This window comes from Myotis yumanensis, unplaced genomic scaffold, assembly GCF_028538775.1.
Source record: "Myotis yumanensis isolate MYYU_CA2020_CCGP unplaced genomic scaffold, mMyoYum1.0.hap1 SCAF_16, whole genome shotgun sequence".
NCBI classification, from domain to species: Eukaryota; Metazoa; Chordata; class Mammalia; order Chiroptera; family Vespertilionidae; genus Myotis; species Myotis yumanensis.
The window spans coordinates 33,652,980-33,768,241 of NW_027223767.1; the positions used below are offsets into that span (position 1 = coordinate 33,652,980).

Sequence of the window (115,262 nt, forward strand, 5' to 3'; positions counted from 1 at the left end):
GGAAACACTTACCCACAGATAACCAAGTTTTCCCAATGGTCCCAATATGGCCTTTATCACTTTATTTTTTAAAAAGCCATTTTGTTGTACTTGGTAGTCATGTCTCAGACTCCTTCAAGCTTGTTTTTATAACCTTGACATTTGAAGATTATAGGCTATTTTGCAGACTGCCCCACAAATTGGATTTGTTGATACTTCATGATTTGGTTCAAGTTCTACCTTTTTGGCATGATTATCAGGTAATGCCGTGCTGCTCCCATTCCTTCCTATTAGGATACATGCTTTTTAATTACTCCATTGGTGATGCTAACCTTGATTATTTAATTGAGGTGGTGTCTGTGGGGATTCTTACCAATAAATTCTTACCAGAAAAATTACCAGTAAATATTTTGTAGGGGAATGTTTTGAGACTACAAATACCCACTCCTCACCAAACTTTATACCCTGGTTTCAGCATCTTGCTGTTTCTTGCCTGATTACTACTCTATGATGGTGGTCACATAGTGTTTTCTAACCCCGTTATTCCTATATTTATTGGTTGGTGTCTATAAGGAAGACTTTATTTTCTCATCCTTTTATTTAATATGGACTCATGGGTTTCTTTTTTATTCAATGATTGTATACTATCGTACTACCATATTTTTTTAAATATATGTTTTATTGATTTCAGAGAGGAAGAGAGATAAAACATCACTGATGAGAGAGAATCATTGAATGGCTGGCTGCCTCTTGCATGCCCCCACTGGGGATCCAGCCAGCAAACCCAGGCATGTGCCCTGACGAAGAATCGAACTGTGACCTCCTGGTTCATAGGTTGATACTCAACCACTGAGCCACGCCAGCCAGGCTACTATAATATTTTAATGTTCATATTGTCCTAGATTCGACCAGCAGGAGCTCCTTCAAGTGCTTCTGTAACCTTTTGATATGTCCCAGTTATTCTTTGAGCACTTCAAGCACAAGTTGTTCTAGGCTCATCTTGTACTTTTTCTGCCCCAGTCTGAATCAGCCATTTCCCCCAAGGAGTTATGTTTCTTTAGTGGAGAAAGGTATTTAGAAACCAAGCTAAGTGTGCTCATTGCTATTGTGGTGTTTTTGTTCCCAGGCCACCTAAGTGGGTGGAGCTGAGGGATATATGTATGTACCTATACATATACTCACATCTATGTTTCTATACTTAAATATATTGAAAACTGTCAGTTCAGATCAATACCTTTGATTTCAATCCAACACCACAGAGTTTATTCTAGTTTTGATTCTCCCTCTCTGTACTTGCAATTCCCTTTTCCAATAATTCCAAACTCCCATGATCCACATTGTATTGGACCAATCATGCTTTTGCCACTGCCCACACAAATGCCCACACCTCTCTAGGGCTCTGATTCCCAACTCCAAGCCGCTGTTGCCACCACTTATACAGACACCCTCCTCACCTTGCCCTGGGTCCTGTGTCCCCAGAGGCCACCACCTCTCTCCCCCTGTGCTAACATCTACCTTGGTTGGCTTCACCTGATGAATGTAAAAAATGTGGAAGGGAGCTCCCATCTTTTCATTGCAAGGAATGTATTTAAAAGGAAAAGACTGAATCACTGGGATGGTATTTCATTTATCTTTTGTAATGAACAGATGCATTAACTCATGGTCCACTGAAGACCCTCTAAAGTAGCGGTTCTCAACCTGTGGGTCGCGACCCCTTTGGGGGTCGAATGACCCTTTCACAGGGGTCGCCTAAGACCATCGGAAAACATAAATAATTATATATTGTTTTTGTGATTAATCACTATGCTTTAATTATGTTCAATTTGTAACAATGACAATACATCCTGCATGTCAGATATTTACATTACGATTCATAACAGTAGCAAAATTACAGTTATGAAGTAGCAACGAAAATAATTTTATGGTTGGGGGTCACCACAACATGAGGAACTGTATTAAAGGGTCACGGCATTAGAAAGGTTGAGAACCACTGCTCTAAAGCATTTCAAAGCTACAGGAACAGTTTTGCGGTTTTTAAGATTTTTAAATTGATTTTTAGAGAAAGAAACCTATGTGGGAGCAGAGCTCGGCCGGCGTGGCTCAGTGGTTGAGCGTCAACCTATGAACCGGAGATCACAATTCAGTTCCGGTCAGGGCACATGCCTGGGTTGCAGACTTGATCCCAGTGTGGGGAATGTAGGAGGCAGCCAGTTGATGATTCTCTCTCATCACTGATGTTTCTATCTCTCTCCCTTCCTCTTTGAAATCAATAAAAATATATATTTTTTTAAATGTGAGAGCAAAACATTATCTGCTGTCTCTTGCATACCTCCTACTGGGAATTAAGACCGCAATCTGGGCATGTACCCTGAACTGGAATTGAACTGGCAACCTTTTGGTGCACACGATGACACCTGACCAACTGAGCCACACTGGCCAGAGCAATAGAAACAGTTTTTTTGTTTTGTTTATTTAATTGTTTTAATATATTTTTATTGATTTCAAAGAGGAAGGGAGAGGAAGAAAGAGAAACATCAATGATGAGACAGAATCATCGATTGGCTGCCTCCTGCATGCCCCCTACTGGGGATCGAGCCCGCAACCCAGTCATGTGCCCTGACGGGGAATCAACCATGATCTCTTGGTTCATAGGTCAACACTCAACCACTGAGCAGCCTGGCCGTTCAATAAGAACAGTTTTTATTCCATCTTCCTGGCATCTGACTTAGCCTTCGGCTTAGGTAAAACAGATGAGCCTTTTCCTGACCGTGGTCCCTTTTCTTCTCTGCCATATGCTAAGCTCTCTGACTTTATGTCAGGCTAACTTGAACTCCCTAAGGGACTTTGCATAATTTTTCAGCCATGGAATTGCTAATGATGAACAGGACAATTAAACATGGTCAGAGTAGATTAAAGTATGACCTTAAAGTGCCACTCAAACAGACTGGACTACCAGGCTGACTCCGAACGGCTTCTTTTGATATTTTTAATGCAAAATAAAAAGTGCACTGTTGGCTGGGAAGGTAGCTCCACGTGTGAAACTGCTCAGGAAGTTGTGTGGTTTAGATTCAAGTCTAATAGAGAAGTGTTTCTGAAACTGACTGATCTTCCTAAGTAGTGTTAATTTGGCTGAGGAGATCAAGTTCAATGTTGTTTGAAAAATGAGAGACAATTTAATTTTAAACAGGTGCATTGTAGCCATTGGAGTGGATCCATGTTCCTGAAGGTGGTGTTCAGGGTCAGGGTGTAACATGATCACCCAGAGAGCATGGGTCTTTACATCATGAAAGTGACTCATCTCCGATTTTTTGTACTTTAATTTGACCCGGGCCTCTGCTAATGCCGTCAAACTTATGCTTTGTAATGGGTCTGCTACCTGCCTTCATGTAAATTCATACTCTCTTGGGCTCTGATTGGAAAATTAGGGCCTTGGAACCTTAGTAGGAAAGGAAAGTCTAATGGACTAAGACATCCTATTTTCCTCTATTTGATTTCTCTCTTTGCTTAAAGATGTTACTTTAGTAATAGTGGGTAATTCTATCTGTAGCTTACAAGATGAGCTCAGGACAAACAGCTCCTTTCACTCTTCACAAAGGCCCGTTCTTTGGTTTGTGGCTGCAGCTGCTATTTTCAGAGCCTGGCTGCATCAATGCATAACAGATTTCTGTATGTGTCTTAATTTTGTGTGCAGGTTATGATTTGAGAGGTGGAAGAAGTCCTGGCGGTGAATTTTGCTAGTAAAAACACGGAAATGGTAGATCACAGCCACCTCACTTTATTTCAATGAATTTCTAGGTTCGAGATTGGACATTGTCTCTAGACCAGTGGTTCTCAACCTTCCTAATGCCGCGACCCTTTAATAAAGTTCCTCATGTTGTGGTGACCTCCAATTTCATTGTTACAAATTGAACATAATTAAAGCATAGTGATTAATCACAAAAACTATGTAATTATATATGTGTTTTCCGATGGTCTTAGGCGACCCCTGTGAAAGGGTCGTTTGACCTCCAAAGGGGTTGCGACCCACAGGCTGAGAACCGCTGCTCTAGACTATAGTTAGTGGACTGCACTGTGTGACCAAGTTATACGACAGGTAGCCACAATCAGATCCTATGCTCCAGTGGGGGACCCTACGATACAATAGCCAGAAGTCTTGAACAAAAGCTTAAGGTTGGCATTTTCTTCCTGAGATGAGCCCCAAATTGCATTGATTCATTCCCCATCTTTCTTTCTCTGGGTTTGGATTTCTTCATAAAATCTTAAAATATCCTTAGAAAGAGTCATATTTTAAACATTAATCAGCAATAACATGTTGGAAAAATACCTCCAAGGGGATGAGCAGGACTGGAGGAAGCCCTGACGTACCCTGAACCCTGCCCTCGGTAAGCCCCTCCCCCCACACACACCCTCCTCATCCTTGCTTCCCATTACTCTGTATATTGTGTGATTAAGGCTGACACTCAGTGGAGCTCGCTAAATGATGAGCTCCTTGGGGGAACTCTGTATTCTCAACACTTAGCACAGCACCTGGCCCTTGGTTGGGGCTCATGAATGAGGACTGCCCTGCTCAGTACCCTCTCATCTCTTGAGACACCCACTGACACATGGTTTGCATTTAATTTCAGAAGACCACAGTGTACAGGGTTCTGGTTGCAAGAATCAGCAACTCAATCTGACTTAAATGAGAAAACACAAAGTAGGAGACAGGGTCTTGTGGACCCCCAGGGCAGAAATGTAGACAGACCTCAGGACAGCCCTGAGAAGTGTGTACTCACCCTGCTACCCAAGGCTCTCTAAGGACCTTCTCTCTGCTCCTCAGGCCAATTGGAGAGGTGACCATAACTTAGCTCTGAAGGCCCAGAGTTCTTCCCTGCTGATACCCTTGACCAGTGTCTCCACAATCCCTCAGTCATATTACATCATGTGGCTTTATCTTCCTCATGACATGTAGCACTGTTCTGATTGTCTGCCTCCTGCCTCTAGACTATAAGATCTTTGGGGTCAGGGACTTGGTTTACTTTGTGCACAATTGTATCCTCAGTACTTACAATGGTGTCTGGCACAGAGTAGGTGCTCAATAAATATTTGCTGGGTGGGTGAGTGCATAGAATGTCACCTAGAAGCTTGGTCTGTAGACAGCATCAGGCATCAAAGTGAGGAAAAGTCAAATTCTGTCATCTAATCCAGTGAAAAATAGTAGGGCCAGAGCTGATAGCTCAGGGTCTTTGGACAGAAGGTGACCTCAAAATGTTTCCCAGAAACCAGGTATACCTGGGAAATAATAGGGTGAGGTCCAGCAAGAGAACAAGGCTGCACAGCTCCCTGAAGCAGGAGGCCCGATCAGGATGGTTGAAAGATGCAGAAATAATACTAGGAAAGCCCACTGGCCTGGACCCCATTATATAGAGAGACTGCAAAGGAATGAATGAGCTGATCTTTGAATCTTTAAATGCCACCAATACTCAGATAATCCCAAATATATTGCAAGCTAAGGTCTCACTTAACTCTTGAACTAGTTTATCTAAATACTTCCTGGATAATTCTCTCCCCTGGAAGCCCTTGGGTACCTCAAACTCAATCTGTCCAAAGCAGCTCATAAGAGCACAGACTGGAGTTGAAATCCTGGAGTTGCCATTTCATTTGTTCTCTGTGTCATCTTGGCCCAGTTAATAAATTCCTCTGGTTTTCAGTTTCCTTAACTATGAATCGGATATAAACAGTAATAATAATCCTTCAGCCCTAGTGGGCCCCATCACACAATCCTAACTCCTTGCAGAAAATCACATCAAATGCCAACCTCTCTGGGCAACTCTACATTTACAAGACTCATTTGTGTAAGACACACTTTGTTATATGTTGTGTATTTAGCAAATGGATCAATGGTATGTCCCTTGGCAATTTTTGCCTGGAGAGAATAAAGACATGTTATTGAGTGAGTCTTGATAAGGTTGTAACGGAAAACACTGATCTCCATTTCTTCTCGGGGGACTCGAGCAGTGAGGAGGGAACTTTCCAGTGCTTTCAGTCAGGGTCAGCTTCTCCATTGGGGTGCAGTGCCTGGGGCCCACAATGTCTTTAGGGACCCTGGAAAATGTTTTCATTTTAAGTTATTTTAAATCCAGAACAAAAATGAATATGATAGTAATGAATATGTGATAATGAAGGCAGCCTAGATTGTTTTTATATCAACAAGATTATAAAATATATAAAAAGAGGAGAGAAAAAGATTCTAAATATATAAGTATTTTAATGGAGGAAAGAGCCCATGAAAGCATAAGTGCCCAGGCCCTCAATGGGCATTGGCCTTCCAGACAGAAGGGCAGATTTGATGGAGGTAGATGTGAGCAAATGCTTCACTCCACCTCCTCTCTGCCCAAGTCATGCTGTCTCAGGGAAACATATGTGTGGGAAGAATGGTGTGTGGAGTCTTTAGCATTTCTGTATGCACGAGGGGCAATCTGTGGGAGAAATATCAATAGGTAAGGAGTTTGGAATGGTAACATTTGGGGCACTGAGGAATGAAATCCAGCCTTTTAACATTGTTCTAATGGAAATACTTACTATTTATATGTTTCTTGCTATGACTGCATTTTCCTGGAGCACAGGAGGACGGGACTTCCTGGGGAGGCTGTCACAGAGCAGGTAACCCTGCTCCAGGGTCTTGGAGGATGAAGGGTTTTTCCAGGTGGATGAAATGGGGTGATGGTGTTTGGCGAAAGGGATGGAATTTCACACAAAAAAAAGCCATTTACCAGAAGAGCAGCCAATGGACAGGATCGTGGCTGTTTCAGAAGGATGGTGCATGGGGCAGCTCTCTGTCTCGTGAGAATTAGAATTGTCTTCCATCTCTGTCCCTCCCAGGCAGGTGGTGGAGGCCTCACATGCCATGCTGAGGAGTTGGGGCTTCATCCTGCAGGCAGCAGCGGGCCAGCGTAGAAACTGAAAAAGAACAACAGAATCATTGCAGGGACATTTAAGTCACCTCTGACAGCAATTCAGATGGAGAGAGAATCACAGGGGATGAGGGGGCAGGGTGAGTGTGTGTGTGTGTGTGTGTGTGTGTGTGTGTGTGTGTGTGTGGCGGCGACCAGCGCAGGGAGGTCACTGAGCGGAAAGTTCCACCAGTTGCAACAAGGCAGATGAACCAATGCTGTGCAAGCGGGGACTGAAAGGGGCCACAGGGACCCCACGCCATGGATGGGACTGGGGATGGGTATGAGGTGTGGGAGGGAGTCTGTGAGAGAAGAAACCCAGAATAACCTTGACGTTTCTGGCTTTCACCTTGGGGAAATGTCGTTGCTGGATTAAGGCTTCAATCAAGAGAAGGAGGAAGAGCTCTGGGGGTGTGGAGGGCGCAGGATGAGCCCCACGCAAGCTTCCATTGGGGTCCAGTAGGTTACTTGCTGCGGAGACCAGCCCACTGAGGAGTGGAGACTGTGCGGGGTCCATCACCCACCCTCCCCCACAAACCGCTCCCCTTTCTGGCCCTCCAATTCCGGAGGGAACCGGAATGGCTCCTCGCAGCCATATTTCTGCCCAGCGACCCGCACTACGGCCGCAAATGATTGGACAGGTGTGTGCATGTGACTCCGGGCTAAGCCAATCAGAGCCCTTCCCGGGCCATCCGAGCGGGCAGCCATGACGACCGAGGAGCCTGCAGCCACGGAGACCCCAGGTAAGAGCATGGCAGGCCGAGGGGAGACCAGTACAACAGCAGCCCGAGCGAGCGGGGCGAGCCCTGGCATGCAAGGCGCTGAGCGAGGCAGGCGGGTGTCGGTCACGGGCGGGACCGGTGGACAGGGCCTCGGGAGCCGCCTGTGCTGGGTGTGCCCAGGTCCAGGGGGAGCGGTGGGTGACCCTCTCAGGGACCAGCGCAGCTGGAAATGCGTGGGGTGGGCGTGGGCAGGAGTGGGCAGGGGCCGGCGCCTCCAGGCAGCGGAGGGCGGACCATGGCAGCGGCAGGGGTGACAGCGGAGGGAGCGGAGTCCAGACAGGACAGAGGGAAGGCTGGAACAGGGACTGATGGCGGGTGATGCTGCACTGAGATGGGAAAGAGGGAAGACATGGAGACTGCCATGTGGACATGGTAAGTCTGGGGCCCATGGCACGTGCCAGGGAGATGCTGAGAAGAAGGCAGTGGGTACATCAGTCAGGCGTTGGGGAGAGATCAGGGCTGCAGGGGCGCGGATGCCGGGAGTGGGGGGCAGCAGCAGACCTCTGGTGTTAGAGCAGGGCCTAGGAGGGGCCACACAGAAGCCGAGACCCCAGCATCCAGAGGACTAGTGGAGAGAAGGAGCAAGGACGGAGGGAGGGGACCTAAGGCGCCCTGGCTCGTCAGAGGCTCAGTCCCTGCGGAGACCAGAGAGGGGCCCTTTAGATTTGGCAATGAGGTTACCCTGACCTTGACAAATGGGTGGAGTGGTGGATCTGGAATTTAAACTGGGGTGGCCTCATCTTCGTAATCCGATTCAAAATGCTGTGAAGGATATTTTGGGGGTAAATTGGGAAATCTGAAAATGGAGTTTATATTAAACTAGAGGCCCGATGCACAAAATTCGTGCAAGAGTAGGCCTTCCTTTCCCTGGCTGCCAGCACCAGCTTTCCCTCTGGCACCCGGGACCCAGGCTGCCCTCTGGAAGGTCGTCTGGAAGGACGTCTGGAAGGTCGTCGGTCTAATGAGCATATTACGATTTTATTATTATAGATAATATTGTATCAGCATCAATTTCTTGTGTGTGAAATGGTCTGTGTGTTATGTAAGAGGGAATTCTGATTCTTAGGAGACACATGTTGTAGTATTTACTTTAGTATGTAAGGGTGAAGGACCAGGATGATTGATACTTTCCATTGGTTCAGCAATAACAACAAACTAAACATACATACATCTATATATTTATATACCTATTATTTACATATAAATTATGTTTACATTTATATACATGTATATTATTGATCAGAGAAAGAGCACAAATATGCTAATTGGAGAATCTGGGTAGAGGGTATTGTAATACTATTTCAACTTTGCTGTAGGCTTAAATTTGTCCTTAAAAATATGGGAAAATAAATTAGAGTGAATGACACGTGATGAGGAAGTGGAAATAGCATAGTTTTAAAAAATATATTTTTATTGATTCAGAGAGGAAGAGATAGAAACATCAGTGATGCTGCCTCCTGCATGCCCCCTACTGGGGATTGAGCCACAACCTGGGCAAGTGCCCTTGACCAGAATTGAACCCAGGACCCTTCAGTCCACAGGCCCACACTCTATCCACCAAACCAAACCGGCTCAGGTAAAACAGTGTAGTTTTCAAGGCAAGAAATTGTATAGTAAGTAGCTGGAGGGGAATGTGAGGTCAAGGGAGGGTTTTATACAAAATTTTTAGAAATGAGAGCATGTGTGTATGTTGACAGGAATGTTCCCATGGAAAGGCAGAGATTGGAGATGTAAGAAAGGGGTGAGAGGTGTGGGGCACAGTTCTTGGGCAGGCAGGTAATGGACCTGAGCGCAGGGAGGGCAGCTTTTGGCCGTGGGGGGACAGTGCGCTGAGGTGCTGTGCTGGGCCAGGGCGTCACTGGTGGTGGGAGGCCCTGTTTGATGACCTCTGTTTTCTTCAGAAAGTGGGATCTGAGGCTCTCGGCTGACAAGGGCCAGGAGGGCAAGTAGATTGGAGCACAAGGCCAAGAAAAAACTAGTGCATTTGTTGTTTTATGTTTAACACGGAATGAAGATTATTCGTTGGCTTAGGGAAGAAGCCAACAGAGAGATTTAAATCCTTACATGTCTGGGCCTCAGTTTTTCCATTTGTAACATAAGGGGGTTGAACTGGGAGCCCTCAAAGGGCCCTCTAGACCCCTGTACCTTCAGGGTCCCTTTATGACACCTTGTGGGGAGCTTTGACTGAATAGCATGCATTTGGGTTGTTTAAGAATTAAAGACAGCTAGGAAAAAGCCCAAGAGGTTTCTAATTGAGGATAAAAACCAATATATAGAGAGACACTTGAAAGGCAGGCTGCTTAAGGCTTCAGGGCCCCCCAGGGGAATGAGGGGGTGGCCCAGAGGTCACTGGGGCTCTGAGATGCCTTGACGAGGTGCCTTTTGGGTGAACACAGTATGAGGTCCCCTTGAGAATAAATTCTGCTCCCTCCCGGCTCTTGCTGAAGTTGGCGTTGCACAGCGTGAAATGAAGCAGCACATTAATGTGATTAACACTGAATAAACCTTCATGTGTGAGCAAATATAGCATGAAGTGGGTTCAGGAATTTAAAAATATCTATTATTAAAGACAGCCCGCAGGACTGCAGCGGCATCTGATGACAAGCCATAGGCTGCTACCGGAATCTAGTATTCCCGTAGTCCTTCCCTCAGGCAAGGTGCATTTTCAGGCTTCTGTGCTAATGCTCTCTCCAGATCCTCTCAGGGGACTCTCACCGCTACCCCATTTTATAGATGAAGAAACTAAGAGCATTGTCCACAGCAGTTTTCTAATATGGTTGAAGGCAGAGACCGTGAGTGTCACCAGCTCCCCAGCGACTGGCAGGGTGCCAGGGGAAGGGAAGGAGCCTCTCAGCCTGAGAGCTGGCCCCATGAGCCAAGGGCATTGTGATGGGATGTGCTTGCTGGGAGCTTGGCTCTGTGCTGAATGCTTTTCACAGATGGTCTCACTTCGACAACCCTTGGCGGGTGGTATTATTAACTTCAAGAGAGGACTGAGGGCACAGAGGTTAAATAACTTGCCAAAGGTCACCCAGCAGTATCAGATTCAAGTTCAGATATGTCTGAGCAGAAGCTTGTGCTCTTGACTTCCTGGCTGGACACTGTCTTCCAGGCGAGCACAGTGTGGCCTTTGGGAATTTTCGCATCCACTCTACTTGAGAGAGGTTAGCACAGTGCTGAGCGTAGGCAATCAGGCACTCGACAAGTGTCAGTGAGTACTGACTGACAGTTGGAATGGATGAATGAGTGGGAATGAGAATTCCTGTCTTGAGGGGTCTTTCTCTTCAAATTGAAGATTTCCCCATAGCTTATGAACGCTCAATCTAATTAAGGCAAAAAGGCATCAGAGAATTGCTGGGTCTTTTCTTTAATAGCTGTCAAGTGCAATCCATAGGCTGTTTACGTGCCAGGGTCAGAGATCAGTCTTCAGCTGCTCTCCTTTCATTCATCTGGCAACGCTCAGAACATACAGTTTATTGATGCAAAACTGATTGGCAGGCAGGGGTAACAAGGTTTCCGGGACGGGGAATATCAGGAGGAGTGCTAAGCCACTCTGGGATCATTCCTGCTTCCTTGCTGTGCTAACTTCCGTGTCCTGGCTTCTCTGCACTACAGTCTAAATAAGCAGCAATGTCTGTGCCTTCGGCAGTGACCGGGAGGGGAAGGAGTCCCTCCTCCTGGCATCTATTATTTTGGAATGGAGAGAGTGAGGTTAGTTAGGTAGGGGTGGTCTTGAAACTTCAAAGACGAAAGGAATTCTCCATCAGACAGGCCTGGGAATCGGAAAGAGAAGGTTACTGTTACACCTGCCTTGTACAGCCAGCCCATGACCAAGTGGCCCCTGTCGCTGGGGAGCTCCTGCCAACCAGCAAAGAGAGGAGGGGAGCATGTGGGTCCATACCTGGCCCTCCTTGCAGAGCACCCTTGGGGATAAAAACCAGGAGGTAGGCAGTAAGTTCCAAAAGAGGGAGGTTGACCCACCCATGCCACTGAAGATGGGGAAAGGACTCATCTATTCCTCTTTTATCAGAACCCAACTTGATTCTGTCTGATTTGAGACAAAGCCCTGACGCCGGGTCATTTTAAATGCCTGCTGAGTCTCCAACTCACACATAGTGGTTTTCCCCAGCACACAGCTGTCTGGATTTAACCCCCACACTCACACATCACAAAGTAAAATAGTCCATTTAGAAGCAAAAAGTAACAAATTAAACCAAAACCCCCAATCCATCCTCATTTTATTTCCTTAGGAAACAGTCCAGGTTCAAGGTCTAGCCTAAGCAGGGAATGTTTCTTCTCGGAGTCTGTTTCTGGACAGGCAGGGGGCAAAGTCCCCTTTCCTCTTCTCTGTAGCAGGGCTGGGCCCGGGTAGCAGAGCTCCAGAGAGAACAGTCCCCCAAGGAGCAGGGCAGGACGCTACCTGAGTTGAGCCAGTGATTAGCAATTGCTATTGTCAGGCACTAGGATAGGAAGGTGATTAAGGATCCCGGAGACCCACACACGAACCACTAACCACAATAGAACATAATAAACGCTGTATTCACAGTAGGGTTGAAGTGTTTTAGATACACAGAGAAAGAAGAGGGGTGGAAAAGGCTTCAGTGGTTCTCAAAGTGGTTCCCTCTTCTGGGAGTTGTCAGAAACTCTGGGGGTGGGGCGCAGCAATCTGTGTTTGAAGAAGCCCCACCCGGTGATTCTGCTGCGTGGGAAAGTTGAGAATCATGCAGGGGTCAGCAAAGTCCCCGGCAACCAACAGTCTATTTTTTTTATTCTCACCCCAGGATTTTTTAAAAATTATTATTGATTTTAGAGAGAGAAGAAGGGAGACAGAGAGAAACATCGATCGATCGTTGCCTACCATAGGTACCCTGACCCTGGATTGAACCTGCTACCTAGGTATGTGCCCTGACCGGGAATTGAACCCCCAGCCTTTTTGGTGTATGGGACAATGCTCCAACCAACTGAGCCATCTGACCAGGCCCAGCAGCCTGTCTTTGCAAGTAAAGTTTAATTAGAGCATAGCCATAGTCATGCATTTACATGTCACCTGTGGCCACTTTCCTGCCACAATAGCAGAATTGATTACTTGTAACATAGACAGTCTGGCTCACAAAACCTAAGGTATTTCCTGTCTGGCCCTTTATAGAAAAAATTGCTGTCCCCCAAAATGTAGCAGCTGGGAAGAGGCTGGTGCCCCACCATCTTGGGTCCCACCTCTGTGGCTGGTGCTGCTAGGGCCTCTGGCAGCTAAACTTCAGTCAGCTAGGTGCTGGGCTCAGATCTAGTTTGGGGACTTCCTGAAAACTTAAATACAGAAAATTGTATGCATGATCAATACGCATCAGTCAACACAATTAGGAAGGTGAGTTTTTTAAATGAGAAAGAAGCCATCATTCCTGGAAACCTTGTTCCTAACTGCCTGTTCGGCTCCAGTGGTTCTCAACCTTCCTAATGCCGCGACCCTTTAATACAGTTCCTCATGGTGTGGTGACCCCCAACCATAAAATTATTTTCGTTGCTACTTCATAACTGTAATTTTGCTACTGTTATGAATCGTAATGTAAATATCTGATATGCTATATGTGTTTTCTGATGGTCGCGACCCATAGGTTGAGAACCGCTGGGCACTGTGCTTGGTGCTTTAGGTGGCCTAACTCCACTAAGATGGGTACTGTATTCCCATTTTACAGATGAGGAAGTTGAGGCTGGGAAGATGAAATAACAGTCCAAGTTCCCAGAGTTCAGCAGAGTAGAGCTTGGGCTGGATCCTAGATCAGCCTTGTCCCCTGAGTCAGGCTCTTTGCCCTTCACCCACCACGTCTGTTTTCCCAGTTCTAAGACGGAAACTTTCCTATTAACACGCTCCCTGTTCATACTGCTTCCAGTGGAGGAGACGGGTCAGCAGGGGCTGGAGAGCACAGCTCAGGCCTGCATCCTGGGGGGTCCAATCTTGTGGGGAGTGCAGTGAGGAGAGGGCAGGAGATGGAGGGCTCACAAGGGCACAGGACCAGCTCTCACAGGCATGAGCCGAACTCTGCATTGGCATGTAGAAGACACTCCAAGGTGCTTGTTTAAAATAATAAAAATATTACTTCATGAGTGTTAATTTGTCTGATGAGAAAAAGCAGTCGTGTGAGGAGCCCCTTTTTACTGTCGGGGTGACTGCAGGTCCTTCTGTCCAGCTCCTGGGTTGTCATTGTGGGGTATGAGTCAGGGGCCCTCCAGGGAAGAAATACTTGGTGGTTCAGTGAGTCTTGTGTTCATGTGAGAGGAGAGAAGAACCTATCAGGATATTTCCTGCTCTGATATAGGAGTGGAACAGAATGAGCTGGGCAGTAAGATGCCAAGTTCGTAATCAGATTTGGGAACCTGTTACTATGTGATATCCTGGCAACATCGACACTGGAGACTGGAAGTCAGAGCAAAAGTAAAGTCTTGCCCTGGCTGCTACTTAAGAAACCTGGGGCTAATCACCACTGTCTAGGTGGCTACAACAGTGACCAAGAAAGCCCCCAGCCCAGTTACCTATTTTGGCTTCCAAATATTTTGTTATGATAAGAACACCAAAAAATAATGAACATACAAAAAAAGAGTGTGGTATGTCAGGCCAAAGTTAAAACCTCTGAAGAAAGCAAGTGTTTTGAGAAGACTAATAATAAACTGCTTTCTCTCATCAAACTAGTTAATACCCAGGATGTGATATTTTTATTATTTTAAATAAGCATCTTAGAGTGTCTTATACCTGCCAGATACTGCTAATCCTTCTTAACCTAGGTTATCGCATCCCATTCTCACAGCAACTCTGAGGGCCAGGTCATCTGAGCAGCCACCACCACCCACCCTTTTTAAAAAATATTTTTTATTGATTTCAGAGAGGAAAGGAGAGAGAGAGAGAGAGAGAGAGAGAGATCAATGATGAGAGAGAATCATTGATCAGCTGCCTCCTGCACACCCCCTACTGGGGATCGAACCCACAACCCAGGCATGTGGCCCTGACTAGAATGGAACCAGGGACCCTTCAGTCTGCAGGCCCACGTTCTATCCACTGAGCCAAACTGGCTAGGGCTGAGCAGCCCCTTTTTAATGTCGGGGTGGCCATGGGCTTAGGCAGGTGAATGACACTGGCTGCACCTTACCAAGAGTGTGTGGCAGAGCTGTTTCCAACCCAGGACTTAGGACTCTGTGTCTTCTGTTCCTTTCACAGCATCACATTTACTCTGCAACTAAGTCTGGACTTAGGAAAGAGCACTGGGACACCAGGGAAACATAATACTTAGTCTGTGGATGGCTTCACGTTGAGAGAGTAAAGTATTTTTAGGGCAGTGGTTCTTGGACCAGATGGAACCCCACTCCTATTGATAACAGACACTGGGCTGCTATGTAGGTAGGTAATCCAGGCTGCAGAGCAAGGCTGTAATGTCACCCTCTCTTTCTCTCTTGCAACTATTGTTTTATTACTGAAAGAATAATTGCCTTGAAAGAATAATTTCATCTTGCATTTACACACTTTTTTTTTCAAATTTCAAAACACTTTCTTTAAAAAATATATTTTATTGATTTTTTACAGAGAGGAAGGGAGAGAGATAGAGAGTTAGAAACATCGATGAGAGAGAAACATCAATCAGCCGCCTCCTGCACATCTCCTACTGGGGATGTGCCTGCAACCCAGGTACATGCCCTTGACCGGAATCGAACCTGGGACCCTTCAGTCCGCAGGCCGACGCTCTATCCACTGAGCCAAACCGGTTTCGGCTCAAAATACTTTCTTGTCTTACCTGGCTAAGTGCATAGAATAACCTTGGGAGGGGGACCGATGTTGATTCTAAGTTTGATGATGAGGAAATTGAAGTGACTTTCCTAAACTCTTTTGCTAACGTATGTTAAAGCAGTCTAAACCTGAGGCCTCACCAAGATACCTACAAAATCTAAGAACAAAACTTGGAAGACTCCACAGTGATGGAGGTGATCAGCAACCCAAAAAGACGCTAAAAACAGGTGTCTAAGAAATTGTAAGCCTACACATTGTTTGAGATTGCAGAAGAGGTGTGACCTGCCCACCCAGCATCTGAGAGAGGTCGGCAGGCCGGGGGTTGGGGGGGGGGGGGGGGTAAAAAAAAAAAAAAAAAAGCAGGGCTTTGGTGTAATTCCGTGAGACAGAGCCCTATTTCGAGGAATTGGGAATAGTAGCTAAATATAGCTTGATGCAGTGGAGCTATTAAAATTATCCTGCTCTTTCTCCTTGCTCCCCGAGGAGCCTTGCTTTGCCTTCCTGAGTAGCTTTCCCATGAGGAGATCCTGCTGGTCGATCAGATGTTGCTGTGTGGCAGACATACTCTTCTTTCAAAATGAAGGAATTGGGGCCCTGAGATGTGTACCATTCTCATTTTGATTAATTCTTCCTGAGTTGGATTAACTGTGGTGCAAGGGGACCTGAAGAACTGAGAAGTAGGTTTTGGGTGATGGTGAATTTGCTAAGTCTTACCTAAGTAATGAACTGACTGCCCATGTCTAAACCTACAAAGGAAGCGGAAACTATCTGGTAAGGAAATTGTGGGAAACAATAAATATGGGGTAATGAAACAATAAACCTGAAGGAGATGAATGGAAGTTAACCAGCCCTAGCTGGTGTAGCTCAGTTGGTTAAGCATTGTCCCATGTACAGAGAGGTCTCCGGTTCGATTCCTGGTCAGGGCACATGCCTGGGTTACAGCTTGATCCCCAGTAGGGGGCGTGCAGGAGGCAGCCAATGGATGTTTCTCTATCATCCATGTTTCTCTCTCCCTTGCCCTTTCTTTCTCTCTCAAATCAATATTTTTAAAAGTGGGAGCTTAAAAAAAAAAGTGGGAGTGTATTGGGAAGACTATTTACTGGGTCAACTGGGCCTACTCATTTGGAAGGAAATGCCTAGAAAAGAGTCTGAAACAAGCTATATGGGTAATAATGTAGCATTCCATTAGGATCACAGCCAATCAGGCAAACTAAGACCTACCTGGAAATTATGAGATGGAATGGGGTCGGAGAAGGAGGGGCAGAATTGAGTACTGTGTGCACATGATATAGCTCAAAACCCAGCAGAGCAGGGGGCCAGTAGTTGGGGCTCTGGAACCAGACCATGTTTGAGAGAATTCCCTTTCAGCTGCCCATGAGTTGTGACTGGAGATTTCATCCCTCCTCTCTACTTCCTCCTCATCTGTAAGATGGGCCTCCCTCAAGGTTGAAAGGATTAAATGTGATAATGAACATGCTTTTATTCCAGTGCCTGCCGCATAAATGCTCAGTAAGTGCTTTTTGTTATAATCCCTATCCTTTGGGATTAGGCATTAAACACAGGCTCAAGACATTGAAACTCCCTACAGCATAAAGTACCTGGTGCTTTATGTGAAGACCTGGTGAAATCGTGGTCTCCCTGTGTGTTGCACTCAGCAGCAGGCAGCTTTCTCACTCTGTCACACAAGCCCAGAAAGCCCAGACGGCCCCTAAACTGTTGCAAACCACCCAAGTTCTGGCCCCATGGTACTTTCATTCACTGTTCTGCTTGGAAGGCTCTTCCCCCAGACAGTGATAGGGTTTGCACCTTCATTTCATTTAAAAAAAATTTTTTTTATTGATTTCAGAGAAGAAGGGAGAGGGAGGGAGATAGAAACATCAATGATGAGAGACAGTCATTGATTGGCTGCCTCCTGTACACCCCCCACTGGGGATTGAGTCCACAACCTGGGCATGTGCCCTGACCTGGGAATGGAACTGTTCATAGATCAGTGCTCAACCACTGAGCCACACCAGCCAGGCTGTACCTTCTTTTCATTTCAATACCTGCTTAGGTGTTACATTATCAGAGAGCAGCTGTTCCTGACCTAATTCCCCATATAAAGTAGGATCCACACTGCCACTGGGATCTAGCACTCTACCCATGTAACCTGCTTTCTATGTTTTCATGGCAGTCATTACCTACGACGTGTAATTATGTGTTTATTGTCCGTTTCTCCCATTAGCATGCACGAGAGAGCAAGGATTTCATTTTGGGCTCTACTCCTTTTTAAAATGTCCTCCTCACGTCCTTCTACTCAAAAGCCTCGCGTGGCATCTCTTGAAAGAGCCTGAAGGTTCTTCTCACTCTATCATGGAAAGGCAGCTACTTGCCAGCTCCACCTCATCATCACATATACATAGGAGATAGGACGTACTCCATGCAATGTAATAACATGTGGCCATGCCCAGCGAGGCACATGCTGTAGAGTGTTCCAGGCAGAGGGACATTGAGTACAAAGGCCCTGGGTGGGAGCCGGTGGTGAAGCTGGAGTGGAGGAACTCACAATGGAAGTGGAAGAGAGAATAATTCCAAGGTTTTTGGTCTAAATAATAAAAGAATGGAATGGGCATTTGCTAAAATGCGTCAGCTTTGGGAAGGGAGGTTTTGGATGTGTTACATTTTCGATGCTTTCAGGTTGGAGGCACCTGCCAAGAACCCGGCAGTATGCCAAGTGCTTTATATACAGTACCTCCACTGCACAGATAAGGAAAGAGAGGCACTAGAAGTTATGCATCTCTAGGTCGTAGATCATGTACCTCCAGGGCTAGGATTTGAACCCCGGCTGCCTCTCCAAGGGTTTGTCACCCTGAGAAGCACTGGTCACTGAAGGTAGAGCTGAGAGGGGACTTACCTGAAGTTGAAAAAAATCAAGAATAACTTGGATAAGGTGAACTCTGTCTTCTTTCCCAAATCCTGTAATACCAGGACAAAGAAGGCCCTTCTCTAGTTGGACTGATAAGTTTAGGGCAAATAACAGGAAGCACCACATCACAGGAGTGCTGTGGGGCTGCAACCCCTTTAGGCTCAGGGGCATTGCTAGCAAATCCATTTCCACGACCATTCAGGCTATCACGTGATGCCAAACAACATGGAAAATCCTTTTGAGGTTGTTATCGTGGGTTACACTCCCACTGTTCATATTTTCTAAAATTTGTTTACTTAGAAATCATTCATTAAAAAACCCTGATGTAACAGACAAGCCTTTCAGAGCCTTGTTACTCAGTATGGTCTGCAAACCCCAGCAGCAGCACCTGGGAGATTTTGGAAATGCAGAATCTCAAGCCCCACTCAACTTATTGAACCAGAACCTGCATTTTGGCAAGATGCCCAAGGGATACATATGCTCCTTACAATTTGGGAAGCCCTGGTCTAGAGCGGAGGTCAACAAACTTTTTCTGCAAAGAGCCAGATAGTAAATATTTTAGGCTTTGCAGGCCTGTCAAAACTACTCAGTTCTGCCACTGGATTGCAAAAGCAGCCACAGACAATATGTAAAGGATTAGTGAGGTTGTGTGCTAATGAAACTTTATTTATGGACACCAACATAAAATTTTATATAATTTTCGTGTGTCATGAAATAGTCTTTTAATTGTCTTTCAAGCATTTAAAAATGTAAAACTCATTCTTAGCTCAGAGGCTATACAAAACACACCAATATTCTGACTTGCCTTTCTGGGCTGACCATCCCCAAGCTCTTGCCCCCAACCAGTGATCCCCTCCTTTCTTCTCTGTGGGCACAAGGCTTGGGCCCCCTTTACCTCATGACCTGGGTCATTTTGTCTGAAGGTTGATTACTGAAGTGTAATATGAAAAGTCAATGAAAGGACTGAGATTTTAATAATGTACTCTATCAGTATCCATATCCATAAAAACAGTAGATTTGATGTTGTTTCCTATCTTAAAGTTTTCTTTCTCAGAAAGACCAATATGTAGATTCAATAGTTTAAGGGGAGGGGGCTTATGTTACATTTCAGTGGCTTTTATTCTCTTTTGACCCTCTATTTCTCTATTTTACATTTTAGCTGCTGGAAAGAAGGAACACACAATGCAGGGAAAAGACAGTTATTAAAAAGAAGGGACAGCCTTGACTGGGTAGCTCAGTTGGTTGGAGCATTGTCCCAATGCTCCAGGGTTTCAAGTTAAATCCCTGATCAGGGCACATACAAAAATTAACCAACAAATGCATGGATAAGTGGAACAATGAGTTGGTGTTTCTTTCTCTCTCTCTTTTCCTCTCTAAAATAAAAATATTTTTTAAAAAGTGACATTTGGAGAAGGAGTTGGAAGAGAAAATTAGAGAAGGGAGATGTTCTTCAGGAGAACAAAGAAGATTGTTTCAGTATCAGTGGGCTATGCAGAAGAATGCATGACTTGATAAATAAAGCAAACTATGTCAAGGAGACTTGCTCAAGAAGGGTTTCTGAAGCAAGTTGGGCAGTAGGAGGATATGAAAAACAGAGGCTGAGATCTGAATTTTTTAAAATCTGTAGTGTACTTTCATGGCAAACAGACACTTTTCCATTTTGTTAGGAATGGGAGGAGAGAAGAAATATCATTGACTAAATGCCTACATATGTCAGGTTATAAGGCATTTCCCATCATTATTTCTATTTTAACTAAAGCCACTCATGGAATTATGTATGCAAGCCACAGTTTTCAGATGAGGAACCGAGGGGTGAAGAGACAAGACTGGAACCTAGTTCTGTCTGAGCACAAATACGCTAATGTCCTATACTTTTCTGCCCAGAAATTATAATGTAAATATTGCTTTTGCCGAATTCCTTTTTCTTTTCTTTTTAAAGTTTGAAGGTCCTTTTATTTTTTTAAATTAAATCTTTATTGTTGAAAGTATTACATATGTCCCCCTTTTTCTCCCATTGACCCCTTCTAGCACGCCCCCCTCTCTCCTCGCTAACTTCCTTTTTCTTCATACCACTAGAAACCCTCCATTCTCAGGGTCGAGGAAGAACAGGTCAGGCAAATTTTAAGTTTTTCTCCACTCTCCCCAACAAATGTCTTCATTAGAGAGACATCAAGTCCTTTCTCTGTTCCGAAGAAAACAGTACCACTAAAAGACATTAAGACATTGGCATCCTGGTTTCTGGAGTTAAACTCTGTATTGCTAAAGCAATCTAATGACAAATGTATACATCCTTGGCAGAAGTGTGAAGTTTGGGGACCATTTATTCAGGAATTACTCTGTCAAGATGATATATTATCTCATTTAATCCTCCACAGTCCTATGAGGTTTTAACACCATTTTATGGATAAAGAAACTGAGGCTTAGAGAAGTTAAATATCTTGCTTAAGGCTACTCAGTTGGTGAGAGGCAGGGTCAAGATTAAAATCATGGACCTTGCCCTAGCCAGTTTAGCTCAGTGGATAGAGCATCGTTCTGCGGACTGGAGGGTCCCATTTTCTATTCCAGTCAAGGGTGCGTACCTTGGTTGCAGGCTCCTCCCTGACCCGGCCCCTGGTCTGGGCTTGTGCAGGAGGCATCGATGTTTCTCTGTCTTTCCCTCTCTCTTCTCCACTCTCTCTAAAAATCAGTGGAAAAATATCCTTGGGTGAGGATTAAAAAAACAAAACAAAAACAACCAAGGACCTTGGGAAGTTCATCCTCTTACCTCCACCCTGCAGGCTCCTTTAGAAAAGGAGTTAAGCCTAGTAGGTTTGGCTCTATGGATAGAACATTGGCCTGAGGACTGAAGGGTCCTGGTTCAATTCCCAGTCAGGGCACATGCCCAGGTTTCAGGCTCCATCCCGTGTGGGAGGTGCAGGAGGCAGCCGATCACTGATTTTTCTCTCATCATTGATATTCTATCTCTCACCTCCTCTCTGAAATCAATAAAAATATATTTTTAAAAAAGAAAAAGAGTTAAGATTTCTGAGCACTGCCCGGCTGGTGTAGCTCAGTGGTTGAGTGTCCACCTCTGAACCAGGAGGTCATGGTTTGATTCCTGGTCAGGGCACATGCCTGGGTTGTGGGCTTGATCCCTAGAAGGGGGTGTACAGGAGGCAGCCAATCAATGATTCTCTCTCATCATTGATGTTTCCATCTCTCTCTCCCTCTTCCTTCCTCTTAAAAAAAATGATTTCTGCCCTAACCGGTTTTGCTCAGTGGATAGAGCGTTGGCCTGCGGACTGAAGGGTCCCAGGTTCGATTCCGGTCAAGGGTATCTACCTTGGTTGTAGGCACATCCCCAGTAGAGGGTGTGCAGGAGGCAGCTGATCAATGTTTCCCTCTCATTGATGTTTCTAACTCTCTATTCCTCTCCGTTCCTCTCTGTAAAAAATCAATAAAAAAATATTTAAAAAAATGATTTCTGAGCACTATCAATTTGCTCAGTATCAAATGCCAGGATCTTTTCGTTGAAGATGGTGTATATTAATGAAACATTCAAGAATACACTGGACAATCATTAGTGTGGTGTATGTGGATGAGCAAAAGGGAGTTAAACTACTCAAGTTTCCCCCAATGTCTTCCTTAGAATAACTCCGAGTACCTGAAACATCCAACCAACAAACCAAGAACTAAGGTGGTGGTTCCAGAATCAAGTAGGAAAACATTCAGTGCCCCAGTCCCCCTCCTGGAGATTGCCATATGCACATTACACAATTTAGGCTCTAACTAGTCTTAAAGAATTCCACTTAACTTTAACCCAGAGTTTCCCAAGGACCAATATAATATCTACTCCCTTGAAAGCATATTAACCTGTCAAGGCCTGCAGAGCACACCTTGGGGATCACCTTAACTAGTCTGAAGCATGTCTACCAGCTCCATGGTTCTCTCTGGGAATCTGAACATGAATCTAGAGGACTTGTCCATATACACCCTAAAGGCAAAAAGGACTAGATGACCAGTGTGCACATCTAGCTGGATCCAGGTTTGAGCCTTCTGCAGCTGATGAGGATTGGGCCTTTGCATGTGGCATGTCACCATTTGCCAGTTCACGACAAGTTGAGTCCTTGAAGTTGCCATGTGAGCAAACACACTTTGAACAAGTTGGTTCATGAACCCAAGGTTAAATCACATTGTAAGAGGAACCATTTGACAACAGATTTTATTTTGAAATTATTATCCATCTTTTTCTGGGAAAGGGTGAAGCCTATGATCTGCTTTTTTTCTTACTGTTGATATTTGACACTTTCATTTACATGGTGCCTATAAATAGAAGCACCAATCTTTGTGGTAAGCAAATTCATTAAATTCCTACACTAATTCCTATTGGGATGAGTGTTAAATTTAGAGTGGGGCTGTGAATAGGCCTATGACAGCGTTAAGTTCTTTAACATGCAGAGAAAAATGCACCAGGAAAAGATAAACTAAAAATCTCATCTTTTCCTGTGTTTCAATGATTACTTTAAATAACTTTAAAAAGGGAATAATAGCCTTTCAGACTTGGAACGGCCTTTGGAAATCCTCTAGTCTAAATCCCTCCTTCACAGGTGAGGTTGGCAAAACTTGAAAAAGTTAGGTCAGGGGCCCATACAGCTTGTCTGTGGAAGAACTGGGCTGAAACTCAGCTGACTGCTCTTCCCTTAAATTTTTCTCTCCTCATTTAAGACATTCCAGTGTCATTTTAAGGACTTAACTTTCTTTTTTTAATTAATCCTCACCCAAGGATATTTTTCCATTGATTTTAGAGATAGTGGAAGGGAGGGGGACACACACACACACACACACACACACACACACACACACCCCTATTGCTTGCCTCCTGCACCCGCCCAGACCAGCACCAGGGATGGATGCAACCTAGATACATGCTTTTGACCAGAACCACCCAACACAGGCCACAGGCCAATGCGCTATCCACTGAACCAAAATGGGTAGGGTAGGACTTAACTTTCTTGATCACTCACTATAATGAAAAAGGTTGGCTCATTTGCTTTCCTTTTGGGGAGTGGAAGGCAAGTCATATGTCCATTGTCAGCCTCTTGGTTCTCCTGCTCTCTTGGTAGTCCTTCATTTTGCCCTTTTTTCCTATCCTTTGTCCCCAACTTTCTCTCTCCATCCCCGTCAAACACTTATCTTTGGAAATATGTGTGTGCACTTCCCAACCTGGTTTGGATCTGGAACAAGGTGACTCTTGGTTTAATGGGAGTTTTTCCACAGGGCTTGAATTTGCCCCAGGGCTTGGAAGGTTGGCTCACAGAAAGGAAACTGTCATCCTTTGCCCTTTCAGCAGGTCTGTGTTCTGTGAAAATACGGAAGAATTACAAAGTAACAGGAAGAAAAAAAGGCAGAAACTCCACTTGAAGTATTTGCCTACCCTCTGGGAAAGTTCAAGACTGTTGTTCAACGTCTAAGGTCTTCCCTTGTGATTCGCTTGTAGTCCTCAAGTCATCTCCAGGTATCTGACTAAGGAAGCCTCAGAGGAAAACAAAAGTTGGGTGTTTGTATTGAAGTCAGTGTCCTGGCTCATAGGACTTGGTGGACAATATGCTTTATTTCTTTGGTGCTGGGTAATCAGCGTGGGAGCCTTTTCCTGCACAGGAGCCCTCCTTGCCGCAGGTCTATTGTGCACGAGAGCTCACCCTTTCACATTTCTCATTCCTCGGCAGACATTCTGTGAAGGGCAGGCCTGTGTTTTCCACCTTAACTAACACTTACCCTCAGACCCTCCTAAGTGTCCAGGAGGGCCGTGTTTTTAATCAGAAGTTGAAGTGGAACCTCCCCATGGGTGCCTGGTGAGTGTCTCTTCGGGGCATTGCCCCCTCCCCTCTGGAGGACAACATGCTGGGTGGGTGGGGGCTCAGCCTTGATCCCAGGGCACCTTTGGCCCCTGGAGGCACCCTGCCAGCCAGGTATGTGGAGGGAAAGTGCTGTCCGCGTTCCCGGGCGGCGAATGAATTTCTGGACCTGGACGGTCGCTGCGGAGCGTGGTGGGGCGTGGGAGCCAGCGAACGGGTGGGCACAGCGAACTCACTAACTGGGTGGGCATCTCCGGGGAAGTTCGGGCGGGGCGCGCCGGCGTTCTTCCTCTAAAATCCATCCCGGGCGGAGCCACGGCACTTCTCATCCAAACTCCTGGAGACAGGGAGTAGGTGGGTGCGCGTTCGGCGAGGCGGATCCGGGAAGTGCCGGCCCCGCTGGCGCCAATCCGTGGTCCCGAGCTCTGGCCCGACCGCCTGGCCCGGGCTGGGGCGGGGCCGGCCACACCACAGCAGCCGAGGTCCGGGACTCCGGCCGCGGCCCGACCGCCCCTCGTGTCGCCGCCCGCCCTCAGCCGCCCGGCGAGGCGGCGGCCTTCTCCGCCCGCGCGGGGTCCCCTGGTTAACCCCTGCCCGCCAGCCTGGCCGCTGATTGGAGGAGGCGGGGCGCCGGGGCACGGGGACCCCCCCCCACCTTCCTCGTCTCCTCCCCCACTGTCGGCTCTTCCCCTTACCCACCCCCCCAGGACCCCCCCTGCTTCCCCGCCGTGCAAATCTCGCGAGGAAACACGCGGTTTCACTAGTGTGTTTACACCGATCACTACTAATCCGGACCGAACCGATCCGGATTAAGGGGCCGGAGGCGGGTCTTGGGTACCAGCGGTTCCGACACCCCCCCGCCCTCCGCGCCGCACCCGAGTGGCCCCCAGCCGAGCGGGTCCCCACCTCCCGGCCCGGCCTGGGCCCTCCTGCGCCTTCCTTGGCCTTTGTCCGGCGCCGGGAGGCCGGTCCCGCCACCCCCGCTGCCGCCCGGGCCCGGGCCCGCGTCGGGCGCCTGGCTCTGTACGCGAGCCCGGGGATCTGCGGCCTCCGCGGCCCCCCTCCCCCGCCCGCCCTCTCGTGGAGCCCGGCGCCGGCGGCGGCTGCCCGGGCGGGGGTTGCGGCGCTCAGGAGAGGCCCCGGCTCCGCCCCGGGCCTGCCCAGGGGGAGAGCAGAGCGATCTGCAGCCGGGTCGGGTCGGGGCCCCTCCCTGGAGGAGCGTGGAGCGGCGGCGGCGGCGGCAGGTGAGAGGCTGAGCCCCAGGCAGGGGAGGGCGCCGGGCCTGGGGCACTAACCGTCCGGGGGACCCCTCGGCTGTGGAGGCTGCGGCCCGGGCCCACCCGGGGGCCGGTGCCGGGCCGCAGCTCCTCGGCGCTGAAGCGGGAGGGGCTCCCCGAGGGCTGCGGGTCGCCGGGCGGAAGATGGGGGAGGCCCAGGCGGTCCTGGCCCCGCGGTGGGTCCGGCGGCCGGCAGGCAGAGGGGGCGCCCCGGCAGCCTCCCGGGCGCCCCCGAGAGCTGGCCCGCCCTCCCTCCGTGACAGGTGGGCCTGGAGTTGGGGAAAGTTTGGAGCCGGCGGCGGCGAGGGGCGCCGGGACCAGGCCCCATCAGCCCTGCTTCCCGGCTCTGAGCTGCCGGGAGGCTCCCGGTCCCAGGCCCCGCTGGAGCGAGACGGAGTGGGTCTCTCCTTCCCATGAGTTGACATTAAAGGGAATAACTGCCGGGGTGTCATTTTCCCGGCCAGGCCTGGGACTGGAGGGTCAGGGAGTGCCGGGGAGACCCTGTGGGTGACGGAGGCTGCCACCTCTGCCATTCCGGCCTCGGTTAGGGCAGGGCGACACGCGAGGAAGGCCACCCGGGGGAAACTCCTTCTTCGCGTTCTTACTGCTTCTCCTGCTTAAGAGGCCTTCCTGCCCCTCCGAGAATTTCCTGGTCCCTCGGTGACCTGCCCTTGTCTGTGTATGTGGGTGAAACTTTGTAATTTGTCATCCCCTCGTTCCCCTTGGCCTCAGGCTCTCAATCCAGGAAGGGAAATGAAACTGGAGGACTGGCAGGGTTACTGGAGATTGTGGAGTTGCTAGATTGCAGGGGAGAATGTTTAATTCATGTTTTCAGTGAACTTTTAAATCCTGACAGTCGTGCCAATAACTGTTCGATAATATGTTCAGAGGGGTTCTGTGTAACGCTTTATGCTCCTTCTCCGCAGAGAGGTTTCCGGTGGGTTCTGCAGGAATGGCCCTCTTGCAAAGGATGGACATATTTGATGAAAGTAGCCTGTGCATTAATTGGTCCTGGAAGGAGTTTAAAAATGGTGTCCTCCTGCCCCTCCCTGCTTGGAAGGAGTGCTAAAAGCAGATGTCTAGAAAAACCTACTGCTCCAGGGAGTGGTCAGAAAAAGATTTGAAAAGGGATGGTTATGGAGCTAAACTAATTTCCTGAGTGAATGCAGGTTGATGGTTTTACCATGGGTTCTCTATTAATTTTAAAATAGTTCCTTTTTTTATGAGCTACTGTGAGCTCTTCAGAGAAAGGAGCTATATAATAGCGTTATTTGAATTTATTTGTAGCTTCTGATTCATGCTATATATATTATTAGGAAATTATTACTGATTCATATTTTTAGTTAAAAACTAGTTCCTGTGTGTTTCGGAAAACAATATTCGAAAGTTCTTAGCTAAATTCAGAGGTTGGTAAAAGGCTTTTTTTTTTTCTTTTTTGTTGAGGTAGTCCTTGCTCAACTTTTGGAGATTATACGAAGGGTTTGAGGGTTTTTTGCTGTTAAAATCAGAATGAGAGAAGTGGCCCTAAGAAGAGAATTTCTGAACCGCATTATAACTCTGTGTTACTATTTGATACAGCACAGTGTAGTTTATAACATGTGATATATTTACTTGAGGTTTATCTGTGTGTGACCATTCAGTGAACTAAATTGGCTCCTCATGTTTTAGCCTTTATGGTCTCACAACCTACTTTTTTCTTTTTCAGTAGAAATGATGGAAGAATTGCATAGCCTGGACCCACGACGGCAGGAATTATTAGAGGCCAGGTTTACTGGAGTTGGTGTTAGTAAGGTGAGTAAAATGATGATAATGAACACTGTGCTTAGTCTAATTTAAACACATTCAAAACCCAATTAAGGGCAATTTTGATGGACCATACTGTTATATTGTAGAGGAGAAGATTTGGCTCAGGGTTCCAATGAACTTTTCAATCCTACCAGTCATTCCAGCCGTTCAGCAGTGTATTTGAACGTATTCTGTATGGGAGTGTATGCTGATTTTTCAACCCTACGATATGGGGGAGGTTTCCCATGGTCTTATTGCAAGGGTACTAACCGGATGGATGTGTATTCTGTGCCATATTTTTTCAAAACTCCTCAGTCACTCGGAATAAAACTGTTAATTAAAAGGTATAGGCATAGCTTCATTACACTGGACTTTTTGGATAGTTATATGGTAGAGTTTTGAAAAATCTGTCTCTGCTAAGTCTGTCAGTTCTCCAAATCTGCAGTTCAGCAGATTCCTCCTGTTTGCATCCACAGGCTGATTTCTCTCTCCTATTTTTCCTTCCTGTTCACTCTTTATTTTTATTCTGGGAGTATAAAATAAGATCCAGCCGCCATTAATGGGCAGGTGTTAAGTTAAACAATGTTAATGCTTTCCGTGCAACCTATGTACCTGCTGTTTCACCTCTCTGCTCTTATAGGATGGTTTTACTACAATATGTAAAATATATTTATGATGCTTTATTTAAAAGCTTCACCATTCCAAAATTATTGCATTACTTGGGCTTGGGACTTGTGAGTTTTTGATCCTTGACTTCATATGGTACATTTCTTTATGTGCTTTTCAATAAATCTTATTTCTCACTAGAGGCCTGATGCATGAAATTCGTGCGGGGTAGAGGGGAGGTCCCTCAGCCCAGCCTGTGCCCTCTCGCAATCTGGGACCCCGCGGAGGGTGTCCGACTGCCAGTTTAGGCCTGATCGGCAGTCAGACATCCCTCTTGCAATCTGGGACCCCTCACTCCTAACCACCTGCCTGCTTGCTCCTTACCTCTTGGCTCGCCGCTCCTTAGTGCTGCCGTGGAGGTGGGAGAGGTTCCTGCCACGGCCACTGTGCTCACCAGCCGTGAGCCTGGCTTCTGGCTGAGCAGTGCTCCAGCTGTGGGAGTGCACTGACCACCAGGGTGCAGCTCTTGTGTTGAGCGTCTGCCCCCTGGTGATCAGTGTGCGTCATAGTAGCTAGTCGTTCCGCCGTTCGGTCACTTTGCATATTAGGGTTTTATTATATAGGATAGGATGGTGACCTAGATATTGGTCTCATACTTTGGTTAGTAGCTTCTTAAGTAAATTTTTTGTCACCCTGGCCCGTGTGGCTCAGTTGGTTGGGCATTGCCCTGTGCACCTAAAGGTTGCTGGTTCGATTTCTATCAGGACACATGCCTGGGTTGGGGGCTTGATCCCCGATAGGGGGCCTGCAGGAGGCAGCCAATTGATGTTCCTCTCTCCCTTGCTCTCTCTTTTTCTCTCTCTCCCTCTCCCTCCCTCTCTCGAATCAATATAAAAAAGGAAGTTACTTATCAAGGTTTAGTTGAAAAAAAAAACGGCTGCTTTGATGGGTCTCATAGTTTTGGTGAGCTGGAATAGCTTGATAGCTTTTGTTCATTCAACAGATATTTAGTGCCTATTGCATACTGGGCATTGTACAGGTTGTTAGGGATGACACCTCAACAATGGAGTGTCTCCAAGCCTCCATTGTGGAGAGAGATCATACTAGGATTAGAGATATATGAGAGCTGTGACCTGGTGCTATGGGAACACACATTTTGTAGTTCTTGGGGTTATTTTTTTTTGCCACTTTAGTAACTGACTTTTGTGGCACTTTGTAGGCCTATACTCCTGACTGTTGATGTACATTGAAGTTACATGTATAAATGTAAACACTGATCTAGTGAAGTAGATTCAACTGGAAGGGGACACTACATTTTAGTATTACATTGATCTCTGATTCAGTTGATTATCTACTAAATGACCTTTGATGTGTCTTTTAACTGCGGAATTCAGTAGAAGGCTCATATCCAAATCTGTCTGTTCAAATGGTCATGTACTGATTAAAAGTAAGTCTCTATTTAAAGTGTATGTAGTTTAAACTCATTGGGCTTTGTTGCCAGGATGCTTTTCTTTCCTTTGTTTTTTGGTTCACAATAGCTATATCCAAGTATCCTTTTGATGGGGTAAAGCATAAGTAATGAGAATGAGTGACACTGAATTTTGCTCCCCAGGACCAGCTTAACATCATGTAATTAAGTTGTCAGAAAACTTAATCTGATGATATGTTTAATAGGAAGCTCTACCTTTAATATATAGAAAAAGAAGTTCATTTATATCCAAGTGTTTTAATGGTATTAATTGTATGCTATTTTGTTGTTTCCAGTTATGGTAGGCATATTGATTATAATAAATGCTATTCAAAGACTAGAGGTAGAGTGTTTTTCTCCCCATAGCAATGAAACTTGAAAGAAAAAAAAAAAAAACCCAAGTAAATTATTTTGTAGTTTGCAGAGTTGGGAAGAGGAAAAGAAAATCTCCATTTTGTACAACTTCTTTTGCCTACAAGATGTTGTATCTCTCAGATCACTGATTTGAAATAAGAGTCGGGAGGAGGCCATGGTACTAGGGGAAAAGGTGCTTTTGGAAAAAACTCCTCCTCCTAGCTTTGAATTCCTCATTATGGGTCATGATTTTCCAGTAAGGATGTCACTGTTGATGACAGCTTTCAGTTTTGCAACGATCAAGAGAGTTTTCAGCCCTTGTTCCAAATGGGAGAACACGGTGACTTTTCTGTGGTAGTGCCATCTAGTGGGACTGGTGCAGCCTCATGGGCTGTCTCGAGTTTCTCCTAACTATTCATAACATTTTCAGTACTTTTTGATGTCCATAGAAGGAAGAAATTCAGTGCCACTGTGGATTCTTCTTTAGTTGACAGGAGTGTTTTAAGTAGCTGCAGTCTTTGAACTTCCTGGTTATTATAGACCTTATGTCATGTTGCTTCAAGTTTTTTACATCCACAGATTAGATACCTATCACAAAACCTACACTAAAATGAAATGGCCAAGCCACCACGTTTATTACTTATATTTAAGTTGCTCTACTTATATTTAGGTTTTTTATTTGCAAATTTAAAACTTACTTGCATATTGCAGTGTATACATTGTTTCTCTTTCTATTAGCATATGTAATTTATAATAACTGGTAAACCAAAAGCATTTGTTTTGCACTTTGTGATACACTGTGTGGTTTTTGTTTAAGTGATTGGTATTTTCTGTCATTAGTGAGTTTATGGTAAAGGAAAGTAGCTTAATGCACACCAAGAAGCTATAGCTGACTTTCCTCCTCTAGTCTAGCTGCCACTTTCTGGGAGGACCTGTACCCATCCAGTTGACATTTTTAAGGTGATAAGGTGAAATTCGGTTATGAACCTACTTTTTTATTTCTTGTTGACCTGATATGTGATGAGCTATCCTATGTCTTTTTAAAGATCTCTTCTTTTAAACACTGGATAATCCACTTTCAGTAATGTGAAACTGATTATACCCTGTATTCATATGTTTTCAGTGAGGACCATTGCAATACTCCCTTTTAACAATTTAAGTACAGATGGTCTCTGATTCTGGAGACTGTAACGTAGGTAGAATTTTACCTTTGCATGCACTGTTATCTATACCTAGTTGAGTTTTAATGCTAGCATAGTAGCAAATACTTACATAGTACTTATTATGTGCCAGCTACTGTTCCATGTACAATAAAAGCAATAAGAAGTGAATTTAGAGCTTTTGTAGCAGTCAGTAAACCTTCATTCTCTTTTTATGAGACATATGATACCCACTGCATTGTTCCCACAAGTTGAATCATAGACTTATCAAGGATCATCTTATGACAACTTGCGCTTGTATTATAATTATATAAATTAATACAAAATTATGTAAACCAATGAAATATAATTGTAAATGAAAGAATTGTTGATTCTAAAATATTAAGTTAACTACCTTGGAAAGACTAAATATAAGGTGATATATATAAAAATGCATAATTTTTTTTTAATCTGGAAGAATTCTTCATTTAGATCCTTGGCAAGTATCTTTTAAAGAAATCGAAACTGGAAATTGTAGATGAGGCATTATGGGTGTGTTTTGTGTAAGATAGTGTAGAACTGTAGTCAGTGGGTCTACAGCTCAGAAGGCTTACATCTAAAGACTGGCAACAGAATATACATTTATATGTATGAAGTTCAAAAAAATGTTTAAGATGTTTTTTTTTAAGATTCTCCACTGTAACCTACTTTTTTGACCGATGTCATTGGTTTCAGTTGTATTGAATAAAAAGGATTATGCAGTATGTGAATGGTATTGAAAAGAAGAACAAATTGAGAAGCTATGTAAAGTGGGACTTCATTTTGACACAATGAGAACTTCCAGTTTATAGAGCCTAAAGCAAGGCCATAAACTTTTAAGTAGTACCACATAGAAGATTTTGGATATCTTCTTAAAGAAAATGATCTCTTTTCCTATCTTTTATAAATTTGTGAGCCTGATACATGATTACTTTAAATGATCAAATTTCTTACTTCTGAAAAGATGGTTAATTAACTGATAACCTTTCCTGTCATTTAGAAGGTGTTAGTTATGGATATCTAGTGTTACCTGTTTCATCAATGTCAATAATTAAAAAATATGTGTGTAGCCCTGGTGGTGTGGCTCAGTTGGTTGGAACGTCATTCCAAGTCCTGAAGGGACTTGGATTTGCTCCCTATTCAAGGCACGTTTGGGAGGCAATTGATCGATGTTTTTCACGTTGATGTTTCTCTGTTTCTCCTCCCTTCCTCTCTCAAATTAATAAAAACGGGTGTTTTGCATTTAATGCATAGTTAGACAATGCTCAATAAGCATAAATGCCGAAAATATTTCTATTGGTGAGTTTTAGGAACTGTTGATAAAATTATTGTTTGCCTTTTGTATCTCCTCCCTTTCATTTACTTCAGTATTTCTTTAATTCTCCCCTCATTTCACATATAGTCAAGTATCAACTCATACTGCTTCTTTCTCTAAAATTTCTGAAGCATTTGTCAGCTCCCACTGCTATTGCATTAATCCAAACCTTCCTCATTCATGACTGGTCTCTTCTACCCCATATATCTTTCCGTAAACCGCCACTAGCTCTCTTTCTAACAAAATATTAATATTATTGTTTTACTCTGTGGCTTTAAAGGTGTCCATTGCTTACTGGATAAACTCTATATCCTAATTCTTTGTTCTTGTTAATCCTCACTTGAGCATATCTTTCCATTGATTTTTAGAGAGAGTGGAAGGGAGGGGGAGAGGCAGAGAGAAACGTCCATGTGAGAGACGTGCATTGGGTGCTTTCTGCATGCGCCCTGAACAAGGCATGTATGTGTCTTTGACAGGAATCAAACCTGAGGCCCTTCAGTCCTTGGGCCAACACTATCCACTGAACCAAACCGGTTCATTGTGTGTGTGTATGTGTGTTCCAGCAAAATTTATTTACAAAAACAAATGGCAATTAGATTTGACTCACAAGGTGTATTTTGTTGACCCCTAATTCAAAGCAAACATACACAATGGTGAAATATTTAAAGCGTTTCTTAAAGATCCGTGATGAACCATAGGTCATTTATCATCACATTTGTTCAACATTGTGTTGAAAGATCTAGTTAATGCCCTAAGACAAGAAAAAGAAATAAAAGACTTAAGAATTGGAAAGTAAGAAAAAAAAATGAGTATTCACAAACATGAGTATAAACATAAATGATACAAAAGAGTCACAAACCAGTGGAATTATTTGTGTCCCTAATAAGATCACCAGATATAAGATCAATAAGCAAAAATCAATTGTATTACTACATATGAGTAGCTAACAGGTAGAAAATAAAATCTTTAAAATGTTATCAATTGCCATAGCATTTTAAAAGCATCAAATATATAAGAATAAATCAGCAAAAGATAGGAAAGAACTCTACTAAAGACTACATCATGTTATTGAAATAAATTAAATAAAAAGATGAATACACCAAATGCATGATTTAGCAGTCTCATTATTATAAAGTTGCCCATTCTCCACCAAATTAATCTAATTTCAAAGCAGCAAAAATCAAAACCCCAGTAGGTCTATTATTTTTTTTACTTTTTTATGGAATTTATTGGGGTGCTATTGGTTAATAAAATCTTATAGAATTCAGGTGTATAATTTTATAATACATCTATATATTGTATTTTGTTCACCACCCCATTCCTGTCCTAAATTTTCAACTTTATGGCCACTTATCTACTCCTCTACAGCTGTGCTCCACTACCTCAAACCATGACCAATCTTCTAACCTGTAATGTTAATGAACAGACTTATACTGTCTCTTCTACTTTTCCTTTTTTATTTGCCTGATGAACTTTTAGTTTACTCCTCAAAGCATAATCCAGATTATCTCTTTTTTATAGCTTTTCAAGTTATATCTACCAATCTAGTTGGGTTATCTTATTAATGCTTGGTAACTTTTATTATAAGACATCTTTTATTTCCCATTAGTCTCCTTGAGAACATGGATATCTTTATCTCTGATTATTCAAATGCTCAGCACATTGTATATATTGAATAAACCTTTGTTGAATTGGAAAAGAGTACTGAGGGGGAAGATGATAGTGTTCATTGTCACTTATATGGGCACTAATGCCCTGGTGCATGGACTCATGCACATTGAAAGGAAATTAATTAGAAGGTGGCTGGTGGAGCGGGACTGTGCGAGACAGGGCTGGACACGCTCTGGAGCCAACCTCCCTCAGTCCCTCCCTTGCCTGCCGCACCTGGGGCTGTGTAGTGGCTTGAAGGGCATCTGCGGAGTGAGCGAGGTCCCTCCAGCAGGTGCAGTCCCTCAGCCTGACCTGCAGGGATCGGGCCGAAACTGGCTCTCCAGCATCCCCTGAGGGGTCCCGGAGTATGAGAGAGCAGTTCTCGGGTGATGCACCCCAGAATTGGGCTCCCTCCTCTCTGGTTCCAGGGTGTGTCATCCAAGAACTGCTGCTGTCAAGTCACTGCAGCTCGGCAGCTCCTGCATTGAGTGTCTGCCCCCTGGTGGTCAGTGCACGTCATAGCTACCAGTCAGAGCGTTTTCCCCCTGGTGGTCATTGCGCATCATAGCTACCAGTTGGACGGTTGCTTAGCCTTTTATATATCTAGATAGTTCATTCCAGCTTTTTGTTTCAATCCACTCTCAAAACTGGTCTTTTAAATGGAAGATTTAGTTCATTTACATTTATTTTATTTTTTTTATTTTTTATTTTTTTATATATTTTATTGATTTTTTTACAGAGAGGAAGGGAGAGAGATAGAGAGTTAGAAACATCGATGAGAGAGAAACATCGATCAGCTGCCTCCTGCACATCTCCTACTGGGGATGTGCCCACAACCCAGGTACATGCCTTTGACTGGAATCGAACCTGGGACCTTTCAGTCCGCAGGCCGACGCTCTATCCACTGAGCCAAACCGGTTTCGGCAGTTCATTTACAGTTAATGCAATAACATATATTAGACTGGCGTGGCTCAGTGGTTGAGCGTCAACCTATGAACCAGGAGGTCATGGTTCAATTCCCAGTTAGGGCACATGCCTGAGTTATGGGCTCCATCCCCAGTGTGGAGCGTGCAAGAGGCAGCTGATCAATGATTTTCTCTCATCATTGATGTTTCTATCTCTCCCTCTCCCTTCTCTGAAATCAATATATACATATAATATATACTATTATATTATATATAATAGTATACTAATCTCTACACTAATAAAAGAGAAAGATGCAAATTGACCACACCTTCGCAACGCCCACCAACCAATCAGGAGTGAGTATGCAAATTAACCCAACAAAGATGGCGATGACACAGGCGTTCTGCAACAGTGCAGGTGTTCCGCACCGCCCCAGCCGCTTCGGGCCTCTGGGCAGCGGGGGAAGGCGGAAAGTCTGCCCTGGGCCGGAACGAAGGCGGTGCTGGCGTGCATGGGGCCTCTAGTATACTAATAAGAGGATAATATGCTAATTAGGATGGATGTCTTCCGGACAAAGCTGCAGCAGCTGCAAAGGGCCAAGGCGTGGCTGCGAAGGGCTCAGGCTCAGGCTGGCAGTGGCAGCAGCAGTGGGGTAATGGAGACAGTGCCTTTCCCTGATCCACCAGGTCGCCTCCTGCAGAGGGAGGCCAGACTGCGGCTTAGGCCGGGGCTGAGGCAGAGGCGGTTAGGGGTGATCTGGCCTTCAGGAGAGCAAGTTAGGGTCGATCATGCCGGCAGGGGGGCAAAGTAGGAGCGATCAGGTTGTCAGGGGAGCAAGTTAGGGTTGATCAGGCCAGCAGGGGGGCAAGGTAGGGGTAATAAGGCCAGCAGGGGGACAGGGTAGGGGCAATCAGGCCGGCAGCGGGTCAAGTTAGGCGCGATCAGGCTGGCAGGCAGAGGCAGTTAGCATAAATTGGCAGTCGGACATCCCCCAAAGGGTCCCAGATTGGAGAGGGTGCAGGCCGGGCTGAGGGACTCAGGTCCCCCCCAACCCCCCCCCCCCCCGCATGAATTTCATGCACCGGGCCTCTAGTGTGTGTATTTATATGCCATGCCCAGTGCATTAGGACAGGTAAAAGGAATAAGCTTATGGATTGGAAAGGAAAAGTAAAAATATGTTTATTTTATTTTATTTTTTTATATGTCTTATAGATGACATGATTGTGCATATAGAAAGTTCAAAGTAAACTATAAAAAAGGTACTAGGGTCTAAGTTTAGTTTTAGGGTATAAGATTAGTTTTTGAAAAACAGTTGTATTTCTGTACACTAGCAATTACTGTTGGCAATTGACATTTTTAAAGCAATAGTAGCCATAGCTGGTTTTGCTCAGTGGATGACACGTTGGGACTAAAGGGTCCCGGGTTTGATTCCAGTCAAGGGCATGTACCTTGGTTGCAGGCTCAATCCCCAGCCCTGGTCAGAGTGTGTGCAGGAGGCAATCAATCAGTGTTTGTTTCTCTGTGTTTCCTCCCCTCTCTCCTACTCTCTAAATGAATGAATGAATGAATGAATGAATGAAAATAAAGCAATACCATTTATAATAGCACCAAACAGTATAAATATAAAAACATTCCCAAGAACAGAAGAGAATATTTCTTATAGTTTTTTTGTAATAGAAGTCACCTTGTATTTCCATTTTGTGGATGAGCACATTGAAGTACAAAGGATTAAAGAACATTTATTTATTTGTGAGCACACCTTTATTAAAAACAGCTAAGTTGGTGTGTAGAATGTAGAGTCACTGATTATATAAACTTAAAATACTGTCTTAAATTCTAGCCCTTCAGGGGGCATAAAGAGCATTAGTGAAGTCTTCCTGGTTGTTTATAGATTAGTAAACTGAGGCTCAGGGAGAGCAGTTGACTTGCTATAGGTTGTGCCACAGTCAGTAAGTGACAGAAGTGGGATTTAGACTCCTGTCTCTTACTGTTACACCAATATATTGGGCTCTGCAATATATTGGAATTTTGTTATACTGTTTCCTATAGGTTGTGGCAGTGGGTTTATTTCTCACAGATTGATTGATGATCCCTTCAAAACTAAAAGCCAGGAACTAAATTTATTGTCCTCAAATTTTCTTCAGGGTTATGTACTTTTTGGATATTTTAAATCTGGATTATGTCAATCTTTATATTTTTCTTATTCTTACAACCATTTCTTCTGTGTTTTCTTTACTATGAATGTGCCCTAGGATATGTACAGAGCATATCTTTTCCATCTGTAAATGTTGAATTTGTAGTTTTTAATCTATAAAAGGATAGTTTTTTTTTTTTAGCATAAGGAGAGAAGTTAAAGGCTAAATTGTAAGCTTTATAGTGAAACATTTAGTAGTTCATCCATATGACTGTTGCTTCTATGTATATTGAAGTCATACTTCTTTTCCTTAGAATTAGTTTTTTAATGATTACTTTTCAGTTATATAAGGAATGCATGCATACTTCTATAATACTGAGAACTGTAATAGCTCTTAGAAATTTGATATGTATCTATCTAGATTTTTTAAAGTTTTTTTTTAATTGATGAGAGAGAGAGAGAGAGAGAGAGAGAGAGACAGACACATCAATTTGCTGTTCCACTTATTTATGCATTGGTTGATTCTTGTATGTTCCCAGACTGGGAATCAAACCCCCAATCTTGGACTGACACTTTAACCAACTGAGCTACCCAGCCAGGGCTAGATTTTTAAAATACTTATTGAATTGCATACATAGTTTTCCATTAGAAAACATATAGTACTGATTTTTGCATGTGATTTTTACAAACTACAAAAATTGAATCATATTATTATTGTTCTGCAACTTGTTTATTTTTCATTCAGCAGATGGTTTTAAGATCTGCCATATAGATGTTGCTATATGTAGACCTACTTTGAATCACTGGCCTATAAGCAATCACCCTGTAAATACATTTGCAGAACAGTGTTTTGTCACTCATTTTAAGAAATATTAAATGAGACAAAGGATTTGAAAATTACGGGGAGAAACCAGTAACCTAAATCCTTTCCATCAATGGTCCCAGAATTATGTGTAATGCTCTTCTGTATTCACCACAATAGTGGTACAGTCCCATGGTTGTAAGTACTTCCTGTGTTCATCAAAATTGTACTGGAGCCCAAGCCTGTGTGGCTCAGTTGGTTGGGCATTGTCCCATGTACTGGAAGGTTGCTGGCTCCATTCCCGGTCAGGGCGGGCATATGCCTGGGTTTTGGGTTTGATTCCCAGTGGAGGGTGTGCAGGGGGCAGTCAGTGTTTAACTCTCTCACATCAATGTTTCTCCCTGTCCCTTCCTCTCTCTCTAAAAACCAATAAAGAAAATCTTTTTTAAAATGTTGTGCTGGGTCTTTTGTTTAACAGCTTTATTGAGATGTAATTCACACACCATATAGTTCACTCAAAGTGTAAAATTCAGTGGCTTAGTATATATGCTGAATTGTACAGCCATTACAATAAATTTTAAAACATTTTCATCACACCAAGAAGAAATCCTTATCACATAGATGTCACCCTCAAAACTCCTATCTTTCTCAGCTCTAGGCAACCATTACATAATCTACTTTTTGTCTATAGATTTGCCTATTCTGAACATTTCATATAAATGGAATCATATAATATGCAGTCTTTGTGATTGGCTTCTTTCACTTAGCATTATGTTATCAAGGTTTGTTCATGTTATAGTATGTGTCCGAACTTCATTTCTTTTCATTGCGAAATAATATTTTACTGTATTGATATTTTGTTTATCTAGTTTTCAGTGGGTGAACATTTGGGTTTCCATTTTTTTTGGCTATTATAAATAATGGTGCTGTGGACATTCATGTACATGTCTTTGTGTGCACATATGTGTTTTTTTTCTTGGATATATTCCGAGGAGTGGAATTAATGGGTCTTAGTTAAGAGATATTCTATAGCCCCCTGGAGTGGCTCAGTTGGTTAAGTGTCATCCTGTGCACTGAAGGCTTGCCAGTTCAGTTCCTGGTCAGGGCACATACCTGGGTTACGGGTTCAATCCTTGGTTGGGGCAAGTGTGGAGGGCAGCTGATCCATGTTTCTCTCTCTGTTCCTTCATCTGAGAATTAAAAAAAAAAAATAGCCCTAGCCAGTTTGGCTCAGTGGATGGAACATCAGCCCTTGGACTGAAGGATCTGGAGTTGGATTCTGGTCAAGGGCATATACCTCAGTTGCAGGCTTGATCCCCAGCCCTGGTTGAGGCATGTGCAGGAGGCATCCAATCCATGTGCCTCTCACATCGATGCTTCTTTCTCTCTCTCTCCCCTCCCCCCCTCTAAAAATCAATGGGAAAATAACCTTGGGTGAGAATTAAACCCTCCCCCCCAAAGATAAATCTATTAAAGCCTGGACCTAATATAAAATTAAGGATCTGCATATGTACATTCTAAATTATTAGTGTAACCATTTGAAGAACTGTCAAGAATGTTTTCCAAAGCAGCTGCTTCATTTTTACATCTCCACCAGCAGTACATGAAGGTTAAACTTCTTCCTGTCCTTGCCAGCATGTTATTGTCTGTCTTCTTTATTATACGCACCAGATATTGAGTGAATTACATAGTCTTCCATAGGCAGGTTTTCAGGAGAAAAGACAGGTAAAGGATTTCTTGTTCTAATGGTTGGGCTTGCTTGTTGTCTGGAAATGGATGTTATTAAATCACATGATTAAGATTTGGCGTCATTAAAATATTACTAAAAAACATTAATGTTAGTTAAGCATATTCTTTTTTTTTTTTTTTTTTTTTTTTTAAATATATTTTATTGATTTTTACAGAGAGGAAGGGAGAGAGATAGAGAGTTAGAAACATCGATGAGAGAGACATCGATCAGCTGCCTCCTGCACATCTCCCACTGGGGATGTGCCTGCAACCCAGGTACATGCCCTTGACCGGAATCGAACCCGGGACCTTTCAGTCCACAGGCCGACGCTCTATCCGCTGAGCCAAACCGGTTTCGGCAAAGCATATTCTTGAGAGGATAGTCTTCTGACTGGTGGACCACAGTGATGTTTTTGGGTCTTCTGGAATTAGTGTCAATTCAGAACCAGTATCTAGTAATTCTTGAAAAGTCTTTATTTTATTTTCCCCATTGCACAATCACTCTGATAAAAGGCCATAGTCCTTTTGAAGGAAGGCTGGGAGAAAGACTAACTGTATTTTTGGCATTGTAGTGGAATCTTTCCTCAATGAGACCAGTCATTCAAAGGTTTCTGGGTCTGTCAACTTACTCAGATATTAGGATTGATTAAGGGGTCGCAGCTCTTTCTTTTTAAGGATGCAAATTAGGCTTTTGTTCACTTGACCTAGAACTATGTACAGATCAAGTAAGAATTGAGTGGATGGTCCATCTATTTCACTGCTGGGAACACTATGATCAACTAGACAGTGTGGTGTGTGTCTGGGAGTCAGACTGTTCTAATTGCTGATTTGACTTTACTATACTGTGAAAAAGTGATGCTAGTAATGACTAAAAAGTTTATTGAGACCCTTAGTTTTAATTTTCCATTAGGTCTAGACCAGTGATTCTCAACCTTCCTAATGCCGTGACCCTTTAATACAGTTCCTCATCTTGTGGTGACCCCCAACCATAAAATTATTTTCGTTGCTACTTCATAACTGTAATTTTGCTACTGTTATGAATCGTAATGTAAATATCTGATGTGCAGGATGTATTTTCATTGTTACAAATTGAACATAATTAAAGCATAGTGATTAATCACAAAAACAATATGTAATTATGTATGTGTTTTCCAATTGTCTTAGGCGACCCCTATGAAAGGGTCATTTGACCCTCAAAGGGGTCGAGACCCACAGGTTGAGAACCGCTGGTTTAGACCTTAATGGAGTATCTTTACTTTCTCAGGTAGTTTGACTCTTGTCAGCTGTGCTCCTTTGTACTTAATCAAGTTCAACTTTTGTCCACTGTTCTCAATCCCTTTTAAAATGCCTATTTAGTCCAAAGAGGAAATGGAGACTTTAGAAACTCAATAAATGTTGACATTTAAACTTTTATAGGAGTGAAAGATTAACCTTTGGCCCCTACTTCTACAAGTTTTTCTTAGTTTATACGAGTTTAATTCATGTGCTAAAGGCTGATTGTGAACATTTGTCTCTTAACCTCAGTTTTCATGAGTTTATAAATTATCCACAAAATTTTCTTTAGGCTTGTAACTGAAATATTTGTTTAAGCCCTTCAAAAGTGCATTTTGAGTAAATTAAAAGCATGTTTTACTTTGTGTTTGGAAACCATACTTTTTTAAAAATAAGAAACTTGACTGTTGTCTATTTTTAATTTTTATTATGTTTTAACATTATTATTACTAGGGGCCCAGTGCATGAATTCGTGCACCTTGAAAGGAACTGTGGGCTGGTGAGGCTGTGGTGGGCACAGGGGTGGGTCTTGGTCCATCGTCCACGGCCCTGCCCGGCCCCTCCCACCATGGCCCCCCGACCCCCTCTCTGCCGGCAGCCCTGCTCCCTCCATCACTGCTGCTCCCACGCACTGACGGTGCCAGCTCCACTTGCACCTGCTAATGGTGCGGAGTGATTGGGGCTGGCGCTTAGCAGCAGGTGTGAGCAGTGGCTGGTGCCCCAATCACCCCTCAGGAGCAGAGGGAAGTGGAGATGCCCTGAGGGGTGATCGGGGCTGGCAGCTGCCACTCACATCCGCCGACAGCGCTAAGCAATCAGGGCCAGCGCCAGGGGCTGGCAACGGGTGTGAGTGGGGCTGGCACTAGCGCTGGCACTGGCTGCAGGTTTGAGCTCCGGGTGGGACTGCAGCACGCGGGAGCAAAGAATTTTCAGTAACCATCAGAGGCTCACCCCAATGACAGCGACCCGCACTCTGCCTTCATCTGGCACCTCCGCTCACCTGCTCCACCATCCCGCCGCGACCGACGCCCATCATGTTCCACACTCTGCGGCCAGCTGCCTACACCCTCCATGTTCCACGCACACCCCCTGGTGGTCAGCATATGTCATAGCAACCAGTTGTTCGATTGTTCTGCCATTCAGTCTGTTTGTATATTAGGGTTTTATATATATAGGTTATTTTAATTTTTTATTTCAGAGCGGAAGGGAGAGGGAGAGAGAGAGAGAAACATCAGTGATGAGAGAGAATCATTGACTGGCTGCCTCCTGCATACCCCTACTAGGGAATGAGCCTGCAACCCAGGCATGTGCTCTTGACTGGAATTGAACCCGGGACCCTTCAGTCCACAGACGGATGCTCTATCCACTGAGGCAAACCAGCTAGGGCTGTTCTCTATTTTTCAAATGGTCCATTGGGTTTTTTACTTTAAAAAGTCATTAATAGCCTGGCCAGCGTGGCTAAGTGGTTGAGGGTCAACCTAACCCTAACCCTGACTCCCCCCGTCACATATATGGGTCATATTTTCCTGTTTCTTTGCATGCCTCATGAGTCGTTTGTTGGAAACTGGTCATTTTAAATGATACATTGCAGCAGCTCTGGGTACTGATTTCTCATCCCATCCCTTGGGGCTTGTTATTGTTATTTGCTTGTTTGTTTAGTGACTTGTGGATTATTTTAGTAAAGTCTGTTGTACCACCCCATCGCCTCTGGTGGTGTTCCTCAGGGAGGCACAGCTTTAGGTATGCCTGTAGTCACCCTGCGATGACTGTTACTGGTAGGGCTCTCCTTCCTTGACCAACCTGGCTGTTAAATTCTACTAATTGCCCATATTACTCTATTATTTTCAACAATGCCTCGAGGCATAAATTCCTTTACAAACTAATCCAATCAAATTGGAGTTCCATGAAGGAAGGGAGAGTTTTTGAGGTCAATGTTTGCTATGTGTTCTGTCCCCCAGAGAACTCCTTCCAGAAGTCTTATTCCCTGGTTTTCTCCTACAAACTCTCTGGCCTGTAGTCTAGGCTGTGTCTTATAAAACCTTGATATAATGGACTAATTTGATATAACGGACTAATTCAGGTGACTGGGGTGTCCATTAAAGCTGAAAGTCTGTTATATAATAGTAGGTTCCCCACAGTAGGTTTTCTGAATGCATATGTTAAAAAATTGACCAATTAATTTATCTGTTCTTACTTATGTAGATACATTTGTGTGATTAAAATTAAGTATGTATGAAAAGTTTAACTTCACAGACAAGTTTTCTATATGTGTTACAGTAATTTTATTTATTTTTAAAATATATTTTTATTAATTTCAGAGAGGAAGGGAGAGGGAGAGAGAGAAACATCAGTGATGAGAGAGAATCATTGATCGGCTGCCTCCTGCATGCCCCACACTGAGGATCAAGCTGGCAACCTGGGCATGTGCCCTGACGGAATCAAACCGTGACCTCCTGGTTCATAGATTGACACTCTACCACTGAGCCATGCTGACAGTAATTTTAAATTTATACTGAGTGGGTCTAGTAAATGTGTGCATTCACTAGTCACTGAAAATAAACAAATGCACACAGCTGGGGCATGGCTTAGTGGATGGGGGAACATTCACCAGCATGTGTTAAAACTGCATCAGAAAGTCATGCCATGCTACAACAGAAGCATGCGGTGCAGTGTGATCACGTGCTAATCATCTGCTGAATGAGAATGAGTGGTGACTCTTGGATTTAAATATCTATATATATAAAAGGCTAATATGCTTAGTGTCTGTCCCGGTAATGATGTCACGTAGCAACGCTCAGCTTCCTTTCCCTAGCGACGACTAGCCTCCTTGCAGTTTCTTCAGCCCAGGAACATGACTTGGTTTATATCCAGGTGGAAACATTTCACACTTTAACTAAATGTCTGTGAAGCGTTTTCCTGTGCCTCATCTCATTTGATCCTCACAGAAGTCCTGGAGTAGGTAGATAGGAGACTCGGTGGAATCCTATTTCTTTTCATTAGCCAGAAAATGGAGATTTAGAAAGTTTAGAAAGTTGACCCAACTGAAAAAGTAAGAAATGGTGGACCTTGAAAATGACTTCAGGTTTTCTTACTGCGCAGAATATATAGTCAAACACTGCTGCAGTTATTTTACCCTTCGTTCTCCTTGTGTGATCTATAATAATAATCTGCTTCATGTTGATATTTACTGCTGTGCTGCTGACAATTACCTGAAAGAGAAGTTGGGGTGCTTCACTGGGCTGGAAAAAGTTTAGCTACATCAGAAAGCAGATCTAATTAAGCAAGTTTATTCTATATATATAAAAGGCTAAGTTGACTTGTGCATGCATGATACATATAAAGCTCTTGCTGGCGCCAATCACACACGTGTGTTTCGATCTGTCATTGTCGATCGTGAATTTGGTTGACACTTATAGAGAGGGGGCGAATAGCGATATTAAAATATTTCTTCTAATTAATTTCAATGTGCACAAATTTGTGCACCGGGTCACTAGTGTAGACTATAATTGTAGATATGTAATATTTATGTTGGCAAAATTACTAGTGTTTTTTCCAACATATGGCCAATTTGCTAAAATTTGTTAAAAATGACAGTAAATTAATAACAAAAAAATATCCTGTTCATTCAATTATAAGTAAATCTTGGTTAAAAGCATTTAGACATTAACAGGGTGGTCATTTTCACATATTACATACAGACTGGAAATTTTGTCCATTAAATCTGAAGTCTGTTTATCAAGGTCCACAAAATCGAGAGTTTACTGTAATCTCCTTTCAGTCGCCTTTTACTACCACCACTGTTCTTGTCCACACTCTTGGCAAGAGATTTGGTATTATGGGTTCCAGCTTTTACCCCTAGGCCAGATATCTGAGCCAGGGTTCTGGAGGTGGGGATGGGGAGAGTGGTGAACTTTTTTGTGAGAGACCTCCTTGCTCTAGGAGCTGAGCCCTGGGGGGGCAGGAGATGGGTGTGTGTGGCACAGCTGCTTATCTCTCCTCACCCAGGAAGAAAGCTCTTGGACCGAGAGCTGAGGAAAGAGGGAGTCCTGTGTTATGGCGGCAGCAGTCTGGAGCCTTGCTGAAATGGGAGGAAGAAGGGGAGGGAGCGGTCTTATTTCAAATACCATAGACTTTTCACCTTTCAGACTGAATTGTCATAGATTTTATTGAATAGTTGTTTCTTTATTTGCTGTTTGCCCTTAGGGATCATTTCCAGAAGCTTTGAGTAGTTTTTTTAAATAGTCTGCACCCGTTTCACTGAGGAATGGGCTAGCCGAGCTCCTCTTGCTATTAGGCTCTGAGAAGTCGGTCTCTTGTGACCGTGTGTTTTTGAACTAGCAGTCATGCCTCCTTAAAGCACGACTCAGAAAAGCATTTTGTTCAATACGGTTCTGACCACTCCTTCATAAGGAACCTTTAACATATTAACATCTCAACTTTCAGATATCTGTATGAAGAGGCTGAGAGAATTGATTTCTCCTGCTTATTTTTCTTAAAGAATGAATTCACGACATGTACTCAGAAAATCTGCACACAAGTACAGCGTTTTATAAAGGAATTGAAAATAGTAGTTAGAGAATTTTAACATGAGGGTACTATAGTTGAGTTCTTTTCAAGTTGACTTAGAGACATTGTAGTTACCCCTTGTCTTCTAAGTCAGGTGACTTAGACATCAAAATCAACAGGCTTCTTCCTCACTTTGGCTGTTATCTTAAATTAGTTTCTTTTAATTCCTTTTTTTTGTCTTTCAGGGGCCACTTAATAGCGAGTCTTCAAACCAGAGTTTGTGCAGTGTGGGGTCCTTGAGTGATAAAGAAGTAGAGGTAAGAAGCCAGATCTGTTACAAAACTTTTCATATTCCCAGTTTCAGTCTGGGATAAAAGATAATATACTTCCAGGGGTGCTGTTAAGGTCTGTGCTGTTTCAGTTGTGTGCTCTTTGAGTCTGTATTTTTTAATTTTAATTTTTTCCTTTTTATTGAATTTATTGGGGTGACACTGATTGACAAAATTATACAAGTTTCAGGTACTCAATTCCACAACACATTATCTGTACACTGTACTATTAGTCCACCACCCCAAGTCAAGTCTCCTTCACCATTTATTCCCCCTATATCCTCTTCCACCTCCCCCACCCCTTGTGTCTGTATTTCTTTTAAATTTTTGCTTAGTTGCCATCAATAAAGGTAAAAAATTTGCAGTTGTATCTGAATTAGTTTAGATGCCCTTGAATTTTAATGCTTGTTAGTACACAGATGTGTGGGTCAGTATAGCAGTGTAGCCTGGCCAACTTTAATAATAGAATTTGAAGAATTTTTTTTTTTAGGCAAAAAACCCAGCTGCATGGATATGGGTCCAAGTCTGCAGCTACCTATTTTGCATTTCGACAGAACTTTCAATAAATTAGAGCCAGTTGATTGATTATGCAGGTCTATCCTTTTTGGAAAAAGAATTGGATTTAAGCTCTTATAAAGTAGATAGCAGCTGTTAGGATATTTTGGCAAGCCTACAGTATGCTAGATATTTGTACTACATTTGTGCTTTACAAAAATATCTCATTTAGGCTTTGCAGCAACTCTGATTTACAGACAAGTAAATAGAAGCTCTGATATTTTATTTTATTTTATTTATTTTTTTTAAATATATTTTATTGATTTTTTACAGAGAGGAAGGGAGAGGGATAGAGAGTTAGAAACATCAATGAGAGAGGAACATCAGCTGCCTCCTGCACACCCCCTACTGGGGATGTGCCCGTAACCAAGGTACATGCCCTTGACCGGAATCGAACCTGGGACCCTTGAGTCCGCAGGCTGACGCTCTATCCACTGAGCCAAACCAGTTAGGGCAAAGCTCTGATATTTTAAGCAGTTTGCCAAGAATTGTATAGATGATGTGGTTCCAGACCTTATACTTTCCATGACCCTGCTCTAAGAACAGGACACTGATTTACGACTTGTCTGTACCAGTTAAATCTCCTTATAAATTTGATATTTTGTATATACTCTCATACTCTCTAATTTTCATAATCTGAAAAATTTGACACAATGCTAATTGTGATTTATATGGTATTTAACAGACTCCTGAGAAAAAACAGAATGACCAGAGAAACCGGAAAAGAAAAGCTGAACCATATGAAACTAGCCAAGGTAGTAATAATTTCACACCAATAAAAATACTAAACTCTTATGTACTGTACTTAGATAGAATTTTCCATCTCACACTAGATAATTCATTTGTATGCAGGGATTCCTAACAAAGGAGATGTTGTACCTTAAGGGAATATCATGATGTTTATTATATACTTGCCACTTGATATACACTTGACAATACAGTGTCAGTTCTTTGGGGACTCATGTTTTTCCTGTTGTAAGTTAACGATCTTCTGGCCACAGGTTTTTTTTCTTCAGGCTGAACATCTGTTGTACAGAAAAGAGGTTATACTGGAGCTTCAACTATGCATTAGATCAGTGATTTGTTAATAATAGGTGCTCAGAAATGGTTTTATTTACCTGGCTGTCCTTTCCACCTACTCTTTTTCCATATCAATTATTTAGTTGGACACTGGCACTCAGTGGAATGAATCTATAGATGTGACCATTCTAATGCCAAATATCTTTATATAAAGAAAGAATAAATGGTTTGGCTCTCCCCCTCCACTCTCCCTTGCCTCCTGTAATAGAAGTCCCAGTCTATTTGCATTTTTCTTGTTTTTTTAATCTACTAGTTTTTTACTTTGGGGATGAGAGGGGGAATTCTCCCAAAATGACAAGGTCACAAAGTCTTGTGAAATAGAATAAACCCTTTACTTTAAATGAGTTTGTTTTGAATTCTTCGTTCTCTTAGTTGGGGGTATGGGTTATAGATTACTTTTATTTTGATTCACAGTTGTGACATAAAAGTGTATTTATAAAGAAAGATTAACAAATCTTAAAGGGAAGCAAACTGTGATAAGGTCTTTCTCTGCTTATTCAGTCTTTCTTTATATAGAGGAAGCTCCCTGTCCTTATGAGCTAGGTATTTTGGCTTATTTGTCAAAAGTAAAACCAGCAGTTGAATTGATAACAATGTATGCAGTTATTGAGTACATAGTACATTTTAGTGCTTGATAGTTTACCTGTGTGTTATTGAAAAAACTATACTTACTTTGGTTTCATTTTCAGGGAAAGGCACACCTAGGGGACATAAAATTAGTGATTACTTTGAGGTAAGTTAAATTTTGGGGGGGAAGAGAAATCTATTTTTAAATAAAATTTTGCTTCATTTAAGGCTTTGAAAAGCAATATTTTTCCTTCACTATGCTTTCCTGCCCTTCCCATCTTCATCAGTCTTATGCCATCCGATTTCTCTCTATAAGAGGAAACTGCAGCTGGCTTTCTGAATTTAAATTTTTTTATGATGTATCTTGTCTGTGATGATATAAAAATTCACAAATGAGGTGATTTTTTCTTGGCCATACTGGGTTTCATGTCTTACAAAGATTGAAGTTGAGTAACTTGGACTCTTCTCTTTAGTCCAGTGGGACACGTAGTGAGCTCACTGACCCATTGTCAGTGGTTACTAAAGAAGACACTAGCATCCACTAGACCACTATATTTCTGCTTCATGTACTTTGTGACAAGAAGGGAAAACATTCTTCTCATATTTTTCAAAACCATTTCTAGCCATGTTTTCTTGGTACATTTCTGCTGGAGTTCCTTCTTAAAAATCTCACGGAAAATATAGCAAAATTTGACTTACATGGCATTTTCTTTCTAGAATAAGATGTATTGACTTAGAGGGGCCATATATAATTAAGACCTGTTTTTGTATTAATCTTTTACTCTCCTTATCTGAAGCATAGTACTGTTTTGAATTATTCATATCCATTTTTCCCTGTTGGCCAGTTTGCTGGGGGAAGCGGGCCAGGAACCAGCCCTGGCAGAAGTGTTCCACCAGTTGCACGATCCTCACCGCAACATTCCTTATCCAATCCCTTACCGGTAAGCATTCACCTGGAGAAATTTGACACTTGTTGCAGGAGACAAGAAACCCAGGAACACTCAAGCAAAATTTCTCTTAATCACTCAAGAGGAATGAGGCAGTAAGGAGAAAAGTTCATAGTATTACCTCTGAATCAGTCACTTCGATTCAAATCTATATATAGTAAATTAACATTTTACAAGAGCTAACTCTATTCTCAGTATAATAAATTCCTTCTAAGCCTACAGCTCAGTGTTCTGTCAAGGAAATGGTTTCCTATCCAAACAGTAGTTTTTTTATCCTTGACAAACTTATATGTTCCTATAAGTATATTTTTTAAAAATTTTGGTCAGCTCCTGGCATTTTAATTATTTTCAAGTCTTAATCAGTGACATAGTAGAGAAGCTAATGCTATACAAATTTGAGATAGGTTTGTTTTCTGCCTTGAGATCTGAAGGTCTTAAAAACATTATAGCCAAGTTAGTGGTTCTCAACCAGGGGATCGTTTTGCTCCTCAGTGGACATTTGCCAACGTTGGCATAATTTTTAGTCACATCTAGGGGCAGAGGGATGGTACCATTGGCATTTAGTGGGCAGAGACCAGGGATGCTGGTAAACATCCCACAACGCACAGGACAGGCCCCCACAGCTTACTGAATTTTCACGAACTATACTAGCACAGGAATGAAGTTATTACCAGCCCCCCAGAAACCTCCCTTATGCTCCCTTCCAGTTATTAGACCTCTTCCTGCCATCCAGAATAGCTACTATCCTGACTTCTAACAGCATAGATGAGTTTTTCCTGTTTTTGTACTGTGTATAAAAGGAATCATACAGTATACACTCTTGTGTCTGGCATCCTTTTTTCAGTATTACTTTTGTGAGATTCATCCATATTGTTATGTGTTATTGTAGATCATTCATCATAATTGGTTTATAGTGTAGTTTTAATACATTTTAATTTATTTATAAGTTATATGTTTTAATTTTTAACTATATGATTTATCTATTGCCCATCTTCTCCCACTGGAATGTTCATCCCATGAGAGCAAGGGCTTGGCTTTGTTTTGTTTACTGCTGTTTTCATTTATCACAGTACTTATTACTTTACATAAAGGTATAATTATTTTAATTATTTCTCTTACTTGATATGGAATATCTTGGCAAGATAATACCTTGTTCAATTTCCAGTCTTTAACACCCCAAAACAGTGTTTGGCACACAGTGGGTATTCAAGATCTTGAAACAGAAGAATAGATGGATAAAGAATTGCTTTAGTGCCCTGGCCCATATGGCTCAGTTGGTTGGAATGTCATCCGTGCACTAAGGTGTCACAGGTTCAATTCCCGGTTGGGGCACGTACCCAGGTTGCGGGTTTGACCCATGGTTAGGGCTAGTACCAGGAGGCAACCAATTGATGTTTCTTCCTCTCCCTCCTTCCCCCCTCCCCTCTTCCTTTCTCTCCCTCTAAAATCAATAAAAAAACATATCCTTGGATAAGCATTGAAAAAAAAAAAGAATTACTTTAGCCCCCCCCCCAGTAGTTTTTTTGTATTTTTTTAATTTAAGCAAAAGTACATAAAATAGCCCTAGCTGGCTTGGCTCGGTGGATAGAGGGTCGGCCTGTGGACTGAAGGGTCCCGGGTTCGATTCCAGTCAAGGGCACATACCTCAGTTGCAGGCTCCTGGCCCTGGTCGGGCATGCGGGAGGAAACGAATCGATGTGTCTTTCTCACATCGGTGTTTCTCTCTGTCTCTTTCTTTCCCTTCCACTCTTTCTAAAAATCAATGGAAAAATTACATATATCCTCGGGTGAGGATTAAAAAAAAAGTACATAAAATAGCATTTTAATGCAAGAGTTGGTAAACTACAGCCCACAGCTGGCAAGCTAAGAATGAGTTAGGTTTTTAAAGAGTTACAGAGACAAAGAAGAATATATGGTAGAGAGAGTATATGGCTTGAAAAGCCTAAAATATTTGTCTGGTTTTTCACAAAAAATGCTTACAGGAAATCACTAGAAAGTTAACTTCATGTAATTGTTAGTTAGGTCAAGAAGTAAACTATTTCCAGCTTCCTAGAAACTTGTATGTGCTCTTCCCTGATCACAACCGCCCCCCCCACACACACACACTAGAAACAACTGCTATTCTAATTTTTGTGATTATTTGCTATTCCTTATGGTTTGATCATTCATGTACACATCCCTAAACAAAATAGTTTAACTTTGTCATTAAGTCAGTTTTGTTAATCATGATGTGTTTTGTTTTTTATTTTATTTGGCGGGGGGGCAGGTCATAGTACTATGTGCTTTTATTATTTTTTTCTCCATCATCTTGGCTGGAACCCTTAACCATGATATTTTTAAAAAAATATATTTTATTCATTTTTTACAGAGAGGAAGGGAGAGGGATAAAGAGTTAGAAACATCAGTGGGAGAGAAACATCAATCAGCTGCCTCTTGCACACCTCCCACTGGGGATGTCCCCGCAACCAAGGTACATGCCCTTGGCCGGAATCGAACCTGGGACCTTTCAGTCCACAGGCTGATGCTCCATCCACTGAGCCAAACCGGTCAGGGCCTTAAACATGATATTTAATCAGTGTTTAAATCTTTTGTGTTCTGATTCTATCAGTTAGGCTGTTTGTTCTTTCAGTTACTATCTATCACGTCTTTCATAATTTGAGGAGTTGTCTGTTTCTTCCTATATTTAAAATTTTGCTCTGTGTATTAAGTCCCTTTATTCATTTCTTGTGATTTTTTTGCTCTAAATGCAGTTTATGTGATATTTAATATAACCAAACCGTTGTATGCTATACTTCCATTTTATACTGTCAACTTGTCATTATTATGTTTTCAGTGTATCTGACAATATCATATAGTTGAAATTTTCCTTTATTCTAAAAATCTTTTTAACTTCAACATTTGTCCTAAATACATTTAATGTTTTCTATTTATTCTACCTGTTGTATAATTTTTATTTTTTATTTTATTTTATTTTTTTTTGTATAATTTTTAAATGTTTATCTGCCTTTTTCTTTCTTGCTTTCATTTGGATTGATTTTTTTAAAATCATTTCAATTATTTCTTTTCTAGTAGCTAGATCCTATTTGATGTTTCTCTTAGAAATGACCACATATGTCTTTAATAGGGCAAAGTTTCATATTACTAGTAACTAACTTTACCCTCCTCCCAAATAAATGAGTACCTCAGAACATTAACTCAGTTTACCTGCTACTCACTTGGTGATGGTGGTATGTTTTTATTTTGCCGTTTTTTAGCCTTGTAAAACATTATCATTTTATACTGTCACTTTTTTTTTTCAGTCTTTCTTTGTACTTCTTTCCTTTTGACTTCTTATACCTTCCACCTAAGGTCATTTCCTTCTGCCCAAATTACTCCTTTAGTATTCTTTTTTATCTGCTGGCGGTTAAGTTAACTCTAGGTTTTTGTTTGCTTAGGTAACTTTACTATCCCCTTATTCTTGAAAGATGTTTTTGCTGTATATGTTTCTATACTGGCACTTAAAAAATTTTTTTTTAGTTTATCATTATCTTCTGGCTCCATTGCTATTGTCGAGAAAATAGCATTCATTTACTTATTTATTTGAAAGTATCTGCTCTTTTTTTTCCCTGGCTGCTTTTGAAATATGTGGTGTTCTTCAGTTTCACTATGATGCATTCTTTTATTTTGCTTGCTTTTGATTTATTGGGCTTCTGGTATCTGTGGGTTGGTGTCTTGCAATATTCTCAAAAATTATTAGCCATTGCCTCCAAATATTATCTCTGTTCTCTTTTTTATCCTCCTATGAAATTCCAATTAATGACATGTTAAACTGTCTTACTTTGTCCCCATGCCCCTTAGCTTCTTTTTCTATTTTCTTTTGGTCTCTGTGTGCTACATTTTGGATAGTTTCTTGCCTTTCTGTTTCCAGATTCTCTGTTTTGTTGTATCTGATTTGCTATGAACCCCAGTGAATTAGTTTTTGTTCATATACTGGGTAGGGCAAAAGTAGGTTTACAGTTACACAAAAACAGAGTTTTTTTAATAAAGCTATTATAATAATCATAACCTGCATTTTTTTTTTTTTTTTTTGCATATGAAGAACTTTAAATCTGCTTTTGCATCATGTTATATTTCCGTGCAGGTATTTCCAAGCCTGTCTTTTTTTTTAAATCTAATAGACCAGGGGTTCTCAAACTACGGCCCGTGGGCCACATGCAAATACAAATATTGTATTTGTTCCCGTTTTGTTTTTTTACTTCAAAATAAGATATGTGCATTGTGCATAGGAATTTGTTCATAGTTTTTTTTTTTAAACTATAGTCCGGCCCTCCAACGGTCTGAGGACAGTGAACTGGCCCCCTGTTTAAAAAGTTTGAGGACCCCTGTAATAGACAGTTATTTTATAATCTGTGTCTGATAATTTCAGTATTTGAAATTTTTATAAATCTGTTTCTGCTGTCTTGTGTTTTTCCTAGTTGTTACCTAGGGCTTCATTTCTTTCTTTAAAAATATTTATTGATTTTTAGAAAGAGAAGAAGGGAGAGAGACATCTATATGAAAGACTGACAAATCTCAAAGGGAAAGGGGGTGTGCCGAAGAGACTAATCAAAGATTTTATATGCATACTAGAGGCCCAGTGTACGAATTCGTGCACCAGTGGGGTCCCTCAGCCTGGCCTGCAGGATCAGGCCAAAATCAGCTCTCCAACATCCCCTGAGGGGTCCCAGATTGCGAGAGGTGCAGGCCAGGCCGAGGGACCCCACCGGTGCACAATCAGGGCCGGGGAGGGACCGTGGGAGGGCTCCGGAGCCTATCAGGCCCGTCTTGCTCAGTCCCAATCAGCCAGACCCCAGCAGCAAGCTAACCTACCTGTTGGAGCATCTGCCCCCTGGTGGTCAGTGCACATCATAGCGAGCAGTTGAGCACCCTTAGCATATCATTAGCATATTATGCTTTGATTGGTTGAATGGCTGACCAGATGACTAGACGCTTAACATATTAGGCTTTTATTATATAGGACTAGAGGCCCGGTGCACAAAAATTTGTGCACTCAGGGATAGGGGGTCCCTCAACCCAGCCTGTGCCCTTTCGCAGTCTGGGACCCCTCGGGGGTGACCACTTGCTGGCTTAGGCCTGCACCCCAGGGGATTGGGCCTAAGATGGCAATCAGACATCACTCTGGCAGCCCGGCAGCCCTCGGGGGATGGCCACTTGCCAGCGGGGAGCAGACCTAAGCTGCAGTCAGACATCCTTAGCGCTGCTGAGGAGGCAGGAGAGGCTCCCACCACCACCGCTGTACTGGCAGCCGTCAGCCTGGCTTGTGGCTGAGCAGAGCCCCCTGTGAGAGCGCACTGACCACCAGAGGGCAGCTCCTGCATTGAGCATCTGCCCCCTGGTGATCAGTGTGTGTCATAGTGACCAGTCATTTCCAGTCTTTCTGCTGTTAGGGTCAGTTTGCATATTACCTTTTTACTATATAGGATGGAGGCCTGGTGCACGGGTGGGGGCCGGCTGGTTTGCTGGGAACGGTGTCCTGGATCAGGGTGGGGGTCCCGCTTGGGTGCCTGGCCCGCCTGAGTGAGGGGCTGATGGCTGTTTGCAGCTGGTCACACCCCCTTCAGGGTGGGGGTGCCCACTGGGGTGCCTGGCCAGCCTGGATGACGGGCTGATGGCTGTTTGCAGGTGGTCACACCCCCTTCAGGGTGGGGTCCCCACTGGGGTGCCTGGCCAGCCTGGATGAGGGGCTGATGGCTGTTTGCAGCTGGTCACACCCCCTTCAGGGTGGGGGTCCCCACTGGGGTGCCTGGCCAGTCTGGGTGAGGGGCTGAGGGCTGTTTTCAGGCTGGCGGGCGACTGAAGCTCCCAGCCTCTTTTTTTTTCTTTTTTTTTTTTCTGGGATTTATTTACCTTCTATAGCTGTCACTGGAGCTGAGAGACGGCTCCAGCTCTGAGGCCGTGGCTGGCTGAAAGCAGGTATCTGGGGTTTGTTTAGCTTCTATAATTGAAACATTGTTGCATCCGGAGCTCAGAGCTGGGCTGCGGCAGGCAGGGAACCTTGGCTTCCTCCATCACTGGAGCAAGCACACCTCCTGCTCGTTTCAGCTGCGTGGCTGTCGGCCGCCATCTTTGTTGGCAGTTAATTTGCATATCCTGCTGATTAGCCCATGGGAAGCGTAGCGGAGGTATGGTTAATTACCATGTTTGTCTATTATTAGATAGGAAAGGCATTGCCCATAGACACAGACAATAGCATGGTGAAGGCCTGGAGCTGTGTGAGAACCTGGTAGCTAAAGGCAATGGGGGTCCTCTGTAATACTCTCTATAATAAAGATAAGAAAACAAACAAAGATTTTTAAATTAATTTTGAGAGAGAGAGGAAGGGGGAGAGAGAGAAACATCTATGTGAAAGTGAAACATCAATGGACTGCCTCCTGCACACCTCCTACTGGGAATTGAACTGGCAACCTTTGGGTGCATGGGACGATGCCCAACCAATTGAGCCACACTGGCCAGGGCAGGGTTTCATTTATTTATGCCTCATTTTTTTTTTTTACATCATTCTGCTTATTCTTGAAAAATTATTTGTGAAATTTCTTTGAGAGCTGGGATAAAGATGTGTTTCTCCAGGGAGAATATTTGCTTCTTCCAAATGCCTAGAGCAAGTATTTCAAACTCGTGGCCCATGGGCCACATGCCTCATTTATTTGGCCCATGTTAGCCTTTGAGTTTGACGTGCTTGGCCTAGAGTACTAATCCAATACTGGTTTAAACTACTGAATTTATGGCTAGCATTTTGTGTATTTGTTTTATTTATTTTGTTTGTTTGTCTCAACCACCCAGGCAATACTGATTTGAATTGAGCCAGCATTTCTCAGGGAAGCCCTGTCCCTTCATTGACAACTTTGCAGCTCCTTTAGGGTAGGGTCAGTTTTTCTTCTAGGAGTGTCTACTGGCCCTTCAGAAGCCCGGCTTGAAGTGGGAACAGTTTCCTTGTTGAACTGGGTGGGCTTTTGTCTGTGACTTTTGCTTAGCACTAGGATGCACTAGAAATAGAAATAAAAGAGATTTGCAGGTACCTTTAGGGCAAATGTGACTTTGATGCTTCTTTTACTTGTCTTGTTTCTCATTTCCCTTAGATTTTACACTGGTTGATCCCTTTTATTTTAATCAAGTCTTTGATGGTCTTAATATCGTTTTGTCCTGTTTTCTAAGGGAAGGTGGTTGGTTCAAACATCGTAGCCTGCTCTATTTCCAGATATAGTTTTAAATACATTGGGGCCTTGACTTACGAGTGTCCTGAATAACGAGTTTTTTGAGATACAAGCTGTCTCTCGGCCGATTTTTTGCTTTGAGTTGCGAGCTAAAATTCGGGTTACGAGCCAGCTTCAGATACCCCACCGCTAGTTGGCGCAGCGAACGTCACAGTGAACGCCACAACATCAGCCCAGCATCACATGTCTCACTCGTTCACAATTGATTTGACATACGAGTAATTTGAGTTACGAGCTCCGTCACGAAACGAATTAAACTCATAAGTCAAGGCCCCACTATATATCAGCTCTTGGCAAATACTTATTAAGTACATAATAGAATTATAAATTTGAATATTGTGGCTTTGGAGATACATTCACCCAACTAGTGAGAATATTGTTATGAATGGGTGTCACAAGTGTTCTGGACTTGAATTTAAACCATTGCATTTGGTGAGCTATGAGTGTTGGTCTTAACGAGGTGGACTCTACTCAGAGTTCCTTTTTCAGGATCATTTAGGTTATTTTATTTTATTTTCATTTTTTAAAATGAAAATGTTAAATAGCTTTTCCTGATAAAGGGATATATACATATTTTAAAAATCCAACAATTCAGAAGTGGTAAAATAGAAAGTCTCCTCCAAAAGCGCTATTATTAAAGAGTTTTGTGGCCATATATGTATATATACTAGAGGCCCGATGCATGAAATTTGTGCAAGGGGCTTGACCCTTGCAGCCCAGCTGCCTCATGGCCCCGCGGCCCCGCCCATTGGTCATTCCTGAAGGTCGTTCTGGAAGGTCGTTCCGCAGTCCGGTCTAATTAGCATATTAGCTCTTTATTATATAGCATGTATGTTCATGTGATAGATTTTCTTATTTTAGTTGTAATTAATTTATTTAACCAATATCCTGTAAACATTTTATGTTCTATAAGTAGTACTGTAATGAATGTCCTTGTATATACATATCTTTGTAGTTACACATTTTTTTCCTTTTGAAATTTCCAAAGTATAATTCCCAAGTCAAAGAATATGCTCACTTTTCTGGTTATTAGCAGTTTTAGAGTCTTAGTTTCTACATATCCTTCTAATACTGAATTTTATCATTATAATCTTTGTCAGTGAGAAAAATGCTTTGTTGTAACTTGCATTTCTTAATTACGATAGTAAACACTTTTTCATATATTTGATGGCCTTTGGATTTCTCTTTTAATGTTTGTCCAGGTCCCTTGTCTATTTATTTCTCAGAGTACTTGTTTTTTCTTACTGATGGGTAGGAGTACATTATTTATTAAAATTGTTAACTCATCATTTATATTGTAAATATTTTTTTCTGTTTGTAATGTTGTCTTTTAACTTTGTTTATGTTGACTTTCACCATACAGAAGTCAAAAAATTTGAAGTAGTTGAATTTATCAATGTCTTTTTCTTTATTACTTATTGTCTTTGTATTATTCTTAGATGTTCCTATATGGTTTGTATTTTTAATGTCATGTTTAAAATATCCTTCACCACTAGAAAGTCATAAAAGAATTTGTTTGTATGTTCTTTTAAACTTTATATGATACTAAAGGCCTGGTGCATGAAATTCATGCACAGGTGGGGTCCCTAGGCCTGGCCGGCAATCAGGGCCAGCCGGGGCCTTCTGGCTGCTGGCCAGGGCCTACCTGCCTTCCCTGGCCACCGGCCGGGGCCTTTCTTTCTTTGCACCGTCCCCTGGTGGTCAGTGCATGTCATAGCGAGCAATAGAACTCTTGGTCGAACTCCCGTAGGGACACTTTGCATATTAGCCTTTTATATACATCCTATATAATAAAAGCCTAATGTGCAAATCGACCAAATGGTGGAACGACAGGTGGAATGATTGGTCGTTATGATGCGCACTGACCACCAGGGGGCAGATGCTCAATGCAGGAGCTGTCCGCAGCCTGCAGGCCCGAGGCCAGCCAAGGCGGGTGCCAGTGGGGGCCCCCATGATCACCCCATCAGTCGCCCTGCTGAGGGAGGCCACTGGCCGCAGCGGCAGGGTGCGTGGCCAGTGCCAGCCTGGCCAAGGCGGGTGCATCAGGTCCCCCCCCCCATCACCCTACCAGTCGCCCCACAGATCAGCCCTGATAGCTGGCCAGGTCTAGGGACCTTACCCATGCACGAATTTCATGCATCGAGTCTCTAATCTATATAATATAAACCTAAGCGACCGTTACAGCAGAACAACCTGTCGCTATGATGTGCACTGACCACCAGGGGGCAGACGCTCAACGCAGAAGCAGCCCCATGGTGGTCAGTGGAGCGCCGCTCAGCCAGAAGCCGGGCTCACTGCTGGTGAGCGCAGCTGCCACGTTGGGAGCCTCTCCTGACTCTGCAGCAGCACTACTGAGTGGTGGCAGCAGGTGCAGCGGGCTGGGATGAGCACAAGCAGATGGGCGCCCGGCCCCAATTCGAGCTTCTTCCTTGCTGCCTGATGCTTGGCACACTGCTACATCCCCCGAGGGGTCCCAGACTGTGAGAGGGCGTAAACTGGGCTGAGGGACAACCTCCCCACCCCCCCCACCCCCCCACCCCCCCGTGCACGAATTTCATGCACCAGGCCTCTAGTAGATAGATAAGGAAGCAACCTTCTTTTCCTTTTTTCTAATATCTGCAAATATCCTATAATCTTTTTAATAAGTTCCCACTAATTTGAAATATATTTTAATCACTAATTATATATTCATATTACATGGGTTGCTTTCTGAATTTTCTGTATTATACTGATTTAGTTAATGTTGCTTTGTATATGTTTTAATAGTCAAATTTCCCAGATATTCCTTATTAAAAATTATATGGCTAATTTTGATTATTTTTCTAAGTGAACCTCAGAATTCATTTGTGAAGTTCCACAAAAATCACCTCCCTAAAAGAGAGTAAGAAGGAACCCAGATGATAATTATACCATCACCACACTCTCTTGTGAAATAGGAAAAGAAAAACAAAACTAAAAAGAAAGAAAAATCCCTAAGCATTGGTTTTTAGAGAAATTTGACATCTGTAAAATTTGAATCCAGAAGCATAATATTGCAATTTGATTTAGGTAAAATCTTGTGTATTTGTCAGTGAAGCTCTAGTTTTTCCTTTTTTAAAAAAAAAAATGTGTATATACATATTTAAAAAAATATTTTTATTGATTTCAGAGAGGAAGGAAGAGGGAGAGATAGAAACGTCAGTGATGAGAGAGAATCATTGGTTGGCTGCTTCCTGCATGCCCCACACTGGGGCTTGAGTCCGCAACCCAGGCATGTCACTGGGATCAAACTGTGATCTCCTGATTTACAGGTCTATGCTCAACCACTGAGCCACACAACCCAGGCTCTAGTTTTTCTTTATGTATGATCTGCATAAATTTTAAGTCTGCTTTTTCTTCCATTACATATTCTGATTGTAATCAGTTGTTGTTGGTGTATGGGAAAGGTATTGATTTTTGTCTATTTTATATATGACCATTTTTCTGAACTCTTATTTTGTTTTTCAGTTGATTTGCTTGGTTTCCTTTGTGAATAGTTATATCATCCAAAAATGATACTTTTTAATGATGCTTTACTATTTTCCAGTGTTTTTACCTCATTTTTCCTTATCACATTGACCAAAACTTTTATAAAAATGTTGAATGATTGTGATACTAATGTGTTAATTCCATGTAATTCCTAACATTAATGATAGTGTTTCTACTATAGGACCATTAAGTTTATGTATGTTAATTTCTAAAAAAATACTTCATTATATGAAAGATGGATACTTGTAGTTTTTTTAAAATATATTTTTATTTCAAAGAGGAAGGGGGAGGGAGAGAGATAGAAAAATCCATGATGAGAGAGAATCATTGATTGGCTGCCTTCTGTACACCCCATATTGGGCATTGAGGCTGCAACCTGGACATGTGCCCTGACCGGGAATCAAACTGTGAACTCCTGGTTCATAAGTTGATGCTCAATCATTGAGCCACCAGGTCTTTTTTTTTTTTTTTTTAAGAGTTGCCCAATAATGTGGACTTTTTTTTCGGGGGGTCATCTATAAATTGAAGAATCTTGATTCCTCTCCTTCTGACATTAATGTAATGAATTACATTAGTGGATTTGCTAATAATGAACCATACTTAACATTTCTAGAATAAATCATACATAATTGTGGTATGTTATTCTTTTAGTGTAGTATGGAGCTTGTTTTGCTTATATTTATTTCAGCTGTTTTTTGCATCTAAGTATAGTGTGCTGAGAATAGGATTAAGAGTGAAATAAGCTCTACCTATAAAGTAGGGAACAAATATCTTAATCTTCATTTACCTACAGGATAGAAATAACATTTCCTTTGTAGGATTGAGGGTATTATGAGGTTGATTTATTGAACTCTACAGAGTAACTTGCCAATTCAGAGTTGAGTAAATATAGAACCATTAAAATGTAGTTTTGCTTAATTTGAGTAAGATATTAATTCAGGTTGATAGCTGGGTTATAATCCAATAATGTTGTTATGCTCTCCGTATTTGTTTTCAGAGGTATTTGGTTTTTTAAAATCATTATTATATTCAGTAACTGTTTTAATCTGTTGCATGTTTTGGCAATATCAGATTTTCTTTCTGATGTAATTTGTGTGTTTTTTAATGTTTTCCAGCGACGAGTAGAACAGCCCCTCTATGGTTTAGATGGCAGCGCTGCAAAGGAGGTATCGGAGGAGCAGTCTGCTCTGCCAACCCTGATGTCAGTAATGCTAGCAAAACCTCGGCTCGACACAGAGCAGCTGGCACAGAGGGGAGCTGGCCTCTGCTTCACTTTTGTTTCAGTGAGTACTAAGCCTGAGTTTATGCAGACCCTTGTTGTCCTGGAGCTCCTTGATGAAGTTAGAATAACTATTTGGTAGAGAGAGGATGACCTTTTTAACTGTCACTTCTAGAGGTAGTGGTGAGCTTCTTCTCAGTCTCCCTGGGTTCAAAGGGCTGAGAGAAAAAACTGTTTTGTTAATGTCTGAACACACTGTGGGGAGAAAAATGCGATCTTAGGTTGACAAAGTAAAGAAAATATAGATAAAATTCCATAACTACCAAAGAACTTATAACAAGTAAAATTTCCAAACAGCAGCCATCACTTATTTAAAGCAATATTCAAGTCAGTAAAATTGTAGCATGTAGTTAGGGGTTCCATAGCATGCTTACAAGCTGTTTCACCTCTGGTATTTGGGTGACCGACATGCTTGCCTTCTCTCGACTCTTCTGAGTGTTGTTATGTTTACTTTTTCCAGGAATATTTATCTGTTTGCTCTTTTCAGCTTGCTTCTTTCTCCTTCCTTGAAGAACAAGAACTTGAAAGTTTGACCTATTTGCCAAATTATAATACAATTTGACTCAGAAATTTCTACTTTCTTGGTTTCTGTGACCTACCTAGTGTTTGTGACCAAGGATGTATAAAGCAAGAGAAAGCTCCATTGCCCCATGCTTCCATGTTTAGGGACAATTTTCAGAGCTGAAGTCACCATTTGTTAAAATTTGTGTTCCTCTTACTGGTTCATTCTTTTCAGTTATAATCTGAGTTTCTTCTTCTTCTGTTAATCCTCACCCAAGGATATTTTTTCCATTGATTTTTAGAGACAGAGGAAGGGAGGGAGGGAGAGAGAGAGATGGAAACATCAATGTGAGAGAGACACATCTCTCTCTCCCTTCCTTTCTCTCGAAAATCAGTAAACATATCATTGGGCGAGGATTAAAAAAAAAAGGAAAAATAAATATATAAAGTATCAGAAAAATTCACATGTGGAAAACACTACATTATCTAATCCTCACAATATCTAGTATTTCCTAATTATGTCTGTGACGAGTTGTACTGTGTTGTTAGGTGCCATTTTGTTTATAAAAGGAATTTTGGGATAATAATGATTGTATATTCCTGAATAGTTGAATAATATTAAATCCTAAATTAGCTTTCTAAATTTAAAAATGCCTTAGAAGCCCTAGCTGGTTTTGCTTAGTGGATAGAACGTCATCCTGCAGACTGAAGGGTCCCGGGTTTGATTCCAGTCAAGGGCACGTGTTTGGGTTGCGGGCTCGATACCCAGTGGGGGGTGTGCAGGAGGCAGCCGATCAATGATTCACTCTCATCATTGATGTTTCTCTCTCTCTCTCTCCTTCTCCCTTCCTCTCTGAAATCAATAAAAATATTTTAAAAATAAAAATAAATAAATAAAAATGCTTTAGAAATGCTCTGTAAATTGTGTATAAAAGTCACTCATCCCGGCTGGCATGGCTGAGTGATTGAGCATTGACCTATGAACCAGGAGGTCATGGTCAGTTCCCAGTCAGGGCACGTGCCCAGGTTGTGGGCTCCATCCCCAGTGTGGGGCATGCGGGAGGCAGCTGGTCAGTGATTCTCTCTCATCATTGATGGTTCTGTCTCTCCTTTTCCCTTCCTCTCTGAAATAAAAATACATATTTTTAAAAAGTCACTGTCAGCAAGTAATATTATTAGAAATTAACTTGGATTTTGAGCCAGTGTGTGTTTATGGATAATGTTTGGGGATTTAGGAGACTACAGTAGTCCCCGCCTTATCTGTTCCAGGACCCCCAGTAGATTCCTAAAACTACAGATGGTATCAATAGTACCTATACATACCTACCTTTTCACATACAGGAAACACTTGGTGGCCATCTGCATCGTGAGTGTCACTATTTGTGCTCTTTTAAGCCATTATTAAGTAAGGTAAGGTTACTTGAATACAAGCACTGTAGTACTTTGACAGTCAGATGTCTACTGAGTGACTAACGGTTCATAGTACATACAGTATGGATACGCTGGACAAAGGGATCATTCACATCCTGAGCGGGACAGCATGATTTCCTCGCATCACTCAGAACAGAGTGAATTGTTTATTTCTGAAATTTCCATTTAATATTTTCAGACCATGGTTGACCACAGGTAACTGAAACTGTGGATAAGGGGTACTACTGTATTCTGAATAGTAGTTCCCAGTCCTTTCTGCCTGGAGTCTCTAGCATCCCCTTGCTTCATCACCAGCCTTTTCTGACAAAAGCATATTTAAATACAAGTGAAAGGGGCCTGTTATAACAGGAATAACTTCTGATTTACATATTTTAAAAAATTCTTTTATAAGCATTTGCTTTTTAAAAAAATATATCTTTATTGATTTCAGAGAGGAAAGGAAAAGGAGAGAGATAGAAACATCAATGATTAGAGTGAATCATTGATCGGTTGCCTTCTGCATACCCCCTACTGGGGGTTGAACCTTCAACCTGGGCATGTGCTCTTGACCGGAATCGAACCTGGACCCTTCAGTCCTCAGGCTGACACCCTATCCACTGAGCCAAACCAGCTAAGGCAGCATTTGATATTTTAAAGTATTTCTAGGAACATGGTCCAAGCCATCATGTCTGGCTCTTGCTTCTCATTTGAATTGTTTTACTTTCTTCTTGGCTACATGGCCCTGACTTCTGCCTTTCATCAGAGTTCATTTTATATAGAGTTAATCATTTGCATTCATACAAATGTTTGTGGAGGAAAATGCAAAACTTTCTTGTGATTGGTAATATACCTTTATTACAGGCTCAGCAAAATAGTCCCTCTTCTACAGGATCTGGTAACACAGAGCATTCCTGCAGCTCCCAGAAACAGATCTCCATCCAGCACAGACAGACCCAGGTAGGTTGGCGATAGGTAAACAGAGGAGAAAAGGATCTGCTTAAGAAGAAATGCTGACCACATATAAAGTCTATGAGTCCTCTCTTTGTCTTCCCTTTAATTCTCTAACTTTACCTCATTATTTTTATTATTCTATTTAGAACTTACATTATGAGTACTTAAAGTCTTTTGGAAGGTGCTTTAACCATTTGAGGTGTTTCTTTTCCTTTCTGGTACGTTGCAGCAGAAGCGCTTGTTTTATAGCAAGCTGTTGAGAACAGAGCACTCATCTGGAGACCTTTAGGCCTGAGTTCAAATTCTGTCTTTACACCTTACATTATATTTTTAGTCCTCAATTTTCTTGAGTACAAATCATCTGTATAATGTGGTTGGATCTAATTATCTCAGACAATATATACAAAATGCTTATTAGGACAGTGCTCACAGTAGTCATCAATGAATGTTAATTTACTACTTTATGAAAGGAGTTAATTTATTCCGTGTACCTGTTCATTTGGCAAGACCTAGATAAACTTCTTTAACATGTGGCACACCAACATACTTTTCTCCTTAAACAGTCTTCAGAAACTTTTTAAGTTAGAATGTTGTGAACAATCAAAGATATTATTTGCAAAGGGTAGTGGATATATGTCCTCTACTTTGTAATATTGAGCCAGCCAAATAGTATACCAGGTTTTCTTGGCACTGTGCTGCCTTCAAGTCAGGCAGGATGCTTGACAATCTAGGAGCATTTCTAAAGTCTCAAGCTATGCAACCTTCAGGAGCAGACTTTAATTTTATTTGAATTACCAGCCTTTGGGCAATTGAAAGATAGTTGAATATTCCAATAACTTTAATCTCTTGCCTTCTAATTGTTCATTATTTCCACTAGGTGGCGTGCTTAGGTCATGTCTTCTCTCAGTTTCATTTCTAAAGTAGTATGTTTCTCTATTGTTCAATGCACGGAGATCTTGAGAATTCATACATTTAATTCCAGTGTTAATATGTTTTTGAGGTGCAGGTATAACAGAATATAAAACTTAAAGAATGGGATGAAGAAAGGAGATTCAGTTTCTTGAGCCATGTGATTCTTGGCTATTTGTTAGCAAGTGCCTTTTCCCCCCAGAAAAGTAATGAGAAAATGAGTGATGGACACGCAGTATTTTGAGTCTAATTCTAAATTTTGTTTTGTCTCTATAGTCTGACCTCACAATAGAAAAAATATCTGCACTAGAAAACAGTAAGAATTCTGACTTAGAGAAGAAGGAGGGAAGAATAGATGATTTGTTAAGAGTAAGTATTAAAATGTGCTAGGAGATTTTATAAGCACTGATTGATGTTATGTGTATTTGGCATATGTGCATATCATAGAGATAATTACTATAGCCAAATAACAAAGTTAAATAATCATATGGATATTTGCCTTTAATTCAAGGGAATCTGAGTAGCAAGCAGGATCAAACCTACATTTTAAGCACTGTAAATACCTTTAAATTGGAAATCTTATATTGTAGGATTTTAATATTCTTTTATTATTGTTATTTTAGAGAGAAAAAGGAAGGGGGAGGGAAGGAGAGGGGGACATCAATTTGTTGTCCCACTTATATATGCATTGGTGGGTTGATTCTTGTATATGTCCTGACCAGAGATAAAACCTGCAATCTTGGTGTATGGAGTCATCGCTCTAACCAATAAAGCAACCCAGCCAGGGCCTTAGTATTCTTGAATTTTAAAACTATTTCACAGCCTCGGTTTTTTTATTTTGTATCTTTTATAATCTATTCATCTAAAGTTTTTTGTACTTACAAGAAAAATTTCAAAAATAGCTAATCTGGAATTTAAAAGATACCACTAGAAAATATACCAGGATATTTTAAATACGTATTTTTAATATGCAATTTAGTATATGGACAGATCCATGCTTAAAATTTTTTAAATGTTTTTATTGTTGTTATGAAAGTAATACCTGCTCTTTTTTAAAAAAAATTCAGTGAATGCTGAAAAATATGGCATTCAAGATAAAACATTTGATACATTTCCTTTAGTAATTTTGAGCCATTTGTAGTATTTATATAAATGCATATATACATAAATATTGCTGATTTATAAATAAAATTGGCTAACATTTTTCTCTTCTCTAGTGATTTAGAAGGGGTAGGTTTGATCCTTATTTATACTAATGTGGTGGTTTTCTTTTTCTTTTTTTTTTTTAATATATTTTTTTATTGATTTTTTTTACAGAGAGGAAGGGAGAGAGATAGAGAGTTAGAAACATCGATGAGAGAGAAACATCGATCACCTGCCTCCTGCACATCTCCTACTGGGGATGTGCCCACAACCCAGGTACATGCCCTTGACCGGAATCGAACCCGGGACCTTTCAGTCCGCAGGCTGACGCTCTATCCACTGAGCCAAACCGGTTTCGGCTAATGTGGTGGTTTTCAAACTGGCTCCACGAGGCCCTGAAGGTTCTATAGAAGAACCACGAGGGCTCCCATGAAACAGCTGAGTAGGGGTCTGCTGCCTTGCACTTCACTTTTGATAATGTGGTCCATAGAACTCATAGAGGAACTAATGGGAAGAAATTATACTTATGGGGAGAGCGGACAGTTGGAGATGGGAGCTTTTGTATTCTGGTAACTTTAAAATGAAGCCTGAAAAGTCTTAAAAATTGAGTTTTCTCTAATATCCTCCATGTGTGCTTTTTAATGTTTCAGAAACACTTATTTTATTTGATTGGGAAATATCAGATTTTTTTTTTCATAATTCCAGCAAGTTGTTATAAAGTAGCATTTATTTACCGAAAGAGTGGAGATCTTTCCTTTAACACCAGGATAAATTCAGGAGTTTCAAGTCAAAATTGATCTTGGGTTAGTGGTTCTTTCCTTCTCTGTTATTGTAGGAGGCTTGAATTTTTCAAAGTATTTATCCCATCCTTCTGGCCACAGCTAAATTAACTGTTTATTTACATTCTGGCATTCTTGAACCAGGACCTTGTATTCAGCTAGTTAGTTCTATCTTATGTGGGCATGGGTGTGCCTGGCTTTTCTGGTAAGAAACACTATGTACATTCATGTCTCCTTTTCTTTGGAAACAAGAATTTAAAAACAAAGAACAATTGAATTTAAAGATCTATATGTGTGTTTTTTTAATTCTGTAATTTTTTTGTAAATGTTTAATCACTCTTTATAAGTATTTAATCCATAAGTGCTGTAAAGTGTTTAATCATGCTTTTTATGTATTTTAAGCATCTCATATTTCATAGGGTTTTTTCCCTTTCGTCTTGTGATAATTGAGGCATATGTGATGTACTAGATTTAGCTAGCTGTAACTAGCTTTTGGGAGGAGTAAAATACGATCAGTAGAAAAACAAGCTCACTTTTAGCAACAGAATTCATCTTTAATAAATAGATAAGTTTATTAAGAGAGAATAAAGAATTTAACATTTTTTTAAGGCCTGTTCGATCCTTAATTTTGCTTTTGATGTAAGAACAAAAAGTGGAAAGAGTGGAGATCTTTCCTTTAACACCAGGATAAATTCTCTGATTCTCTGACATCCCTAGAAACTTCTTTTGTATTAATCGTTCTTCCTTGGAGGTAAAATGTTGTTTTCCATTGAAGGCCAACTGTGATTTGAGACGGCAGATTGATGAACAGCAAAAGATGCTAGAGAAATACAAAGAACGATTAAATCGATGTGTGACAATGAGCAAGAAACTCCTTATAGAAAAGGTGAGTGGTGAAAGGCAGCCAGGACACTACGTATCCCAAGGTGCTCAGTGTGTGTCATTGTTGTGGGTCCTTACTCCTTACCTGGGATGAAAATATTTCAAACTAGGGCTTTTTAGGAAAAGACTTATTGTTTGATAATTAAAATTCTTTCTTGTTTGGATACGTGAACCAAGCATCCGGAGTTATAATTTGGGACATTCTTTCTGCTTTTTGGTTTTGCATTGCTTGTGATTGGACAGAAACAGCTTGCCCTTGTTGAGTTTATTTGAGGTGTTGATTCCCTAAATTCTTTTATTTATTTAAATTTTAATTTATTGATTAGAGAGAGGAGGAGAGAGGAGGGGGGTAGAGAGAGAGGGAGAGAGAGAGAGAGAGATTTGTTGTTCCACCTATCCATGCACTCATTAGTTGATTCTTGTATGTACCCTGATCGGGGATTGAACCCACAACCTTGGCATATCAGGACAATGCTGTAGCTGAGCTTACCCGGTTGGGCCTTAATTCTTATTTTTATCTATCTGTTGAAGTGTGGATTCTATTACAAACATTTAACAATAGTTATGTTTCCATTTCAGAGATGGTATTTGGAGTAATGTACATATATAATAATGTTATAATTAAGTGTTTTGTGCTGTAAAATAATTATGTTGGTATATCCTTGTATGTGATTAATTGCAACTTGCTTTTAATAGTTATTAGTAACTTCTTTTTGAAAGTTTTTTTTAATTATTACATTCCCAGTACTTATTTATCTTACATTGAAAGCTTTAAGATGGCAGAACTTACTAATGAAATTATTACAAGGTACAGGTTTGAGGCAACGTGGTTACTTGTGCTTAAAATCTTTGGGATGTTGTTAAAATGACAGGGAGCAGTGATAAAAGTGAAGTGATTATGCTGATGTCAAAGATACTGGGAAATTTTGCTTCATCTTTTATTTTTTTATTACTTTTAATCCTTACCCGATGATATTTTTTCCATTGATTTCTAGAGAGAGTGGAAGGGAGGGAGGAGAGGGAGAGAGAGAGAAACATTGACATGAGAAAGAAACATGGATTGGTTGCCTCCTGCACACCCCCCTACCAGGGTTGGGGAAACCTATAACAATGGTACATGACTTTGACTGGAAATCGAACCTGAGACTCTTTGGTCTGTGAGCCGATACTCTAATCACTGAGTAAAACCAGCCAGGACTACTTCATCTTTTAATTTACTAATTTTATAGTAAGGAAACTGCTTTTTTTCCATTTTTATGATAAGGTAGATGATAGAGAATTTATTTAAAGTTTTAGCTTACTTCCTAAGGTCAATGTAAATTTAGTCTGTTGTACTAAACTTTGCACAGTATAGTATAAAAAATAAACATAATGCTATATATGAGTTCTCATAGGAAAATGAAATTATTTTCTATTTGTTCTTCTAAGTCAAAACAAGAGAAGATGGCATGTAGAGATAAGAGCATGCAAGACCGCTTGAGATTGGGCCACTTTACCACTGTCCGACACGGGGCCTCTTTTACTGAACAATGGACAGATGGTTATGCTTTCCAGAACCTTATCAAGTAAGTTAATTTGTGATGATTAAATTGAGAATTGACAACTTGGTTTGTATTTTTTAAGTTTTCTGTAATTGTAGTCATTAATAATTCTAGTAGTTAGTGATAGTCATCTTTTCAGTCAGTTTCAGCCATCACATGTGTTAAAAAATGTAGGGAAAATCCTGAGAAAATTAAACAAGTGATCAAAGGAATCAAAACGAGTTTTACATTAAAGCTTAAAAAAATTAAAATTGCCAGAAATTTGAAACAAGGTGTTGCCAGGAGCGTACTCCCTCTGAAGACTCTAGAGAGGATCTTTCTTTGGCATTTTATAGCTTCTCCCTTGGGTAGTGCATTTCACAGTTCCCAGTAGATATCTACACTAATAAAAGAGAAACATGGTAATTAGCGTGCGACCGCTACCCTTTCCATTGGCTAATCAGCATATATCCTTATGCAAATTAACTGTCAGCCAAGATGGCGGCTGGCAGCCATGCACTGAAGCGAGCAGGGAGGCTTGCTTGCTTCAGTGACTGCGGACTCCAACGTTCCCCGCCTAACTTGCCGGCCTCTCAGCTGCAACTCTAAGCAACTATGTACTATGTTGCAAATAAGAAGCTAAACAAAACCCCAGAAACCAGCCGACTGAAAGCCAGCCAGACCGCAACATTATATCGATGTTTTCAGCAGCGAGGCCTCAGAGCTAAAGCTGGCCCAGAATAAAAAAAAAAAAGAGAGAGAACACGGAGCGGTTGGGAGCTTCAGTCACTCGCCAGCTGGAAAACAGCCCTCAGCCCCTCACCCAGACTGGCCAGGCACCCCAGTGGGGACCCCCACCCTGATCCAGGACACCCTTCAGGGCAAACCAGCCAGCCCCTACCCATGCACCAGGCCTCTATCCTATATAGTAAAAGGGTAATATGCCTCCCGGCACCGGGATCAGCGGAGCAGTGAGGCTCCCGGCACCGGGATCAGCGTGACAGGGGGCAGCGCCCAAACCCCCTGATCGCCCTGCGGCTCTGTGTGTGACAGGGTGCGGCGCCCCAACCCCCTGATCAGCCCTGCCCTGTGCCTGATAGGGAGGAGCTCCCCAATCCCCTGATTGCCCTGCAGCTCTGTGTTTGACAGGGTGCAGCGCGCCAACCCCCACCCCCCCACGGGCCCTGCTCTGTGTGTGACAGGGTAGAGCCATAACCTCTCCATCAGCCCTGCCCCGAGTGTGACAGTGGCGGCACCCCAACCCCCTGATCGGCCCTGCTCTGTGGGTGATAGAGGGTAGCGCCCCAACCCCCCTCTACGGGCCTTGCTCTGTGTGTGACTGGGTAGAGCCATAACCTCCCCATTGGCCCTGCCCTGAGTGTGACAGGGTGCAGCGCCCCAACCCCTTGATCCGCCCTGCTCTGTGTGTGACAGGGGGCGGTGCCCCTACTCCCCTATCGGCCCTACTCTGTGAGTGACAGGGGGCAGCGCCCCATCCCCCTGATCGGCCCTGCTCTGTGTGTGACAGGGTACGGAGCCCCAACCCCCCTGATTGGCCCTGCTCTGTGCATGACGGGGTGGCGCTGCAACCTCCCCATCGACCCTGCCTTGAGTGTGACAGGGGGCGGTGCCCCAGCCCCCCAATCGGCCCTACCCTGAGTGTGACTGAGGGTGGCATCGCAACCTCCCAATCCGCCCTGCTCTGTGCATGAAGGGGCGGCGCCCCAACTCCCCTATCGGCCCTGCTCTGAGCCTGACCAGGGGCTGCACCTAGGGATTGGACTTGCCCTCTGCCACCCGGGAGCAGGCCTAAGCCAGCAGGTCGTTATCTCCCGAGGGGTCCCAGACTGCGAGAGGGCACAGGCTGGGCTGGGGGACCCCCCTCCCCACCCCCCCGAGTGCACAAATTTTTGTGCGCCGGGCCTCTGGTCTATAATAATAAAAGCATAATATGCTAATTAGACTGGACGTCCTTCCGGACGACCTTCCAGACAAAGCTGGGGCTACAAGGGAAGCCTGGGTGCGGAGGGAAGCCAGTGCTGGCAGCTGGGGGAAGGAAGGCCTACTTTAAAAAAAAAAATTTCTTTATTGATTTCAGAGAGGAAGGGAGAGAGAGAGAGAGAGAGAGAGAGAGAGAGGGAGAGAAACATCAATGATGAGAGAGAATCATTGTTCAGCTGCCTCCTGCATGCTCCCTACTGGGGATCGAGCCCACAACCCGGACATGTGCCCTTGGCCAGAATCGAACCTGGGATCCTTCAGTCTGCAGGCCGACACTCTATCCACTGAGCCAAACCGGCAAGGGCGGAAGGCCTACTCATGCATGAATTTTGTGCATTGGGCCTCTAGTAGAACATAAGAAATCCTGGGAATCTTTAAAAATTTGTATCTGGTATATTTAGGTGCTATCTATAGAGCACTGCTTAAAAATTTTTTGGTGAAAATGTGCATTGTTCTTTACTGCCTCCTGCTTGTTTATATGTAATATGGTTGGAGTCTGAAATAACAGTTTTGTTGTTGAAGGTGCCTGTATTCTTTTCTTTGGGCTACTGTAACAAAATACCATAAACTGGGTGGTTCAAAACAAATTTATTCTTACAGTTCAGGAGGCCAAACTTTTTTTTTGTAGAATGACAGAATCTGTTGGGATTTTTTTTACCAATTCTCAAATGAAATTTCTTCTACCCTCTGAAGCCTCTAGGGAGGATCCTTCTTTGGTGTTCTGTGGCTTGTGGCAGCATAGCTACTTCAATCTCTGCCTCCATCTTCACATTCTGTTCCCCCATGTGTCTCTGTGTCTTCTCTTCTTGTAAAACAGCAGTCATATTGGAATTAGGGCCCACCCTACTCCACTATGACCTCATTTTAACTAAATGCATCTCCAATGACTATTTACACAGGTCATAATCTGAGGTACTGGGGGTGAGGACTTTCACATATATTTTATATGACACAGTTCAGCCCATAGTGGTGCCAAAGACTGATTATCTTGTTTTCTTTTATAGGCAATGGCTTTTGAAATAGGGTTATTTAGATTTGAGTGAGATGGATTTATTAGGTCAGCAATACTTCATAAAAGATGGTGGAAAACACTCTTTCCATGGGTGATGAAGATCGAACACTCTAAAATTGATGGCATGCAAGAAATGTTTAAGGCTCAACTGTATAAAGGCATTGTCATATGTGTTGGAAGTAGAAGGGTTGATAAGACATGGTTCTTGTTCTAAGAGAATTTGTAGTTTATTGACATAATCCAGACTTTGTACTCTCAAAATAAATCGTAATGAGTATCACTGATAGACTATCTTTAGATAACTTTTATTTGTAAGTATAAATAGGTAAGTAGTTTTAAGAACATCATGAATTAATGTAGGAATCCTTATTATATGTAACACTAGTGGCCTGGTGCACAAAATTCGGGTGGGGATGGGAGGGGGCTCCCCTAGCCTGGCCTGTGCCCTGTGATCCATTGCCCCAAAGAGGTAGGCCCCACCCATCCATCCGGGGCTCCTAGATGGATTGCCCCAAAGAGGTAGGCTGGAGCTGGGGGAGGCCTGCGGACTGCCGGTGCAGGCGCACAGAGGCCCCCGCCGCAGCCCTGCCCCCAGGCTGGACCGCTGCAGAGGCCTGCAGACCTCCATGGACCCACCCCCAGGCCAGGCCCACAGTGGAGGGGCCTCTCTGCTGCGGCCCCGCTTCTGTTGTTACTGTGACGGCGTCCCAACCAATTTGTATATTACCCTATTATTAGTATAGATTGATCTCTGCTACATCAATTTTCATGTCAAGGCAAGCTCTCTTATTCTTATTTTGTACAGTTTAAGATGCTCCAAAGATGTCATGGCATCAGTATGCTACCCTTTGTTTATGGTTTATATATATGGTGACTGTGGGGCTGGTAATCTGTGGAGGTTGAGTGACTCTCCCACTATAGTTGATAGTTTAAATTAGATATTGTCTGGTTATCTCCAGAAAGTTCAGAGTACCTTGTACTCATGGCCCCTGAAAGGGTAGAAATGAGCTAAAGATGTATTTTTACCAATTTTTTTATTAGGAAACTCATGTTCAGAGAAGGTAAATTATTTCCCTTAAGGATATTCATTGAGTCATTCCATAAGGAAGACTGTGATTTTACCTAAAGATTCTGTGTCTTAATCCAGAAATTTTTTAAACCACAAATTATTTTATACATATATTTTGGAAGGGGAAGCATACCTCCAATGATAGTTAAAAGATTTTTTTCAGACAAGCAGAAAACTAATTAAAATGTCAATTCTGCTGTTAAATTGATATCTAATCAGTGATCCAGCAAAGGAATTATATTATCAGATGGTTAGTTACTTTCAGTGCTCAGATTAGTTTAACCTTGTTTAAAGTATTGCCCTCCCTGGAGCATAGTCTTTTTTTTTCTGGTTGCCATTCTTCCAAGAATGGAAATAATCATAACTAGTGTCTTAAAGCACTCTTTCTAAATAAATATACTGAATCTGGAAAAGTTGTATAGGCACTGACATCTGCTGTGTTTGGGGAAGAGGGTAGAAGAGATTTCATTTGAGAACAGGTTAAAAAATAGATTGTCATTCTACAAAAATGAAGATTGGATAAAAAAAAAAAGATGGGGAAAGCATATCTAGCATTTGACTATCAACTATGACAGGTAATTTAAAGAGTTTAGTCTGTTAACTAATCCCAAATCTTGGTATATTTTTACATATCAAGTCTATAAACCTTAATATTTGTTAGGTGGTGGGACATATAAGAGAAAGTGATTTTCTTATATTGGTATTTTTATTGACTTTTAATTTGTAAACTTGTTTAGAAAAATTAGACATCTTATTAGGAAATAGTCTAATGATGTTAGATGTCTGGAATCTTTATATATGTTTTTTATTCATTTAATGTACCATATCTGAGGGAGTTTTTACTAGTTACAAGGCTTTATTGTGCTTTTTCTGAAGGTACTTAGTATAGGTTTCACTATATCAGTGAGTGGGAATGACTTAGAGCTGTTTTCTTAACTTTTAAAAAGGTGTCAGAAAATTCTTTTTAGTCAGAAAATGAGGTCACAGTAGAAATTTGATAATTTTCCTTCCTGCCCACTTTTCTACTCTGAAAATAATCATAACTAGTGTCTTAAAGCAGACTCTTTCTAAATAAATCTTTCTACTATCAATTATTTGGCTCTTTGAAACAGAAGTTAAAATTAAATTTCTACTTGATTTAAAGGGGGTTATTTTCTGAAATGTATTAAATATGCAGGTGACAAAGATATTTGTGTGTGTTCTCTAGCCATGTTAATTTTTTTTTTACCTTCTTTCTCTGTGCCACATCTTTTATATCTCTAGGCAGCAGGAAAGGATAAATTCACAGAGGGAAGAAATTGAAAGACAGCGGAAAATGTTAGCAAAGCGGAAACCTCCTGCCATGGGACAGGCCCCTCCAGCAACCAATGAGCAGAAACAGCGGAAAAGCAAGACCAATGGAGCTGAAAATGAAACGTATGTTCTTTATTGATATGAGATACCACTCTCTCCCCTAAAACACAAAACTGTTGAATGCCACTGGAAAAAATTGGTAAATTATGGAGATTTCTAGACCTTAAGCTTTGTTTTTGGCTACATTAATGGATCTGCTCAAGTCAATTAAAGGTAACTAATATTTTTAGCTTGATCTTATTTAGGAAGGTTTGAGTGAGAGGGAAAAGTAATGTCACTTAACTTGACATCATGATCTTTGGCCACTGTTATAACAAACTAGGGACCCGGTGCACGAAAATTCATGCACTGGGGGGTGGGTCCTTCAGCCCAACCTGCACCCTCTCCAGTCTGGGAGCCCTCAGGGGAGCCCTCTCCAATCCAGGATTTTCTGTCTGTCTGTGCAATCACATGAGCGAATTGTCTGAGACCCTCAACCCAGTTTGGTTTGTTGCTCACAGAATAATAGAGGCATTTTTTTTTTCTTTGCTTCATTGGTGGAGATTTCCTGGAAGTTTTAGGATATCTTCCCTTTAATTTTTCCTAGACACTCTGATTTTACTTATGTCTCTCACCTTTGCTTTCCCTCCATCCCCCACCGCAACAGTAACTTGTTCCAGGTTCACTTTGCTCTAGTGTCTAGGACAGTGGTTCTCAACCTGCCTAATGCCATGACCCTTTAATACAGTTCCTCATGTTGTGGTGACCCCCAATTTCATTATTACAAATTGAACATAATTAAAGCATAGTGATTAATCACAAAAACAATATGTAATTATATATGTGTTTTCCAATGGTCTTAGGCAACCCCTGTGAAAGGGTCATTCGACCCCCAAAGGGGTCGCGACCCACGGGTTGAGAACCACTGTTCTAGGAGATCCATCTGCCACCAGAACTACGATTCCCAGCATTCCTGGTGCTCCCCACACTCTGGGCTTCCGCTTCAGGTCCTGGGGCTGCCACCAGAACTACTATTCCCAGAATTCCTGGTGCTCCCCGCGCTTTTGGTTTTCCCTTCCTGCTCTGTCTCCGTCCCACGGCTCCCACTCTGCCAAGTCCTCCAAGCTGTCAGCTCTCCCTCTCTGCTCTCCGTCTGGCGGCTTGGGGAGTCAAGTTCCCCAAGCCGCTCTACTCTCTGCCGGCTCTCCCGCTCTGCTCTCCGCCCAGTGGCTTGGAGGGAGCCACGTCCCCCCAAGCCTTGGGCTCTCCTGCTCTGCTCTCCACCTGGCGCCTGTGTATGCAAATTAACCCACCATCTTTGCCAGGTTAATTTGCATACTCACTCTTGATTGGCTGGTGAGCGTAGCAGAGGGACAGTCAATTTACATGTTTCTCTTTTATTATATAGGATGTGATGTTGTTGTGGTATTCAAAGGATATAATTGCTTATGTGTGGTTGGCTTTAGGTTGGTATCATCTTATGGGGATTACCTGGCTACTATTTCAGACTGAAGAATGCACAACTGAAAAATGGTCTTTATTGTCTAAAGAGCACTTGGGGGTTTTTTTGTCAGGGGGAGGGTTTGTTTTGTGTTTAAAGAGCACTTGTTAACAGCCACAAACTTAGGAATAAGCTCAGAAAAAATAGGTATTATTTTAGGAAAAGGACATTTTCCCAATAAGCTAAATCTTGGTATCACAGTATTTTCTTGTTCTGGGGTACCTAAGGAAAACACCAGTATCTTAAATTGCATCTTTTTTTCACTGCCAATCAACAATTAGTACATAGGAGGGGTAGGATAGCCTCAGCACAGATATCTTCCTTGTTCACCCCCATCTCATGTCAGAGTTCCCTCTTTGATCATTGAATTTTTTTTTTTAAATATGTATTTTATTGATTTTTTACAGAAAGGAAGGGAGAGGAATAGAGAGTTAGAAACATCAATGAGAGAGAAACATCGATCAGCTGCCTCCTGCACACCCCCCACTGGGGATGTGCCCGCAACCAAGGTACATGCCCTTGACCGGAATCGAACCTGGGACCCTGCAGTCCTCAGGCCGACGCTCTATCCACTGAGCCAAACCAGTCAGGGCAGATCATTGAATTCTTAAACCCTAAGAGAATCTTCCTCTGGGACAGGAGTTGACAAACTTTTTCTTTAATGGGCCAGATAGTAAATATTTTAGGCTTTGCAAGCTAGAGATTTTCTGTTGCAAATACTCAACAGAGTAGCCTAAAAGCAGCCCTAGATAATATGCAAATGAATAGGTGTGGCTGTGTTCCAGTAACACTTTATTTACAAAAAGAAACTGTGAACTGAATGGCCCGCTGGCTGTATGTAGTTTGCCAACTGGACAGGAACTACCAAATAGTTAGAATTTGCGTGGGAAATAAAATCTATATATTACTTATCTATTTAAAATATTTCTTATGCTTACCCTGAAGACATTTAAGTCATCAACTGTTGTTAAGAGGCTTTCAAATTAAAAAGGAAAACCAAAGCTCTACAGATAATAGTGTAGGCAATACATATCTAAAGAATTGATGGTAGCCATAAAGTTGGTTTCTGAATTGAAGATTTGAAGTTTTAAAAATATATATTTTTTTATAGAATCAGTCATTGCTGTTGTTGTAATCAGTGTACTTATAGTGGCTACATTGGTTTTCCAGGGGGAAAAGAATTTTTGTAAAGCTGTCATTGTGGGGTTCTTTAATTGAAAATAAGTTTCGGGTCTAAAGATAGCCACAAATAGCATATAATAATATTGTATGATTTATTAATTGGTATGTCTTTTGCCTTTTACAAAAACATATTAACCCATAAACGCCCTCAAGTATAATACTTGTATTACACCATTGTTAAAAGTCCATGACATTCCAGAAATGTATCTTCAATCCAGTGAGAAAGATTGCTTAACAGCAATCCTCACCCCATACATACCTGATATATTGGGGAGCGTTTCCTTTGACATTCATTTAGTAAGTCTATGTTAAGTGCTTATTATATACTCAGCTCAGGTCTGGACACTGGGGATACAGAGCTAAAGGATACAGCCCCAGCCATAGCAGTTCAGTTTATTTAAGGAAAATGAACAGATGAATAAGTTAATAATTACATTAAGTATAGTTATAAAAATATGCATAATGAATAAGCTTGGAAAACATCTTCACTCTTATAGCTCTGAATATTTTAAAACTAAAACTAAAAAATATTTCCTTTAAAAAAATCAAAATTTAAGAGCCCAAATTTGAAAGATTCTCCAGGCAAATATTGTACACATTAATGTGATGATTGTCTTCTTTCGTGTATTTATTTTGTGAAGGGACTCTTCCTCCAATATACCTTGAAAATTATTTAACTCTAGTGCATAAAGCCATTGGGTTAGGAGTATAAAGAAAGCATAGGCAAAAAAAAAAAAAAAAGGAAAAGAAGAAGAAGAGAAAGAAGAGAAGGTGAAGGCATAGGTTATTTCCTTTCCATAGAACAATAATTAGAATTTAGTCTAGGTCAGTAGTATGTGAATAAATAGTTGCCATCTGGAGTTCTGTGTAAAATCCAAGCTGGAAGGCATTCGGTCCAGTTTTTAATTCGGTCCAGTTTTTAATTAGAGTAGAGACTTGGCTCATTCCTTGGGCCAGAAGCCAAAAACAGTCTTCTGGAGTCTTGGAGTGAGTCACATTATCCTTTCCTGGTATCAGACCTATTTCAGGCAGAGAAAGTATTCTTTTCTCCCTTTTTTATTGTTTTATTTTTATTTTTTAAAAATATATTTTTACTGATTTCTGAGAGAGGAAGGGAGAGGGAGAGAGAATCATTGATTGGCTGCCTCCTGCATGCTCCACACTGGGGATCAAGGCTGCAACACAGGCATGGCCCCCTGACCAGAATCGAACCATTTCTTTCTGGTTCAACTACTGAGCCATACCAGCCAGGTTCCCATTTTTATTTTTAATCATCACCCACGGATATTTTTTTCTTTTTGATTTTGAGAGAAAGAGAGAGAATGAGATCTCAATTGGTTGCCTCAGAGTATCAAGCCTACAAACTAGGTGTGTGCCCTGACCGGGAATCAAACCACCTGAGCCATCTGACCAGGGCTCTTCCTTTTTTTTACTAGTGTGAGATAAAGTAATGGATATAAGTATTTCTGCAATTATGAAGAGATAGGCATAATTCTTCTATTAGATGTGTTTCTTCTTTTTACTCTTTTATTTTCTTTTAGTTAGACCTCAAAGGCTCTTTTTATAGCCCTTCCTGGTTGATAGGATAGCTGTTTCTTCTTTCTCCTGCTAGTTAGAATATATCTGAACAGGGACATCTGAAACTTTGAATTATATGTGTATGCTTTTAGAATGTGAAGATGGCGAAGATGGAGCAGTATCTTACATGCTTACTCTTGAAACATGAGCATGCGAACGGAGTAGGTGGAACATGAAATGAACAAGTGATTACCCATCAAGTCAGCCCTTTGAGAATTTTGTTTAAATGGCATTTTACAAATTATACATTCTTTTCACATTCTCATTTAATAGTCACAACACTTTTGTTAGATAGATATTATTACTTGCTGCATTTTTAGGAAACTGAGACTCAAGAGGTTAAAGTTGCTTGCCCAAGGTCACATGACCCAAGTTGCACTTTGAACCTTAGCCCTCAAACTCCAGATTCTAGACGTTCTTTTCTTTGTTATTATAGTATCAAAGTCTAAGAGTTATCAAAAATAAGCAGATCCATTGGCTATTATTTTGCCCTTTAAAACACTTTAAACATAATTTTTGGCTACCTCTCCTAAAGGATTCTCATCTGAGTAATGTTTGGGACAAAACTAATGTTATAAATAATGTAAAATTATAGCACATTATTTATTTTTTCATTTTTTACAATTTATACTTCTGCCTTTGAAGTCCTTCTTTCACATCACATCTGATAAATCACAGAAGTTTTCTCGTGTCTAAGGATTGACTGCAAGATAAACTGTCTTTTAGCCGTTTTAACAGACTAATTATACTGTATAACATACTTTGGCATTTCTCTTTAAATATACGCACTATGATTTCAAATAATTTATTGAAATTTCTACCATTATTTTCCAGGTTAACATTAGCAGAATACCATGAACAAGAAGAAATCTTCAAACTCCGATTAGGTCATCTTAAAAAGGTAAATATAATGAGAAATGAGATTTTTTTTCTTTTTTTTTTTTCTTTTACATGCCCCCCCTCCACCTCCCCCTTCCCAGAAATGCGATTTTTAGTTTACATTTAGTGTGGAAATAAGTTGGTTATTTGGGCAAATGTATTGGTTTCACGTACCTGCAGAAATCTCATGATATTTTAAATCACATAGCAGCTCTTATCTTTTGCCTAAACTGGCTAAGAAGAGAAGGTCTTGTATCAACCTTGTAACACAAAGGCATCTACACAGAATTTGTTATTGGCGATGTTCACAGAAGCATCTTAGATGTAGATTGCTCATCTTTTTAATTCAGCAGCTCATACATTTTTGGTGGGTGCTGCTTACAGTGATGGTGGTCAATAAGCATTTTAATAAACTGCTATTGGTACGTGTTTGTTTTTTCCCCACTGGATTCTTAGATCTTGTTAAATCAGTAAAACTTAAACACCAAGTATAATCCATACTTGCAGAACAGAACCAGACAAAGGACCTGGTTTTTGTTTAAAAAAAGATTGCATATCTATATGTACATGCACAAAACGTTCCTAAAAACTTTACATAAGAATCTTAACAGCAGTTACATCTGAGGAGTGGTCTAGAGGAGAGGGAGCAAGGGACAGAGGACTCTTACTTTTTCTACTGTAATCCTTTGTATGGTTTGAATTTTATTTATTATTTTGTTATAGGCTTGGTTTTTATGACAAAAAGTCTAAAAAAGTTCTTTTAAAAAATATTTTTTAATGCAAAACATCTTGATTTAGCTTTTCATGAGAGAGCTGTCTGATGCTGTTTTTGAAATGAGATTCTGGGAAGGTAACATTTCTTGTGTTCTGAACTACTTCTTTCCTTTTTACTTTAGGAGGAAGCGGAGATCCAGGCAGAGCTGGAAAGGCTAGAAAGGGTTAGAAATCTACATATCAGGGAACTAAAAAGGATACATAACGAAGATAACTCACAGTAAGCAATTTGGGGGTATACTGGCTTAAACACTGCTGAGCACTTTCTGACATGATTAGAACAGTGATTTTCAACCGGTGTGCCACAAGAATTTTTAAAACATGCAATACCTGACTATTTAGTCAGGGGCACTGACCTCTTAGATTGCCAAATAAAAAAATAACAACAGCCAACACAACAATAGCTGTCTGGTGTGAATAAATCAAAATTATACCTATTTTATTTCAAATCGGTAAAATGTATTTTTTGGTGTGCTGCAGAATTTTAGTAATCAGTTTGTGTGTGCCATGAGATGAAAAAGGTTGAAAATTGCTGGTCTAGAATGATGTTTTTGATTAATATAAATTTGGTAAATTGATTCCATGCTGTATTTGGTTCTATTGTATGTAGGGTGTAATACAGTTTTATGAACAAAATAATGATTTGCTTTAGTTTAAATATATATAAAAATATTAGATTTATATACTAAACATATACCTATACATGTAGTATATTTCCCCATAGAGGTCACTAAAACAATATAGATTTATAGTGTAAATGGTTAGGATACACTTCCTGTTTAGATTTACCTACAGAGCCTTACAAAAGGAAAGAATGGGTGACAGAGTGGTGTTGTGGAAAGATTATTGAATTGACACCTGGTTTCTGAATGACCTTTAAGAGCCATTTGGCCATTGAGATTTTAAGCAAGACTCTGTTAAGTTCAGCACATTCATTTAGAAAAATGCCCACCTTTGTTTATAAGTCATTTAAGAGACTGAAACTGTGAAAAGTAGATAGCAAGTGGGAAATGGCTTCTATCTGTAATCTGTTCCTTCCCACATATTTTGGACTCTGAAACAGGAGTTTTTGACATAGCTATAACTTGTGTATTTTTGTTTGCCAGTGTGAGCCATGGCCTTTTTCAGTAAAGTGCCAGCAACAGCTGTTATTGAGCACTCTCTCTGTCAGTCATAGTGTTAAGTGCCCTTGTGTTCTGTCATTTAATCTTCACAGTAACCTGGTGAGGTGGGTCATCTTTGAAACATAGATCTGAAAACAGGCTTAGAAAAATTCAGTTAACTTGACCAGAGACCCATAACTAGTGGCCCAAACTAAGAGTTAAGCTTAGATCTGTCTGTTTCCAAAGTTAAATTATCACACAGTAATGTCACTTCTCTCCACAGGCAATCTGTTGTCTTAAAATCAAAATAATTTCAGGATTACTAGTGGGGCTATTTAAGAGGAACTAGGTAGAAATATTTTTAAAGTTATTTTTGCCAGAACATCTTACTTCTTTTTTAGTGAACAGCACAAGCTGGTATCCTTTATGGGGAAAACAGTTACAGCATGAAGACTTTTTGCATTATTGAGAGAAGATGAATGCACATAGAATATGTGACTCACTTTATAATCAAATCTGTTTTTAAGCCCATGAAAATATCTGGGAGTTTTATTGTATGTAGTTATGTAATGGTGGGAGCATGTGGCCCTTGAATGGTTTGGAGGAACTGAGTAATGCGGTTTAAAAATCCCTCATTTAGTGTAGTCCACCCCCCCTCATTTTATAGCAGGGCAGAAAGCAGGGGGGAGGCCAACAAAAGTCATAGGTCTGATTGTGGCTATGCGGAGACTGGCACCTATGTCTCATGGCTCTACAGCTAATGCTTTTCATTGTAGTCATGCTGTATCTTTGAATTACATAATTTAATAATTATATATGTATGTTGTATATTCCCTGTTTCCATAGATTTAAAGATCATCCAACGTTAAATGACAGATATTTGTTGTTACATCTTTTGGGTAGAGGAGGTTTCAGTGAAGTTTACAAGGTAAGTATGAGGAACAGAGCAAAACGACTAAGGGTTAAATCATTGATTAGTACCAACTTAGAGAACATTTAGAATAGTGATAATTATGGGTTGATAACTAATGGTTGAAATTTAAAACAAGAACCTGTCTCTTTGGGAGAACTGCTTTTAATAAACTTCAGGTGACTAAGCAAGAGACAATATTTTACCCTGTTTTCAAGTTTCAAAAAATAAATAATTAAAAAAAAATTTTTAAACCGGAAGGAAAAACAACACTAATATCTGGGTAGTGGAATTATGTGATTTTTATTCTCATAATTTTTTTTTAACTGAGTAGATGTGTTACAGATAGTTCTTATTTGAAAAATTGCTTTTTGATGTTCTCATCTTCTAAGTCAGAGTGTTTATAGCATGGGCATTTTGAAGGAGGGTCCTGGCTTAGAGTGCTTCCATTGGGCCAGCAAAGTACAGACTCCTATGCCTCCAGCAGATTTTTACTAAAGGAGGAAATCAGCTAGTTCATAGCTGCAGATTCTAATATACTCACCAGCCAAAACCTCCTTTTTGTGACTGGCTTATTAAACTTAGCATGGTATCCTCAAAGTTCATCCATGTTGAAGCACGTGCCAGAATTCCTCCTTTTTAGGGCTGCATAACATTCCATTGTATGTATGTAGCAAATTTTCTTTACCCATTTGTCAGTAGACATTTAGGTTGCTCCCTCTTGTCTGTTATGAATAGTGTTGTTTTGAACATGTATGTGCAAATATCTCTTAAAAGTGGAGGTTGCCTCCTCCACTGAGACCCTACTTTCAGTACTTTTGGTGATATACCCGGAAATGGGACTCTTCCATTTTTTTTAAAATCATCAAAATTGGTTATTGGTGCTTCCCAGTACTTGTTAGTATTTTCTTATCTTATTTTTTCCTTATTTATTCTTCAAGCATTTTATCATTTGTGAAATGTAGATGTTTCTTACAATGATGTGTACATTTAATGTAGTTATTCTTTTGCTGTTCTTCACGCTCCAAAAGTCCTTCTTAAATCAGAGGTGATCACAGTGTCTTGGGTTCAGAAATATGGTGTGATAGTTGGAGAAAATGATACTTGTAGTATTTAGTGTTCTTACAAATTAAATGGTATTTAATATGGCTTTTAATGACTTGAAATGGTTCTCTACTGTAAAGCTATGGTACATACTTGCAGGTGGACTTCAATCTGTAGGAAAAATAGAATTCAAAAGTTTCCATTTCTGTGAAATAAGATACTCTTTGAATGGATTTTTAAATATATTTTTATTGATTTCAGAGAGGAATGGAGAGGAAGAGAGAGAGAGAAATATCAATGGTGAGAGAGGGAATCCTTGGTTGGCTGCCTCCTGCTTGCCCCACACTGGGGATTGAGTCGACAACCTGGACATGTGCCCTGACCCGGTATCAAACTGTGACCTCCTGGTTCAGGGGTTGATGCTCAACCACTGAGCCATACCAGCCGGGCTAGTGTTCGTATTTTTATAAATACTGGTTTATATTTAGTGTAAATTAGAAGTTTCTTTTATAAGCAGCCATCTCTTGCATGCAGTGCTTTCCTAGAGGTAGCTTACATCTTAAAAGATCTGTAGAGCAGTCGCCACTATTGATGGAGAGTGTTTCTGTCCCTATTGCTTTTATGCATTCATATATTTGTGGAAACTGGCAGATGGATGGTAACAATGTTGGAACTGAAGTACTAAATTTTTAATCTGAAATTTAAAAACTAAAAAAGACTATTCATTCTAAAGGAGTTCCTCAATAAATCCTTTTGTATTGGGAAGTCGTCTGTTGTATAAAAATGCTACTTTATGAAATTGTGATTTACACCCAACATCCTCAAAAACTCATCTGTTACTCCCATGATAGAGCACTACCTATCTGATGTGGCGCTTGCCAACAGTGATGGTCTCTGGGGAAAGCATGTCCCTTTATTTGGGCAGTGCTGGAGAAGTGGCTCGGTGTGACTAATTTCAGACATTGCAGGAATCAAAACTGCTTTTTATTTACCCAGCATATATGAATGGGACTAAAGGCAAGCCTTCTTTCTTGGTTTTGTTTCTGTTTTTATTTTAATAAACACAGTATGGCAAATTACAAAGTTATTTTCTAAACAAACATAGCAAAGAAGTGTATTCTGAGGGGTTATTTTTCAAGAAGGCAGTCTCTGTCCCTAGCATTTTAAAAGTGGCAGGACTTGCCATTGAGGCATATCAGGTCTCATTGTCAGCTGAGGGACAAGAGATGGCCTAAGGCAGTGGTCGGCAAACTCATTAGTCAACAGAGCCAAATATCAACAGTACAAGGATTGAAATTTCTTTTGAGAGCCAAATTTTTTTAAACTTAAACTATATAGGTAGGTACATTGTTATTTACTTAATTAGGGTACTCCTAAGGCTTAGGAAGAGCCACACTCAAGGGGCCAAAGAGCCGCATGTGGCTCGCGAGCTGCAGTTTGCCGACCACGGGCCTAAGGGAGAAAAGTCCCAAATAGATTAAATGATGCCCAGAAAGAGAATTGTTTGGAAGTGTCTGTTAAGACATGGGCTGTCTTTCTGTTCGTGGTTGTTTGCTTAGTTTTATGTTCTAAACCCCTTGGTGCCAGTGTGTCTGGAGACTTCTGAATTATCTGATCACAAGTTTCAAGAAGATGCTTGCTGCTCTGAAACACAAATGTGATGTGTTGTCTTCTGCTGCTGTTTTATTTAATATGCATCTTGGACTTTGAGTATGTTGTTCTGTTAAATAGAAGCTTCAAACCAGTTGCCTGTAATTCTTATCCTTTATCTAGAACATAATGTATTTCTTTTCTTTATAGGCATTTGACCTAACAGAACAAAGATATGTAGCTGTGAAAATTCACCAGTTAAATAAAAACTGGAGAGATGAAAAAAAGGAGAATTACCACAAGTAAGTGATACTAGAGCAGGGGTAGGCAAACTTTTTGACTGAGGGCCACAATGGGTTCTTAAACTGGACCGGAGGGCCGGAACAAAAGCATGGATGGAGTGTTTGTGTGAACTAATATAAATTCAAAGTAAACATCATTACATAAAAGGGTACGGTCTTTTTTTTTTTTTTAGTTTTATTCATTTCAAACGGGTCGTTCGGCCCACGGGCCGTAGTTGGCCCACGGCTGTACTAGAGTGTCTGATTTTTCAAAATTTAGTGATAATAGCTGAAGTTTGAGCACTGTGTTAAAAGCTTTACATATATTGTTGTTTCATTTAATCCTTATAACTATCCTAGGAGAGAATAACTTTTCCACCTTACTGATGAGGACTGACACTTAAGAGAATTTAAATAACAATTAAGGAATGGTTACATATGTAAAACTTTCAACAATAAAGAATTAACTTTGAAAGAAAAAAAGGAAAAAAAAGAAATGGCTGAGATGGTATTTAAATCTAGGCTTCCCTTCATACAAAGCCCATGCTCTCTTTTTTTTAAAATATATTTTATTGATTTTTTACAGAGAGGAAGAGAGAGGGATAGAGAGTTAGAATCATCAATGAGAGAGAAACATCGATCAGGTGCCTCCTGCACGGCCCTTACTGGGGATGTGCCCGCAACCCAGGTACATGCCCTTGACTGGAATCAAACCTGGGACCCTTCAGTTTGCAGGCTGAGGCTCTATCCACTGAGCCAAACTGGCTACGGCAAAGCCCATGCTCTTTACCTCCCTTTCCATTGTCTTGTATAACATTAGCTACAATAAGCAAAGTCTCAGAAATAGGCTTGTTGCTTTTCTATAGAAACCAGAGGAGAGTGTCCTTCAGTAGTTGGGAGACCCTGGGAGGTGACTGGTGGGGCTTTTTTAGCTGCTGCCGTCATTTCCTTATGGAGGAGACAGACAGAGGGGAGACGGGGACCTGGTGTGCCTCAGTGGTACTTGTTTGGCTTGTTCAGCTCCTCAGTGCTGTGCTCACCTCCCCCGGCATAGTTTGCCGGTCTTCACGTTCTTGATCTTAAGTGTCCCATTTATTGTGCTTACCTCCAGAATGCCACTAGTGGTGGCCCTCATCTGCATTTGGGGTCGGGGGGTGCCTTCTTTAGAAGGACTAGTCATTATATGTGCAGCTGTCAACTTCTTTGTCCCACTAATGTCAGGTTATGCTTGTTTCCTCTGAGCTTCAGAACTTTGGAGGCCACACAGAATCAATTTACTATTAAGATTCCCACTGTGCTTAATGTTGTTTCCTCGTTGTAGGTACAAGTACTGAGTTAGACATGTCTTACCCCTGAAAGAAGGAGACGGCCTCTTTTTTTAAAAAAAAAAACAAAAAACTTTTTTATTGATTTCAGAGAGGGTGGAAGGGATGGAGGGAGGGAAGGAGAGGAACATCAATGATGAGAGAGAATCATTGATTGGCTGCCTCCTGCATGCCCCTCACTGGGGATCGAGCCTGCAACCCGGGCATGTGCCCTGACTAGGAATCGAACCTTGATCTCTTGCTCAGTAGGTTGATGCTAAGCCACTGAGCCACGCCGGCTCAGTGAGATGGCCTCTTTTGATATAAACAGTTTTGGGGTTTTTTCTTATAAATAGTTCTTTGAAGGGGAAAAAACAGTGGACTTTAAAGTAGCCTTTTAGTTGGCTTCTAAATCTTAAAGGGAAAAATAAACATTTCTACATTATCAACCACTTCTTCATACATGGACCAAGGCAACTCTTGCTTTATACCTATTGTTCACTGGGGACCCAGGAACTCTTCCTATTCCATGCAGATTGGCAATGGCTCTTGGCCCTGGGGAAGAGAATGTCCCTGTGGTAGTGAGAGAGAGAGGGCTTAGCAGAGGTAGGAGAGGGGGTTGTGTGTGGTTCATGCATGGCGTCCTGTGTGTATCTTACGTGACAGGCAGCTGCAGTCCAGATGCTTCTGAGGAGCAGTTACATTATTAGGAGTACATTCCAGTTGCTTGACGTGCAGGGACGAATTGCGGTCTTCAGTGAGTGCCAGGAGCACTTCAGAGAAGGAAACCACATGTCGTTCTGACCAGTTATAAATGAGAAATGTCCCCATTATATTGAGACCCTCTGAGTGCCTAAAAGTGTTGGAACAGTATATGCCCCTCTTTTAAAATACCCTCCAGCTGTCATGTATGTACTGACCACTCTAAACCAATTGACTCTACAAGGGATCAACTTTGGTCAGCCAAGACCAAGGTCAACCAAGACTGTCTTCTCAAGAAGATAGTTCCTGTGCTAGGATCTGTACATATTTTGCCTAGTCTCAGTATCCAGCTGACCTTAAAGAGAACTCCAATAGGTGTTCACACCCCAGTGGTTTGAAACAGTGAGGTATTGAAGCCAGGACTGTGTGCCTCCTTGACACATTGGGCAAGTCCTGGTAGGTATGAATAGGTTGTCTTTCTCACATTTCTCTTTCAGACAGAGTCAGAGAGCAAGTGGAGGAGTTTGTCTCATGTTTCTTAGCTCTTTACTGGCCCAGCTCAGGCTCACAGTGGTGCCTTCCTACTCTTTGTTTCCTCACCAGAAGTGGGAATCAGCATGTCGGACCACCTCTGTGGAGCCATCTGGGTAGTGGCCATTTCCTGGTTGACACTGGGGAGAGGGTATGCAAAGTTATTATGACCTCCTTCATCCTTCGGGGAAAATTCTTAAGCATTTCCACCTTCCTTAGAAGATATTGCTTGCTAAGTGATATAAAATCATATTGATGAATTTCAGGCTATAGAGAATAATGAATTAGCAAAATGTCATTAATTTCTTTGACCTTAAAGAGGTTTATATAAAATTACAAACTATATCAAGAGGAAAAAGAAAGAGGTTTATGTCAAGCACGTAACAGATTTTAGAGAGTGCTTTAAAAATTCAGTATTAAACTAAAAAGTGGTGTTGTGGTAATATTATAAAAGATGAAAATGCTACTCTAACCCTGCAAAGTAGGTCTTCCAATTGCTTTTCCTTTCATGTGGATGACTTTCCAGTCCCAATTGGAATCAAGACATTTATTTTGGCTAAAAAAGAAGGAAAAAAATCAAAGAAAGTAAAAGGCTGTTGTTTTTAATGTTGAGTTATATTCTGCACCTCCTTTCCTTTCCTCCTTACGCACAAACAAAAAGTAAACTGATTGTTTTACTTTTGCATTACTAAATGCATTATTAGGTATTACTAGATTTCTTTAATGCCCCAACATAATATATTAAAAACCCTATAGTAGGACAATTTCATATAAAGCTTTCTGCAGAAATAATTGCATTTTAATTAGTATACTCTTGTAAGATACTCTTTTCTAATCTTCTAGGATAACATAATTTTGAAAGTCTAAATATATATCCACTTGTAAGAGAGTCAAAGATTAACACTTTCGTGGATAAGTTTCTTAGTAAAGTTTCTGTATTTATAGTGCGTTAATCCCTTGGATGCTAAGTTGAAATATGAGGGCCATGGCAGAGCCACTGCCTTGCCTGATGAAGCATGAGAAGCAGGCCTAGAGCCTGATGTGACCTTGAGGGAGAGCTTTCAGTGACACACAGCAAATTCCCATAGTTGGTGAGGAGTTTGAATGACACTTCCTTTGATTCTTAATTTTTGCCTCCATTCGTTTCTTCTGTTTTCTGTACCTTGACAGAGAAATTGGTCTCTACTCAGAAATGCACAAAATCAAAACATTAAAAGTGCAGGGAACTATGGATTTACAGTATGCTAGAGTAAAAAACTGACTTGAACAGATATCTATTTAGTCCATAGGTTCCTAAGCTTGTTTTTTTGTTGTTGTTGTTGTTGTTTTAATCCTCACCCGAGGATATTTTCTCCATTGGTTTTTAGAGAAAATGAAAGGGAAGGAGGGAGAGCAGAGATAGAGAAACCTTAATGTGAGACAGAGTCACACATGGATTGGTTGTCTCCTGCATGAGCTCCAACCAGGGCTTGAAACCTACAACCTAGGTACGTGTCCCCGCCAGGGGTTGAACTCGATACCTTTCGGTCTGCAGAGCCCATGCTCTAACCACTGAGCAACTGAACAAGGCTTAAATTAGTTTGTTTTTTGGACAGCATTTCCTTTTTTTTTTTTTTTTTTTACCAAATGAAATACTTCACATTTTTCATATTTCTTTTTTTTTTTTTTAAATATATTTTATTGATTTTCCGCAGAGAGGAAGGGAGAGAGATAGAGAGTCAGAAACATCGATGAGAGAGAAACATCGACCAGCTGCCTCCTGCACATCTCCCACTGGAGATGTGCCCGCAACCCAGGTACATGCCCTTGACCGGAATCGAACCTGGGACCTTTCAGTCCGCAGGCCGACACTCCATCCACTGAGCCAAACCGGCTTCGGCTTTCGTATTTCTTGATATATGAAAGAGGGTAAGTGTGGAGCTGCTTTGGTGGAATGGGGAGTTGGGCCAAAGCCACCTTCTTTGCTCAGCGTCTCCACAGAGGCTCCAGAGGCATGGATTTCCAGGGAGCCTCCATTAAAGCTGTCAATCCAGTACAGTGGTGGTGAAACCCAGTGAGATGGGGTCACAAAGCCCAGGCTCAATCCAGGTTTCTTGGTCCCAGGGTAGCAGCTGTTCTAATGCTACTCTAAGTGTGGCAAGTCTTTCTTTTCAGAGAGAGATAAAGATGATGAAATGAAGCATCAAAAGAAGCAAAAACTGCCAGAAGTGGCAGCTTGAAAAATAAGCCTAGTCCAACAGTTTCCATTGGGGGAAAATATACTATCTATCTATCTATCTATTTATCTATCTATCTATACACACACACACACACACACACACACACACACGTTTGGATTTCAGTCCCCCTCTTCCTCCCCGCCAATTCTTTTCTCAACTTTCTGTTGGAATACACCAGTTTCAGAAAACACCACTTCTTTTAGTTTTCTTTTTTGTGTGTGTGTGTGTGTGTGTGTGTGTGTGTGTGTATGTTACCATACCATGGAAAAGTTTTCTTTAATAACTCTTGCCTTATAACAAAATGCCCCAAACTAAATGGTGCTAGGTTACTTAAAATATAATTTCCTGCTATTCTTTGTAAATAAAAACTAAATAAAAATTATTTGTAATTATATTGTATAAACATGTTCTATTATTATTTTAAAATTCAGTGTATGAATATGTCCTAATATATAATACATTTGTGTTCCTAATCTTATTAAATGCTTCTAAATTGGAAAAGTACTAAATAAAAACTCTTAACACATATTTAAATTCTTGTTCCCAAAAAACTGGGGTTTCCATAGTTTCACATTTTCTTAGAAGAAAGTAAAGTCGATAGCCCTTTAAATCCTTTTTGTAAGGAGTAAGATTAAAAAACATAGGAAGCGCTGCTAATTGCCTTATATAACCAGTAATCCTTTTACCCTAGGAGCTTATATGCTAATTGCTCCCCTTGATGTAACACCAGGATATAAACATTTATAGATATGAAGTATCAGCTTTAGTAGAGGAAAAAACTGTCTGTATAATTTTTAAAGCTCTAATACTTGGATATAATTATAAAAGAGGTAAGATTGTTACTGAATGAACTTTTTTTTTTTAATATATTTTAATGATTTTTTACAGAGAGGAAGGGAGAGGGATAGAGAGTTAGAAACATCGATGAGAGAGAAACAGCTGCCTCCTGCACATCTCCTACTGGGCATGTGCTGCAACCCAGCTACATGCCCTCAACCGGAATCGAACCTGGGACCTTTCAGTCCTCAGGCCGATGCTCTATCCACTGAGCCAAACTGGTTTCGGCTGAATGAACTTTTGAAAGGATGAAAATCCATTCATTCAGCAAATATTTGAGTACCTACTATTTTCTCAACAGCTTGGTAGATACTAGTAGAGAAAATAGGATGAGGAAAGATAAGGGAACCAGATGGATCTGAATGAATAGATAGAAACAATAGAGAAATAAGAAAATATTAGGATTATCCTTGATGAGTTCTAAAAGACAAGCCAGAATGCAAATGTTAATTTTCCATTTTATTTACAGGCATGCGTGTAGGGAGTACCGGATACACAAAGAACTGGATCATCCCAGAATAGTTAAGCTGTACGATTACTTTTCACTGGACACGGACTCGTAAGTGCTGCACTATTTCAGCTTAGTAATTAATACTGTTTCTTGTAGTGTGTTGACTACTCGTGGAATAGAGTTTAAATCTGGGCCCAAGAAAAACACTTTGAGGGAACCAAATATATTTATTTATGGGAAAATAGTCGTATGGGAGTTAAGACATCTCTTGGCCTCAGGATGTGTGCAGTTGGTGCTATAAATGTTTAACATCCAGCTTGGTGGGGAGAAAGATGGGGATAATTTGTAGTATTTGCCAATTTCTGTGTTATAAATACTCTCAACATATCCAGTTTCAAGTTAGCAATTAGATACACACAGTTTATTGGAATATAACTTATATACCATGAGTTCACTCTCTTAAAGCAGCAGTTTTCAACCTTTTTCTCATTTCACACATAAACTACTAAAATTCTGTGGTACACCAAAATATATTTTTGCTGATCTGACATTTAAAAATAGGTATAATTTTGATTCATACCCAACAGCTATTGTGTTGGCTGTTGTCATCTTTTTATTTGACAATCTAAGGGAAAAGAGGTCAGTGCCCCTGACTAAATAGTCAGGTATTGCATGTTTTTAAAATTCTTATGGCACACCGGTTGAATATTGGTATTTTAAAGTGTATAATCAATTGAGTGGTTTTTAGTATATTCACAGAATGCACCACCATCTTCATAGTCCATTTTAATCACCTCAAAAAGAAACCTTGTACCTTTGTTATCATCTCCCTATTTTTCCGCCTCCGACCCCCAGCCCTAAGCAACCACTAATCCACTTTCTGACTATAGAGTTCCTATTCTGGACTTTCATGTGAATGAATTGTATAGGTGTGGGCTTTTGTGACTGGCTTTTTTCACTTAGTATGACTTTTTTTCAAGGTTTATCCTTTTTGTGTCATGTATCAGAACTTCCTTTATGACCAGATATATTCTATTGTTTGGCCATAACTGCCTTTTGTTTATCCATGTATTTTACCTGTGGCTTAATAACCAGCTCACAAAATTCCTGGAAATTTAACTATCAGCTCTCAGAATCTGACAGAAATTGGTGCTAGCATCCCACTTACATGCACCAGTGAGTGTGGACTGTTCAGTCACGTCTTCACCCGACCCTGGAGACTGATGAACACTGACAGACCTTTTAAAAGTGTTAAAATATAGGTTCATAGCTTTGTAAGATGTTATAAAGAATTGGGAGGGATCTCAGTTCAGCCTTCTCATTTTACATGTGGAGATTTGAGAATCAGAAGTTGTCTAAGATCATTAATAATTTTGAGTATTGTTATTTCATTATCAGGTATAGATAAGCTCTAGTACAGTGATGGCACACCTATGACACACGAACTCATTCTTTTGGTTGATTTTTCTTTGTTGAATGGCATTTAGATATATAAAATAAATCTCAAAAATATAAGTCTTTGTTTTACTATGGTTGTAAATATCAAAAAATTTATATATGTGACATGGCACCAGAGTTAAGTTAGGGTTTTTCAAAATGTTGAAACGCCGAGCTCAAAAGGTTCGCCATCACTGCTCTAGTACTACCTCTGGGTTTATCCAGCAGTTGAGAAATGTTTCAGCATTTGGAAACATTTTCTTTGTAGAAGTTTGAACTGAGTCATGAGGACATATTCTGGGTATGGTTTGCAGGTATTCCTCTTAGACCCCCAGTGTAATTTTAGGAGTTTTGGCCTGTTCAGGCAGCAGCTATCTCAGAAATTGCTATGCAGAGAACCAACGCACATTTAGAAGTGACCTCAAAAAGAGACCACAGTTCCGTTTGGGAACATAAGCTATCATCTCTGGGATTTCCGTTTCCAGTAGGTGGCCCTTGTACCAGGCATAGCCAGGTGTGTTTAGCATGGATTGGGATTGAGAAAAATATCTAGGTAGAGAGCAGGTCTCCACAGGGTGGCTTTACTGTTTTGCTTTGAGTAAATTCCTTGAACACTAGATAGGACCCTCACTCCTACTCCCCAAAACATAAGTACAAAAATAATAAGTACAAAGATAATAAATATGTGACTTTGATTATCTGCTGTTTTGAATTGCATACATACTTTAAACTTATCTGAGAAATTGAGTTTTATCTGTGCTATTCTTGAGTTGTTTACTTTGTTCTTCCTTTTGTGTGTATGATGAATTTTCATCAACAATAAGTCAGACCAGCATTTTAGAAGAACTGAACCTTGACACAAAATATTTTAAAGATTTAAATATATACTGTATATGTTATGTAATCTATTTTAGGTTATAATACATTTCCTTTTTTATTTTTTATTTTTTTTAATTTACTTTTAATATATTTTATTGATTTTTTACAGAAAGGAAGGGAGAGAGATAGAAAGTTAGAAACATTGATGAGAGAGAAACATCGATCAGCTGCCTCCTGCACATCTCCTACTGGGGATGTGCCCACAACCCAGGTATATGCCCTTGACTGGAGTCGAACCTGGGACCTTTCAGTCCCCAGGCCGACGCTCTATCCACTGAGCCAAACCAGTTTCGGCGACATTTCCTTTTTTTAAAATAAAATGTCTAATACAAAATATAAAAAGAAAGACCTCTATGAGTTGTTTGAGTATTAAAAGTGAGATTTTATTTTTACCTTGCATTTGGGTCAAAGAATAAATCAACTAAGCATGAGAATCCATATCTCAGATTTCTGATTTCAGTTCAGAGAATCTACAAATTTCAAACATTCTCAAATAGGGTGCTAGCATGCCCTAGTATGTTTCACAAGGAGCATAAAGCTGTTGTTCAGTTTGGGATCCCACAGGGCTATGTATGTCCACGTTACATTGCATTGCATTGCATTTTGGAGGCTTCAGATTGCCCGGCGGCCCATAGTTTTAGTCCTGAGTTTGTTTGTTCTCTTGTCTGCTCATTCTTCCCCTGTTCTGCATCTTAGGTGAGTTGGCCCTTGCAGGCTGTGTTTGTGTGTCAGTTGTTGTTCAGCTGGGTTCAGCCAATAGGGAGACAGAGATGGTGGGGGATAGAGGACACCCCTCTCTCATTGTGGTTCCACTTTCCCTTGGTGACCCTGGGTTCTGGTTGCACCATCTCCCTCTGACCCTCTGGCCTTAGGGTGCTAATGGCTTCCTGCTCTAGATGATCTCTGGGGGACCTCACTGGCCAGTTGTCTTCTTGGGTCTTTCATCATCTATGTGTTCAGTTCCCTGAATTAAAGCCTCTCTGTTTTTAAATACTCAAGTGATTTTTATTTCCTGACTAGACCCTGGGTCATACAACCATATTGTCAATCGTTTAAAAGGTGTTCTTCTCAGGACTACTCAAACAGTTCAGGATGCCTTACTTCAGTTTAATAACTGCCTTCAAAGATAAACACATGCAATTTTAAATTTGGGTCTGTTTAATGTATTGATTTAAGTGAAGGAAGAAAACTCATACTATGTAATAACACATTTGTTAGAACCACAGATACTGTACTTTACAAAGCTCTTTTATACCTTTTGTTTAGCAAAGAGAAATGTTAGTACCGTATTGTGTCAAACTATCAGGAGGCATGGTTTGCAGTCAATCCTTGGGACCCGGGCAAACCCGAGATTTTTCCTCACTGTCAGCACTCAGGGTCTGAAAATGTTTGTAGTGAGAACTGTGTATTTGACTACATATGCTTGTTTAGAAATGGGGTGTAGCTTGGACATGTAAAGGAGACCCTTCAAAAAGATACCTGCCTTAAATACATTGCAGTTGAGGTGTGCCACGTGTGAGCTTTTTTAGCTCAACAGATTCCCATGTGGGGGGTTGGAGGCTCCTCACCGAGAGAGTAAGAGGTTTCTTCCTCTGCCCACTCAAGTAGCTAATACTGAATAAAGAATAGAAGAGTTTTGTTTTTTTTTTTAAGGAACAAAGAAGGAAGGAGAAGCTAATTACCTGAAGTTTTCACTGGGACTGGTTTAGTTAGTCTTAATCTGCTTGCTCTCATCTCGCGGTCAAATGTTGGTTTATTTGTCTTTAGGTTTTGTACAGTATTAGAATACTGTGAGGGAAATGATCTGGACTTCTACCTGAAACAGCACAAATTAATGTCGGAGAAAGAGGCCCGATCCATTATCATGCAGATTGTGAATGCTTTAAAGTACTTAAATGAAATAAAACCTCCCATCATACACTATGACCTCAAACCAGGTATGTCTAACTTTTAGGAGACAGTATTGGTGGCTTTTCTTTGGTCTTATAAATGACTTAATTTTATAAAGTGAGAGAATTTGGCAGGAGCCAAGAAGGCTAAAACCATCTGACTTTAGTTTGCTTGAGTAGGTGTGGGAATAGAAGAGCCCTGGCCACGAAGCACTGGGTTTAGGAGGGCGGGTCCTAATAAATGCTCCGGAGAAACAATGCCCTGTCTTTAGAGCCCAGGCAGTTCATGATGTCAGCCCGATTAGGAAAGAACTGCTCCGCTTTGTTTTTTCCCATTACTCACACTGCATAGCACTTCCTCTACTCCAGGTCTCTCTGAAACGTGCTCAAAAATTAACAACTTATTTTGCACATTAAATTCCGAGCGGAGTTTTCCATCTTTTTGTATGGTTACTATCTAACTTGGATAGTCATCAGCAAAAAGTAGAGGGTAGTTGGACTTCTTGCCTCTACTCTTTGTTGACGTCTGCATGTGTTCTCTGTGGATAGCTCCAACCAGCTTTGCTTTGGTGTTAGGAAGGGGATTCCCATTTACCTCCTGGTGTGGCACAGTGGTAAAGCTTGCTTTCCTCTTCTGGTAGCTGCATATTAACTCTCACGATTCATTATGCTTTAATATTCTAATACAGTTGACATGACTAAAAAATCCATTACGATGAAGTGCTTTTTTTAAAGAATGGCCATTGTGTGATCGGGTTTTCCATCACTGAATCCAATACATTTTCCTGCCTTAGGAGCTGTAGGTGGCACTGTGGTACTATCTTTGAGTCCCTTGTATGTTTTCTTTGACAATCCCTCCCTCCCCAAATGAATGTTCTAAACACCGTGGTTTAGAGATCTTGACTGATAGTTCAGATGAAACTTTTCCCACAATTTTTGACCAGCTGTACAAGTGATATTTTACTTTGGCAAGTTATAATTTATTTCCACTGCTCACAGTGGTGGTTTTAGCATAGTAAGCAGGTGATTCTTGGAAAATAGAAGTTTGCAGCCAGACACTGAGGACTCTTCCCCCGCATTCAGAGTCCAGATCTCATTTTATTCTGGGGATTGAGGTGTTTGGTATTGCGTGCAGGAGTTTGAGTTCAGTTGTCTCCTTCTTGTCTGTTATTACCTTGGCTTTTTCTCTTAATTAGTAAGTCTCTTTTTATTCATGAAGATTTTTATCTTTTTAGGTAATATTCTTTTAGTAAATGGTACAGCATGTGGAGAGATAAAAATCACAGATTTTGGTCTTTCCAAGATCATGGATGATGATAGCTACAATTCAGTGGATGGCATGGAGCTCACGTCACAAGGTGCTGGTACTTATTGGTAGGTATCTGGGAGATCTGTCAGGTTGGCTGGTGGTGTGGCTGTGCTATACTGAAGTGTTGATAATTAATAGTTAATATCTACATCCTTTCTGCTTGGGCAATAATACTATAAATATAAACCAAAGCAGATTTTCCTCCTTAAAAGTTACTGTCTTTTCAGCAGTTTGACTCTTATATTTATGTTTATGTCTTAATATTTCTTTCCTTTCTTGAAAATCATTGAAAGAGAGATTCTGTGTGGCCAGGTGGATGAGTTGTGTGTTTCCCTCCGTAGGGTTGACCCTAGTGAGTAGGTAGAGAAAGAGGTTGCTCATTTGTGTATCAGGAATGGCCCTAAATTCTTTTCAGTACAAATGCAGGTCTCTCTCTTCAGGGGTTAATGGGCTGAAGGATTTGTTTCCAGAGTTGCCCGAGGATGATGGATTCTCAAGAACTAAGAAATTCTAAAGATCAGTATGTAATCAGGATGTAAAAAGCAACCCTTAACATCTAAACAGGAAAAAGCTTGCAGTTTGCCCAGAAATTTATCCATCTCTCTCAGCCACGTTCTAAAAAGTTTTGAGCCACGTTTTTCCCCTCTATTGTCACTCATCTCTCCCCATCCACCCTACCCAGCTGCCTGTTCTGTGACCATCCTACTTCTGCCTAATATAACTTTTGACAGTGAGAACCATGCAAGATACCTACAGCTCAGGCATTTAACTTTATTTTTGTAAATGTGTGTTAACAGAGCTGCTTTTTCACATCTGTGTGATTCTGAACATGAAGGAAGCTTCTAGTAGCAGCACAAAGGGATGGGTAACACGTGCTATTATACCCCAGTGTCAGTTGGTAGATCACTTATGTTTGAGACTAAAGAGTAGTTCGTGACTGTCTGGGAATGAAGGTGTTGATCTGAAGCAGACAGAGAAGAGGGGGGGAATATCTTTTACAACATGTAGGATCAACCCTGTTCTCATCAGTCTGATCATATTTAAGTTATGTGCATTAAAGAACCAATCAAATCCTGCTTTAAAAAAACTCACAAAATTTCTAATGTTTCTCATTGTTGTGGAGATGGTATCTATCGTGAAAATTAGTCACTAATTAAAACTTTTGAGATTCCAGGTTTAAAATAGAAGCTACAGTTACAGTGTTTATTCACTATGGTGGTTATTGTGGGTTAGTGTTCCTGACACTAAATGATACAGAAATATCTGCTGTTGGAAATTTTGGAAACAGATCTATACCTCTGCTGTATAAATTCACTGGGACTTAAATTTGAGCTCTTTGTTTGATAGTGTGTTCTTTTAAAAGGTGGAGCCTTTTCACGTTTAGTTAGTTTTCTCGTTGCTACCTATTGCTATATTTGCTAAGCTATAAAAAGTCAGTGGTTGGAATTTAAATAAAAATTATATGGTGCTTGGGATTTGCTTCAAGGCAATCTGAGAAGTGGAGAGGGATATATATGAATAAGGATTCACTGAGTGTTGGTAGATACTAAAGCTAGATGACGATTACTTGGGGGTTCATTTTACTATTCTTTCTACTTTGGGTTATATTTGAGGTATTTTGTGGGTTTTTTTAATAGTAAAAAGCAAGGTAGAGAGGAGCTACTGAGAAAATTAAATGTTAAGGGTTTCTATGAAAGTTTTAAAAGTCTCCATATTGATAGAAACATTGTCATAATCACCATCCTCAATATATCATCCTCTATAATGTCCCAGAGAGCTACAGATAGACAGGAGGACATAATTCTAAGTGACTATGTGGTATTTTGTTGTTCTAGAATTATTCTACATTGAATACTACTTTTAAGTAAGTGACCTGTAGACTAGGCCTTGAGGATCATTTTTCTCTGAGGATCATATCATCATGGAATATGCAGCTATGTTTTGTGTTGTTGTTGTTTTTTAATTTTTAGTGTAGTGTTATAAAACTGTCACCGACTCTTCCTCCCAAAGTCCTTGATAGGGAATCAGAATGCTTATTATTTTCAGTATTTGGGGGAAGAACTAGTTTATTTCTTCATTTACAGATGGAGGAAACTGAGACCTAGAAAGCGATTTGCCAGACTTCTATTAAGTAGCAATGTCTTTTGTATTCTAAATATTTTGCTAAATTATTACTGTTCATATGGACAAGTTCAACAACTTCTGTTCTTCCCCACCACCTCCACAAAAAAAGTTATAAATACATTAAAATGATCATTTAGAATAAAAATTCTATTTGTTATATATCTAATATCATATTTGTTTTATGTGTTAAAGAGTCAAGAACCATGAAAACTAGGGAAGATTTTAGCACTTAGAAGAGCTGTTTTTATTTTTATTTTTAAAAATATATTTTTTTATTGATTTCAGAGAGGAAGGGAAAGGGAGAGAGAGAAATATCAATGATGAGAAAGAATCACTGATCAGCTGCCTCCTGCACGTCCCCCACTGGGGATTGAGCCTGCAACCCAGGCATGTGCCCTTGGCCAGAATCGAACCCAGGACCCTTCAGTCCACAGGCCTATGCTCTATCCACTGAACCAAACCAGCTAGGGCGAGCTGTTTTTAAAATAAATTATTTTTTCTATATTGTTTCTGTGCCATCCCCCCCCCCCCCCCCCTTGTGAGTTCCATATCTGTATTTTCATTTCTCAATGTGTGTTTTGGCTAAAAATTTTTATTGTGAAATAGTAATCTAGGCCAGTGGTCTTAATCATCCAAAAATGTCTGTTAAAAATAATAAATGAGAAACAACATGAAACTAAACTTCTTTTTAAAAAAAGAAGAAAGCCCATCATCTGAACATTTTCTGCCTCTCAACTCTTGTGGTCCCCTTCAAGCTAAAATTTAGATTTTTATACCAAAGCATAGCAAGCTTTAAAATAGTTTTTCACAGAATTGATTTTGCCAGCATGAAATCTGCAGAAATCAATCTGTTATCTACAAAATTCCACTTTCCAGCTGTGCCATGGCTAAGACTCCGGGCAATGAGTAGAAGCATATTTGTTTGGTTTCCTAAATGCCAAGAGGCACTTACCTTCCGTACCATACAATTTGGTGTGGTTGACTGTCCAGCTAGTCTTTTTAGAGGATGGGGAGGGAAGGAATTCAGATGAGGATTGAGTTGTTCTAACAACTAGTTTGTTTAGCTTTTTTTGCACTGTTAGTCTTCTAGTAATCCCCTGATCACCTTTAAAGTGGGAGATATAAAATATCTTTTGATAATAGGGACTTCGGTGCCACTATTGATTATATATTGTAGTTATTTCCAGTCCAGATTACCCAAAGAAGCTACATTAAGAAGAGAGCCATTCTCCTCAGAGATTTCTTCTGGGTCCTGAAATCATTGGGACTTTTAAAATAGTTATTTTACCAACATCTTCAGCCAACATGAAAGGAAACCGACACCACCTCTGGTTATATTGATGCAGCTATTATAAAAGGGAGTGCACATCATTTATGCCCCACCCCTTAAACCTTTGTTGAATGATTACTTATATTAGGGACAACCCTGGGAAAGGAGGCTGGAGTGGGGGAAATAGGAACCAGAGAGAATATTTACCTCTCTCAGTGAGTAGAGAAATGTATTTTAAGTTTTCATAGGACATTACTGCCTTTTTATTTTAGAGTGTCTTTTCATCAACTTTCTCCAGCTAGGTCTAAGTTGCTTTTTCAGCTGTTAAAATTCAGATATTTTCATTTCCAACAAGGTGTTTATCTTTGCCTGTACATGTCTTAGATTTATACAGTCACTTTTCTGAGAATTCTTATTTCCCTCTTTTCCCAGGTATTTACCACCAGAGTGTTTTGTGGTTGGGAAAGAACCACCAAAGATCTCAAATAAAGTTGATGTCTGGTCAGTGGGTGTGATCTTCTACCAGTGTCTTTATGGAAGGAAGGTAAGGAAGAAGGTCAGGTGTTTTGGCTTGACTTCTGTCTTGGGTGGTACCTGTACAGAATGGTATGGTGTGGATTATTCTGTTGGGGTTAATCATTGGATTATACAAAACGGAATATTGAAAGTTGTGGTTTGGCCGAAACCGGTTTGGCTCAGTGGATGGAGCGTCGGCCTGGGGACTGAAAGGTCCCAGGTTCGATTCCGGTCAAGGGCATGTACCTGGGTTGCGGGCACATCCCCAGTGGGAGATGTGCAGGAGGCAGCTGGTCGATGTTTCTCTCTCATAGATGTTTCTAACTCTCTATCCCTCTCCCTTCCTCTCTGTAAAAAATCAATAAAATATATTTAAAAAAAAAAAAAAAAGAAAGTTGTGGTTTGAACAAAATACAGAATAATAATAGCTTTATGTATAAGCAGAAATTTTTTTTTTAAATATATTTTATTGATTTTTTACAGAGAGGAAGGGAGAGAGATAGAGAGTTAGAAACATCGATGAGAGAGAAACATCGACCAGCTGCCTCCTGCACATCTCCTACTGGGGATGTGCCCGCAACCCAGGTACATGCCCTTGACCGGAATTGAACCTGGGACCTTTCAGTCCGCAGGCCGACGCTCTATCCACTGAGCCAAACCGGTTCCGGCAGCAGAAATTTTTGACCCTAGAGCACTTAATGAATTCTGCTGGGACTCATGTGGAAACATGTATTCTTTGCTGTTCTCAGTTAGATCCAGGATATGTTTTGGTTCTAATAATATGCTATAGGGAATTATGTGAAATAGTTTATTCAAGTATACAATCTTCCCAGGAGCCATTCTTAAGGGTCCCCAAACTTGAAACTTGAAATATTGGCAGGGCCCTTTATTCCCAACCACCCCATTAGTTAAAGCTATTATTAATAAAAGCATGCTTTATATTTCTATACTGGGAGGTGGTGTCAGAAAGTATTCATTGTCTGTTACCTCTGATCAAAGTGACATATCATTAGAACAAGTAATAACCTAGGTAGTAAAGTATAACCTAATGAATTTTCACACTTGTTTTTTCCTTGTGAGCACATATCTTATAAATGTATGTATTAGGATCCAGCTGTGTATTTCTACTCCTATTTCTGCTGTCAGTGTGTCTGCATGTTTCAGTGCTCTCCTCAGGTTGTGGGTATAAGCCATTTGGGAGTTCTGCAACTCTCCTGGACTCTTAGTATTTTCATTACAATCCCCAGACCAAGCTCCTTTTAACTTCCTGTTTTCTTTCTTTATTCCACTTCTCTAGTTGGGAAGCTACTCAGAACTAGGAGGGGTTAATTATTGCAGTACTTATATTCTGATAATGTGGAAGTGTTGAACTTTTAATTCAGCTTTCAGCTTCCTCTTTAACTTCTTGATTTCTTTGTTTATTTATCCCACTTCTCTAATCAGGAAGCTATTCAGAACTAGGAGGGGTTAATTATCACTTATTCTCTGGTAATGTGGAGGTGCTGAGCTCTTAATTTAGGTTTCAGCTTCCTCTTTAGCTTCTTGTTTTCTTTGTTTATTTATCCCACTTCTCTAATCCAAACTAGGAGGGGTTATTTATCATTTGTACTCTGGTAATGTGGTTATCCAGGAAGAGTTGTTTGGTGATCTATAAGTAGAAACACCTGTAGAAGTGACACTAGGACTTAACCTAATTTTTCAGAGTTTACTAGAAAATGGCAGTTTGAGGCACAGATAAAGCCTGCTAAGTAGCCCCAATTCTATTGTTGTTTTTAAAAATATATTTTTATTGATTTCAGAGAGGAAGGGAGAGAGATAGAAACATCAGTGATGAGAGAAAACCACCCATCAGCTGCCTCCTGCATGCCCCCCCCACTAGGGACCAAGCCCGTAACCCAGGCATGTGCCCTTGACTGGAATCGAACCCTGGATCCTTCAGTCCACAGGCCGATGCTCTGTCCACTGAGCCAAACTGTCTAGGGCCTGTTTAGTTTTTTTTTTCCCCTCCCCCAAGTCTGGCCTTACCCCTTCTACTCTTTCACTTTTCTATCTCTTTTTATCTGTGTCTTGGGCCTGCTAGTGTCACACATGTATTGCTTAAGCCCTTAAGTATCACTCAAGGCAAAAGAGGTTGCTGGTTCCTGCTCTGCATCTTCTTTTTCTTTGCTGTAAGCAAAGCTTAGCAGAGGATGACACAGCAGATCTGCCCCTGGTTTCAACTCTGCCTTAACCTAGATGTTGGACTGTGAGCAAATCATTTAAGCTCTGAGCCTTTTGCACCCTTTATCTGTAAAAATGAGAGAGTTCATGCCCTAGCTGGTTTGGCCCAGTGGATAGAGCGTCAGCCTGTGGACTGAGGGGTCCTGGGTTCAATTCCAGCCAAGGGCACATGCCTGGGTTGCGGGTTCGATTCCCAGTGGGGGGCGTGCAGGAGGCAGCCGATCGATGATTCTGTCATCATTGATGTTTCTCTCCCCTTCTCCTTTCCTCTCTGAAATCAATAAAATACATTTTTTTAAAAATGAGAGAGTTCAAGGAGATTATCTCCAAAGTTCCCTATAGCAATTCTTTTTAAAAATATATATATATTTTATTGATTTTTTTACAGAGAGGAAGGGAGAGAGATAGTTAGAAACATCGATCAGCTGCCTCCTGCACGTCTCCTACTGGGGATGTGCCCGCAACCCAGGTACATACCCTTGACCAGAATCGAACCTGGGACCTTTCAGTCCGCAGGCCGACACTCTATCCACTGAGCCAAACCGGTTTCAGCTCCTATAGCAATTCTTAAGATGTCTTCTCTGCTCCTCCCAGGAATTTTGAATTGTTCTCTTGTTTTAACCAGAGGCCCACCTTTGTTTATTTTTATTTTTATATGACAGCCTTTTGGCCATAACCAGTCCCAGCAAGACATTCTGCAAGAAAATACTATTCTTAAAGCTACTGAAGTGCAGTTTCCTCCAAAGCCAGTAGTAACACCTGAAGCAAAGGTAAGTTCTGACCAAATTGGCCAGCAGAAATTACTGCTTTGCTTTTTGTATTATTTCTCTGGGCAATAGTGGATGGGTTTTTAGTACAAAATTTAAGTAATTAAAACACCCTCTTCCTTCTAAATGTGTATTTCTCCAACCCCTACCCTTCTCTCCTCCCACAATAAGTATTTATTGAGTGCCTATTAAACAGTAGACAGTGCTACAGCCTAGCCGGCGTGGCTCAGTGGTTGAGCATCAACCCATGAACCAGGAGGTTGCCGGTTAGATTCCGGGTCAGGGCACATGCCTGGGTTGCAGGCTCGATCCCCATGCAGGAGGCAGCCGATCCATGATTCTCTCTCGTCGATGTTTCTGTCTCTCCCCTGTTCCTCTCTGAAATCAATAAAAATATATTTCAAAAAGAAAATGAACTACACAGATAAGGTCCCTGTTCTTAAGGAGTCTGCATCCAACTAGTTGAGACAAACAATAACTAAAAATGATACAGTTCAGATGGTGACAAATGTTATGAAGAAAATAAATCAGAGTAAGGGGGTGAAGTGGGAACCCTTTTGATGGCATGATGAGGGAAGGCCTCGGTGATGATGGGAGGTTTTGAGCCGTCTTGAATGATGTGAAGGTGGGGGGCCATGTACAGATTTGGGAGAAGAATATTCTGAGCAGAGAAAAGTGAGTAAAGCTTAGATGTGAGTGTGAGCTTAGCAGGTCCACAGTGAGGGCAGAGCAGAGGGGAGAGTGGTAGGAGAGACAGCAGGGCATATTGTGAACTGATGGGAAGCAGTTGAAGGTTTTAATCAGGGCAACTATGTGATCGGATTGCTGTTTCAAAAGCCTTTACTGGCAGCTGTATAGAGAGAAAATTCAAGATGTAAGTTTATTTGACTAGTGTCCAATCCAAGAAAACCTATTTAATTCCAGTTCCAGATATTTCACTAAGGAAGGGTTTTTTTGTTTGTTTTTTCTTTTAATGCTCTACCTGATGATATGCAAGAGAGTGGAAAGGAGAGAGAGAGAGAGAGAGAGAGAGAGAGAAATATTGATGTGAGAAAGAACATTAATTGGTTGCCTTCCGTATGTGCCCCTGACTGACCGGGGATCAAACCCACAAGCTAGGTATGTGCCCCATGAGAATGGAACCCACAGCCTTTTGGTATAAGGGATGATGCTCTAACCAACTGAGCCACACTGGCCAGGGCAAGAAAGGCTTATTTTTTAATTGATTTTAGAGAGAGGAAAGGAGAGAGGGGGAGAGACAGAGAGAGAAAGAAAAACATCAATGTGAGAGAAACATTGATTGCCCCCCGCATACCCCTTCTGGGGGCATATTCCTTGACTAGGAATAGAACCAGCAACTTTTTGGTACATGGGGCACTCAACCAATTGAGCCACACCAGCCAGGGCAGAAGATTTATTTTTAAAGACCAAGGATCATTATGTTCACTTTTGTGAATTTGTTTTTATCTTCCAAATGCTTTAATCAAGTAATTACCTCTAGATGTCCTTTATTTTGAAAACAGGATTGGTATTATACTTTTGTGTTTTATTAATTAAACATGGGGGGGGGTAGAAAAGCATTCATTCATTTCATGTTTTAGATTTTTAGAAATACTTTATTTTTTAGAACAATTTTAGATTTACAACAAATTTGAGTGGAAAATAGAGTTTCCATATATTCCCTGTCCGCTCCCCTCCTCCTCCCCGCCCCCCCCCAACACACACACACACACACACACACACACACACACACACACACACACACACCCTTTCCCACTGTCAACAGCCTGCACCAGCACGGTACATTTGTTAAAATCAGAGAACCTCCGTGGAGATGCCATTATCACCCTCAAGTAAAGTAGACTTTGGTTGATGGTATTTTAGATTTTTAAAAATTGATTCACTTATTTAAAATAATTATAAGACTTTGATTAGAAAGAACTGTCTGGTGAAAAAGATAGATCATCTACTTCTTGAAGAACAGACTACATAGCCTTTCATACCTAATGCCAAGGAAACCTCTGTTTTAGTAGTAAATTAGGATTCTAATCAAACCCAACTCACAGGATGTCTTTATGACTTTATGTCTCTTGGGGAGACAAGTCCTATCCGGGTTTTCCTTTACTACTTAGGTATGTGTCCACTCGTTTGCTTAACGATCTTTCAGGGAAGAATGAGATACACAGGGGAGGCATTTACCAATCTGTGGCACATTGTGGTGTTAGTGTTGGTCTCCTCACCCTGCCTGTGGCGGTAGTCATTACAATTCCCACTTCCTCAGGAAGGTCACATGAGGCCATGGATTGTGGATGCAGGACCATGAATGTAGATTGTGCCCACGCAAACCAGCCAAGGCAAAGGGAGTTTTCTGTGTTGGTCTGTGTGCTTTGGGGGCAGAGGTATTTAGAGGTCATGCCCATTCCCCCTCAGGAATGGCTCATGCGCCTCCATCTGGGAAGGAGTCAGTGACCACAGAGAGGCCCTGCTGCCAGTGCGCCTCCTTCCCTGGTCTCTCCAGGTCTGCACGGCAGGTCCAGGAAGGACTCTGGCAGCTGCTTGGGAACCTCAGGCTTCCCTCTTGGGGCATCAGGTTCCCTGCTTCAGGCTTGCTTCAAGAAACTTTCCTTTCAGGCATTTATTCGGCGATGCTTGGCCTACCGAAAGGAGGACCGCATCGATGTCCAGCAGCTGGCCTGTGACCCCTACTTGCTGCCTCACATCCGAAAGTCGGTCTCCACAAGTAGCCCTGCTGGAGCTGCTATTGCATCAACCTCCGGGGTGTCCAATAACAGTTCTTCGAATTGAGACTCACTCCTAGGCCACAGACTGTTCAACACACACAGTGGACAAATGGCATTCAGCAGCGGGTTTGGAACATAGCGAATCCGAATGGATCTCATGAAACCTGTACCAGGTGCTTTTATTTTCTTGCTTTTTTCCCATCCATAGAGCATGACAGCATCGATTCTCATTGAGGAGAAACCTTGGGCACCTCTGGCCAGGCCTCGTAGGAAAAGGCCCCGCCCGAGGTTCCGGCGTCAACGGCCACTGCATGTGGCTGCTCTGAGTGAGGAAAAAAATTAAAAAGAAAAACTGGTTCCATGTACTGTGAACTTGAAAACATGCAGACTCAGGGGGGTCCCTGATGCAGTGCTTCAGATGAAGAATGTGGACTTGAAAATACAGACTGGGCTAGTCCAGTGTCTATATTTAAACTTGTTCTTTTCTTTTAATAAAGTTTAGGTAACATCTCCTGAAAAGCTTGTAGCACAAAGGCTCAGCTGGGGATGGTGTTTGACTTCGGAGGGAAAAAGTTGCTATTGCCCGTTAAAGGCACTAGAGTTAGTGTTTTATCCCTAAATAATTTCAATTTTTAAAAACATGCAGCTTCCCTCCCCCCTTTTTTATTTTTGAAGAATACATTTGGTCACAAAGTGAAACCCGTATTAGCAAGTACGTGGCAATGTTCATTCCAATCAGATGCAGCTTTCTCCTCCGTCTGGTCTCCTGTGTGCAATTGCTTCCCTCGTGTCAGTAGGGGAAAATTGAGTGGGAGTACTGAGATGTGTGGGCTTTTGCCATTGGACAAAGAATGAGGTTAGAAGACTGCAGCTTGGGTCTCTCTAGGTTTTCAACTATTTCTTCACAATTTGAACACTTGACGGTTGTCCCTTTTAATTTATTTGAAGTGCTATTTTTTTAAATAAAGGTTCATCTGTCCATGCAGTCCTCTTGGATTCTCTGAATGTAGTAACTATCGCAACTGTTCCAAAGGCAGGCAGAAAACGGGCTGGGCAGCCAAATCCAATGCCCCAGGGATCAGGAGTCCTACCCACAGCCTCTGTGTGCTCGCTAAATGGTGCACATTACTTGTCAGCCACAATATTAAAACTCCATCAGCACATAAGCTTTCCTCTGTTAGATCCTTTGGCAGGAAATAACCTCCAACCTCTAAACTTCGTGGGTGTGTGCTGGTGTGTGTGTCTGTGTGCATGTGCACACGTACTTTGTCTAACTCACTTTAATAGATGCACTAAGTGGAGGTAAAACATAACCTCAAGGGAAATAGGTATTTCAAATATGGACTCTTTTTGGAACTAATATTTTTTTTAATGTGGCTGTTTCTGAGATGTGATCAACTGAAGATGGAGCTAAAATGGGAGCTGCGTGGCCCTACCGTGCCCTTGAAACGGCAGAGCACTCGGCAGTGGAGAGAGGAGGCCAGAGCCCGAACATGTGGTAGCCAGCTTGGAATGTTACTGACATATGTGGCAAAAGGGCTCAGCCAGAAATATTTAAAGATGCAGCATTCAGGCATGCGAGTTCCCTGGGCAGGGGGAGGGGAGTCAGGAAGGGTAGAGAGCTCTCAACTAACTCAAGACTCTAGTGTTTCTTTTAGATGTGATAAATGCCACTGGTGACATGTTTCTTAGGGCCTTTGTTTGTTCTGTGAACCTGCCCCTCGCCCCAGTATCAGGCCGTCTTAAGGGAAGCGGAGTTCCAAATTGGAGAGAGGCATGTGAGTAGGTATCATCCTGTGGACTCTGAATGGAAGGACGTCAGCCCCAGAGCCCTTGGTGCCGCCAACTTTCTAAAGCTGTTTTATTGCAGTGTATATTTATACACACGTGCACATAAACACACAGACAAATTTCTGTGCACACATGATGTGTGTGTAAAATACCTTTTTTAACCATTACAATCAAGCTACAAAGCAGAGAGTACCCAGGGGATCTCAAAGGTTGAGCACAATGCCAAAAGGATGGTGTCTGCACATGAAGAGATGAAGTTGACACTAGATTTAAATTTACTCCGAATATTAAATTCTGTTCCTTTTTTCCTCCCTCTCACTCAATAATCTTGTAAAAATTTTTAACTTTTTTAGCAGTTGAAGAAATGCTGCATCTTTAAGCTTTCCCTCTAACTTCCTGCCTCCTTTTTCCGCATGGGCTACACGAAGCTGCAGGTCTTTACTTACCTTTTCTACCTGGTCCTGAAGAAGGGAGGCCCTCTCTCCTTGCTTTCGTTGAGTCTAGGGCCTAGTTGAAGCTGCCTGGGCTTGATTGAGTCTGGGCAAGGCCTCTTTCCACTGCATGGACCAGCCCCAGAAAACATGCAGAAGGTTGACCTTTACCAGACTTTTAAATAGCCAGTGAAATCACTAAGTGGGGTTCTTCCACGATATATTTTGTTAATATGGGTTTCACTTTTTCCAAGGATAATCCCTTATTGCCATGATGTTGATTTACTTTAAACTGATTTTTTAAATGTGTATTAATTTGTAATGAAATCCAGCCAGACTGTTCTGGCCTTTCCCAATCTGGGGGGTGGGGAGGATATTAAAATAAGTTTTAAGAAGTGAATTTCCCAGCCTCTTGATTTTACTCTAGTTCAAACAGCCCTAACCATCTAGGGTGTAGCTAAGGAGTCCTGGCAGCTGGCTGAGACCCAGTGGACATCACAGGCATGATGGGAATGTGTTGATTCGTGCAACACCTTTTGCACCTCGGATGTGCTAACAGCTATGCTTCTGGGTGGGAATATAGCAGTGAACAGACAGGGAAGGCACAGCCATCAGTTCACAATCCAGGGGTGAAGGCACTGGGCCCCAGGAAGGGCTGGAATATGGGGGTCTGAGGGGACGGAATTGAGCTCTGAATTATCCATTGTGAGCTTTAAATGGAGATTCACCATTGAGAGCCATATGCACCCCACTTCTGTGGCTGATCTGAACAGGTCTGCTATAATTTTAGGTTTGTTTCCCTGTTTTCTGCTAGTCCAGGAAAGACAGGTTTTCCTCCAGCTGAGAAGATTAGCAGTCAAGGAGCTCTTGTGTTTCTTAATTTAGAAAATAGCTCTCTTTAAACATAGTAAATATAGTTGCCTCCTATAATCTTAGCGCTAGAACTGAGCTGCGGGTCCAGCTCCTTGCTTCTAAGAAGGCAAAGTTTACAACTAGCTTGCCCCACCTTTGTGATTGTTTTTCTTTTTTCTGAGAATTCTTTCCCCCTTATTCATCATCCTAATTGCCCAAGCTCTCTTTGTTTGTAATTTAAATCTGCCTGGGGTAAGAGGGGGTGGGGGCATGGGGCACAACTACTTGGGGTATGAGGAGCCCCTCTTCCTAAAATTAGCTGTTCTGTCTTGTCTTATGGCAGAATCACCTAGTGGTTAAGAGCCTGGGCTTTAGAATTAGATTCAAATCCCACCTCTGCAAGCTTCTGGGGTAGCTCCTCGCATGGTTATATTACAGAGTAGAAATAAGGTTTGTAAAGTACCTGATACATAAGAGGGAAATTAAAAAAAAAAAAAAAGTGGTTTAAAAGGATCGAAAGAGCCCAGCCGTCGTGGCTCAGTGGTTGAGCTTCTACTTACGAACCAGGACGTTATGGTTCGATTCCCAGTCAGGGCACATGCCCCAGTTGCGGGCTCAGTCCTCAATGTGGGGCATGCAGAAGCAGCCAGTCAGTGATTCTCATCATTGAAGTTTCTCTGTCTCCTCCCTTCCTCTCTGAAATCAATAAAAAATATTTTGAAAATAAATAAATAAAAAGATCACAAGATCCAGTAAGTGGGATTGCCGGTCCTGGGAGGCCCAAGTTTGCTGGTTGGGATTCAGAGCCTTTCTACTTCCAGACTATCAGGAGATCCTTCTGTCTTCGGTAAGTGATGCAGACCTTTTGGGAGCCTTAAACCCTCTGGCTTGAGACTAATATCAACCTCTATCCTATGAGGTCAGCAGTCTCTTAACCCGGGCCCAGGATTACTTCCCTCTGAGTCTGGAAGGAGCATCTCCTAGGCCGGTGAGGCCCCAGGCCAGCAGCATCAGCATCACTTGGGAACCTGTGAGGATGCACAGTTCTCAGCCCTGCCCCACCCCACCCCACCCCACCCCAGCATTCTCTCTGTCCCCCGGGTGGCATGGGCACTGATGGTCACAAGTCCTGCAGAACTTCCTATCAGGGTGGGGCCATTGGAGAGGGTGGCTATCAGGCCTTGTCTAAACTTATCCCTCTGGAAGAGAGATGACTTTTACTTTCTGTTAGGAATAAAAATCTAAGCTCTGGGCTGTCCTAGGACTGATGTCATACATACGCTCCTCTATGGGGAGCCCCAAGAGGGCCCCTACACCACATCCTTTGCTACCTAAACAATACACTCAAGAATCATTCACTCCTTTGAACAAAGCTTCTTACCTTTGGCCTTTTCTTAAAATAAAACAACTTACCAGTACCTTCTCGTGTATTAATTTATTACATTTTTCTTTTACCTGAGGGACCCAGAGCTGCAGGACAAAGCTGAGACCTGGGTCTGCTTATGAAGCCAGCCTGGCAATCTGGCTCAGGGGTGAAGAGAGCCCAGGAGGGGACTGCAGCTTTTTGGAAGGGTTGGGAAAGAGAGTATAGAGGTTGCAGGGAGAGGAAGGTTAGGAGGGAGTGGGTAGTGGCTGCTGCTGAGCTCTGCAGGTGGGCTGGGGGAACCTGCCAGCGGCTGGGAAAACTGTCCGGCCAGGGAGCAGGTCTGAGACCTGGTGGGGGCAGGGAGTACAAGGGCCCTATTGTGCTGGGGGAGCTCAGCAGGGGCCCTAGACAGTCTGGAGTCAGCAAAGGGGTGTGTGTGTGGGGGCGGGGGGGGGGGGGGGGGGGGGGCTGGGCAAGAGACCCGTGGTTCCAAGGGGTCAAAGAGCAGCTGGCTGGCTAACAAGGCCCCATCCACCCCTGGCCGTGGGTCAGGCCTCCTGGCTGGGGAGGTAAGTGCCCAGCTAGAGAACTATGGTAACCTCAGCCTCCTTTACGCCTCCAAGCACAGTCTGCATCTGTGGTGGCCTCCTGTGCTGCCCAAGCCTTTTCATCCTGAAGGCAGCTTGGGGAGGGGTTGCAGAGGGCAGGATCAGCAAGGTTAGGGGATCTAGCACTACTGCTTTCAGGGAAGGTTCTCAGCTGTGCTTCTTCACAACCCCAGCATAGGCAAGATAGGAGCGTCTCGCTGACTTTACAGATGAACGAACAGGCTCAGAGAGACTTGGTGCCTGGTAGTAGGTAGAGCAGGATTGAATGGGGACGGACTGCAGGCTTGAAAATAGGTGGATTCTGAGTGCCATCCTGGGGCGGACACTGCTGTGGGGGATGGCTGCACCTCGGCTCCAGCTGGAGGCATATCTGACCCTAATCCAGGGCTCCACTCCCCAGGCTGCCTTCACTCCATACCTCCCCTCCCTCATGGCTAGCCCTTGGAAATCTGGAGACCCAACTGGCCTGGGCAGCAGCCCAGCCTCGCAGTGCTGGCTGGAACTGAACTTTGAGAAAATGGGGATGTGGCTTCCTGGAGTATTCCTGTTTCAGGTTCCCTAAGCCATCTGATCTTGTCATCTTGCTTTACAGATGAAGCTACAGTGCTGCCCCATGCCAACCCTGTTCCTGTGTCCTAATTGGCAGGTGGGGGAATTGAATCCTCTGCCTTGACTTCTTTGTGGTTTCTGTAAGGCTTGAACGGGGCGGGAGATGTTTTCGGCAGCCCCAGCTCTATCAGTGGATAGAGCGTCAGCCCTCAGACTGAAGGGTCCCAGGTTCAAGGGCACGTACCTTGGTTGCAGGCTTGATCCCAGGTCCTGGCTGGGGCACATGGGGGAGGCAACCAGCTGATACGTCTCTCTGTGTCTCTCCCGTCCCTTCCACTCTCTCTAAAAATCAATAGAAAAATATCCTCGGGTGAGGATTTACAAACAAAAAAATAATAATTAAAAATAAATAAAATCTAATTTAGAAAAAAAAAGATTTCTCAGCAACTGAAAGAGTAAAATGCAGAGGGCGTTACACCAGATGCCTCCTCCCTGTCACAGGGGCCCCTGGAGAGAAGTCTGTGGACATAGAAGGCCTCTCAGTGCAAGTAGCAGCCTGATCCTAGAAGGAAGCCTGTCCCTTAAGGGAATGCCACCCCCATGGCTTAGTGGTTGAGCCTCAACCTATGAACGTAGTTGCCTGCAGGGGGCAGTGAGAGAGAACCATTGATTGGCTGCCTCCTGCACGCCCCCTATTGGGGATCGAGATCACAAATGGGGCATGTTCCCTGACCGGGAACTGAACCATGACCTGATTCATGGATTGACACTCAACCACTGAGCAGCCTGGCCGGGCTCATATAACATCTTGAAAAGAGGTAGATGCAGAAGCCCCCAGACCACCCAGAGCTATGGACTAGAGTAGCCTTAACTCCTGGCTCAGCCCGTCCTCAGGGCAAGGACAGGCTTGGAGGAACTGTAACTCCAGGTGGCAGCGGGCCCTGTGGAGCAGACAGGGTGATGTGACACCCCTCTCCCTTGCTCCAACACCAGTTGGGTGGGCACTAGAAGGTTCTGGGAACTACATCCCACCCAATTGCAACTGACTCCTCAGCTCAGCGCAGCCTCTGCCTCAGGCCAATCTCTGCCCATCTCTGCTCCCCTGGTGGCCAGCTTGCTCCCGACCTGACCTGCCAAAGCCTCTGGGTGAGGATGATGCCGGAGACAGTCCATTTGTGACCCCTGCTGCAGCTTGGGCTCAACTAACTCAGCCTGTCCCTGCTGACAGCCGCAGACATTACCTTGTGACTTCTCCACTTGGAAATGCTTGTCCAAACTCCTAGCCCACAGGGAGGAAGTCAGCACGTATGGCCTACCAGAAGCGACCTCGAGGTAATTCTTTCCTACCCCTTGGGAGAGAAAAGGCTGGGACTTGGAGCCCTTTTAAAGAAAGTCTGGCCTGGCCGGTGCACCAAGAGGTTGTTGGTCAGGGCACATTTCCTGGTTGCAGGCTTGATCCCCAGCAGGGAGCATGCAGGAGGCAGCCAAATGATGATATTGATGATGTATCTCTCTCATTGATGTTTCTATCTCCCTCTCCCTTCCTCTATAAAATCAATGGAAACTTTTTTTTCTTTTTAATAAAGGAAGTCTAATATAGGTCTTGGGCTGAAAGTGAGTGGATATAAACTCGGCAGCCCTCCTGGGGAGTGGAGGGTGGAGGAGGGCTTCTAGGTGTCCTCCAGCTAAAGGGTGAAGGGAAAGAATGTGGGGAAATGGGCAGAATTTTTCTCAGGTTATATTTGTGGCCATCACGGGGCAGACTAGTCAGGAAAAGACAGGCCAGCCATAAATTTTCCCAGTGATGTGGATGCCAGAAAAATAGTTCCTTTAGGTTCACTGATTGTCCCAATGTTATACAAACTGGAAGAGGTAGAGCCAAACCTTGAAACTCTTTCCCTCTTTAGCCCAGTCTCTCTGGGATCCTCAGGGCTGAGGACAATGGGGTAGCCACATCAAATCAGAGGGCAGATTTCCTGAGTGCAGAGCTGAGGGTTTGAGTGGCAGGAACCCAGGGAGAGAGTAGAGAGGGTGGGACCCTCCAGGCCAGCCCTGAGTTCGGCCAGGCCTGACTTGGAAAGGGTGATGGTAGGGAAAATCTTAGATGCCCTTTGGGGTTTGCCCCCTTTTTCTAGTTGCCTCGGTAAGGACTGACCATATCTCTCTCATATCCTCCGGCCCTGGCCATCCAACTGCATTCTTCCTGTCTTGTGTTCGCCTTTCCTAAGCTGTGTTGTAGGTGTGACCTGATAGTGGTGTCTAGGGGCAATTGCTCTGCTCCTCGGGCACCTCTGGCTGGAGAGGCCACCAAGCTCAGAACCAGGAAAGAGGAGCCTAATGTGAGAGGAACCCTGGGGACAGGGAGTAACGACACCAAAACATGTATGGTAAAGGGCACCTGAGACTCAGGAGAGAAGTGACTTGCTTGGGGACACGGGACTTGCTTGGGGTTAGCGAATGGCAGAGCTGGAATTCCAGCTCAGCTCCAGCCCCCAGGCCTGGACTCGTCCCACTGCCCCATGCTGGGCTATTTACAGACCAGCTTTAATTCATTAGCCAAAGTGAGCATGAGATGCTTCTACCAGGGTTCGTTGACACTTCAGAATACCGCTTGTGTGTATATAGTGAACCTGGAGGTGTTCAGGCAGGAAGGGGAGCTGTATTGTTCTCTTGGGCAAAGGCAAACACTCTGTGGCAATCCCGATAAAACTGCCCTGAGCAGCAAACATGGACAGTGGGGGGCGAGGGGAAGCAAGAAGGATCAAGAGTAAGGAGCAAGAGACACACCTGATGTCCAAAAGGCCAAGGAAGATGGGGAGCCGGGAGGGGCCATAGCATCATCCCCTAGTATGGAACGTTCACTTTTCAGGACAATGTAGGAACTGCTGCCCCATTTACAAATAGGAATTGGGAACTCAGAGAGAGCTGAGGAGCTCACCGAACAAAACGAGTAAGTGTGAGAGAGCCAGGGTTCCAGTCTGCTCCTTCCACTGACCTGGTTTGATGGAATCAGCAGATCCATCTGTCCTGCATTTAACAGTCAGTGTCTGACTGGTATTGATTCCACTATAGCAAACACGATCTTGGCAGAAATTCCCTGGACCAGGTCATAAAGTTCACCGAGTCCCCAACAGCTGGCCTGACACCTGGCACATACGCATGGCTGTTCCCTGAGCTTTAAAAAGAATGGTGATGAAGTTGTGGCATGGAGGGTCTTGGCCCTTTTGTGGAAGTAGATGAGGGTCTGGGTGCTGCTGAGGGGTCCCTCTGAAAGCCCCACCCCTCCCAACACCCAACATGCCTGCAGACTGTGACTATGTTCCCTTGACAAGGGATCCTGTACCGGATCTTTAAGCAGTGGGGGACCGGGCTGGGTTCCCCACAGGGAGAATTGCCCACATGTGGCCCAGCTCTTTGTCCTGC

At 42.0% G+C, this 115,262-nt stretch overlaps 1 protein-coding gene across 5 annotated transcripts; it reads left to right on the top strand.

Moving 5' to 3' along the window:
• The first annotated feature begins 24,982 nt into the window (after positions 1-24,982).
• On the top strand, positions 24,983-107,227 carry TLK2 (tousled like kinase 2). Of its 5 annotated transcripts, none has more exons than XM_070395196.1 (22): positions 24,983-25,444; positions 27,183-27,268; positions 45,427-45,498; positions 46,751-46,820; positions 47,835-47,878; positions 48,558-48,653; positions 60,532-60,699; positions 63,468-63,563; positions 64,743-64,835; positions 67,164-67,274; positions 68,699-68,835; positions 74,136-74,288; positions 79,300-79,366; positions 80,241-80,338; positions 82,068-82,149; positions 84,976-85,067; positions 91,109-91,198; positions 95,174-95,343; positions 96,531-96,669; positions 100,431-100,542; positions 103,397-103,504; positions 106,133-107,227. In XM_070395196.1, the coding sequence occupies exons 2-22, from the start codon at positions 27,188-27,190 to the stop codon at positions 106,304-106,306; spliced, it is 2,253 nt and encodes a 750-aa protein (XP_070251297.1). In that variant the 5' UTR covers positions 24,983-25,444; positions 27,183-27,187; the 3' UTR covers positions 106,307-107,227. The 5 variants fall into 5 exon arrangements, with proteins under 5 accessions (XP_070251297.1, XP_070251298.1, XP_070251299.1 ...); XM_070395197.1 differs by having other exon boundaries at positions 27,186-27,268; XM_070395198.1 differs by lacking the exon at positions 48,558-48,653.
• The last annotated feature ends 8,035 nt before the right edge of the window (positions 107,228-115,262 follow it).

Excerpts from the sequence above, each read along its gene's own strand:
- TLK2 (XM_070395196.1), top strand. The coding sequence starts at position 27,188 with ATGATGGAAGAATTGCATAGCCTGGACCCACGACGGCAGGAATTATTA. Across the intron at positions 82,150-84,975 it reads GTTTCAGTGAAGTTTACAAG|GCATTTGACCTAACAGAACA; the intron begins GTAAGTATGAGG and ends TTTTCTTTATAG. Across the intron at positions 103,505-106,132 it reads TAGTAACACCTGAAGCAAAG|GCATTTATTCGGCGATGCTT; the intron begins GTAAGTTCTGAC and ends CTTTCCTTTCAG.